The sequence below is a fragment of the Myxine glutinosa genome, chromosome 10 (assembly GCF_964187855.1).
Source record: "Myxine glutinosa chromosome 10, kmMyxGlut1.1, whole genome shotgun sequence".
NCBI classification, from domain to species: Eukaryota; Metazoa; Chordata; class Myxini; order Myxiniformes; family Myxinidae; genus Myxine; species Myxine glutinosa.
In genome coordinates, this window is record NC_136270.1 from 22,647,524 (window position 1) to 22,791,702 (window position 144,179).

The following is a 144,179-nucleotide window of genomic DNA, read 5'->3' on the forward strand; positions in this document are numbered from 1 at the left end:
TGGGTTTCCGGAGCCAGAGTGGATAATTTGAGAGTAGTAGGCAGAGCGGGCGCGGGAGAGGGCATCTTTGTAGTGTTGTAGGTGGTCCTTGTAGGCTTGGGAGTGAACTGTGAGACCCGTTTTATTGCGGAGTCTTTCAAGTTGGCGAGCACGAGTTTTCATCAGGTGGAGTTCAGGGGTAAACCAGGGAGCAGAATGGGTGAAAGAAACTGTTTTGGTTTTTACAGGCGCAAGCTGGTCAAGGCAGGAGGAGAGAGTGTGGTTGTAGTAGTCAGTGAGGTCGGAAGGGGTGTGGAGGTCAATGAAGGGAGAAGTGGACATTTTTTCAGAGAGGGTGGATGAGAATGAGGTAGGTGAAAGAGCGTTTAGCTTACGGAAGTTGATTGTGCGATAATGCCTTGGTGTTGGGGCGGGGATGTTGATGGTCAGAGTGATGGCTAAGTGGTCAGAGAGGGTGAGGTCGGAGCCATAGAGATGGTGCAAATTTAATCCTGTGGAGCAGACAAGGTCCAAAATGTGACCACGGATATGGGTAGGAAAGTCGACATGTTGAGTGAGGTTAAAGCAGGTGAGTAAATCAGTGAAGTCAGTGGTTATTGTGGAGTCGGTGGAGTCCATGTGTTGTACCGTTATTCTTGTGTGATCTCAATACAATATTTGTTTGTGAGTAACAATTGGGGTGGCTTCTCCATTGATCTTTGACACACAGAATAACACATTTTTCTTCCGTGACTCCTCTCGGGGCTCGGAGGTACGCCGTGGCCAGGGGGGTCGGGGAGGAGCACGTAACAGAAATTGGGGGCTCGTCAAATTGACTCGGGGGCTCGAAATTGGGTCTTCGTCCGGGATAGAATTCCCTAACATTCCCAGAATTCCCAAATTTGGAATTTTTTTTTGACATTCCCAAATTTTTCAAAAAAAAATAAAAAATTGGAAAATTTGTGTGTGAAGGTTAACAGGTGTTAACTGATAGTCACCATGGTGTTTGACGCAGGAGTGTTTGCGCCGTCCCCTAATGAGGCACAGTTCCAAGCGTTAAAAAAAATCGGCACTCTTGATATTGGCCAGACATTTCAACTTGGAGGTCCGAGTTAATATGAAGAAAGCAGAGATGCAGACATTGGTGATAGAATCTCTGGTGGGACAGGGCACATGGACAGAGGTAGCCTTGGATTGGTTACCGGAAGAAAAAGAAAATGTGGAGCTGCAGAAACTGGAGATGCAACTGCAGAGCCAGGAAAGGTTAAAAGCAGAGGAAAGGAAGGCAGAAAAGGAAAGAGCAGGACAGGAACGAGACCTCGAGGAAAGAAGAGCAGAGGAAAGGAGAGTTGAAAGGGAACTCGAAGAAAGAAGAGAAAAGGAAAGAGCAGAGGAAAGAAGAGCCGAAAGGGAGTTAAAGGAACGTGACATGGAGTGTCAGAGGGAACTTAAACTCAAGGAGCTGCAAATAATGGAAGAACGGGGAGAGGTAACATCCATGCCGGCTAGTTCGACAACTAGTCAGAACACCTGGGATGTTGGTAGGCATGTGAGGCTGGTTCCACCCTTCAATGAAAAGGAGGTAGCCAAGTTTTTTTTACACTTTGAGAAAGTGGCTAAAATGGCCTGGGGAGTCCTGGACTATGTTAGTGCAAAGTGTTCTGGTGGGTAAAGCTCAAGATATATTTTCGGCTTTACCGATTGACCAATGTGCAGATTATGAGATAGTGAAGAAAACCATTCTCAAAGCCTATGAATTGGTCCCTGAAGCTTACCGGCAAAAATTCCGGAATGCCAGGAAGAGGGAGAGTGAGACCCATGTGGAGTTTGCCAGAATGAAGGAAACCATGTTTGATCGGTGGTGTGATTCGAAAGGGATTGGGAAAGACTTCAAACTGTTGCGACAATTGATCTTGGTGGAGGAATTCAAACAGTGTGTCCACGAGGACATTAAAGTACATCTGGAGGAAAAGAAGGTACCAGAGTTGTATGAGGCAGCAACCGTGGCAGATGACTATGCCTTGACCCACAGGATGGGGTTCCACAAACCTAACTTCCCGCCTAGAGTTCGCCAGTGGAGTTATGGTACATCCGGTGCGGAGAACGAAGATTCATGGGGGCGGCCGAGAGATGACTATGAGGACAAATCTGATACCGTGACTCTTCGGGATCAGAAGTCTACAGTTCCAAGACAGACTTATCTTCAGGGGGGCTCGAGGCAGACCACGAGTTTTTCCTCCGGTCCTACTTGTGCTTTTTGCAAGAAACCTGGACATTTGATGTCCCAATGTTATGCCCTGGAAAGGAAAAATCAGGAGCGGAGTCAGATTAGTACAACTCCGAATGCATTGGCAAATGTGAGAAATCGTCCTTGGAGGACAGAGTCTTGTGGAGGTTCCCATGCCAAAGTTCTGGCATCTCAGACCGACCTTGTTCAAGGGGGTTACAAACCTTTTATTTCAGAGGGGTTTGTGTCACTGGCTGGAGACTTAACTAACCAGAGACCGGTTAGGGTATTGAGGGGCATAGGAGCACATAAATCTTTGATGCTTGAAGGCATTTTGCCATTGTCAGAGAAGACGGCAACTGGTGTTCGTGTTCGTTTGCAGGGGGTTGGTGGCTATGTTAAAGCTCCACTTCATGTCATCCATTTGCAGTCTGATTTGGTGTCAGGACCGGTCACCGTAGGTTTACAAGCCACTCTTCCTGTAGAGGGAGTATCTTTTGTTATCGGGAATGATTTGGCCGGTGGTCTAGTTTCTGGTAACCCGATGTTTGTTGAAAAGCCTAGTAGGGAAAATAACGCGCGCAGTTAGAGCAGGAGATTCCGGGTATCTTTCCATCCTGTACCGTGACTCGTGCTATGGGTAGGAAGCGCTCTGAAGAGAAGAGGAAGGTACTGACGTCACGCTTTGCACAGGCACGTCTTGTCAAGTACCCAAAAACGAAGTGTCAGCGCACACAAGTCATGGATGGAGGCAATGTTGGCAAGCTCTTTGTGGGTGGACTGAACTTCAAAACCAGGGAAGATGTTCTGGACTCTGTCTTCGGCCAATATGGACCACTCTTGGAAGTGCGGCTGATAAAAGACAGGGAGACGCAAAAGTAAAGAGGGTTTGGCTTTGTCACGTTTGAAAACACAAAGGATGCCAAAGATGCAGAAAAGGATTTGAATGGCAAGGATTTGGATGGTCGGACCTGAATAGTAGAGAAGGCAGGCCATGGGCGTCGCGGGGGCTACAGAGGAGGAAAACGTGGAGGTAGTTCAGGGGTGGCTATGGCTCCCGGGGTGGGAGTAGTAGTTTTGGTGGTGGCCGCAGTCGATATTGCTATAGAGGCTCCCAGAGTTACGGCAGCTCCCGAAGGGATGATTATCAGGGTAGTGGCCGAGAAGGAGACCGCTATTCACGTGACTACAGCGACAAGCGTTCCAACCATGATTATTATGAAAGTTAGGAAGGGTTGAAGCACTGAATGCTGCGGAGCAGCCGAGCCAAGATTCCCACACGGATTAACTGTGAACTCCACGTTCTTAAAGGTGTCCATGTAGTGACCTTTCCGACATGGATTAACCGCGAACTCCACGTTCCTAAAGGCGTCCATGTAGTGAACTTTCCTGCATGGATTAACCGTGAACTCCACGTTCCTAAAGGCGTCCATGTAGTGAATACTTCCAGGCCTCACCACCCAACCACCATTAAACCTGGCTCTCAGCTCGGCCTCCCTAAAAAGTGTTATAGATTTGCTTGACTTTGGATTTTTGATCACACCCCCTTAACCTTCATTTTAAAAAATGAAAAATAAAATTAGAGGTTGATGAGATGGAGTTTGGCTTTGCAGGAGTTCAACTTGGAAATTGAGCATGTAAAGGGCAGGGACAATGTCGTTGTGGATGCTTTGTCCAGAGTGAACTAACTTTGGAGATATCTGTAGGTTGTTTGAAGTTTTGTTGCTTTATTTTTGGGAAATATTGATTATCGTTGCTCACGGGAATTGATGATTTGGGTGTGAGTTTACTTTTGTTTGTTGGAAGAGTTTTGCCTACAAAGCAAGTTTTCACTATGTTCAAACTTTCTTTCTTGAGGGGGGGAAGTGTTATGGATTCGTCACTTCCGTTGTGGTGGCTTTCATCCACTTGAGACATTTCTGGTTTCATGTATTATTATTATTATTATTATTATTGTTGTTGTTCGAGGGAAATAGCAATTATTATTGTGAAAAGGTAAAAGGAATGTTTTAAAAATGAAACCGGATCAGGAACCGGAAGATGAAGAAGAAGAAGCAGAGAAAAAAGGGCAGAGTGAATGAGTGCCTACAAATGTGTTCCTTCGGTTTGGAACCCTTCCTACCCATAGCATTACCCTCTCCTTAATCTTCTCAGTCGGACAAGAAAGCCGAGTTGCTCCGGGTTCTGAAGTGAACGTTGGCGAGCCAGAGTCACTAGCGAACTTTCGGGTTTCCAGGAGAGGAATTCCTACGACGGAGTTGTCATCGCTGTGACCGGTCAACCTGCATGTCAGGTTTTGCGATCGATTCAGGAGAGAATCATCGCCGGGCCGTGCGCCACGAGACCGGGTCGTCGGCCATTTTGACTCGTGCAGGATTTGTGCTTTGCTCGCGGTTTCGTTTCTTTTCGACAATTCTCACCGCATTCAGACGTCGATCTGAGGCGTGTGTGTGATGCGGATTTTTGAAGGCTAATTCGTCCATACCCGAGGGTGTGATCTCTCGGTCGCCTGTAGGGCACCGTTGGATTTCCCAGTCGCCTTGAGGGCGCCTTTGTACAGCTTCGGCTGTGTGACTGCCCTGGCCATCCGCATGGGATTCTGGTCGTTTGGACATCGTTCTAGCGATCGCTGGAGCGAAGCAACTTCGTCTTGGAGCCGGGAATAAGAGACATTGGGGAAGGTTCTTGTTACACTCACTTGGAGCACAGTGAGTTATATATTGCAAAACTGATGGTACCATCATAGGACATATTGATTGTACTTTTGAATACTATTGTTGTTGTACCGTTATTCTTGTGTGATCTCAATACAATATTTGTTTGTGAGTAACAATTGGGGTGGCTTCTCCATTGATCTTTGACACACAGAATAACACATTTTTCTACCGTGACTCCTCTCGGGGCTCTGAGGTACACCATGACCAGGGGGTCGGGGAGGAGCATGTAACATTACCAAGGGGGGATTAAGCCCCTTGTTCTTTCTAGGCTTGGCGGAACCGATAGACTTGAAACGCCTCTTCCGGGCAAACGCAAGGTAGGGTTTCGGGACCAAGTCTCGCTCGTACCTAAATCCCTGCGCCGCCACAGAAGCGGGGAAGCAAGCCTCGCACGAGCCACGTGTAATTGGTGTACACCGAGCGGATTGCGTACCACGTGGTCTGTGCAGTCACCGTTAATTATTGGACCACGATTAGAGCAGTTCTATTCGTACCACGCTTAGTCAATGAGGAAATCACAAGAACGATCGAATGGAAGGAAGAACACAGGTTTTAATTATTATTCCCACTATTATGTACAATGATCGGTGGAAGCAGAGACACAGAGCAGAACTTAAACAGTCTTATTCTTAATCCCCAGACTCTGGCCCGTTCACACTCACACAGGGAATTGCAGGCAGGATGATGTTCAGGCCAAACGCGCTGACGTGGTCATCGAGGAACGGCCCCGTCCGGCTCCCCACGGTCCCAGCACGTCCTGCGAAGAAGGCAAGCAGGCGGTGGAAGGATCCTCGTAGCGCATCTCCCAAATAGAACAGATGAAGAGGCAGGAAGGCAAAGTATGCGTCTCTCAGCGCGGCTGGCGGTTACACAGCGCGTTATCACTCGCATAACTCATTGCACTATATGCGGCTCGGCTTCAAGCTCAACCGAACGTCACTTTCATACGAGCGCGTATCCTGGTTCATGCGCGTCTTTCGCCGATCCCGTATCTTTCAAAGCTCTCTGCTGCTGACCGCGCTCCTTCGACTTCTCACTCAATGCCAACTCAGTCCTCATACCTCAATTGCTTGTGGGGGCTTTGCGCGACGGGTTATATCGACACGCCCTGAACCTTCTCGAACCTTCCAACCACGCCCTGTGACGCAGTGCTGCCGCCACACCCTCTGAGCCCTGATTGGCGGCTCGCACTTACCGTCAGCTTCTCTGCCGCCATAATCCGGTCCCGCCCCTACCCTCCTAGGCCTGCCTCATGTTAATTCGCGCCAAAATAACCAAAGGCAGCACAAAGAGGCATGAGGCAATGGAGGCGGGATAAGGTAATGGAAGTAGGAGAAGGACCTTTTCTCCTTACTCTACTCAATGCAGAACTAACATAGGAACAGGACTATTCTCACAAATACTAAGAGATAACTGCACTATCGCGAGGCTACATGTTGTTTGTGTGACTAACTATGAGGGGGAAATTTAACCTTTATTATACAAAACTCAAAACCGCAACAATATTATGTATTTATGATATTGTTGATATTATGAATAGTATGAATATTATTATATTATATAATAGATAATATAGATAATAATATAATATAGATAAAAATAAATATAATATAATTATATACATATATATTGTTACGGTTTCCGCACGACCCCTCGTTCCCTTACCAAGGGGAGATTAAGCCCCTTTTTCTCCTTGGGTCGTCGCAACCGCGAGACTTAAGTCGCCACTCCCGGGCAGATGCAGGACAGGATTTCGGGACAATGTTCGCACATACCTAAGTACCCCTGTCGCCGTGGAGGCGGGGATCAAGTCTCGCACGAACCACGCGTAATTTGAGTGCACCCGAGCGGATGGCGCACCACGTGGTCCGTGCAGTTACCTTGGTATTGGAACCCGATTAGAGCGATATAATTCGTACCATGCATAGTCAATAGATGGAAATGACGGGAACGATCAAATAGAAGGAAGAACACAGGTTTATTTACAGCTATACAAGGTGAAGAGACACTGAGCAGGCACTTAAGCAGTCTTAGCTTAAATTCCCAGACAATGGGCCCGTTCACACTCACAGGGGAAATGAAGGAAGGATGGTTCATGTGCTGAACGCGCCGGCTTTGTTGTTCAGGAACAGCTCACCCGGCGTGGCCCTCTGTGGTCACAGCACGTCCCTCGACGAAGGCAGGCAAGAAGGTGGGAGGGATCCTCGCAGCGCGTATCTCAAACAAAGGCAGGCAGGCGAATATGCACGTCTCTCGCCCGGCTCGGCGGTTCTTCACAGCGCGATTTATTCAACAGCGTGCTTTCACTCTCGCAACTCAATTCAGGATCTGACTCGAGCTCAATTCAACAGAGGACCCCGGCTCATAATTTGGTTCAACCACCGCGCACTCTCAGAACTCTCAACTCTTGACTTGGTTCAGCACACCTCTCCTCAGAACTTGTAATTCAACACAGCGCTTCGAACTGATAACTCAAGCTCATCACTCAGCACAGGTCCTCCTCAAACTGTTAACTTGTACAGCGCACCTCTCCTCAGAACTGAGGTGGGGCCTTCTTGGCACAGGGTTATATTGCCACGCCCTGGCCGGCCTCAAATATTCCAAACCATGCCTTTTGCCGCAGTGCTAAGCCACTCCCTTCGAGCCCTGATGGGCGGCTCGTGCTTACTGGTCACTCACACTTCTCCTGGTCCGCCTTTCTTCGGCCTGCCTCGACTTGTCAGGCCGGCCTCGTGGTAATTTGCGCCAAAAACCAAAGCATCGAGGCGGCATAAGGATTGGAAGGAGACCTAACTCTCATTATTCTACTCAACGCAAAACTACACATAGGAAAGGTCTACGCTTACACTTACTAGGAAATAACTGAGCTTAAACGAGGCTACATGTTGTAGTGTGACTAACTATGAGGGGAAAATTAACCTTTATTGCAAAAACACAGAACTGCAACAATATAATATAATTACATTATATAATTATAACATATAATTATCAATATATATATGTGTATATATATATATATATATATATATATATATATATATATATATATATATATATATATATATATATATATATATATATATATATATATATATATATATATATATATATATATATATATATGTAGCGGTTACCGCTGGATGCACACAATCGCCTTGCACCGGCCAGAACACGGCCAGACGCGCCTCTCCCGGGCATGCCCGGACTCACTGTTCCCGGGCACGCCCGAACCTCCCGGGCACGCCCGGTCTCGTCTTTCCCGGGCATGCCCGCTCTCGCCTTTCCAGGGCTCGCCCAGAGCGTCCGGGCATGCCCGCTATCGCCTTTTCAGGGCTCGCCCAGAGCGTCCGGGCATGCCCGCTATCGCCTTTCCAGGGCTCGCCCAGAGCGTCCGGGCATGCCCGCTATCACCTTTCCAGGGCTCGCCCAGAGCGTCCGGGCATGCCCGCTCTCACTTTTCCAGTGCTCGTCCAGAGCGCCCGGGCACGCCCAGCCTCGACTTGCCAGGCCGCAGCCAAACACGCCCGGGCAGGTCCAGACTCGCCTTTCCAAGGCTCGCCCTTGACACCCGGGCATGCCCGGTATAGCTTTTGCCGGGCAAACTTCCCGACATAAATGTGTATATATATTGCTGCCCGATAAACGGGCTTACGAGAGAATACCTGAGCTGTTTTGTTTCAATAAAGCAACTCGGACGAATTCCGTCTTTGGTCGCGTCAATTCTTTCGACTCGCGTTGGAGCGCAGTTCCTTCATTGGTGACCTACCGACATGGATACGGCAGTGACGCTTAAACTGCCTACCTTCTGGGAGGCTCACGCGGCTGTTTGGTTCGCTCAGGCGGACTCTCAGTTCGCCCTGCGAGGCATCACCGCGGACGACACCCGCTTCCACCATGTTGTGGCGGCGCTCGGTTCCGCCACCGCGGCCCGCGCCTTGAGCCTCCTCGAGCACCCACCGGCGGCTGACAAATATGACGCGCTGAAGACACTCCTCCTCGACGCTTTCGCCCTCTCACCGGCAGCACGCGCACGGTGCCTGCTCGCTCTGCCCGAGCTCGGCGACACGCGCCCGTCCGAGCGCATGGACTATATGCTCTCGTTGCTCGGTGAGCACTCTCCGGATTTTCTGTTCCGCGAGCTGTTCCTTCGCCAGCTGCCTCACCCGGTACGCCTCGCCCTGGCTGGCACGTTGATCACGGATTCCCGCGCCCTCGCCAGGGAAGCCGATAAGATCTCCTCGGCGGGCCAGCACATCGGCGCGGTTACCTGGAGCCCGCCGCCGTCCGAGGCGATGCCCACGACACCCGAGCGCCCTGCGCGGTTGGAGGCCGAACTGCCGGTGCAACTGGCGGCCGCCACGTCGCACCGCCCGCTTCCGACACGACGGCCGGGGCCTCCACCTGACCGGGCATGGTGTTATTACCACGCCAGGTTCGGACACAAGGCTCGGACGTGCCGGCCCCCGTGCACTTTCGGCAGGTCGGGAAACGGCCGGGCCGGCGTTCATTCCCAGCCATGAGCGCCGGCCACTCGGGCAACTTGCTGTTTATTCGGGACAAAGCGTCTGGGCGGCGTTTCCTGTGTGACGCCGGCGCCCAACTGAGCGTCATACCCGCCTCCGAGCAGGACAGGCGGGACGCCGTTTGCGGCCCCTCTTTGGTCGCTGCTAATGGCTCGGTCATACGCACTTTCGGCCCACGCGTCGTCACCCTCTGCTTCGGCAGCCAGCGTTTTCAATGGACTTTTGTGACCGCCTGCGTCCCCATGGCTTTGCTGGGCGCCGACTTCCTCTGCGCGCACGGGCTGCTGGTCGACGTCAAACGTCGTCGCCTTGTCAACGCCGAGACCTTCAGCTCCCTGGCGTGCACGATGAGCAGCTCCGTGCCGACCGAACTGGCGTGCGCCCTCCCGGCAGCGAACGAGTTCGCTCGCCTGCTCGCGGAATTCCCGGCCCTCACGCGGCCGACGTTTTCGGCCGTCGCGGTGTGGCACGGGATCGAGCACCACATACCCACTACGGGCCCGCCGGTCTACGCCAGGGCCCGCCGCCTCGACCCGGCCAAGCTCGCCGTGGCGAAGGCCGAGTTCGACGCATTGGAGCACCTCGGCATCGTGCGGCGCTCCGATAGCGCGTGGGCCTCGCCACTGCACATCGTGCCAAAGCCGGGGGGTGGATGGCGCCCGTGTGGCGACTACCGCCGTCTCAACGACGCTACCACCCCCGACAGGTACCCGATCCCGCATATTCAGGACTTTTCCGCCCGTTTGGCGGGACGGGTCATCTTTTCGAAAATTGACCTGATACGGGGCTACCACCAGGTACCTGTCCGGGCGGCCGACGTCCCGAAGACGGCCGTCATCACGCCGTTCGGCCTGTCCGAATTTTTGCGGATGCCGTTTGGCCTCAAGAACGCGGCCCAGGCGTTCCAGCGCTTGATGGACGGCGTGCTGCGCGACCTGCCGTTTCTTTTCGTCTATCTGGACGATATCCTCGTCGCTAGCACGTCCCGCGCCGAGCACCTCCTCCACCTCCGAACACTGTTCGGTCGCCTCAGCGAGCACGGCTTAATTGTCAACCCGGTCAAATGCCACTTCGGCGCGACGACCGTTGACTTTTTGGGCCACCGCATCACCAAGACCGGGGCCGTGCCGCTGCCGACCAAGGTCGAGGCCATCACCACGTTCCCGCGTCCCCGTTCCATCAAGGCCCTCCAAGAGTTCCTCGGCATGGTGAATTTTTATCACCGATTCGTGCCCCGCGCTGCTCAGCTCATGCGGCCCCTTTACGAGGCCCTCCGGGGCAAGCCGGCCAAGCATGACATTGTTTGGTCCGCGGCCATGGACGCGGCCTTCGCCAGCGCCAAACGGGCCCTCGCCGACGCAACGCTGCTGGCTCACCCGGTGCTCAACGCGCCCATCGCCCTCACTACGGACGCCTCCAACTACGCGGTGGGCGCCGTCCATGAGCAATGGGTGGACGGGGTTTGGCAGCCACTCGCTTTTTTCAGCCGGCAACTCCGGCCGAACGAGTTAAACTACAGCACGTTCGACCGCGAGCTGCTCGGGCTATTCCTGGCCGTTCGCCATTTCCGACACCTCCTGGAGGGCCGCCCGTTCACGGCTTTCGTCGACCACAAGCCGTTGGTCTACGCAATGGCTAAGGTCACGGAGCCGTGGTCGGCCCGCCAGCAGCGCCACCTCTCCGCCGTGTCGGAGTTCACCACGGACATCCGGCACGTCGCCGGCAAAGACAACGCCGTGGCCGACTGTCTTTCTCGGGCCAGCGCGAACGCGGTCCACCTCGGCGTGGACTTCGCGCTCATGGCGGCCGACCAGACCACCGACGCCTCGGTGCAGGCACTCCGTGCGGCGGACACGGGCCTCCGCCTGGCCGACATTCCCTTCGCGGGCACCGTCCTGCTCTGCGACGTCTCCCAGGGCCAGCCTCGCCCCATCGTGCCCGTTTCCTGGCAGCGCCGCATCTTCGCCTCCATCCACGGCCTTTCTCACCCGGGCCGGAAAGCTTCTCAGAAGCTGGTGTCGGCGCGTTTCGTCTGGCATGGCCTTCGACGAAACATCCGCGACTGGGCCAACGCCTGCACGGCCTGCCAGCGGGTCAAGGTCCACCGCCACACCCAGGCCCCGCTGGCACCTTTCGCCGTGCCTGAACGGCGTTTCGACCACGTCCACGTGGACCTGGTGGGTCCCCTGCCCCCCTCGTGGGGGTTCACCCACCTGCTCACCATGGTGGACAGGACCACCAGGTGGCCGGAGGCCGTGCCCCTCGCCTCCACCACCACCGCCGACGACCCGACGTGGCGCAGGCGTTCATCGCCACCTGGGTCGCGCGCTTCGGCGCACCAGCGGACATCTCGTCCGACCGCGGCCCACAGTTCACGTCTGAGCTTTGGGGCGCGGTCGCCCGTTCGTTGGGGGTCACGCTGCACCGCACCACGGCCTACCACCCCCAAGCCAACGGGTTGTGCGAGCGGTTTCACCGCTCCATGAAGGCCGCACTCAAGGCCGGCCTTCAGGACGACGGTTGGGCCGACCGGCTGCCGTGGGTCCTTTTGGGCCTTCGCACGGCCCCCAAGGAAGACCTCCAGGCGTCCGCCGCGTCTACGGCCAGCCGCTCCGCGTCCCGGGCGAATTCGTGCCCGACGCTACCAGTCCCTGGTCCGCCGCTCGCCAGCGCTCGGACCTCCAGGAGGCCGCCCGACGATTTGCCCCCGTGCCGACGTCCCGCCACGGTGGCCCCCAGTCCTACGTCCCCCCGGCGCTTCGCACAGCGGAGTACGTCTTTGTGCGTCATGACGCGCACCGGGGGCCACTCCGGCCGCCGTACGACGGGCCCTTCCGGGTCCTGCGACGGGGCGACAAGTCTTTCATCGTCGACTTCGGCGGCCGGCCGGACCGGATTTCTGTGGACCGCCTCAAACCGGCGCACATGGACGTCGACCGACCACCACGGTTGGCCCTTCCTCCACGGCGAGGCCGCCCCCCGTCCACAGTTCCCCCCGCTCGACCACCCACCACCACGTCGGACCCCTCCCCACGACCCTCCAGGGGTCGCTTCGGCCGGGTCATCCGGACCCCCTTAAATTGACCCTGCCGGTGCAGGTCGATTCTGGAGGGGCGTGTGTAGCGGTTACCGCTGGATGCACACAATCGCCTTGCACCGGCCAGAACACGGCCAGACGCGCCTCTCCCGGGCATGCCCGGACTCACTGTTCCCGGGCACGCGCGATCCTCCCGGGCACGCCCGGTCTCGTCTTTCCCGGGCATGCCCGCTCTCGCCTTTCCAGGGCTCGCCCAGAGCGTCCGGGCATGCCCGCTATCGCCTTTCCAGGGCTCGCCCAGAGCGTCCGGGCATGCCCGCTATCGCCTTTCCAGGGCTCGCCCAGAGCGTCCGGGCATGCCCGCTCTCGCTTTTCCAGTGCTCGTCCAGAGCGCCCGGGCACGCCCAGCCTCGACTTGCCAGGCCGCAGCCAAACACACCCGGGCAGGTCCAGACTCGCCTTTCCAAGGCTCGCCCTTGACACCCGGGCATGCCCGGTATAGCTTTTGCCGGGCAAACTTCCCGACATAAATGTGTATATATATTGCTGCCCGATAAACAGGCTTACGAGAGAATACCTGAGCTGTTTTGTTTCAATAAAGCAACTCGGACGAATTCCGTCTTTGGTCGCGTCAATTCTTTCGACTCGCGTTGGAGCGCAGTTCCTTCATTTATATATACTAGGGCATGCCCGTACTATATATATATCTAAAATTATATCCCCCCCCTCTATTTACATGAAATGGTTTGGTCCATTCGCAAAGCCAAAGCGAACGGCTTGCGAGTACGGTGACAATCCCCCCCCTCTATCTATCTATAATTCCAGTAATCTCTGTGTGTCTGTCTGTGTGTCTGTGTGTCTGTGTGTCTGTGTGTCTGTGTGTTTGTCTGTGACCGCTGTTTCTCGACAACCACGGGTCCGATATACTTGAAACTTGCCAGGTATATTGCTGGGGACCCGAGGATGTGCCTTTTCAAGGTTTGAAATTAATCGGACAAGTACCTACCGAGCTATGTCCAAAAAACGCTTCAACCAATCAGAGAGCAGCGAGCTATCACGTGTGCCGAACCGTTAATGCAATGCAAGCGTTAATGCGTTAATGCAAGGCTTTTCTTTTTTTCCCTCTTCTCTTTCTACTTTTCCTTGCGATTAAATTGCAAACAGCCAAAATACGTTGGCGCTAATTGAATAATTGGCCATTAACACTAAAATAATCGTAACTGCGATATGCCAACTTCCGGACAGTGCAGCCTTCCCTGTTGTTGTTGTTTGCAGCAGCTGTTTGCAGCAAGGCAAGGCTTTTCTTTTTTTCCCTCTTCTCTTTCTACTTTGCCTTGCGATTAAATTGCAAACAGCCAAAATACGTTGGCGCTAATTGAATAATTGGGCATTATGTTTTACAACTAATAAAAACGAATTTGCGATTCATTCGCTTTCCTGCGCGTTTGTGTACGCGATGGCGATTTCTTTACCAAACTCCGGAAGCCGTTCGCTTTGGACCGAACCATTGCATGTAAATAGAGGGGGGGGGGATTGTCACCACTCGCAAGCCGTTCGCTTTGGACCAAACCATTTCATGTAAATAGGGGGGGGGATATAATTTTAGATATATATATAGTACGGGCATGCCCTAGCGGTCACAGAAACAGAGGTCAGAGAAACAGCGGTCACAGACAAACACACACACACACACACACACACACACACACACACACACACACAGAGATTACTGGAATTATAGATACTAGGGCATGCCCGTACTATATATAAGCTAGGACGTGCCCGTACGTGGGTGCCCGTTCCTTGCCAAAAAAAAAAAAAAAAAAAAATTGTGTAGGGGTGTGTGTGTGTAAACATCCTAGGGCGTGCCCGTACGTGGGTGCAAAAAAACATGCGTGCAAACAACAACAACAAAAAAAAACTTTGAAACCACGTGGCAGTAACGACCACAGAACCCCCCCCCTCTATTTACATGAATGGTTTGGTCCATTCGCAACGACCACAGAACCCCCCCCTCTATTTACATGCAATGGTTTGGTCCATTCGCAACGCCAAAGCGAACGGCGAACGGCTAAATCGCCATAGCTCGGTAAGTACTTGTCCGATTAATTTCAAACCTTGAAAAGGCACATCCTCGGGTCCCCAGCAATATACCTGGCAAGTTTCAAGTATATCGGACCGGTAGTTGTCGAGAAACAGCGGTCACAGACAAACATACACACATACACACATACACACATACAAACACACATACACACAGAGATTAATGGAATTATATATACTAGGGCATGCCCGTACTATATATAAGCTAGGACGTGCCCGTACGTGGGTGCCCGTTCCTTGCCAAAAAAAAAAAAAAAAAAAAATTTGTGTAGGGGTGTGTGTGTGTAAACATCCTAGGGCGTGCCCGTACGTGGGTGCAAAAAAACATGCGTGCAAACAACAACAACAAAAAAAAACTTTGAAACCACGTGGCAGCAACGACCACAGAACCCCCCCCCCCTCTATTTACATGAATGGTTTGGTCCATTCGCAACGACCACAGAACCCCCCCCCCCTCTATTTACATGCAATGGTTTGGTCCAAAGCGAACGGCTTGCAGTGTTTGGTAAAGAAATCGCCATAGCTCGGTAACTACTTCTCCGATTAATATGAAACCTTGAAAAGGCACATCCTCGGGTCCCCAGCAATATACCTGGCAAGTTTAAAGTATATCGGACCGGTAGTTGTCGAGAAACAGCGGTCACAGACAAACATACACACATACACACATACACACATACAAACACACATACACACAGAGATTAATGGAATTATAGATACTAGGGCATGCCCGTACTATATATATATCTAAAATTATATCCCCCCCCCTATTTACATGAAATGGTTTGGTCCAAAGCGAACGGCTTGCGAGTGGTGACAATCCCCCCCCCTCTATTTACATGCAATGGTTCGGTCCAAAGCGAACGGCTTCCGGAGTTTGGTAAAGAAATCGCCATCGCGTACACAAACGCGCAGGAAAGCGAATGAATCGCAAATTCGTTTTTATTAGTTGTAAAACATAATGCCCAATTATTCAATTAGCGCCAACGTATTTTGGCTGTTTGCAATTTAATCGCAAGGCAAAGTAGAAAGAGAAGAGGGAAAAAAAGAAAAGCCTTGCCTTGCTGCAAACAGCTGCTGCAAACAACAACAACAGGGAAGGCTGCACTGTCCGGAAGTTGGCATATCGCAGTTACGATTATTTTAGTGTTAATGGCCAATTATTCAATTAGCGCCAACGTATTTTGGCTGTTTGCAATTTAATCGCAAGGAAAAGTAGAAAGAGAAGAGGGAAAAAAAGAAAAGCCTTGCATTAACGCATTAACGCTTGCATTGCATTAACGGTTCGGCACACGTGATAGCTCGCTGCTCTCTGATTGGTTGAAGCGTTTTTTGGACATAGCTCGGTAGGTACTTGTCCGATTAATTTCAAACCTTGAAAAGGCACATCCTCGGGTCCCCAGCAATATACCTGGCAAGTTTCAAGTATATCGGACCCGTGGTTGTCGAGAAACAGCGGTCACAGACAAACACACAGACACACAGACACACAGACACACAGACACACAGACAGACACACAGAGATTACTGGAATTATAGATAGATAGATATATATATATATATATATATATATATATATATATATATATATATATATATATATATATATATATGTGTATATATATATATATATATGTATATATGTATATGTATATATATATATATATATATATAATTATATAATGCCACCAAAGGTGTATGGAGGTCATGTTTTCACCCCTGTCTGTCTGTTTGCTTGTCTGTTTGTGAACAAAATATCTCAAAAAGTTGGGGATGGATTCGGACGAAATTTGGCGGAGATGTAACGTATGTGACAAGGACGAAATGATTAGATTTTGGTGAAGATCTGGATTCGGATCTGGCTACGAGAATTTTAAAGTGATTGTTCACCATTGGGAGATGGGGCCAAAAACTATACATAGCAGGATATCTGAAAATGTTATGGACGGATTTGGATGAAACGTCACACGCACAACATGTCCAAGAGAAGGAAGAATCGATTCAATTTTGGTAAAGATCCGGATCCTGATTCAGCTAGAAGAATTTTTTAAGTGATCCTTCACCATTGAGTTACATGGCCAAAAACGAGGGGTAGATCAGGGTATGAAAGCCTGGACCTAAAAACGAGGGGTAGATCAGGGTATGAAAGACGACCTAAAAACGAGGGGTAGATCAGGGTATGAAAGACTGGACCTAAAAACGAGGGGTAGATCAGGGTATGAAAGTCTGGACCTAAAAACGAGGGGTAGATCAGGGTATGAAAGACTGGACCTAAAAACGAGGGGTAGATCAGGGTATGAAAGACTGGACCTAAAAACGAGGGGTAGATCAGGGTATGAAAGACTGGACCTAAAAACGAGGGGTAGATCAGGGTATGAAAGACTGGATCTAAAAACGAGGGGTAGATCAGGGTATGAAAGACTGGACCTAAAAACGAGGGGTAGATCAGGGTATGAAAGACTGGATCTAAAAACGAGGGGTAGATCAGGGTATGAAAGACTGGATCTAAAAACGAGGGGTAGATCAGGGTATGAAAGACTGGACCTAAAAACGAGGGGTAGATCAGGGTATGAAAGACTGGATCTAAAAACGAGGGGTAGATCAGGGTATGAAAGCCTGGACCTAAAAACGAGGGGTAGATCAGGGTATGAAAGACTGGACATAAAAACGAGGGGTAGATCAGGGTATGAAAGACTGGACCTAAAAACGAGGGGTAGATCAGGGTATGAAAGACTGGACCTATGGTGATTCCTGTGATTGATTTTGATTAAATGTGATTCTGTATTGTGATTTTCTGGTCTACTCTGAGATGCAAAACATAAACTGCTCACCAAGCGGAGGTATGCTCTCAACTGAGTGCCGTTCTAGTTATATAATGTATGGTTACGTATATGGGGGAGCATAGAGATTACCTTAGAAGAGATAGAACTGTGTAGATTAGCATACACCGCATGCAAGTAGAAAGCCAATCTCGATGTAAGGAAGTAGGGATTTGTTAGCGTAAGGATTTTTTTTTTTTTTGTTTTTTTTGTTTTTTGTATACAAGATCGAGGCTCGTGAAAGAGCGAACATTAATCACACAGAAAGACAAACAGACACATAAAACAAATAACATCGGGAGCGGTAGACAAGATGGGGAGAGAGGGGGAAGGACACAAACACAACATTTGAGAGCAGGGACCGAGAGACATGGAGACATCGAGAGATCTGTGGGAGGGATAGGGCTTTGGGGGGGAGGCATGTGAAGGGGGGGGGGGGGGGTGGGAGAGGTATAAACATATGGACACTGCCAGGATTTCCAGGAAAGAAGTTGGAATTTTAAACAAGGTGGATCTGGGGTGAATTAGTGGGGGTAGAAAAGATCAAGGTTATGGATGGGGGAAGATAAGAGATGGTGGTGAACAGCTGTTTTAAAGACCTGGAGGAAGGAGAGGGATTGAAGGGAGTGTGGGAGTTTGTTCCACAGGCGGGAGAAAAGAGGAATGAAAGAGTGAAGGTGAGCAGAGAGCCGAGATTTCGGCAGTTTAACCATCAGAGGGTTGCTGGCAGATCTTGTGCGACCTGTAGGAATATTTGGGGGACAGAGCACAGAGAGAGCTGGGGGAGCAAGGCCGGAGAGGAGTCGGTAGAAGACAGAAAGACCACCTACCTGCCTGCGGTGAGTGAGTGAAAGGCCCTCAGAGATAGCTTCATCACGGGAGATTCCAATGATTTTGAAAGCTTTGGATTCAACAGCGTGAAGCCGAGCCAGGTGTGAGGCAGGAGCACCAGCCCATAGGGGAGAACAGTATTCCATTGAGCTGCGGATGAAAGCCTTGTATGTGGTGAGGAGCTCAGGTGTGCCGAGGAAGGACTTCGCACGACGGAGGATGCCCAGTCGGCGACTGGCTTTGGAGGCCAGCTTGGAAATGTGGTTTTCCCAAGAAAGATCATGGCAGATAGTGAGACCCAAAAGCTTGAGCGACAGAACTTCTTGGAGAGGATTGTTGAGAAAGTAGATGGGAGGGTTGTCCAGTCGATCTTTTCGGAGAGACATAGTAAGAGAGTGAGATTTGTCAGGATTGAAAGACATGTTCCACTTGTTTGACCAGTCTGTGATTTTGTCCAGGTCTTCAGAGAGTGAGGAGGCTGCAGACTGCCGATCTGAGGGAAGAGAAATGGAGCGGCAGAGAGTGGAGTCATCAGCAAAGAGATCGAGAGGATTTTCCAGAGAGTCAGAGAGATCATTGATAAAGACCAGAAAAAGCACAGGGCCCAGCACACTTCCTTGGGGAACTCCAGCCTGAACAGGAAGGGGAGATGAGAGAAATCCATTCAGGGCCACACGTTGACTACGACCAGAGAGGAAGTCCGCAAGCCATGCATGGAGATTTCCATGGATACCATAGGAGGAGAGTTTGGTGAGCAGAGCTGGGTGCAAGACCGTATCAAAGGCCCGTGATATGTCAAGGGAGACAGCTCTGATTTCCCGTTTGGCATTGAGGACCTCCATCCATTGTTGAGACAGCAGAAGCAGCATGTCCAGAGTAGAGTGACCTGGTCTGAAACCAAATTGATGATCAGAGATCAAGCCATTGGAGAAGAGGAAAGATTTCATATCCGAAGCAATGATGGAATCCATGACTTTGCTGATAATTGGGAGCAGGCTGATTGGTCTGTAGTTGCAAGGATCTGTTTTTGCACCTTTTTTGTGTAAAGCGGTAATGTTAGCTGATTTCCAGGATGCTGGCAGATGACCTTGAGCAAAAGATAGGGTGAAAAGAACAGAGAGAGGGTGAGATAGAGCGGCAGAGCAGGATTTTAGGACCCGTGGGCTGATGCCGTCTGGTCCAGTTGCAGAATCAGAGTCGAGGTTTGACAAAAACTCCTCCACCTTGTCAGGAGAGAAGGACACAGAGTCCAGGAGCAGTTGGGTTCGACTGGGAAAGGTGGGAACAGAGAGAGATGGGTTTGGGACTAAGGATTTTGAGGCGAACACAGAGTTGAGGCATTCGGCTTTGTCACGTGCGATGTCAACTGTGTGGCCATTTGAGGTAAGGGAGGGGATGGAGGGGGAAACAAACACCAGAAACGGATTTGACCAGACGCCACCAGCTTGAATGCTTGAATGTGCACGATACGAGGGTCGTGCTTGTGGCAAGATAGAGAGGGAATAAAGTTGAGGAAACGTGTGTTAAACCTCATGTAAACTTCCACCAGGCATGCCGCAGGGATGGATCCCAAACGTTGTCAAGGGAGATGAGGGAAGAGCAAAGAGCAGTGAGTGCTGTGAGGAGAACTGGGTGGGAACAGGGAGTTGTGGAGCTTGCAGGGTCTGTGGAGAGGCTGAGGACAAGGGGGAGGAGCCAGGATGGGCGTGCAAGGAGTGCAGAGGGGCTCTCAGAGGCTGAGGGGAAGAAGAGAGGTGTGTGAGGAGAACGGTAGTGTTGGCAGCATTCCTGAAGAGAACTGAAGGAGTTGTGAGGGAATTTAGGGGTGGAAAACTTTAAGGAGGCCATCCTGTCCACCTGCCTTGGCCCTCGAGCTTCATCCTAACCTATTTGCCAGTGGTTCGTCCAGCTGTCACCTCACCTTGTCCATCGTCCTGCCCATCCCCTCAACACCAGCTCCGTGCCCATCTTCCTGCTCCCCCGCTGCTACACCAGAGATAAGTTCCCCGGTTTTGTGTCCCTCACCCCGTCTGTGCTCAGAACTGAGAGCGAGGCGCCTTAGTTTTAATTAATAGGATTTATTTCACCCTAGTTTAACTCATTGCATATAGTTATAATTGATTTTATTTTCCCTGCTTGTTGTTTGTTTGTGAATAAACCCATTTGGCTTATTAAAAGCTTTAACCCAGCCAACACGTACAGCTGGGGCTCTGGTGGGTCCTATGTGGGCTAACATGTGGGTCCCATGTGTGTCCCCACGTAGGCCCCAGCTGGATTTGTCCATAGGCTCCACTCGAGTGCCAGCTGGGTTGCCCAAGTTGGCAGTGCATGGGTTTTTTGTGGGCTACCCCATGTGGGCTGCGCATGAAATTTGCATGGGTTATACTTGGATTTTTCCTAGGCCTCATGTAAATGTAAATGGGGTGTAAATCAATACTGCATTCGCTACTCATCACATCTGCTTTACTGTCAGTATAAATATTGAATGGAGAGTATTTTTAGAAGCTTTTGTTTGAAGTGATCTTGAAGAACGTCCTCACCTGGATCTGTCAAAACAAGCTAATAATGGTAAATACTTTAACAATCCAATGGTGTTCCTGTGGTATTTGAAATGTCTTGGAACATCTTACTGTGGAATTGCTGCTTCCGGAATACCAAGGATGTGAACCTCTGAAAGTTTGACGAAGATAAGATCCGTTCACCCATCCCAGAGAGAAATGGCAACACACACACACACACACACACACACACACACACACACACACACACACACACACACACACACATACACATACACATACACACACACACACACACACACAATCTCTCATAGTATTGTTACATTTGTGGGGGTAGTAATGAAATACCTTAGGGCCAGGTAGGATTGCATAAGGTAGTGTGTTCCGACTGTCGTGAAGAAGAAGAAACCTGTAACTTAAGTCAGCTCCGTGTGTCCGGTAAGGCTGTATAATTGTCTCCATGGCGAGGGGTGGAGCTATGTTAATTAGGTCGGGTATAAGGGTAATTAATTCCCTGGATGTAAATCGCCTCTGTGGTTTTTCCTTTGTTCCTTATGACATACACCACACCAGCCATGCACTCCGCACCTAAATAAACCCCATAACAAGCATTTGGATTCATACATTTGAACGCTGACGTTAGCAGCGTTTGAACACATTTGAACGTCATTGCAACACCAAGCAGGCAGGGCTGTGAGGCCTCACCCCGAGAGGTGATGATTGGTCAGGGCGATGGATTGCTCCGATGGACTCTGTGATTGGAGCGCGCACGGACGTCATCATAAGACGTTCGAGACCGGGGAACAAAATGGCGAAGCGGCCGCCATTTGACTCTCTTGCATTGGGACATTCATTGCGGGCAGACTCATTTTCCCCTCCCTCCGGGCTGGCCTTCATAGCGTACAGTCGCACATTTTCTCTCTCTTTTGTGTACCGAGTGTACACACGTTTTAGTGTGTACTAAAACGAACAGTCACATTTTTCTTTCTCTTGGTACTGGCTGTGTGGTGGGCAGTCGCAGTTTGTACCCCTCTTCTCTTCCTCGCTCTTGGTCTTGACATTGGCGGTCGAAGCTTGTGGACTCTGATACTCTTGGTTCGTGGCTTCGTGACGGCTGTGTGCCGTGCTGAGTGAGCCGGAGAGACCGCGGTGCTTTGTGGAGCAGACAACGAGAGGGGAGCTTGGGCCTGAGTGCTGCACGTCGGCGGCTGGGTGAACACAGCTGCGCACCAAGGCCTGTTTTCCCGCACATGGACCAGGGACCCGCGCAGCACCCGACGGGGTCGGGGACCATTTGAAGAGACCGTGGAGTGCAGGCAAACGCACCACACACCATAAATTACTTTCATTTATTTATCCCCTTGTGCTGTTTTACGAGTCCATGTGGGGGTTCCCCAAATTAGGAATTAGGTTTATCGTGCATTTCTTCTCCCTGGCATTTATTTTTATTAAACCTGTTTATTTGTTGCATTTGAATTCCGTGTCAGTCTCAATGTAGCTCAAGATTGTTTATGTGTACACCACATGGGGGGCGGTGTTGTGCTAATTATCGGGAGGGATTAAGGTTAGTTTTCCCCAGTACGTGATTTTCCCTCTATAATTTTCCCTTACGTTTTGCTGTAAAAACACCTCCTATAAAACAACAACTGCCGACAAAAGCCAAGCAGGGCCGATCGGAATTAGCCCCGCCTCTAAAGGAACTAATAGGAAACAGGCCACTCCCATGAGGGACATGATTAGCCCAGAGGTTGTGGGTGGGGCGAACTGGGAGGGACGTTCGGTGATTGGCTGTGGTGTGTGAAGAAGAAGAGCGCGTCTCTCTCTCGCGCTTGGCTCGGTGAAGAAGGGCGCCATTTTGTGCTGATCGTGGATCCAAGCAGATCAAGCAGACCCAGCAGATCGTGTGCTGGATGGAGTTAGGATTGCTTTGGCAGCCCTCGAGGAGTTATAAAGGCGGTGGTTTGTGGGGCTCTTGGCGTTTCGGACAGGGAGGAGAGTGAAAGAGGGCCGTCTGCATTGCTCGCCCCCACGGCTCTGGGTGTCTTTGCCTTCGTCGGTCGGCGCCATCTTATCTCTTTGGAGGCGTGGGATGCTCTGGACTTCGCCATTGCCGCTGGCCTCACAGAAAGCCATTTGGGACATGAGCTAAGTGACAGAAAAAGGGGATTTCATTTTATTGTGTTACTTTTCCCCTGTGTGTTCGTATTTGAGATTGTGTGGAGGGTCCCTCAAAGTAGGATTTATTTTCCCTCAACATTTATTTCGTCATTGCTTTATTTTCATTAAATCATTATTGTTGAATTTATTGTGGTGTTTGCATGTTTTGTGGGTTCGGGAATAAATCCGTGTATTTTTCGTTCAGATTACCGCTTTGCATTCCTTCATTCCCACGCATGCCAAAATAACCGTCATCTTCGGCTGGTTGCCTCGGGAGTAAAAAAAAAAACTGTTTCGGCTATCCGTCACCGGTGATCTTAACCCCCGGCGACACGACATTATATATATTGATAAGAAATATTAATAATATCAATATATTAAAATAAACATAATAGATAATATTGTTACGGACGCGGTTTAGATGTTACTTTGGGCCGAGCGGATGGTCCACCGCGACCTAACAGTTATTCCCCGACTCTTCCCCAACTCACCCGATTCCACCCGAACGTTGGCCAAATCGCGCTACGCTAAATCAATGATTGGAAAGGACACAACGACTGGGATAAATGAAACGACGCAAGGGGTACAGTTCTCAAGACCTCCGGAGGAGGGTATAATTAGTGGTGGAGAAAAGGGGTAGATTACAAGGTAGAGTGAGGTAAAAGACACAGAAGAGATGGGCACTTAAATACAATCTTATCTTATCCCAGACAGACCACAGACAAACGGAACAAGGCTGACTTACACAGGGATTGATGGCAGGAAGGGACAGGCAGTCGATAGCACAAGGTGCACCTTGGCTCGGGGACAGGATCAAGCACGGTCCAAGAGATGCAGGGAGGCCTCACAGCGCTCGGAGGTGGCGTCTTTCTTTCTCCAAGCTCAGCGCGCATCTGACGTCACCTCCCTCTTCCTGCGCATGCTCAGCGGGGAGTGACACGCCCTCGGCTGGTTGGCTCCGCCCCAGATGGGACCGGTCCGCCGCTTCCATTGGGTGCGGGGGTTACCGGGCTCCGCCCTTGACGAGGAGCTGACAGGGAGCCCCTATTTGGTAACCCCGTCGAGCACATGTTCGATGGCGGCTCGCTGGGAAGGCCTCATGCCCTCCCAACACCCCCTACCAACCAAACCGGAGTGAGGACGCGCACTCCCTGTGCACGCCGCCGCCGTTGTTGTTGTTGTTGCTGAACCGTGAGGAAGAGCTGCGGGGAGGTATTGGGAGGTCCTAAACTTCCTAACGGTGCCATACAATCACATTCTGGTGCAACGAAGGGTCAGAATTAATGGAAACGAGTCCTTAACTGACATAGACTAAGAATAACTAGCAAGATGTCCTATAGTTGTCTTACATGAGATGCGGTGAACCTGGGCACGACATTTAATGGGGGAAATAGGGGGAGGTCGGGTCTACAGAGTGTTGTTTACAGAAAATGGGACTAGGGAATGGGGGATTGGGGATAGTTGGGAAGTATTGAGGAAATAGGGGAATATTTACAAGCGGATATGGATGGATGCAAATCCCATATCCGCAACAATATCATACAATATATCATACCTACCAAGGTACCTATCTAATTCCAATTTAAACTTATCTACTTATATATTTAAACTTAAACGTTTCTGCTGCCACTACCTTTCCGGCAGGCTCATCCATACATTTTTATATTTTAATTTTTTTTTGTATACATAGTCGAGGCTCGTGTAAGAAAGAGCTAACACATTAAATATGAAAACATTGCCCGGACACATAAAACATACAATAAAGGGAGCGGGAGACAAGAGTGGGAGAGAGAGGGAAGCACACAAGCACAACAAGAGTAGAGAACAGGGACGTCGGTAGATCTGTGGAAGGGTGCGGGCTGGGGGTTTTCAAATCAAATCTGTTTTCATCCAACCTTCAAAAAAAAAAAATTAATAAAGAAAATAAAAAGGATGCCCCACCCCCCCACAGTAACAAAGTGTTTATACACCTCCCTCCCCACCTGGCTTGTTAATCTCGTATTCTTCTGTTTCACCTTCTGCACATTCTCTGCATTTCATAATCCCCATCAGACTCCCTACCCTCATTATTTCAGTGAATACCCAGACAATGTTTTGTTTTAAAATGTTTAAACTTCCTTCTCCCTGAACCTCGTCCTCATGGTGGAGTTGCTCTCTTTATCAAAAACTCCCTTCCTCACTCTCCGTGCACTGCCATTTCACCTCCTAAACCCCACGAGTACCTCTGTCCGACATCTCCCTGTCTGAAAACATGGACCAACTTCTACCCACTATCCCAACTCTCTCTTCCCAATATGTGGCGATTTATATTGTCATCATGCCAGCTGGCTGGGCGTGGGCACCTCTTGCACCAGCCCTGGCACCTCAGCAAAGGACTTCTGTGACTCATTGGGACTGACACAATCTGTCAATTTCTCGATCTGGATCTCAATACCCACCTTACCCAGCCATACCCAGCTGCTCCTGGACTGTGTCCTTCTCTCCCGACAAGGTGGAGAAGTGGCTGTCAAATCTCCACTCCGATTCTGCAACTGGACCGGACAGCAACAGCCCACGGGTCCTACAATCCTGCTCTGCCACTCTATCTTCTGACTCTATCTCTTTCTGTTCTCTTCACCCTCTCTTTTGCTCAAGGTCATCTGCCTTCAGCTTGGAAATCAGCCAACATCACCACTTTACACAAATACGGTGCAAAAAGAGATCCCTGCAACTACAGACCAATCAGCCTGCTCCCCATCATCAGCAAGGTCATGGAATCCATCATCACTACCGATATTAAATCCTTCCTCTTCTCCAATGGCTTGATCTCTGATCATCAATTTGGTTTCAGACCAGGTCATTCTACTCTGGACATGCTGCTTCTGCTGTCTCAACAATTGATGGAGGTCCTCAACACCAAACAGGAAATCAGAGCTGTCTCCCTTGACATATCTCAGTCTGGCATCCGCCCTGCTCACCAAACTCTCCTCCTATGATATCCATGGAAATCTCCATGCTTGGCTGGCAGACTTCCTCTTCCATCTTGGTCAACGTGTGGCTCTAAATGGAATTCTCTCATCTTCTCTTAATGTGCAGGCTGGCGTTCCTCAAGGTAGTGTTCTGGGCCCTGTGCTTTTTCTGTTCTTCATTAATGAGCATCCGGGCATCCGGCCATAAAAACATTGCCTCAAACAGGGAACCATGATTGTCATGGGGCCCGCAAGGCTAACCCCCGCCCTAGCGGGAAAAATGGCCTTTAAACGATCATTCATTCATTCATTCATTAATGATCTACCCGACTCTCTGGAGAATCCACTCTAGCTTTTTGCTGATGACTCCACTCTCTGCCGCTCCATATCTCAACCATCATATCGGCAGGCAGCAACCTCTTCACTCTCTGCAGACCTATATAAAATCACAAACTGGTCAAACAACTGGAACATGTCTTTCAATCCTGACAAATCTCACTCTCACTTTGTCTCTCTGAAAAGACCGTCTGGAAAATCCTCCCATATGCTTTCTCAACAATCCTCTCGAAGAAGTTCTCACTCAAGCTCTTGGGTCTCATGATCTGTTATAATATTTCCTGGGAAACCACATTTCCAAGCTGGCCTCAAAAGCCAGTTGCTGACTGGACAATGGACATCCTCCATCGTGCGAAATACTTTCTGGACACTTCTGAGCTTCTCACCACATACAAAGCTTTCATCCGCAGCTTGATGGAATACTGTTCTCCACTCTGGGCTGGTGCTCCTGCCTCACACCTAGCTCAGCGTCACACTGTATAAACCAAGGCTTTTAGAATCATTGGAATCTCCCGCGATGAAACTGATTCTAAGAACCTTTCACTCTCACCGCAGGCAACTTGGTGATCTTTCTTTCTTCTGCCGACTCCTCTCTGGCCTCTTCTGGTGAAACTGCCAAAACCAAGACTCTCTGCTCACCTTCACGCTGTCATTCCTCTTTTTTCCTGCCTCTGGAAAAAAACTCCCACACGCTCTTCAATCCCACTCCTCCCTCCAGATTTTTAAAACAGCTGTTCACCCCCATCTCTTAACTTTCCCCATCCAAAACTTTTATCGTTTCTACCCCCGTTAAAATACCCCAAATCCACCTTTTTCAAATTCCGTTTTCTTTCCTGAACGTCCTTGTAGTGTCCATCTTTTGTCCCGTGCACCCTGCCCCAGCCCTCTCCCTTCCACAGATCTCCTAATGTCCCTGTTCTCCACTGTTGTTGTTATGCTTCCCTCTCTCTCCCCTTCTTGTCTCCCGCTCCAGTTCTTATTTTGTTTCATGTTAGCTCTTACATGAGCCTCGACTTTGTATACAAAAATTAATGAATAAATAAAAAAACGTGAAACTTGGTAAAAAATATTTTTCTCCAGAACAGTCTCGTGGTTCGGCAGTGATGTTGGATTGAAAATTTAAAAAAACTTTAAAAATCAGCTTCTCCAGAACAGCCGGCCAGATCGAGGGAATCTTCAAACACGTTCCACAACCCATGGGGATACCATGGTGTTCACAAATAAACCAGAGGATACATGGTCCAGAAGCCGTGTTTGATCAAAGAAATGTTTTTTTTTTACCTGAAACAGCTGAAACCTATCAAAGAGAAACTTTCCAAATATCATCTAACACCATTGCTACATATAGTGTGAAAATAATGATGTCATATGTAACATTGTTTGGCAGCCATCTTGGATAGAAAAATAAACCTTATCCGGTCAACATGAAACTTCACACACCTTATCCCCTACCCAATTGGAGCGAGAGTGTAAACTTATGTCATAGGTCACGTGGTTGGGCAGCCGTTTTGGTTCCGAGTGAAAAACCTGTGGAAATCCTCCTCTTTGAAACTGCCTAACCGATCAATGCGAAAATTTAACTAATTGATCAACTACCATTGGAAATATACAGACTTGGCATTTAATATGGAATATTTTTTTTGTGGGGGTGAACTTACTTTTCAAGATGTCTTAGAACCAAAAATTCATTGGAATTATGTTGAAATTATTCTAGATTTTGTTAATGGGAGCTTTAAAAGAAACAAAAACCACATTTGACATTTCGAAACAAATAAATTGATCCTTGAAAGTGATGTAAACTGATATCGAACTCAATTCATGGACAGCACTGTGTTAAACTTCTGTACGTTTTCCAGAAGTATGTCTTTATTTTGCACATTAGCCAAATTATTTTTAACAAAAACAAAAGTTAAATTACGACTGGGATTACGGACAGTAAAATTACAGTTCAGTACTTCGTGTAACCCCCACGAGCATTCAGGAGAGCACGTACACGTTGAGGCATGCTTTTCACGAGATTTGCCAAGGTTTGGACAGGAATCGCTTGCCATGCAGTGACAATAGCCTGCTGCAATTCACGCACAGATGTCGGCTGCTGGTCCTAGTGGTCGATTTGACGCGTTAATTCTGCCCACAAGTTCTCCATCGGATTCATATCCAGGGACATGGCAGGCCACTCCATATGCTCTACACCACGGTCAGCAAGAAAGTGTTGGATCATGCGAGCACGATGAGGCCGTGCATTGTCATCTTGGAAGACAAAGTTTCCTCGAAAGGCTGCACGAGTAAATGGAAGCAATGTTTCTTCCAGAATGGCCCTGTACTTGAACTGGTTCAGGTTTCCATTCAGAACAACCAGGTGAGTTTTGCCCCCTGCATGAAAAGCAGCCCAAACGGTCACCCCACCACCTCCAGCTTGGACTCTTGGCACTATACAATCTTTGTTGTCGGCTTCATGCACTTGTCTGCGCACTCGGACGTGGCCATCTTGACGATAGACCAGAAATCTAGACTCGTCACTGAAGATCACGTGATTCCAGTGTCCTGGCTGCCATTGACGGTGTTCTCTGGCCCACTGCAATCGGCGCTGGCGGTGTTGTCTGGTCAGGCGTGGCTTTCTCAGGGGACGCCTGGCACGATAGCCTGCTTGAACCAGTCGTTGGTTGACTAGCCTTCTGGATACAGGCACATTTGTCAGTTGCTGCCACTCAGCCCTAAGCCGATTAGCTGACTTGGTATGGCCATTGCGGACTAACCGGTGCAGCTGGTGATCATCCCTCCTTGTGGTTCTGCGGGGACGTCCTGACCTCGGTATTGGAGTAGGGACACCCCTCTGAGCATTTTGTTTCAGGATCTTTGACACCTGACCTTGAGTGATGCCATACTGCCGAGCAATAGCACGCTGTTTCATGCCGTAATTTCGTAAAGCCACCACTCCATGACAAACAGCATTGTCGAGTTGACGGACCATCTCCAGAGGAAGAAGCAATAAGTTTTGGAGACGTGCAGCAGTTGTTTTCCACTAATACAGAACGCAACAACCCTTGTGTACCCGACTGTGAAGCCAATCATCAAATGCACCTGTCCGTACATTTTGCCATGCCACCTGTGATATAATCCTGTTGTTGACTTCTTGCTGCGACAGACAATCAGGGACATGGTTCTTTTAACAAATAAATCACCAAAGTGTAAAAGAAACTCACCAGATTGATATACTGAGTTAAGAAAGTAAACGCAAGTCAAGAAAAAAAACAAATTCCATATTAAATGCTAAGTCTAATTTGATAAAAGTAATGTAATCGGTCATTGTTCTGGCAGCAAAACTGCCAGAAAAAAAAAAAACCTTCAGAAACAAGAGTTGGCTTGCACAAAGTCCTTCTGAAGACTGTGGAGGGTAAGTTTTAAGTGAATAATGAATACTATCCAGTTTATTACGTAATAAACCTGTTTTCACCACATGTGTGTTGGTCTGGGACGCCGTTCGTGATTATAACCACAGCGTCAGTAAACCCACGACTGTTGTGAATTAGCACCAAACCTCATTAGGGGGTCTTCAAATCGCGATGAAGGTTCTTTGGGGTTCACCCGGCCCCTATCCAAACAAAAAGAACCAATCACAGCGACAGATTCTCGTTTGAATTTTCTCTAAACCAAAAAACAAAGATCTGTTCGGCTTTCCCGACGGGTGACGTATGGTCTCTTTCGACAGTCTGTCGCTAAATTAGTGATTGATCGGGAGAGGTTAGGGTGAGGCAGATTGGACGAATCACCCTGCGGTCCACCTTATCAATATTAAAACACTACATGAATTTAGTTGTTGAGCAGGTTGATGAAAAGCAGCCATGTTTGTTGGAAGACCCCAAAATGAAAGATCACCATGTGGAGCTCTATAGATTTTTTGGTGAAAAAGTAAACACGGATCATTTTGATAACTTCATTTTAATCTGCTAAATAAATCAAAGGAATTTAATAGCATAGACAAAGAATACAAAGTAAAACAGACCAAAAAATCCCCTCATCCCTTCACCAATCCAAACCATTTTACCCTCGGTGTAATATTGTTATGTTTGTAGGGTAGTGATATGTAGAGTCAAGGAGATTTGTGTAGGTATCATGCTCCGGATGTCGGGTAAGAACCATCACCATGTAATATGTTCTGTTTAGCCGAATGTCGGAGTAAGGTGTATCTTCGTCCCCGTCACGAGGGGGGGGGGCATGTTAACTAGCTTAGGGCATAAGGATAAATTATGCCTTATAAGTCTTAAGGATCCTATGTTATTTATCCTTTGTCCTTTATGGCACCGCAATATACACGTGAGGAAATGGCCATTAATTGCACTAAATAATTTGATTTTGAGGCAAACACAGGGTTGAGGCATTCCGCTTTTTCACGTGCGGAGTCAGCTGTGTAGCCATTTGAGGTAAGGGAGGGGATGGAGGGGGAACAAACACCAGAAATAGATTTGACCAGATGCCAGCAGGATTTGGAAGAGGGAGACAGGTTTGAGAGTTCAATCTTGAGAAGAGAGATATTGTTTCCTGGCTCTCCTGAGGGCAGACACACACTTGTTCTGGGCTTTAAATTCTCAGGTTACTGATTTCTCAGGATTCTCAGATTGATTCTCAGGTAATCTTTAAATTCTGAAATTTTTATTCTCATCTCAGGGTTAAGCACATTGATTTGGCAACTCCTTTAGCGCTTCAGAGCACAGAGCGCATAAGGTTTCGGAGATGCAATGGTCCCCAACTGTGGTGTCAGGTCTGGATGTGGTGTGCCAATGGGAGCCTTGAAAGTGAAGTGCTGAAGAAGTCCAGTGAAGAAGATGAATAGTTCCGTGCGGGCGAGGCTTTCACCCAAGCATGCTCTTCGTCCTAAACGCAAAGGAAGAATAAGAAAGAGCAATCAGATTGCAAACCCTCGACAGGATGTGTTTTAGTGGTTGTTAAGGCTTTTGTGTTAAAACAAATATGGCGGCCGAACCACGTGACCGATGACGTCATCGTTTTTTTATCCACCAATTTATCGTTAGATGATGTTCAAGAAATTTCATCTTGATCGGATGAAGTTTTGTACTTATCAAATTATGACGTCATAATGGAGGCACCTATGACATCATCATTAACATATGTTATTCCCCATGAAGAGTTCTTTACAATGAGCTATGTCTCAAATTTTTTCTATTCAGCACTTTCGGAGATAGAGGTGCAAATTTTTTCGGTTTTTCCAAGATGGTTCCCGTACCACGTGATGTATGACGTCACAATTATCATAAAAAAATTATGCAGGTGGAGTTGCACCAATGGTGAAAATTTCCTGTCAATCAGACCAACGTTTGCAGAGAAAATCATATTTATTCTGTGCCGACAAACAAACAAACAGACAAATGGACTCAAATGCAATACCCTCTCCTCTGGCGAAGATAATAATGATTTATATAAATTTTACTTACTTTTTCCAAAGTTGAATTCTACTTTCAAAGAGCCTATAGATCATTATGATTGAAACATTAAACAATGAAAGCTTTTTCACTATTGGCTCATTATATTATTGTTATTATATCCACCACTGTACTTGGACGGAGCACGGAGGTAATGTTTTCCCCCCTTTCTGTCTGTGAGCAAGATATCTCCAAAATTTGTGGACGGATTCAGATGAAATTTGTTGGAGAGGTTGGCTGTTTGACAAGTATACATACAACATATATATGGGTACTGGGCGGGGCGGGTGGGGGGGGAGGGAGCAGGAGAGGGAGGGGTGAGGAAGGGAGTGGAAGGGGGAGGGGTGTGAGAGGTGAGGGGAGAGGGAGGGGAAAGATATACGACATATACATCTTTTGGGGGGGGGGGGGGTTTGACAGGCCCCTCCGTTTGGGGGGGGGGGGGGGAGGAGCAAACATTTTCTCCTGCAAAGAGTGCTTCATGACCTCAATGGACAAAGGTAAAGAAGGTAAAGGAATTCCCAGGTAAAAGGTATTTATTCCCAGGTAAAAAAAGAATAATGGAATTGTAATACCCTCGGCCACCATCACCAGGTGGCCCTACACCGTACATATTTATATCGAGAATTTACGCCACTCTCCTGGTCCCCCACACCCCTGAATGAGGCCACGGCCACATAGCCTATGTTAACCCCCAGACAAAGTTGTATTTGTATTTGTACCCCGAGTAAAGTATGTAAGTGTTTATTTGTAGCTGGAGTACCCGGCGTTGCTCAAGCGAAAAAGAAAGATCAACATCTATCTATAATTCCAGTAATCTCTGTGTGTTTGTTTGTACGTTTGTACGTTTGTCTGTGACCGCTGTTTCTCGACAACCACGGGTCCGATATACTTTAAACTTGCCAGGTATATTGCTGGGGACCCGAGGATGTGCCTTTTCAAGGTTTCATATTAATCGGACAAGTACTTACCGAGCTATGGCGATTTAGCCGTTCGCCGTTCGCTTTGGCGTTGCGAATGGACCAAACCATTGCATGTAAATAGAGGGGGGGGTTCTGTGGTCGTTACTGCCACGTGGTTTCAAAGTTTTTTTTTGTTGTTGTTGTTTGCACGCATGTTTTTTTGCACCCACGTACGGGCACGCCCTAGGATGTTTACACACACACACCCCTACACAAATTTTTTTTTTTTTTTTTTTTTGGCAAGGAACGGGCACCCACGTACGGGCACGTCCTAGCTTATATATAGTACGGGCATGCCCTAGTATTTAAAATGAGGGCAAATATAATGGAAAAGCAATTACATCCAAATCAGAATCCATCACAAATATCAAATCAGTAATAATAAATAATAAATACAGTACTGTAAATAACAATCTATAAACTAAAAAGGAAAAGAAGAAGAACTCTTCCCACCAACTTCGTACACTTCCGGAATTGTTTGATTCATTTGTGTCTCTGTGAATGAGATCTCAGAGATGGCTATCTCTGAGAAAAATGGCGACACACACACAGACAGACAGACAGACCAACGGCTCTCTTATATAGTAGATATGTGTTTGTGTGTGTACGGAATGCACGTACACACATATATAGCTGTATTCATTAATATTCCATCACATTTGCATACACGTAGTGGCATTCTTAGTGTCAGGAACTTCAATGTGTGCACAATCATTTGCATCTCCATGTTCTCTTTAATATTTAGCGCAACATCTTGTTGTTTTGGGAGATAGATCAAACTACGAATAACAAGAAAAAAAAGACGTAAAATGTCATAGCCCCTGCCATGGTTTTATTAATTTGGCTGTACGGAGTTAAAGGCCACCAGTCGGCCATCTTTGGTCGGATGACAAAACAAAATCTTCTGCATATGTATGCTCATGTATTGTCTTTGTGCTAAGTTTGAAGAAAGTCGGTCCATGCATGTCTGAAAAATGGATGGAGACATCTTTAAATAACAAAATGGTCACCAGTCGTTCCATCCTGGATCTGATCTCGAAAAAAATAGCGTGCATATGTAAGCCAACATTCATTAATCTGTGTGTCAAATTTGAACGAGATCGGTAAATGCATGTCTGAGAAATGGTTGAGGACGTGTTCAATATTGTTTTTTGTTTTTTTACAACTAAAATGGCCGCCATTCTGCCATCTTTGATCATTCGCAAAATAAAGTGATGTGTACGTATATACCGTCATGTGCTGTGCTTGTGCGAAGTTTGAGCAAAATCGGACCGTGTATGTTCAAAAAATGGTTGGGGACACATTTAAGTAACAAAATGGTCACCAGTCGTTCCATCCTGGATCTGATCTCGAAAGAAAATGACATGCATATGTAAGCCATAATTCATTATCTGTGTGCAAAGTTTGAACAACATCGGTAAATGCATGTCCGAGAAATGGTTGAGGACGTGTTCAACATCGGGTTTAAAAAAAAACTAAAATGGCCGTCGGTCGGCCATCTTTGATCGCATCGTGAAACAAAATGATGGATGTATACCGTCATGTATTGTCGTTTTGCCAAGTATGAACAAAATCGGTCCATACATCTCCGCGATATGGTTACGGACGCACGGACGGACGAGACCAAATCCATAAGCCCTCATTTTGTCTAATAAACATATGCATGCGCACAAAGACAAATACATATCTATATATATATATATATATATCTATATATATATATATATATATATATATCAGTCACTATGCGACCTTCATATCATCAGTGGAGAACCGCCAGCAAGGTGTCCCATACAGCTGCTGCTGCACCTTGCTGGGAGCGATAAGCACCGCCTGCCACGTGGTAACGTTATCTCTGGTATCCACTCATCATATGGAGTCGACCTGGTTGCGGTTGGGAGTTACTAATAATGGTATCTGTAATCTGGTTCTCCAACCTAATGAGCGGACAACATGACGTCATCGCCATGCACGTCCGCCTTGCCTGCAAAGTTCCAGAGGAACCATCTAGCAGTGCGTCATTACGGATTATAAATACAGATACTGTCACAAGTGCATGCAAAACTCACAGTTACCGACTATATATATATATATATATATATATATATATATATATATATATATATATATATATATGTTGTGGTTTTGAGTTTGTACAAATAAAGGTTAATTTTCCCCCTCATAGTTAGTCACACGACAACACGTAGCCTCGCGATAGTTCAGTTATTTCTTCGTATGTGTAAGAATAGTCCTTTTCCTGTGTTAGTCTTGCGTTGAGTAGAATAATGAGAGTTAGGTCCTTCCATTGCCTTATGCCACCTTTTGCTTTTTGGCGCAAATTAACACGAGGCAGGCCTGACAAATCGAGGCAAGACCAAAGGAGGGCGGAGGAGAAGCTGACGGTAAGCGTGAGCCGCCAATCAGGGCTCAAAGGGAGTGGCTGCGGCACTGCGTCACAAGGCGTGGTTAGAACATTCGAGAGAGCTAAGGGGGTTTGGCAATATAACCCGTTGCGCGAAGCCCCCACCGCAGTTCTGCGAGAGGTGAGCTGAACCAAGTTCTGGTGGGAGAGGCGCTTGTGAGAGTCGAGTTCTGAGAGAAGACGCGCATGAACCGAGTTATAAGCGCTCTTACAAATTGGACGCTCGGTTGAGCTTGAGGCAGAGCCTCTATTGGGCTACGCGAGTGAGAGCGCGCCGGGAATTAATCGCGCTGTGGAAAACCGCCCAGCCTGGCGAGAGACGTGTACATTTCCCTCCCGCCTGCCTGATCTGCCCCTTTGTTCGAGAGACGCGCTGCAAGGATCCCTCCCACCGCCTGCTTGCCTTCATCGCGGGACGTGCTGTGACCGGGGAGAGCCACACCGGGCGGGGCCGTTCCTGGACGACCAAGTCAGCGCGTGAACATCATCCTACCTTCATTTCCCCCTGTGAGTGTGATCGGGCCCGTGTCAGGGGTTAATTTAAGACTGTATAAGACTGCTCTGTGTCATCATCTCGTCCCTTCCATCACTGACTAAGCGTGATACGAATAGAACCGCTCTAATCGGGTTCCAATACCAAAGGTAACTGCACGGACCACGTGGTACGCAATCCGCCCGGTGTACTCAAATTACGCGTGGCTCATGCGAGGCTTGATTCCCCGCTTCCGCGGCGGCGCAGGTATTTAGGTACATGCGAGAATTGTCCTGAAACCCTACCTTGCGTTTGGCTGGGAGGGGCGATTCAAGTGTCTCGGTTGCGCCGACCCAAAAAGAACAAGGGGCTTAATCTCCCCTTGGTAAGGGCAGGAGGGTCGCGCGAGAACCGTAACAATATCTATATATATATATATATACAGTCATCCCTCGCTATATCGCGGTTCACTTTTCGCGGATTCGGTTCATCGCGGTTTTTTCTCGCTAGTATATGTAAAATTATATCGCGGATTTTTCGCTATATCGCGGGATTTTGCGGTATAAATGTATTTTTATATACTATTATTTTAAATATTTTTGTGGTAAAATAAGCATTTTCTAGCCTAAAAAATTAAAAAACGTAAAGAAATAAGAAAAATACAGTATTTAAAACATATTACAAGAAATAAAATACTGTACATAGTGTACAGTAGAAGGGTAGACAAAGAGTCGTGCGTATGGAAAACGCCAGTACATTCATCATCGTCATCACCTTCATCGTCATCAGTACTGCACAGCTAATTCATCATCATCTTCATCACGCAAGTTGTAGTATTGAAGAGCCGGGGCTCTTGCTTGATACGGATGAAATGACGGGCAAGACACAAACTCGTCCGAGAAGATATTTATTCTCAAAACCAACTCGGGAACACTGAAAAGCCCATTTATCGGGCTGCATTATAAAGCACAACCAGAAACCGAAAGCCACGCCTCTCAAGCGTGGCGTGCTTCGGTGAATCGGTGGTCACGTGATCAACAGGTGTAGCTGATTATACCCGCAAAGCGCGGCACGCTTTAGCGGTCACGTGACCAGCCACTCTCGCGCCGGGAATCCCCGCCGGTGACGTCACCGGCTGGAGCAAGGAGATTCTGATGCTGGTCTTGCTTGGGGAACCCATGGGTAGCTACAGTATCTTCAATGGTGAGTACCCATTAGAATTTTATATGTTGTTAAAATTACGTATGTTTAAGAGTGTAAAAAGTGTTTAAGAGTATAGGAAGTGTTTATAAGAGTATGGGAAAGGTTAATAAGAGTGTGGGGAGTTCATAATGCTTTAAAATATATATATATAAAAAAAAAAAATATGGTCGCTACTTCGCGGATTTTCGTTTATCGCGGGGGGTTCTGGAACGTAACCCCCGCGATAAACGAGGGTTCACTGTATATATATATATATATTAGGGTGGTGCTCAAAATAATTTAAAAAAAATATTTACTGGGACATGGCTTTATGTTGTTCCTTTTGTTCCAAAATGAAAAGACACCAAATATGAAAGCAATCTGATTTTATTTAGGGGTGCCACATCAGCCTTCAAACTAAAGGTCTACAAAACTTTTCTATATATGGATCGAAAGCAAAACCAGAAGTTTGTTTTATGAAAATCCACCCTCCACTCACTTTCTTTGTATTCTAGCAAACACAAGTTACAATAGCTGCACAAATAGCACTATATTGCTATGAAAACTCAAATTCAATGATAACAATCCAAATGTTGTTCATAAAATGAAGAGACACCATATCACATAATATTAAAAAACCCAAATATAATGAGAAATGTAACTCCTATTTCTGGGCCTGTTTCACCACTGTTGCCTTCTTGGCATCGGGGTACATCTTCCTGTGAGCAGCAACAACTTGGAGCAGAGCTTGCTTTTGCTCTTCATCCTTTGTAAGGAGCTTATTGTAGTCTTGTATCAATGCGACACCCCTTTCTGCCCTGTCGTTCACCACGACTAAGCCACTGGCGGCTTTCTTTGCTTCCTGAAAGCTGGTTTCTTGCTCCCATGAACCAGGATCCTTATCCATCCAATCAGTTGGGGTCCCTAGGATGCTGAAGAAATGCTTGGTGTGTTTTGTTACGAGGCCAGCGATTGACAGGGCGGTTCCTCGTTTGATAGCTGGTCTCTTTGGAGAGGGGTTTTCACCGTCATTTTTCAATGCTTCAATCATATTGATCTTGCTTTCTTTGTCAATTCTGGTGTCAAAGAATGCAAATGCCACTAGTACTGGGCTCATGTACCACGTGTGGCGGCCAAGTGCCTTCAAGGCTGCCTGAGCCATCTTCTGATTGATTTGTTCAAACTTTTCCAACTTCTTGAAGAGGTTAATGTCATTCAGGGGAGCCTCAATAGCTTGTGGAGCCCGAAACCAAGCCTGTACATACACAAGGCAGACAAAAATGTTGAAGGCTCGGAGTTCTCTCGCCTCTCGAAGTGTCAAGTGGAACTCTGACCGAAACATGAACACCTGTAGTGAATATAGTGCTTTTGCCATCCATCTGGCTCTGTGCATTGCTCCTGGAGCCATGATCCGGATTCCACGAGGTGGGATTCCTCCCATGTAGATGACAGTCAGTTCTAGGAGTTCACGATAATCATCTCGTGGCTGCTGATCTTTCAAACACACAAGAACGTTTTTGCTTCCAACACAGTGTCTACAGATCCCATTGAAGCCTTCCTCTCTGAGAATTGATCGTGAAGAAACTTCCTGTCCTCGGGGTTGGTGATTATGGCCTCCGAATCTGCATGCCTAAGATCAAACGTCTTCTCCAAGGAGGCCTTGAAGGATGCTTCCTTTTTCTCTTGGGTCGCACCACCCCGCTTTGCACCTTTTTGGAGGCTCCTCCATTCTTCATATAGCCTCTCCAAACGATGAATGCAGTGCTGCTTCGTCGTTGTAGGTAGGTGAGCTTTTTCCCAGAACTTCACAACCTCTTCAATGGTGACGGTTGCACTCTCCCGGGCAGTGCGATTCTCCTTCTTCAGGTGATGGAAAAACAGGACAAGAGATTGATGCACAGTCGGGAGCTTGGCACCTTTGATGGCATCTCCAGAAGTGGACCCAATGAGATACACATTATCCTGAGCCCGAGTTTTCAATGAAACACTGGTACTAGCACATGCCATATCTGCAAAATAAGCAAGAATGTGGGTAAAATCCTGTTATTTCTTACTCCACAGGGTCACTCTCGACAAAAGAGCCACAGTCAATAAGTTAGGCCTACATATTACACACTAAAAAAGCGTACCCCTTACCCCGGGAACCTGTACAAAACATGCATGAAAATTGCCCAGATAGTGATCATAGGAAGTCTCAAAACTGTATGTATAATATATTGTATATATATAATGTATAATGTGTATTTATGTATATTTATTATTTAATGTATATTTACTATATATTTATTTTTAATATTATATTTAATGTATATATATAATTATGTATTTATTTTGTGTATATACAGCCCAAAAAATGGGAATTCCTATTTTTGCATGGGAGAAAATTCATCACTGATGTGGCACCCCTAAATATTATTGGATTCCATTCAAATTTGGTGTGCTTTCCTTTGACACCAAAAGGAACAAAAATAGGCCATGTCCCGGAGAAAATCTGCATTTTGCTTTTTTGAAGCCCACCCTAAATTATATATACATACACAGACTTGGCATTTAATATGGAATATTTTTTTTGTGGGGGTGAACTTACTTTTCAAGATGACTTAGAACCAAAAGTTAATTGCAATTATGTTGAAATTATTCTAGATTTTGTTAATGTGACCTTTAAAAGAAACAAAAACCACATTTGACATTTCGAAACAAATAAATTGATCCTTGAAAGTGATGTAAACTGATATCGAACTCAATTCATGGACAGTACTGTGTTAAACTTATGTACGTTTTCCAGAAGTATCTCTTTATTTTGCACATTAGCCAAATTTTTTTTAACAAAAACAAAAGTTAAATTACAACTGGGATTACGGACAGTAAAATTACAGTTCAGTACTTAGTGTAACCCCCACGAGCATTCAGGAGAGCACGTACACGTTGAGGCATGCTGTTCACGCGATTTGCCAAGGTTTGGACAGGAATCGCTTGCCATGCAGTGACAATAGCCTGCTGCAATTCACGCACAGAGGTCGGCTGCTGGTCCAAGTGGTCGATTTGACGCGTTAATTCTGCCCACAAGTTCTCTATCGGATTCATATCCGGGGACGTGGCAGGCCACCCCATATGCTCTACACCACGGTCAGCAAGAAAGTGTTGGATCATGCAAGCATGATGAGGCCGTGCATTGTCATCTTGAAAGACAAAGTTTCCTCGAAAGGCTGCATGATTAAATGGAAGCAATGCTTCTTCCAGAATGGCCCTGTACTTGAACTGGTTCAGGTTTCCATTCAGAACAACCAGGTCAGTTTTGCCCCTTGCATGAAAAGCAGCCCAAACGATCACCCCACCACCTCCAGCTTGGACTCTTGGCACTGTACAATCTTTGTTGTAGGCTTCATGCACTTGTCTGCGCACTCGGACGTGGCCATCTTGACGATAGACCAGAAATCTAGACTCGTCACTGAAGATCACGTGATTCCAGTGTCCTGGCTGCCATTGACGGTGCTCTCTGGCCCACTGCAATCGGCGCTGGTGGTGTTGTCTGGTCAGGCGTGGCTTTCTCAGGGGACGCCTGGCACGATAGCCTGCTTGAACCAGTCGTTGGTTGACTAGCCTTCTGGATACAGGCACATTTGTCAGTTGCTGCCACTCAGCCCTAAGCCGATTAGCTGACTTGGTACGGCCATTGCGGACTAACCGGTGCAGCTGGCGATCATCCCTCCTTGTGGTTCTGCGGGGACGTCCTGGCCTCAGTATTGGAGAAGGGACACCCCTCTGAGCATTTCGTTTCAGGATCTTTGACACCTGACCTTGAGTGATGCCATACTGCCGAGCAATAGCATGCTGTTTCATGCCGTAATTTCGTAAAGCCACCACTCCATGACAAACAGCATTGTCGAGTTGACGGACCATCTCCAGAGGAAGCGGCAATAACTTTTGGAGACGTGCAGCAGTTGTTTTCCACTAATACAGAACGCAACAACCCTTGTATACCCAACTGTGAAGCCAATCATCAAATGCACCTGTCCGTACATTTTGCCACGCCACCTGTGATATAATCCTGTTGTTCACTTCTTGCTGCGACAGACAATCAGTGACATGGTTCTTTTCACAAATAAATCACCAAAGTGTAAAAGAAACTCACCAGGTTGATATACTGAGTTAAGAAAGTAAACCCAAGTCAAGAAAAAAAAAAATTCCATATTAAATGCCAAGTCTGTATGTATATATATATATATATATATATATATATATATATATATATATATATATATATATATATATATATATGTATGTATGTGTATATATATATATATATATATATATATATATATGTATGTATGTGTATATATATATATATATATATATATATATATATGTATGTATGTGTATATATATATATATATATATATATATATATGTATATATATATATATATATATGTGGCGGACGTGCATGGCGATGACGTCATGTTGTCCGCTCATTAGGTTGGAGAACCAGATTACAGATACCATTATTAGTAACTCCCAACCGCAACCAGGTCGACTCCATATGATGAGTGGATACCAGAGATAACGTTGCCGCGTGGCAGGCGGTGCTTATCGCTCCACTAATGGGAGGCTCATAAAATGTATATATATATATATATAAAATGTATATATATATATATATATATATATATATATATATATATATATATATATATATATATTGTTGCGGATATGAGGACTGTATATTTTTTTGATTGTGTAAATTATTATTATTGTTTATTCTGCGCCCCCCTGCCTCCGGAGCTGTGTAAAGGTGAAAGGGCATCCCATAATTAGTCCACAAGCATACACGTCAGCCAATAATAGAATACCCCTGTTCGATAGTTATATCTTATTCTGTGTTTTAGAGTAAGGCTGTGTCTCCCATTAATTGAAGTACTCCATTGCACCAGTGAAAGAGAATAGATCCCCTTTCATTCCCATCCCCAAAATCTCCATTTCCTTTCACATCCCCTTTCATCATTGCCGAGCCTCGATTGCCAATTACCTCCCCTCCAAAACCACCATTGAACAGTAACAATCGGGTCGGGGAAGAGGGGCGTGCCCGCCCGTCGTCATCAAGGGCGGAGCCAGAGGGTCGCATGACCAACCAGGGCCGAGGTGAGCACACCGATGGGCGTGTCCTGAAGGCCGGCGGCTTGATCGCCGGAGGCGCTATAAAGGCGCGCGCGCAAGTGGCGTGAGAGAGTCAGTCAGTGGAGTCGGTGGTCAGTTGGTTGCGTTGGTTGCGGTGAGGAGTCGGTGGTGAAGAGTGAGTGGACCAAGACAGAGTTGAGGGTTGGACCAGACGGACCAGACGAGTCCTGGCAAAGCACGCGACGTCCACAGCAGCCACAACAGCAGCTTGGGGCCTGAACGGCGGTTTTGAGCAAGGCCGTGAAGGAACGGCGGCTGCTAAACGCGCCGATCGTGCTGCAGGACCCCCTTGGACCTTCCTCTCCCTCCAGCCATCCACCTCCTGCCTTTCCACCCTTCTTGTGTACGTGAGTTTGTTTTGTTCTGTCCCTGGGTTAATTAAGTCTGTATAAGCTAGTATTTGCACTGTGTCACCTGCGTCTTATGTGTTGTAAATAAACTTGATTGCTCCTTTTTGCTTGTGTGTGTACAATAAATCCAATTACTCTTCTGTCCGTCTTCTCGTTTTATTCCTTTTCCTCTTTGCATTTCGTCGTTTTAGTCTTTTCCCAGATTGGGCAGCTGCGGTGCGATACGGCCAAAGTTCTGGGTGAATCGGGTGAGTCGGGGATCCTGTAACGGTCGCGGTTGGACCATCCGCTCGGCCCATCATAACATCTAAACCGCGATCAGTAACAATTGGTGTCTGGGAGTGAGATTCGGGGCCCGAACCAAATTTTTAAAACATCTAAAAAAAAAAATTTGGTCAAAATTTGGAGCGGCCGAAATTTGTTTTGTTTTACAAAACCTGAACTTTGAAATCGCGCCATGGCTGGTCAAGGCGATCGGATGCAGGTGGGTGAGCTAGAGGAGGGGTTAGGAGTAACCCAGGATCAGAGGGACGAAGTAGAGGAGAACAATGAGGAGGTGGTTGAGGAGGTATCAGGCGCACAAAATGGCGCCCTCGCGCACATGGTTATTGTGGCGCCAAATCTAGCCGCGCCCGTGACCGTAGCAGCACCGATGAATTTGGACCTCTTTATGATACGAATAAGGGCGCTCATGGTCCAGACAAGTGAAGACCTGAGGAATGACTTGGGGAACCGGATGGATGCTCAGGGTGAGCAAATGGGACAAATGGGGAACCGGATGGTAGCTCAGGGTGAGCGATTGGAGGGCCAAATGGGGGAAATGAGGGACGAAGCGAGGGGTACCAATGCCCAAATCGGGGAATTAGACAAGAAATTTGAAGGGATGAAACATGGGTTAACGGGGGTGGAAAATAGAATGGCTGCCCAGGAGAATCAGATAGAGGGGATGAAAAATGGGTTAATGGGGCTAGAAAACAGCATGGAAGGCAAATTGCGGGAGATAGGGGAGCAATCCGCCCGATAAATTAAACAAATGGGAGAGCAGATAGAGGAGGTAAAAATCGGGGTAGAAACCAAATTGGATGCTCAGAGGGATGAATTGGGACAGATGAGGGTGGCATCTACAAAACAGATGGAGGAGATGAAAGAGGAGATACGACGAGGTGCAAGTGAGGAGGTCTCGGGGCTACACGAGGAGGTAAAGCGAGGTGAGAAGCGTATGGAGAAAGAGGTGAGAAATGGGACGGCAAAGTTACAAGGGGGAATAGAAGATCTGACGGAGGAGGTGGAACAGCTGACAGAGGGACAGACGGAGTTAGTGGAGCAGGTTCAAAGGAACACTGCAGTACTCGGAGGGTTAAAGGCGACACAAAAAGAAATTAAAAACGAATTAATAGCGACACAGAGGCAATGTCAGATGGTACGTGAGGGACTGACAATGAGGGTGGACGAGGTGACAGAGATAATGGAGACAAAGGACCGGCAGGTGAGGATGCACATAGAGACGGTCACGGTAGCCTTAGAGGACGAACTTGAGGAGACGCACCGGGGAATAAAAGAGGTGAAGCAAAAATTAGAGGAAGTGGAAGAAGAGATGAGTGAAATTAAGAAGAGACGGACAGAAACTAAGAGAGAAATAAAGGAGGAGGTAATGGAATTGGTACAAGGTCTGTGCTCGAATCGTGATGTGCTGCTCACTAACCAAATAAAGAGTTTGCAGGTGGCAAAAGAGGTGCGGAGACGAGGTGCCAAGGTGAGTGGCGAAATATTCGGCAATGTATATGATGTGAGGAAAGCTTCAGTCGGCTTGGGGATTGGTTTGGATCCGGGTGTTCGTGAAAGGCCGTTGGTGAAGTGGGCGACAGGTCTGGTGTGCGAAAAAAGAGGTGTGCGAGAATGTCCGACCATGGGGTGTGTGAAGAAAAAGTGCGCGCCGACCAGTGAGTGTGCTGTCGAGAGTGAGTCGGTCGTAGCGCGGGTGCGAGGGGGTACATGGAAGCGCGGTGTGGTAAGTGTTACGGAGGAAGTAACGAAAGAGTGTGCGCAAGAGGATGCGCGAGAAAGGTGTGTAACGGACAGGTGCATGGGGAAAGAGTGCGCTGTCAAGAGTGAAGGAGAATGCACGCCTGTGGTGAGAGTTACAGAGGGTGTAACGGGAGAGTGTGCGCGAGAAAGGTGTGTAACGGACAGGTGCATGGGGAAAGAGTGCGCTGTCGAGAGTAAGGGTGAGTGCGCTGTCAAGAATGGAGGTGAAAGTAGTGAGAGTGACACGGAGCGTGAGTTGGTTGTGACAGGTGAGCAAGGATGTACACCTGGAATGGAAGAATGCACACCTGGAATGGTAGAGCCTGTGTGGGAATGCACACTTGAGTTGGTCGTGAGGCACGTGGTGGGGTGTGCGAGTGAAAGCACACCTGTGATTGTCACAGAGGAGGTGACCGAGGAGGGGGCGCGAAGAGGTGTGTTGGTGAGGTGTGCGAGCGACGAATGTGTGCCAAGGTGTTCGGTGGTCAGGTGTGTGACCAAGTCTGTGGGCGGAATGAGTGTACCGAGGTGTGTAAGGAAAGGTACGAGGAGCATGGGAACAGCTGGAGGTATGAGCAAGAAAGGGGTAGCGTATGCATGTAAGCATGCAGATGAGGCATCGACGGTAACCGGGTTAGCGGTTAGAGCGACTTTTAGCCGAATCAGGCCCTCGGTGCGTGCCGGGCTTTGCGTGCCGCGAGAACCAGCGGGGATCCGAGCCACGGCGGGTTCGAAAGGACCGCCGTACGCGATCCACGCTGGGCCTCGCTTGGAACGGCCGCGTCCGTGCTCAACTAGGCGGAGCGGGCAGCTCGATAGGAAGGGTCGTCATGGCGACCACTTTTTGTTGAGACGTGCCGGCAGGTCGAGATCGGGAAATTGGATGGCTCCGCGCCGAGGTGGTGCGTGGGATCTCGGCACGGGTAAGCCCCCGTCCCTGCACCGAGTGCCGGACGCATCCAGCCGCCGGCACCAAAGAACCCGCGTTCATTGCTCGGCCGTACGAAGCCGAGCTTTAGAAGGGAATTGGCGCGCCGAGAGGATCTAATAAGTAGACGGGTGATGAGGATAGTGTTTTGGACCCAAAATTAGAAAAAGGCAAAATTTGATGATTGGTACGGTGATTGGCTGAAATTTGGTGTGCCAAATTGATAGTAGGACCTCCCCGATGTGGTGGGATGGCAAATCCACCATCCCTCACAGGTGTGGGGCAAATGCGCAATAGATTATGGGGTGTATGGCAGTGAAAACTAGCCCGGGTGGGTTAGGATATTGTGTGTAGGGATCTAGAAGAGATTGACATTAGGTGACGTTAAGGTTAGTTAGTGACAAGGATACCTGTAGTGGGGACGCAGGTAGTTTAGTGTGGATGATAATGACGTGGGAGCGCAATAGTTTAAAGGGACGACTGGGAAGCACAAGTTTCAGAGGGGAGTAGTTAGAAGAGATGATGCCGTGTGTTTGAGGATTGAACAGGTGTGATTGCACAGGTGTGCAACTGAGCAGGTGTGTGGAGCAGTGTATGAGTGAGTGAAGGTGATTGCGTGTTGTGTTGACCAAATGGTCCAGGAAGAGGAGGAGGGTGCAGGTGGCACCAGGTGATTGCACAGGTGTGCAACAACAGGTGTATGTGGCTGTGTGGAATAAATGGTAGTGTGGAATATCTGGAGTATTGGAATGGATGGTCGTGGAGTGAGTATGGTGGAAATTGTGGAGTGGAGTGGATGGTGCGAAGGTGTGAATGGGGGAAGAGTGGACCCCCATCAAGGATACCCGGGGTGGGTAGTGTAAGTGTTAGGTAGAGGGTATAGGTAAATTGTGGTTGGATATTGGCATCTGTGGTGCGAGTGGAAGAATGATGTTTGGATGGGTGCATTAGTGTTGTGGAAATGGCTGGGCGTGTAGCCTGTTAGTGTGTGTAGTTGGTTTGGGCACTCCACCACTGTGAGGATGTCGGCCAGGTGAGGCCGCAGGTGGGCTCTGGGAGCCGGTAGTAGTTGTTGTGGATGGGGCCCGAGGATCCGGAGGACGGACCCGGGTAGCCCAGTGCCAGAGGGCACCAAGGGGTGACAGAGCCAGGAGGGGCCTTCCCAAATTAGATAGGTAGGGTGAGGAGCAGGTAAGCTCGGGAGGCAACTGCAGTGGTGGAGGTGTGCAGGTGGGTAGACCTGCTGGGAGAGCTACACGTCACAGCCCAGAAATTGTGCAAGGGCACCGGGAGATGAATCGGGGGAGTGAGACCCCAAATTGAGAAGCACCACAGTTTGGTCAATGGGAATTGGTTGTTAGAACCCATAGAGTAAGTGGCCAATGGATTGGCAGGGAAAGACCCCGGGTAGTGTAAAGGGTGTTAAAGTCATTTAGAGGATAGTTAGGATTGAAGTCTCCTCGCACCATCTGCATCCACTCACCTGAGATGAGGTAACAACACACCATGCCATGTTTAATTATTTTTGATGCAAATGTTTTGGATTGTGAGACGCATCATGACGTGGGTGTGACATTGTGCGTAATTCCATCTCTCCCTCCTTATGAGGATTGATGATGAATTGGTGATGGCAAATTTTGAAGTCGAGGGATTGTGGAGACGAATTTGGTGTAGGAGAAATATAGGGAAGACGTGACAGTAGTGACGAATTTGTAAATGGGTAGATTTTGTAAATATGGGGTAAGGGCAAGGGTAGTGTAGGTGACAGGGGGGTGACGTACGGTAGGGACGAGCTTTCTCATTTCGCCCTCCGTACGCATTTCGCCTTGCATTGCCTTATTGATGTGTACCCTTGTGACCTTACCCCTCGCTCAATTGTCTCTTTTGTCTCCCACATGACCTGTGCGCCATTGGGCGCCGAGGGGAGCGTGCGTGGGTCGGCCATTGTGCGCCCGAAATTCCCAGAACCAGCTGTCTGCATCGATGCACCACATTATGGACCACATGCCTGTGGCCGAGCACCACTTATGGACCCCATGGGTTGGGGCATGGCCCCTCTGCTGGAACCGGCCATGAGGGCCCGAAATCTTGCTGGCGGACCTTGGCCACAGGGCACCGATGCCCCACAGGTGAAGCACACGTAGTCGGCCCTGTGGGCCATAAATAAAAGAAAAATAAAAAGGACACATTGGGCACACTTTATTGCAAATAGGCCGCCAGTAAGAAAATGAAAGAATGACAACATCTGGAAGAACAAATAATGATAACCAGCAGAGGGAGCCGAAGAGCAAGAGATCACCTGCAGGGTTAGGGGTTGTTGATTTTATTTTTATTGAACATGCATTGAACACTGATGAACTATGGTGACTGCACCGATTGGTGCTTGAGGGTGCTTGTATTGGTGCGTTTTTGTGTGCTTTAATGGTGCGTCGATGCAGAGCAGACTGTCTCCCCCCCAGAAAGAACAATCACAGGTCCTGGGTTAGTTTTGTAAATAAAAATAGCGTCATTGTAAATAATGCTCCCCACCGTCAGTGTATAGTTGAAGACCATTCCGCAATTCGGTTAACTGTGGGCGTAAGTCTGTTAGGCAGGGTGCAATGGAGCAGCGGGACACATTTATTTATGTTTTAAAACTGTCGCACTCAGGGTCAGGTTAAAAGTAGAGGGAACTACACCTACGTGTCACACTAAATAAAAGTTGTAGGCCCGGGACGTGCCTAAGAGGAGGAGGGTGCAGTGTTGCGGATATGAGGACTGTATATTTTTTTGATTGTGTAAATTATTATTATTGTTTATTCTGCGCCCCCCTGCCTCCGGAGCTGTGTAAAGGTGAAAGGGCATCCCATAATTAGTCCACAAGCATACACGTCAGCCAATAATAGAATACCCCTGTTCGATAGTTATATCTTATTCTGTGTTTTAGAGTAAGGCTGTGTCTCCCATTAATTGAAGTACTCCATTGCACCAGTGAAAGAGAATAGATCCCCTTTCATTCCCATCCCCAAAATCTCCATTTCCTTTCACATCCCCTTTCGTCATTGCCGAGCCTCGATTGCCAATTACCTCCCCTCCAAAACCACCATTTAACAGTAACAATCGGGTCGGGGAAGAGGGGCGTGCCCGCCCGTCGTCATCAAGGGCGGAGCCAGAGGGTCGCATGACCAACCAGGGCCGAGGTGAGCACACCGATGGGCATGTCCTGAAGGCCGGCGGCTTGATCGCCAGAGGCGCTATAAAGGCGCGCGCGCAAGTGGCGTGAGAGAGTCAGTCAGTGGAGTCGGTGGTCAGTTGGTTGCGTTGGTTGCGGTGAGGAGTCGGTGGTGGTGGTCAGTGGTTGCGTTGGTTGCGGTGAGGAGTCGGTGGTAAAGAGTGAGTGGACCAAGACAGAGTTGAGGGTTGGACCAGACGGACCAGACGAGTCCTGGCAAAGCACGCGACGTCCACAGCAGCCACAACAGCAGCTTGGGGCCTGAACGGCGGTTTTGAGCAAGGCCGTGAAGGAACGGCGGCTGCTAAACGCGCCGATCGTGCTGCAGGACCCCCTTGGACCTTCCTATCCCTCCAGCCATCCACCTCCTGCCTTTCCACCCTTCTTGTGTACGTGAGTTTGTTTTGTTTGTTCTGTCCCTGGGTTAATTAAGTCTGTATAAGCTAGTATTTGCACTGTGTCACCTGCGTCTTATGTGTTGTAAATAAACTTGATTGCTCCTTTTTGCTTGTGTGTGTACAATAAATCCAATTACTCTTCTGTCCGTCTTCTCGTTTTATTCCTTTTCCTCTTTGCATTTCGTCGTTTTAGTCTTTTCCCAGATTGGGCAGCTGCGGTGCGATACGGCCAAAGTTCTGGGTGAATCGGGGATCCTGTAACGGTCGCGGTTGGACCATCCGCTCGGCCCATCATAACATCTAAACCGCGATCAGTAACAATATATATATATATATATATATATATATTGTTGCGAATATGGAATTTGGCCTCCATATCCGCTTGTAAATATTCCCCTATTTTCTCCAATACTCCCCAACTTTCCCCGATCCCCCATTCCCTAGTCCCATTGCATGTAAATAACAATCAGTAGAGCCGACCTTCCCCTTATTCCCCCATTAAATGTCGTGCCCAGGTCCACCGCACCACACGTAGACAACTTTCGGACATCTTCCTAGTTATTCTTAATCTATGTCAGTTAAGGCCTCGTTTCCATTAATTATGACTCTTCGTTGCACCAGAATGTGATTATATGGCATCAGTAGTGAGTTTAGGACCTTTCCCATACCTCCTTCCATCTTCTTCCCCAACAATTACAACAACAACAGAGGAGATGGCGGCGGAGCGGGGGAGGATGCGTCCTCACACCGGCTCGATTAGCTCCAGACCATGCGCTCCACGGGGTTACCACGAAGGGGCTCCTTGTCAGCTCCTCGTCAGGGGCGGAGCCAGTAACCCCCCCGCACGCACCCAATGAGAAGCAACGTGCCGATTCCACGAGGCGGAGCTAACGAGCCGAGGGCGTGTCACTCCCCGCCGGATATACGCGGCCCCGCGCCGGATGTGACGTGAGATGCGCCCCCAGCCTGGAGAGAGAAGTCGCCACCCCTCGAGCGCTGCAATACCTCCACCGCATCTCTTAAACTGGACCGTACGTGATCCTGCCCTGAGCCCAGGTGCACCTGGAGCGATCGCTACCCGCTTTCTTTGCCATCAAACCCCGTGTGAGTGAGCCTTGTCCCGTTTATCTGTCGTCCGTTGGGGTTAATATAAGTGTGTTTAAGTGCCCACCTTCCTATGTTTCCCTCTTGTCCCTGTAATCTAAACCTTCCGCATTATTGTAATAACAACCTTTGAGAACCGTATCCCTGGTGTCGTGTCGTATTAATTCCAGCCGTGTGTCTTCTTTTTCCTTCATTGGTCTAGCATAGCGCGATTAGTCAACGTTCGGGCACAATCGGGTAACTTGTGCAGACGTGGTCATACCATAAAACCGCTCGGTAAATAACATCCAAGCCACGTCTGTAACAATTGGTGTCGAGGAGTGGAATTCGAACCCGGGACTAAATTAGTTAGGCCCAAATTTTGGGAGGGAAAATCGAGCCGGAGCGCGTACGGCGCTCGACCGAATCGATTCGGAGCGCGTTTCCCGCGCGAAATTATAACGGCGAAATTTCAATTTGTTTTACGAAAATAAAAAATAAAAACCGAATTTTGAAAGTCGCGCTATGGCGGATCAAGACAGCTGGGGTCCGGTAAAGGAGAGTGAGGTAGGGTCGATCCAGGACCAAAATGAGGGACAGGAGGAGAGCGAAGCAGTGAGGGCGGCAGGTTCGCAAAATAGCGCCGTCACGCACGAAGAAGCGGGCGCGCAAAATGGCGCCTCGCTGATCACCGCGCCAGCGACCGTGGCAGCGCCCCCGATGGATTGGGGCCTTTTTTTCATACAAATGAAGGCCCTTATGGCCCAGAATAGCGAGAAAATGAGGGAGGAAACGAGGGCTAATAATGAGCGATTGGGTGAGCGATTGGAGGACCAAATGGGGGTAATGGGGAACCGGATGGATGCTCAGGGTGAGCGATTGGAGGGCCAAATGAGGGGTACCGGTGAGGGATTAGAAAAGAAATTTGAGGGGTTAGACAACGGGATAAAAGAAGTAAAGAATGGGTTAACGGGGGTAGAAAACAGAATGGCCGCTCAAGAGAATCAGATAGAGGGAGTGAAACATGGGTTAACGGGGGTAGAAAACAGAATGGCCGCTCAAGAGAATCAAATAGAGGGAGTGAAAAATGGGTTAGAGGGGTTAGAAAACAGTATGGAAGGCAAATTGAGGGACATGAGGGACCAAGCGGAAAGGGAAGTTAAACAAATGGAGCAGCAGATAGAGGGGGTCAGAATGGGGGTAGAAACCAAACTGGATGCTCACAGGGAGGAAATGGAGCAGATGAGGGTGGCATCTGGGCAGGAGATGCAAGTGATGGGAGAGCAGATCAGAAGAGGAGTGAGTGAGGAGGTCGGAGGAGTGCGCGAGGAGGTGAGGCACTGTAGGGAGCACATGGAGAAGGAGGTGAGAAAGGGGACTGTAAAGTTACAAGGGGGCATAGAGGTCCTGACGCAGGAGGTGGAACAGCTGACGGAGGGACAAAAAGAAGTAAAGGAGCAGGTTCAAAGGAACACTGCGGTATTAGGAGGATTAAAAGCGACACAAAACGACATAAAAAACGACTTGATAGCGACAAAGAGGGAATGTCAGATGGTACGTGAGGGACTGACAACGAGGCTGGACGAGGTGATAGAGGTTATGGAGACGAAGGACCGGCAGGTGAGGACGCACATGGAAACGGTCAAGGTAGCCTTGGAGGACGAGCTTGAGGAGACGTACCGGGGAATAAAAGAGGTGAAGCACAAATTAGAAGAAGTGGAAGAAGGGATGAGCGAAATTAAGAAGCGACGGAGAGGGGATAAGAAAGAGATAAAAGAGGAGATAAAAGAATTGGTCCAAAGTCTGTGTTTGGATCGTGATGATGTGCTCATTAACCGGATGAGGGATTCGCAGGTGATGGAGGAGAAGCGAAGAGGAAGAGGACCCGGTGTAAGTGGTGACCAATATGGTCGTGCGTATGATGCGCCAGGGGATTTAAGAAGCTTGGGGATTGGTTTGGATCCGGGTGTTCGTGAAAGGCCGTTGGTGAAGTGTGCGACAGGGCTGGTGTGCGAAAAAGGAGGTGTGCGAGAAAGTCCGACTCTGGGGTGTGTGAGGAAAAAGTGCGTGCCAAGGAGTGAGGGTGCTGGCGAGAGTGAGTCGGTCGTAGCGCGTGTGCGAGGGGGCACATGGAAGCGTGGTGTGGTGAGTGTTACAGAGGGTGTGACGGGAGAGTGTGCGCGAGAAAGGTGTGTGACGGACAGGTGCATGAGGAAAGAGTGCGCTGTCAGAAGTAAGGAAGAGTGTCCACCTGTGGTGAGTGTTACAGAGGGTGTAACGAGAGAGTGTGCGCGAGAAAGGTGTGTGACGGACAGGTGCATGGGAAAAGAGTGTGCTGTCAAGAGTAAGGGTGAGTGCGTTGTCACGAGTGGAGGTGAGAGTAGTGAGAGTAGTGAGAGTGACAAGGAGCGTGAGTTGGTTGTGACAGGTGAGCGAGGATGTACACCTGAGATGGAAGGATGCACACCTGGAATGGTAGAGCGTGAGTGGGAATGCACGCTGGAGTTGGTGGTGAGGCACGTGGATGGGTGTGCGAATGAGGGCACACCTGTGATTGTCACAGAGGAGGTGACAGAGGAGGGGGCGCGAAGAGGTGTGTTGGTGTGGTGTGCTACCAACGGATGTGTGCCAAAGTGTTCGGTGGTCAGGTGTGTGACCAAGGCTGTGAGTGGAATGGGTGTGCCTGGGTGTGTAAGGAACGGTACAAGGAGCATGGAAACGGCTGGAGGTGTGAGCAAGGAACGGGCTGCGGGGTGTAAGCAAGCAGGTGAAGCATCGACGGTGACCGGGTTAAAGGTTAGGTCGACTTTTAGCCGAAGCGGGCCCTCGGTGCGTGCCGGGTTTCGCGTGCCGCGAGAACCAGCGGGGATCCGAGCCACGGCGGGTTCAAAAGGACCGCCGTGCGCGATCCGTGCTGGGCCTCGCTTTGAACGTCCGTGCTCCACTAGGCGGAGCGGGCGGCCCGATAGAAAGAGTCGTCATGGCGACCACTTTTTGTTGAGGAATTCCGGCAGGTCGAGATCGGGACATTGGATGGCTCCACGCCGAGGTGATGCGTGGGATCTCGGCCCGGGTAAGCCCCCGTCCCTGCACCGAGTGCCGGACGCATCCAGCCGCTGGCACAAAACAACCAGCATCCATTGCTTGGCTTTACGAAGCCGGGCTTTGGACAGGAATTGGCGCACCGAGAGGCAGTAGTGAGTAGACTGGGTGATGAGGTTAGTGTTTTTGACCCAAAATTAGAGAAAAACAAAATTTGATGATTGGCAAAGGATTGGCAGAGTGATGATTGGTAATGGTACAGTGATTGGCAGATGATTGGCAAATTTTTAATTTGTTGGATTTGGACGAGCGAAATTGGTAGTGAGAGACCCCCGATGTGGTGGGATGGCAAATCCACCATCCTTCCCATGTGGGGCAAAGGAGCAATAGCTTATGGGGTGTATGGCAGTGAAAACTAGCCCGGGTGGGTTAGGATATTGTGTGTAGGGATCTAGAGAAGATGACCTTAGGTAACGTTAAGGTTAGTTAGTGACTGATACCTGTAGTAGGGACGCAGGTAGATTAGTGTGGATGATAATGACGTGGGAGCGTAATAGTTTAAAGGGACGACTGGGAAGCGCAAGTTTCAGAAGGGAGTAGTTAGCTGAGATGATGCCGTGTTTGTGAGAAGTGAACAGGTGTGATTGCACAGGTGTGCAACTGGACAGGTGTGTGGAGCCGTGTATGAGTAGGGAGTGTTGTGGATCAGCGCGAATGCGCTTGGGGAGAGAAGGGTGCAGGTGGCACCAGGTGTGAGAGCACAGGTGTGCAGGTACAGGTGTGTGGAGAGAGTTGGAGTGAGTGGTACGGAGTGGTGTGCATGGTGCGAAGGTGTGGATGGGGGAAGAGTGGACCCCTTTCACGAGTACCCGGGGCGGGTAGTGTAAGTGTTAGGTAGAGGGTACAGGTAAATTGTGGTTGGATATTGGCATTTGTGGTGCGGTTGCAGAATGGTGTTGTGAATGGGTGCATTAGTGTTGTGGAAATGGCTGGGCGTGTAGCCTGTTAGTGTGTGTAGTTGGTTGGGCACTCCACCACTGTGAGGATGTCGGCCAGGTGAGGCCGCAGGTGGGCTCTGGGAGCCGGTAGTTGTGAGTGGGTGCCTGAGGATCCCGGGTGTGGATCGGGCAGCCCAGTGCCAGAGAGGGCACGGAGTGGGGAGAGAGCCAGAGGGCCTTCCCCAGGTAGTTAGGTTAGGGTAAGGAGCAGGTAAGCTCGGAGGCAACTGCAGTGGTGGAGGTGTGCAGGTGGGTAGACCCACTGGGAGAGGTACACGCCGCAGCCCAGAAATTGTGCGAGGGCACCGGGAGATGAATCGGGGGAGTGAGACCCCAAATTGAAAAGCACCACAGGTTGGCCAATGGGAATTGGTTTTTAGAACCCATAGAGTAAGAGGGCCAATGGTTTGGCCGGAGAAAGACCCCGGGTAGTGTAAAGTTGTTAAAGTCATTTAGGAAATAGTTAGGATTGAAGAACCTGTCGCACCATACGCAGCCACTTACCTGTGGTGATGATGATGACTCCACACCTGTGTTTTCTTTGTTCTGTGTGCAGGAAATGAGATTGCTGTGGATTTGTGAGACGCATCACGACGTGGATGAGACATTGGGGTGATTCCATCTCTCCCTCCTTAGGAGGGACTGATGATGAATTGGTGATGGCAAATTTTGATGTGCAGTTGGAGATGGCAAATTTTGATGAGAGTTGAAAATGGCAAATTTGATTGGTTAGGAGGGAGAGAAGACGAATTTGGTTTATGGGAGGAACGGGGAAGACAGTAGGGATGTTTGTTGATTTGTAAAGTAGATGTTTATGGGTAGTGTTGTGTTGTGTGGATACAGTAAGGGGTAAGGGAGGGGCCATGTAGGTTACCTGGTGGGGGGGGGCGTACGATAGGAACGTACCTGTCTCACCTGGTTCCCATGTGCCCCCAGTGTGCATTACCTTATATTGCGTGCACTTTTGCGCCCTTACCACCTTACTCACTTGTTTCTTCTTTTGTCTCCCACCTCCGAGGATCTGGCTTTGGGGTAGAGAGAGAGGAGAGAGAGGTGCTGGCTGCGCAGTTGTGGGCCTGCACTTTCGCTGTTTGCTGCCGGGATCGATACACCATATGGACCGCAATGTTTGTGGCCACCCACAATGGACCGCAGTTCGTTTGCGGCCAAGCACCACCCGGGGATGGACCTATGGGTCAACGTGGCACCTATGCCATACAGGTGAACCACTTTTAGTTACCACCAAGTGCACCACAAGAAGAGCAAGAGACACCTGCAGGGTTAGGGGTTGTCGAATTTATTTTTATTCCAATGAACAATGGTGACTGCACCGATTGGTGGTGGGGTGGTGCTTTTGATGCTGGGAAAGGGTGCTCTGCACGTTATTAAAGGCCGTCGGCCACAGAGCACTCGTGGGTTGGTGTATCGATGTTGGCAAGCGCGCTCTCTCTATGCATAACATCTGCATGTGTTCCTCCAAAGACAGGTCCTGGATCGTAGTGTAAATAGCAGCGTAGTCTTGTAAATAATGCTCCCTACCGGCTGTATGTTTAGTTTGAGAATTCTTTCCGGATTCGGTTATCCTGTGGGTGTGTTTCTGTGAGGAGAAGGGTGCAACGTCGCAGGGGGACATATTTACTCATTTGTGAATATCTGTAAAACTGTCGCACTCAGGGTAGAGTTAATAGTAGAGGGAACTACATTGCGTGCCACACTAAAGTAGGTAAAAATTTATCGGGTCGGGACGCCCCGAGGGTAGAGAAGGGTGCAATGTTGCGAATATGGAATTTGGCCTCCATATCCGCTTGTAAATATTCCCCTATTTTCTCCAATACTCCCCAACTTTCCCCGATCCCCCATTCCCTAGTCCCATTGCATGTAAATAACAATCAGTAGAGCCGACCTTCCCCTTATTCCCCCATTAAATGTCGTGCCCAGGTCCACCGCACCACACGTAGACAACTTTCGGACATCTTCCTAGTTATTCTTAATCTATGTCAGTTAAGGCCTCGTTTCCATTAATTATGACTCTTCGTTGCACCAGAATGTGATTATATGGCATCAGTAGTGAGTTTAGGACCTTTCCCATACCTCCTTCCATCTTCTTCCCCAACAATTACAACAACAACAGAGGAGATGGCGGCGGAGCGGGGGAGGATGCGTCCTCACACCGGCTCGATTAGCTCCAGACCATGCGCTCCACGGGGTTACCACGAAGGGGCTCCTTGTCAGCTCCTCGTCAGGGGCGGAGCCAGTAACCCCCCCGCACGTACCCAATGAGAAGCAACGTGCCGATTCCACGAGGCGGAGCTAACGAGCCGAGGGCGTGTCACTCCCCGCCGGATATACGCGGCCCCGCGCCGGATGTGACGTGAGATGCGCCCTCAGCCTGGAGAGAGAAGTCGCCACCCCTCGAGCGCTGCAATACCTCCACCGCATCTCTTAAACTGGACCGTACGTGATCCTGCCCTGAGCCCAGGTGCACCTGGAGCGATCGCTACCCGCTTTCTTTGCCATCAAACCCCGTGTGAGTGAGCCTTGTCCCGTTTATCTGTCGTCCGTTGGGGTTAATATAAGTGTGTTTAAGTGCCCACCTTCCTATGTTTCCCTCTTGTCCCTGTAATCTAAACCTTCCGCATTATTGTAATAACAACCTTTGAGAACCGTATCCCTGGTGTCGTGTCGTATTAATTCCAGCCGTGTGTCTTCTTTTTCCTTCATTGGTCTAGCATAGCGCGATTAGTCAACGTTCGGGCACAATCGGGTAACTTGTGCAGACGTGGTCATACCATAAAACCGCTCGGTAAATAACATCCAAGCCACGTCTGTAACAATATATATACAGTAGTGACCCCTAATTCCGAACGCCCCTCATCTCGAACTACTCTAATTCCGAACCGTAAATTCGAGAAAATTTTGTCCCTAATTCCGAATGTATTTCTATAACCGAACCGCCAACATAGCGTTAGCGTCGTTCATATTTCCCACCGCGAACGTCGAGATTTTGAAGGCTTTGAAGAACCTATTGTGCCTGCTATTGTAGCATTGGGTCAGTCCATGGGCTTGGAGGTGAGTGAAGAGGATGTGGAGGAGTTAGTGGAGGATCACAACAAGGAACTCACCACAGAAGAACTTCAGCACCTCCACAAGATGCAGCAAGAAGAAGTGGCAGTGGAAATTTATTCAGAGGAGGAAGAGGGAGCTAGTGGTAACATTTCCAGTGCTGAAATTAAAGAACTGTGCTTCCATTGGTCTAAAACACAGGCCATTGTTGAAAGGTGGCACCCTAATAAAGCAGTGGTTAACAGGAGAATTAACTTGTTCGGTGACAATGTGATTGACCACTTCAGAAAAATTAAGAAAAGTCGCCAACACCAGGAAACTTTGGAGAGGTGGTTCTCTAAAGAAAGCAAGCCTAGTGAGCCCCAACCCTCTACAAGTGGTGTTAAGAGACAAACAGAGCAAACACCAGAAGCACAGTCATCTGATGTTAGCTTGGAAGGTGCCTCACCTTCCAAGCAATAAAACCCTCTCCCTCCTTCCTCCTCTCCAGCCTCCACATGCACCATCAGAACTCTCCACTAAGGTAAATGCAGTTATTTTCATGTTAGTACATTTATTTCTTGTTTTTATTATTATTATTATTTGATATTTCGGGCATTTACTCATCTTATTTTACCTTGAATCATGTGTATTTGCAGTTAAGTGTCTTGATAATGGATTTTTGGGGTCCAGGAACGGATTAATTCACTTTCCATTATTTCTAATGAGGAAAATAGTTTCTAATTCCGAACTTTTCCCAATCCGAACTGCCGCTGGAACGAATTAAATTCGGATTTAGAGGTCCCACTGTATATATATATATATATATATATATATATAAAATGTATATATATAAAATGTATATATATAAAATGTATATATATAAAATGTATATATATAAAATGTATATATATAAAATGTATATATATAAAATGTATATATATAAAATGTATATATATAAAATGTATATATATAAAATGTATATATATAAAATGTATATATATAAAATGTATATATATAAAATGTATATGTATATATATATATATATATATATATATATATATATATATATATATATATATATATATATATATATATACTGTACATATATATATATATATATAAAACACAGTTTGTGTGTGTGTGTGTGTGTGTGTGTGTGTGTGTGTGATGTTACCGATAGACTCCTAAACGGAGAGGCTTACGTGCTTGATATTTGGCATAGACATGGCCATTGAGCCTGGGACGAACATGGCCGAACTCAAAATATTTGACGATCCATATTTTTATTCATATTTACCTCAGCGCATTTCAGCGCACGGAATCAACGTAATCAGAGCAGGTGGGCGCTGATTCGCTCAGAGCGATCACGTGATGACGCTATGACGCTATGAACGCTATGACGCTATGAAAAAAAAAATCGCTATGACGCTCTGAAACGCTATGAAAAAAAAATCGCTATGAACGCTACGACGCTATGAACGATATGAAAAAAAAAAATCGCTCGCTTTATTTACCAAGGGGCTCGCTCTCCCCCCGTTCCCCTCCCCTCCCCCGCCCGGCAATGTCGGGTACTTCTGCTAGTGTGTGTATGTATATATATATATACTAGCCGAAAGCACCCGGTGTTGCCCGGGTTCTTTTTGAATGAATTTACTGCTATAATTCAGCTTTTACCCACGGCCGTAGAAGATTGACTACTATAATTCAGCTCAGCTTTTAATTGTGAAATGGGCCCAGCCCGGCCGAGGTGGGCCTCGACCGGCCTCGCCACCTAGCCTATAACCTTCCCAAAGGCCCGTCCTGACATTTTTGGTTTTAGAGGTTTCCTCTTATCTTTCACCGTTCAGGAGATTAGCGCGTGCAGACAAACAAACAAACAAAAACTTTATTTTATATGCAGTATATAGAAGATAGATAGATAGAAGATAGAAGATAGATAATACATAAAGGGGAAAACGCGTATTATGATGCTCCATGTACAATAAACAACAATGCAATAAAAACAATTATTATCACCATTCTTTTGTCAAATTAGTTTGGTAGATGTTACAATTGTGGAGGAAATGTGAGCAAAATTCTTGTATATGTCGAATTACCTGCTGAGAAGGCCATAAAAGCATCACGTTTTACAAAGCCTCCATTCTCATCCAGGAAGTGTGACGGGTTGAAGTCGTATGGAGTGGCCCACTCTTTGGCATCTCGATGCACAGAGTGAAGCAGAGGAATAATGTGTGTCCCCTAAATATGGTTTGGTAAAAGAAAGACTTTGATAAAGTAACACCTGATAACTGCACTGAATAACCATCATATCAAAACTCAAAGAGAACTGAAATGCAACTGTTTGTGGAGCAGAGCTCCAAGTGAATACAAATTTACAATGCCATTTACATGTAAAAAAACAAGGATGTAACTTCTTATCGAGGCATAACCACTCCTTAAGAATTGGTATTTAAACAAATAAATAATGGATTTGTTCAATCCTGACAAATCACTCTTACTCACATTTTCTCCAAAAGGATTGTCTGGCAATCCCTTCCATCGACTTTCTTAACAATCCTGCTGAGGAAGTTCAGTCACTCAGACTCTTTGGTATCATTAATCAGCCAGGATCTTTCTTGGGCAAATCACATTTTGGCCTTCAAATTTCAAAATTGACTTTCAAAGACAGTCACCAACTGGGCATCCTCTGGCGTGCAACGTCCTTCCTTCCCTGACATGCCTGAACTCCTATCCAAGGCCTTCAAGATCATTGCAATATCTCCCACGATGAAGCGGAGTCTCTTCTACTGCCCTCCTTTCTGGTTTTGCACCCTCTGCTCTTTCCATGCTTTGGTCTTCCCCTTCCCTCCTCCCACCCCACAGGTTTCCGCAGGGTGCACATGGCACACCAGCAACCCCGCAACCCCCTTCGCCCAAAAGCCAGAATCACTGCACACCTCCACTCATTCATTCCTTTTTTCTTTTTTTTCTCATCGGTGCAACCAACTTCCACGTTCTATTCAATCTCACTCCTACCTTCAAGAGCTCTTTGACATATCCTTCCCTCACCTTCAATGGTGCGCCCCTCTTGGTCACTATCATCCCACCACCATCCTGAATCACCACCTCCCCCTTTTATGTCCTTGGTGTCCTCATCCCTATCATAAGCCAATTTATAGATCATCATCCTCCCACCATCACCTTCCAACTTGTTGTAAACCTCCTCTTTCATAGCATTGCTCACCTTATCCACAGCTCTTCTTGCTCCTATTTGCTTCTTTTCACAAACTGCCTTCACCACTTCCTCTGTCCACCATACCTGCTTTCTATCCCTTGACAATGCACCTTTTCCTGACGTCCTTGCAAACAACACTTGTGGACCACCTGGTACTCTACGATGACATTTTCCCTACACTTCCCCCACCTAATAACCTTCTGACCCCTGCTCTTAACCTCCCTCCTTTTCTTCCTCCTCATTACAAACACCACAGGATTATGCTGGGTGATAACATGCTCTCCCACCAGTGCCTTGCAATCCTTAACCCTCCACAGCTGTTGCTGCCTTACCACCACCAAATCAAATTATGTTCTATGCTGTCCACTCCTTAAGTTAATCTTGTGGCTCTCCCGCGTTTGGAAGAATGAACCAGCTATGGTGTTCCCATTCCTTGCCACAAGCTCCACCAGCTCATGTCCCTCTCTATTCTTCGTCCACCAACCAAATTTACCACCACATTCCTCTTCACCCGGCTTCGCTACTCCCACATGCTTGTTAAAATCCCTGGCAATGCACAGCATCAGCTCCATCTCAACAATTCCCATCATTCTCTCCAGTGCATCCCTGAAAACTTTCTTCTCCGCCCCAGTCCTTCCCATTTGTGGCCCATAAACCGAAACAACACACACAATTCGCCTCTGTATCACCACCCATGGCATAACTATCCGACCCTCCCATCTTTCCACTCTGACCACCAGCTTGCTGATCTCTTTCCAATAATCTTATTCCCAAACCATTACTCCTTCCATCCCCACTCCATGCAACATCTTGTATCCTCCTACCAACCTCCTCGCCCTGTCTCCTTTCCATCTGGTCTCCTGCACACACAACAATTCTAACCTCATTATCTGCAGCATCTCCACCACCTCAACCCTCTCCCCCTCCCCCCGAATGAGCTCACTTTCAAACTACCTAGGCTGACCTCGTTTCTGAACTGCTGCCCAACTGGCTGAGCTAGTGTCATCCAGATAGATTTGGGACATTCAGGTCACCAATCAGCAGCGCTGTCTGGGCTGCCCACCTGGACCTACTGCCCTACCTACTTTACGAACCTTGTGCGCGCTCCTTCTCACACACACACACACACACACACACACACACACACACACACACACACACACACACACACACACACCACTCATTCTTCCTCCCTTTCCCACCCCTCTCCCTCCACACTCAACTCCTCTCCACCACCCCTAAGGCACTCATCCCTCCCCCTCTCCCACCTCTTCCTTATGTCCCACTCTCGCCACTCTCCTCAATACCTTAAAGTCGTGGTTATTCATCTTACCTCAAGTAAATGCTTACCAGAAAAATCAATCAGTTCAAAACCTACACAGCTCGTTATAATGAACGAAGCTCCCTCACCACGACATGTAGCAATGAACGAAGAAGCCCAAGAGGACCATTGTGAATGAGTCTCTCTCACCACGAAACTATTCCCATATCACCACACATGTGCATCCTCCTTCATTCCAAGTCATTTCTTGAAAAATTCACAACCATTCATAACCGACATGAAGTCATTGTCTGTACCTGAATATACTGCTCTCACTATGTGCTGACACTTCAGCATCACTCTTGTCTCTCTTGAAGTTTGAAGAATCTAAAGGTCTCAACATTATTGGAATCCCCCATATAGAGGCCAAAGCACAAGGCCCATTACTCTCACATTGCACAAACAGGTTAGTGGCGTCTCTTTATCACAGCCTCTCTTCTGGTCGAGCGCCCTCTGCTTTCTTGCTCTTTCTCTTTTTTTTTTTAAAATATATTTTTTTTGTATACAGAATTGAGTCTCGTGAAAGAGCTAACATTTATCACCAAAAAAAATAAAAATCAAACACAAACAAAATATATAAAAAGAGGGAGCGGTAGACAAGATGGGGAGAGAAGGGAAAGCACACAAACACAACATTTGAGAGCAGGGACATCGGGAGATGTGTGGGAGGGAGAGGGCTTGGGGGGAGGAGGCGTGGGAAGGGGGAGGGGGGGGGTGGGAGAAGTATAAAACACAAGGACACCAAGGACTTCCAGGAAAGAAGTTGGTATTTCAAAAAAGGGGATTTGGGGTGAAATTAGCGGGGGTAGAAAAGAGCAAGGTTTTGGATGGGGGAAGACAAGAGATGGTGGTGAACAGCTGTTTCAAAGACCTGGAGGGAGGAGTGGGATTGAAGAGAGTGACGGAGTTTGTTCCAGAGGTGGGAGAAAAGAGGAATGAAGGAGTGAAGGTGAGCAGAGAGTCTTGATTTTGGCAGTTTAACCATAAGAGGGTTGCAGGCAGATCTTGTGCGACCTGTAGGAATATTTGGGGGACAGAGCCCAGAGAGAGCTGGGGGAGCAAGGCCGGAGAGGAGTCGGTCGAAGACGGAAAGACCACCAACCTGCCTGCGGTGAGTAAGACCACCAACCCTCTTTCTCTGTCTCTGTCTGTCTCTCCTCCCATTTCAGTAACTCAGTAAATGCGGACGTACAACAGTGAAAGGTTCCTCCGGGAACCCCTTTTCTACAATGCCCTCTTTCCTGCTATTCCTCACTCACGTGCTTTTGTTCAACGTTTTTTGAGTGCTGGAGTGAGCACGACTCGGGACCTTCGTGACTGTAACAGGAATAGTTGGTTCTCCGCAGGACATCTTCAAGTAAGAACTGGTATCAGATCTTTGAGGAGCGTCGCCAAGGTCCTACAGGAAATCCTGTGTGTGTTTAGGCACCTGGGCCTGAGATTAACCACCAACATTGGTGACCACCATACACCACCACAGATCTGTACTTGCTCTAGCCTGCCGGCTGATAGCGCCACAACATCTATCTTGTTATCCTCCTCACTACTTTCCAGCAAGGATAAAAAGAGACTGTATCGTTTGTGTATTTCAGTCCGGTTTCCCTCGTTACAGCTAGTTTATTTTGGGGCTCGATGGAAAGAGAAACTGCCTTCTGGGTCTCCCTCCCATCCGCAATGGTCTGCAATGTATGTTTCACCGATTGTTAAAAGAACTGGTGATATTGCTTGGAGACTCGCCCATATGGTGTTGCCCTCCAATGTTTTATTACATCGTTTTAATGAGGATAATTCAGTGGAATGCCCCTTTTGTATGATTTCTGAAGACCTTTTCCATGCTTACGTAGATTGTGTAAGACTCTCTCCCTTCTTGGTTTTTTATCAACTTTTTTTAATCGTATGAACTTTTCTTTTTCTACACGGGTTTTTATTTTTGGAACACCACTGAGTTACAAAAAATGCTCTGAGACTGCACTTGTTCATTTCTTAATTTCTATTGGAAAATTAGCAATCTACAAAACAAGAAAAGCAAAGCTCCTGGCAAATGCTGATATTTTATGTGATGTGGTAATTGTGTTTAAGGCTCTGGTCATGGCAAGGTTACGCTTGGAATTTTCTTTTTGCCAAATGAAAGATGATTTACAAACCTTTGTGGAAAAATGGTGTGTAAAGGGTGGGTTTTGTAAACTTGATAATGGTTTGCTAAAATTTTTATTTTAGTGTTTGGTGTTTTTATTGTCGTTGTTCGGCTGCACATGTTTGGAATTGTTGTGACTTTATTATTTGCATGACTTGTGGTTTTCTTACCTTTATAATAAACTAGCCGAAAGCACCCGGCGTTGCCCGGGTTCTTTTTGAATGAATTTACTACTATAATTCAGCTTTTACTTGCGGACGAAGAAGATCGACTACTATAATTCAGCTCAGCTTTTAATTGCGAAATGGGCCCAGCCCAGCCGAAGCGGCCTCGACCGGCCTCGCCACCTAGCCTATAACCTTCCCGGGGCCCGTCCCAACATTTTTTGTTCCAGAGGTTTTTTTTTTCCTATCTTTCACCGTTCAGGAGATTAGCCTGTGCAGACAAACAAACAAAAACTTTCTTTTATATATATATAGAAGAGCTTCAAAAGTCTCTCTCTCTCTCCCCCCCCCCCCCCCCCCCCCCACTCTCTCAATCAATTTCAGGATGCACACATTCTACCAGTAACCCCCTCTGGTTAAACTGCCAAAGTCCAGACTTGGTTCTACAAATGTAAGAAAATAGGAGTAAAATAATGTTGATGTGCAGCATCTTTTCGTTTTGATGCTGTTCCATCTGACTCATATCCCCATGGCTTCAAGTAGGTGGTGCACTACCACCTCACATCTTCCTCTATCCCCATCCACAATCTATTGTACACCCATTAACCATACCTAACGTAACCGAACCCAATCGTCTTGCTTTCCTCCCTCCCCTTCTCTCTCCTATTTTCCTATTTGCTCACTTTCTCCTTACTGGGTCCAATGGTGGCTCCACTGCCGCAATGTCAGTGTGTTACCTGTTTATACATCTGTCAACACCCTCTTTATGAGACTCGATCTTATAACAAAGAAAATAAAAATAAGAAAAGTTATTATTGCCACATGATGATCTACTCTGTTTCAAAAGGTATCACGGGATCTTTATCTTCCACAAGGCTACACATCCCCTCCGAAGGACAGCACCCTTAATGATGGATAGACCAGCTAGCGAAGTACCAGGGTGACAGGTTATTTCTGGATCAGGAATCATACACAGGGAAGACACTTCAATAACAAAAACACAACAGGCATTTTAAGGCCATTTTCCCTGGTAGAGCAGGGGTTAGCCTTGCGGTCCCCATGACAATCTTCTCCATTTTGCCCTATTTTCTACATCTCTCCTTGTTAACCCCCTTGCCCGCATTTCTTCTTCCACCATCTTTAGCCAAGTCTTTTTCGGTCTTTCCCGTCCTCTACTTCCTTCTACATTCATTTCCATCACTCTCCTCAACCAGTCACTTTCATCCTTCCTCAACACATGACCAAACCATCTCAACCTGTTTCTCTTCACAGCATCCATCACAGGCTCTATTCCCATCATCTTTCGCAATTCATCATTTGTCTTCCTCTCTCTCAACGATACTCCGCACATCCACCGAGCCATTCACATTTCCACCCTTTCCAGCCTTCGTTGCTGCTCTACGTTCATTACCCATGTCTCGCTGCCATAAATCATAACACTTCTTACACATGCAGCATACACCTTTCCCTTCAGCTTCAATGACACTCCCCTCCTCATCAGCACGCCACTCAGTTCCCGAAACTTCTTCCAAACACATCTCACTCGAGCAACCGTTGCCGAGTCTGATCCACGTTCTCCATTCAGCATGTCTCCTAGGTAGCAAAATGTTTTCACACCTTCCAGCTTCACGCCGTCTCCAAGATCCAACTCAACATTCCCACCACTGTAGCTCCCTCTGTGCACACCTTACACTCGAATGTAGCTGCCACACTGGTTAATGACCCTCTTAGACCACTACATTTTTGATGAACCCACTCAGAAAACATTGTACATTGAATGGAGTTCACTCTGACACCCTTCCTACACACAGCACCGGACCACTTCCTGGTCCTTTCCACCTCACCACATGCTTTACCACTTGCCATCACCTTCGTTTTTCCAATATTCACCTTCAGACCCTTTGTCTCCAAACATTCCTTCCACTTGTTTATCTTCTCCTTCAGTCCATCCATACTCTCTGCAATCAACACCAGATTATCTGCATACAACAACTCCCATGGTAAACCCTCCTTGACATTCAGAGCCATTATCTCCATCACAGCTACAAATAGTCGTGGACTTAGTAACGCCCCTGATGCACTCCCACCTTCACCTCAAACTCACCACTGTTCCCGTCCTTTGTCCTTACAGCTGTGCACGCTCTCTCGTACATTGCCATCACTACTCTGATCAACCATTCCTCCACTCCTAACTTCCTCAATGCCCATGTCACTACTTCGTGTGGAACCCCATCAAATGCTTTCTCAAGATCAACAAACCCAAGAAACAACTTCTTCCTCTTCTCCATGTACTTCTCCTGCAACTGCCTTACAATAAAAAGTGTGTGTCGTTCCTCTTCCTGGCATAAATCCAAACTGCATTTTGTTGATCTTCACTTTCTTCCTTATTCTCTTCTCCAACACCCTTTCCAATACCTTCATTCCATGCTCCAATAACTTTATCGCTCGATATGAGCCACAGTCCAGAGGGTCACCTTTCCCCTTGTATAGAGGGACGAGGGTACTCAGTTCCAAATCCACTGGAATACGGCCTTCTTTCACCACCAGATTACAGATCTCTGTCATTCTCTTTACACCCCAACTTCCCGCTGCCTTCAACATATCTCCCACAACTCCTGTCGGCCCTCCCGCTTTTCCACTCTTCATTGCTTTTATCGCTTCCTCAACTTCCTTCTCAGTTGTCTTCTCTGCCGGTCCTAAAACTGGGTTACTCTCTATGTTGCCATCCCATTCATTCTCTGCATTCAACAGCATTTCCATATGTCTTTTCCATCTTCGTTTATTTCCATCTGGGTCCACAACGATTTGTCCCACTTAATCCTTCAAGCAACTCACCCCCATCACACCACACCTCTTTCACTATCTGCTTTGCAATCCCGAATACCGCTCTCTCACCCTCTTCCGAATCAAAGCGTTCTCCGAACATTTTCCTACATGCCTCCTGCGCCTTTGCTACCTCTTTCTCTGCATCCTTCTTGGCTGCCTTATAACTTTCATGCTCTGCTTTTTCTGCTCCCGTACCCTTCACCTTCTGCCACTCCTTGAACTTCTTCCTCTTCTCTTCAATCCTCTTTCCAACTTCATCATCCCACCACCATGTTTGAGTGCCTCGGTGGTCCTTTTGTCCATCCACAAACCTCACCAACGGCTCCCAACAGACTATCTTTCATTGACATCCAACCACTTTCAAGCTCAACCACATCATCCTCTGCCATACTCAGCCTCTCTTTTAATGCCTGCCTCACTGTCACCTCTTTCAACCTCCACACCTTCATTCTCGGTTGGTACTTCACCCGCCGAGTTCTCCTCGCACCTTTCACCCTTATGTCGCAGACAACCAAGTGGTGCTGTGAAACAGCCTACTCCCCCGGGATCACCTTTGTGTCTCGGAGGTGCCCCCTATCTCGCCTACGCACCATCAGGTAGTCAACGGTTGTCGTCGACCCACCTGACGTGTATGTAACAAGCTTATTATCCTCTTTCTGGAACTGAGTATTACAAATCAACAAACCAGCTCTATCAGCAAACTCCAAAATCCTTTCACCTTCTCCATTTCCCACACCATATCCGTAACCCCCATTAACTCCCTCAAAACCGTCCATACTCCTTCCCACATGTCCATTAAGGTCTCCTCCTACCACAACAACTTCCTCATCTTTCACGTTTTACATCAGCTTCTCTATTGCACACCAGAGCTTGTCCTTCTCTTCATCGCTCCAACCGACCTGCGGAGCATATCCCGAGATGGCCTTCACCAAGAGCTTTCCAATCATCATTTTCACCATCATCAACCTATCACTCACTCTAGTCACACTCACCACACTGTCTACAAACTCCTCAGAAAACAGGACACCAACACCATGCACTCCTTCCAGGCACCCTTGCCATACAAACTTGTATTTCTGTCCCTGCCCATCCTTCACCATTCTCACACCACTTCCCTTCCATCTCGTCTCCTGCACACAACATATGTCCACTCTTCTTCTGACCAATACTTCCACCACTTCTCCTGATCTCCCTGTCATTGTCCCTACATTCCATGTTCCAAACCTCAGAAACCGATCTCCACGTCGGGCATCAGACGTTTCGTCGTCATAAATGGAGTGATTTCCACCCTTGCTTCGATCGGGTTCCCCACCTTGAGTTTTGACGAGAGGGAGTGGGGTCCCCCACGGGGTACTTCGGGCTGTACCCTGCCCATATGTCATTGTAATTGTCATGGTTCCCTTTTTGAGGCAATGTTATATGGCCGGATGCCCTTCCTGACGCCAACCCTTTTAGTTGCCTCTTAGGACACGCAGGGATACGGTGTACCTATTCTAAACCAGGGTACACGCCGGGTAGGGTAGACACTTCACAGGCAAGTAATAGTAAACTACTTCTGGATGTATCCTGTAAACTCAAGGAACAGATGTGAACATGTGATTTGGACTTGGGAGTAGATTACATCCATCCACTGATAAAATGTCGTACATTTAATCTCCTTTATTAGACTTTCATTTCATTTTAACCAAAAGGACAAATGTTCAGGGCACAGAGACCTGAACATTTGGCACAGAGACCTGAACATTTGGCACAGAGCCCTGAACAATGATTCTCATGATAAATTTATTGATGCCACTGTGCACACCTTGTAGTAATAAAAGGCAGAAGGAAACAATTGCTTATCAAATTACTCTTTGAAAAACACACCTTGGGGATGAGGAAACCATTGAACTCGACGTCAGTGGTCGTGGCATGTGGGATATTCATGGGGATGATGTCGGAGAATCTCTGTATCTCGTGAATGACCGCGTTGGTGTAAGGAAGGTTCTCCCGGTCTGCCATTGTTGGGGCTCGTTCACCCAACACTCGGTCTATCTCAGCATGTACCCGTGCTAAAAAAAAGGTAGAAGATACATTTCCTCATAGCAGATCAGATTTGCTTTTCAATCAGTTTAGCAGTCGATTGTCTATTGCAAGAATATACAAAGATAACCAAAGAAAGATGCCGAAAAAGGTAATTCTACCCATCTACAGCAATCTGTAGAACAACTCCAAAAAACAATACCTTTTTCGCACTCTCGAATGGAAAAAAATATTATGAAATCAAAATGATATTGTACATTAACCAATTTGAGATAACAATGAATAGCATCATCATCATCATCCTCATTTATATTCGTATTTCAAACAATTTGAGTCAAATGACAGAGAAAATAAAGTATAAAAAAGTAGAATGCAAAGAAATACCACACAGATCCAGGAAGTTACAAAGATTGTTTTGTTGACATGGATTAAACAAATAGATCTTCCTTGCTTTCAACATCTGAGTCTGAATTCCCTGTATGTTCATGCAAGTAAAGTTGTGGAGGAATCGATTAATAAGCAAAGCTTGCAGATTATAGACCCTTATATATTACATATCGTTACGTTTATGGGGGGTAGGCAATGGAATACCTTAGGCCAGGTAGGATTGTATAGGGTAGCAATGTGCTCCGTATGCCGTGTAGACACCTTGATGCAACTAAGTCAGGCCGCTTGTCCGGTAAGGTTGTATATTTGTCTCCATGCGAGGGGTGGAGCTATGCTAATTAGTTAGGGTACAAGGTAACTTTCCTTGTATGTAAATTGCCTCTGTAGATTTCCCTTTGTTCCTTATGACACCCACAACACCAGCCATGCGATCAGCGCTTAAATTAAATAAACCACACAATCACCGACCCGAGCCAAACACTACCACTGACGCCACCAGCTGTCATCACAAGGGCTGGCAATGAGGGAGACGAATGAGCAATTGGAAGGCAAAAATGAAATGAGGAAAAAATTAAGGGGGGGGGGGAGGGGTGTGTTTTGGCCCCTAGCTGGACTCGGACATGGAAGAGTTGGGAAATAGAGCCTCGGAAAAAGCGATCCCCAAGAGGAATTTAGAACAGCTGCAGGGAGGGGCATAAAGACCCGAAGAAGGGGTTGTAACCTGCAGCTGCGGTTGGGCACACGATGCCAAAATTTTCAAAAGTAAATTTAAAATTAAATTTAAATTTAAATGGGAGTATAATTTGCCGCAGCCATGGAGGGAGTTGATCCCCGGGCTGCAAAATTCGGAACAGGAGAAGTCATTGGGGTCAGCCTCGTGTAAAATTTGCCCCTTTCGAAATTGGGTTACGCCAGCCAGCTGAGGGGCTGCGCTGGCAGGATATGGACATGGGGTCCAACCATGGGTGTCATGGTATGACCTGGGTCACACGGGGGATCTGGTGGAGTGTGGCTCCCTTGTCCATTGGGGCAAAGCCCGAGCGAGTGTCTCGGGCCGGCAGAATCGCCGGACCCTGGTGAGGGTTTAGACCACTGGGGGTCCAAGGTGGTTTCTCACAGGCACCTGGTAGGGTGTATCATGAGTATCACTAGTGACTAGGGGGAGGTGTTGTGGGTTGCGCTTTGGTGGTGGCACCACGGACGGCCAACAAGGGTCTGATGTGGTGACCACCCGGGCATACGGCCTGACAGCCTCTCCCTGAGACTCTGCGACAGCCAGCATGTGGTGACCTGCCATGCTGTGCTGGTCTATGGACGCCGGTCGAACCACATGGACAGGTATGATATAGTCCACTGGACAACCATATTAGGGCATCTGTGGAATGTGATGGTGTGAGCATAAGCTTCCACAGATGATCTGCAGCGATTTGTGGACTCTCAGCTTGGGAAGAGAGCCATGGGATTAAATCAGTGATTGGAACAAGCCGAGCATATGGGGCCATGCTCAGCTGGCAAGTGTATGGAGAAGCGCCCTTCTTTGGTGAAGATAGTGAAATGTGGAAAAATTGGCACGGGCAATTTGAAGGTTACATGCAAAATTTAAGGGTGAATTTTATGAAGCCATAGTGGACACGGCCAGTGACACCATTATTGATCCAAGTGTGCTAGACCAAAGTGTTGGAGGCTGGGACAAAAATGGATAGAGTAATAGGACACAGCCTTCAACTGGCTACGGGGGTGACGGCGACAATATTGGGATGCGGGGTTGTAGGGACGGAGTTGGGCAGTTTAGAGATCAACGTGGTGATGTGGGTGGCCGAGCTGTGCGGCCACGTCTTCTGGGATTGAGTCTCCTGGTGGAACACGACTGCCGACTGGACCTTGGGCATGGTCATATGTGGGTGGGCACTGTGGCTGCATGTGGGTGGACTGGGGGATGTGAGAGGTGCAGGAGACGTGATGTGGATGCCACGCATTGCGACCGTGCCCCTAAGATCCGAGGCCGTGGTAATGGCGGAGTTAGCAGCAGGTGCTCACCACATTGGCCAGCTGGGGCTAGTGGAGTCGTGGTCCTCGCAGGGGGCTGAAGGATGGATGGTGGGTCGCACCCTTATGGACACTCATGGGCCATGTTGGCATTTCGGCCGCTCAACTCACCCGATAGTCCTTGCATGGTAGAGGGGCCGTGCTGTCATAGCCAAGGGTAGTAGTGTAGGAAAGGTCACCGGAGGAGGTGGATCCACACGCTTGCCAGTACAGCGGGAAAAAAGGAAATTTGGAAAATTGATTGACCCCATGGGATAAATTTGGAATTTGGCCAGGTGGATGGCATCCTTGGACCCGACCAATCTGTGACCTTGATGCTTACTGTCCCAGGGCTTCGGTACTTACTCAGAAATTGGAACATGAGTAATTTGGAATGGGGGCGGGTGAGAGTGACGGCATGGTCGGTGAGTGCTTTGGGTTGGGTGCCACAAAGTGTCTTGTGGGTGGCGTTTGTTTATGTGTAGATGTTGTGTTTTTGTGTGGTCATGAGAATGGAAATGGAGTTGTGATTGGAAATGTGAATGGGGATTTCACATGTACACAGACCATGGCAGTCACGGGAATGAATACCATCTTTAAATAATATGTGTTGAGAATTGAATGGCAGCAGGGGAGGAAATGTCATTGTGGATTTTGTGGGTGGGGAAGGTGTGTGGCCGCAGGTACGGATCAAGCTCTGGAGGAGAAGTGACTGTGGCCCCCTCTGGGGTAATCTGGGGGGAGGGAGGGAGTGGCGGCTGTGTTACGTTTATGGGGGGTAGGCAATGGAATACCTTAGGCCAGGTAGGATTGTATAGGGCAGTGTGCTCCATATACCGTGTGGACACCTTGATGTAACTAAGTCAGGCCGCATGTCCGGTGAGGTTGTATATCTGGCTCCATGCGAGGGGTGGAGCTATACTAATTAGCTAGGGTACAAGGTAACTTTCCCTGTATGTAAATTGCCTCTGTGGTTTTCCCTTCATTCCTTATGGCACCCACAACACCAGCCATGCGATCAGCGCTTAAATTAAATAAACCACACAATGGCCGACCCGAGCCGAACACTACCACTGATGCCACCAGCTGATTCATCATGGCCGTGGAGCGATGTGAATCGCTTGTTCACTTCAAAATGTTTTCACTTGTTCAAACCTGTTGATTGGTGCGCGCGTGACGTCATCATCAAACCTTCCAGCACGAGGGACAAAATGGCAGAGCACCGCCATTTTCTCTCTCTTTTGGTTCCGGCATTGGTCACTGGCAGACGCATTGCTCTCTCTTGGTTTGTGGCTGGCATCGCATGTATTCACGGTTCATTTTCTCTCTTGGTCCTGGCTTTGATCGCAAGCGGTCGCGTTTTGCACTCTCTATCTCTCGTGCTGGGCTTGGTCATAGGTGGTTGCATTTGCACGCTCTCGCTGTTCCTGGCTGGGTGGAAGGCGAACGCATCCTTCTCTCTGATCCCGGTGGTGCTGGCTTCGTGACGACTCTGTTCCGTGGCATGTGCAGTGTGGGACGGCGGAGGAGAGAGCTTTGGCTGCCTTACGCTGGCGGCTTGCGGAACGTGACTTCGCGCCAAGACGCGTTTCCCGCGCAAGGACTCGGGGACCCATGCAACAGCCGGCGGGGTTCGGGGACCGCTTGAGGAGACCATGGAGTAGCAGGAAAACGCACCACACACACATTGTTACTTTGGTTTATTCCTCCCTGTGGCTGTTTTATGAGTCTGTCTTGAGATGTCTCAATTTAGGAATTTTAGTTGCCGTTCATTTTTGTTCCTGGCATTTATTTTATTAAACTCATTATTTGTTGCATTTTAAATTACTTGTCCTGTCCTGTTTATTTGTTGATGGTTTGAAAAACCCGCTTCGTGTCAGTCGTGCAGGTAAGCCTTGTGACCCTCCAACCCCACGCGGGTAAAAGGAGCCGCCATAATTTGGGTACGCCTCGGAGTTAAAGCTCGATTGGCCATTCGTCACCCAGGGGTGTTAATCCTGGCGGTGAACGCGACAATATAAAATAACAAAATCAACAATATGACAAGAATGAGGAAAATAAATACAATGAAAAGAAAAATATAGGGAAATAAAGGGAGTTAGAAAGGGCAAAAAATCATCACAAGTAAATTAAACTAGACAATACCAAAAAACAGCGAGGGCATGGAGAGGAACAAAAATAAGTATTCGGTTTGGTACTTATTCAACAATAAAAAGAGTTTTAACATACTCTTGAAAGTATGGAAGCCTGGAGTTAATCTTATATTTAAATAAAGTGAATTCTAAAAATAAGGTCCAGTAGAAATAAATGTGTTTTTTGAAAAGGTTGTTCTGGTGAATGGAATGTGAAACATGTTCAATGTCTTTCAATCCTGACAAATCTCACACTCTCACTATGTCTCTCTGAAAAGACCGTCTGGACAACCCTCCCATCTACTTTCTGAAAAATCCTCTCCAAGAAGTTCTGTCACTCAAGCTTTTGGGTCTCACTATCTGCCACGATCTTTCCTGGGAAAATCACATTTACAAGCTGGCCTCCAAAGCCAGTCGCCGACTGGGCATCCTCCGTCGTGCGAAGTCCTTCCTTGGCACACCTGAGCTCCTCACCACATAAAAGGCTTTCATTTGCAGCTCAATGGAATACTGCTCTCCCCTATGGGCTGGTGCTCCTGCCTCACACCTAGCTCGTCTTCACGCTGTTGAAACCAAAGCTTTCAGAATCATTGGACTCTCCCGCGATGAAGGTGATTCTGAGGGCCTCTGACTCGCTAACTGCAGGCAGGTTGGTGGTCTTTCTATCTTCTACCAACTCCTCTCCAGCCTTGCTCCCAAAGCTCTGTCTTTGCTCTATCCCACAAATATTCCTTCAGGTCACACAAGATCTGCCAGCAACCCTCTTCAGAGGTGCGTGCGATTTGGTCTCTTCCGAAGACACAAGCCTCTTCCAGAAGATTGCTTTGCGCCGAACAGGCAGAAGAGAAGCAAATTGGTGGCCAAACATGTATTACTCACGCTCATGATGGAAGAATTAGACAAAGATGACACTACATCACAAGTTGATGCAAATATCCAGATTGTGTTTTCACTTGCAAGTTTTGCTGCGTAAGTATAACCTCTTCTCTTCCGCCTCTTCTTCCTCTTCCTCTTCTAAACGCCTCTTCTGCTGGATAACGGGAAGAGGCAGAAGAGCTTCCGAGAAGAGAAGAGTCCAAAATCGAATGACCGGAAGAGATCGGAAGAGAGCTCTTCTGCTTCCAGAAGTGCAAATCGCACGCGCCTCTGGTGAAACTGCCAAAATCAAGACTCTCTGCTCACCTTCACTCTTTCATTCCTCTTTTCTCCCGCCTCTGGAACAAACTCCATCACTCTCTTCAATCCCACTCCTCCCTCCAGGTCTTTAAAACAGCTGTTCACCACCATCTCTTATCTTCCCCCATCCAAAACCTTGATCTTTTCCACCCCTGTTAATTCACACCAGATCAACTTTTTTGAAATACCGACTTCTTTCCTGGAAGTCCTCGCAGTATCCATTTGTTTTTACCTCTCCCATCTCCCTCCCCCACTTCCCCTACTCCCTCCCCCCATGCCCCAAGCCCTCTCGCTCTCCGTTCCGCAGATCTTCTGATGTCCCTGTTCTTTAGTGTTGTACTTGTTCAATTCCCTTTTTCTCCCCATCTTGTCTCCCGCTCCCTTTGTTGTATGTTTTATATTCCTCTTATGTTTTTTGTGATTAATGTTAGCTCTTACATGAGCCTCAATCTTGTATGCAAAAAAAAACATTTAAAAATACATAAAATTGTCTTGTAGGATAGTTATGAAGTTCATGTTTTTTTTGTAAATTATTGTGCAAGTGCATTTGGTAGATTGCTTATAGTCCAGCGGATAGGTGAATAATCGTGCATTTTATGATTAAAGCATGAAACGTGGTACACTAATACTAGACATTATGGGGAACATTTTAAAGATTGGAGGCATTCTGGATCTGTCCTGTGTCACCCGTGGCGGCCATTTTAAAAATGGCCGCTAGTCAGAATCATTATTTAGCTAGAATACATTTATATTACATCAGAAAATATCAAATTGTTATTTTAATATCATCTGCACACTAAAGTATCACCAAGGATTATATATGATAACATAAATATTCATTTTTGATTGTTTTGGGGACCTCTATGTGTCACTTTAAGGGCATTTGGAGGGGAAAAATGCAAAATTCCAGGAATAAAGTAACACAAACTGGTTTCGATAAACTAGTTTATTTGTACAAAGTGTTATTTTCCTTTCATTTAGGAAAACACTTCAGAAAATTACACTGTAGTAGTACAAAAGTTTTTTGGTGTGCATGAGATAGAACAATAACGTCCAAGAACACTCATGTTTCAATGTCAACCGTTCTCTTGTCACCCTTCTCGCTCACAACCACCGCACTTGCAGAGTAATGCACAGGGTAGATTTTCTTCCGCACATTTACATCTTCCTCTGCAGCCTTTAATACAGCCACACTTAATAACAGCACGGCATGCTGCACCAGCAGGGGGCAGGTTCCTCCACATCACTTCCCATTCGGCCAAATTGTTCTTTCGCATCCATCCAAACTCTGCTGGGCTGGGCAGGTGAAGTGCTTTTAACAGGGCCTGACCCCATACATGGCCAGCCTGATAACCAACTCGAAGTAGATACTGATGGAGAACATCTTGAGTCGGAGGTATGTTTTCAATGCTCCTGCCTTTCTGTGTGAACAGAGTCTTCCTGGCCATGTTCACATTATCATCAGAGCTTCCACGGTCGTACATAAGCACAATGTACCTCTCGATGTTTGGGAGAAGCTGGGTTATGCTAGCTGTTGTTGGAGTCTGTGCAAGTCTGCACAAGTCTGGCGTGACATCAACAAACGCATTCCATGATGACCAGGCTGTTCTTTTTCCTATGCCGGTGAAACTGGATGTGGTGTCACACCATGTCAGTGCATGAAAAGCAAGTATTGCATTGCACTTATCATTTCCCAGCGTCTGTGCCATGTGAGTTGCGTCTAGGTAACGGAACGATTTTCCCATTCCAAATGCTACAGTTAGCTGTGCACTGTCAAGCTTGTGAGCAAGACTGACTGCTAGTACGACTACATCTTTGTCAACAGTTCTAAGCAAGATGTTCTTGCAACCTTGCCTGGCCCCATCTGCTGCATGCAGCAGCATTCTTGTGTCTCCTTCCTCCTGTGTAGAAGGGGACAACCAGTCTGAGTCAATTGTCTCTGAACAACGCAGCTCTTCTCTGTGAGTCATGACCACTATACCAGGAAATGTTTCATTTGTCACTCGTTGACTCAGGAGATTAAAAAGTTCTGTCTTGTTACCATCTTCCCGTAGGAATTGTGACCAGTTTCCAGGCAGCTTCTTGTTTCCTTCCACTCTTATCCGTATGCCCTTCCCTCTCTTCTTTCTTGTGGCGGCCTTCAGACTATCTTCTCTGTATACATCAAATATCACATCAACACGGCAAACAGAGCCTGTGAATTGCCTCCGTACATAGTTCATGACCTTCTTGCCAGATTTTGTGAAAGGTATGCGCATTTGCTCAGTCCCACAATTTTCAGTGTCAGGGTGCTGAAACAAGGAGATGCCCGTTCCATGGAAAGATCCATGCGCACTTGTTTGTCGGGTCATGGTCAATGTTGTCGACTGCTGATGTTGTGAATACTCCAATTTGGAGTGCAGGTGGGCACACTGTTCCAATACTTTCAAAGTGGCTAATGGCAGAGTTTCCTAGATCTGCAGACATGCCTAGCACACGGTCGTATGAAACTGACAATCCAAGCCTATAAAGTGTATCAACTAGATTGCGAGATCTTGTCCTTGAGTGGATCAATGATCCGAGAAATAGTGGAAGTGGTGTCTCACGCTTTTCAGTATATCTTGTTTCCAATGATGGTTGTTGTCGTCGACGCACACAGTTGTTATATGTCATCAATTGTGATACAGACAAAGCTGGCTGTGACAAGTAGTTTTCTTGGTTTTGGATATCTGTCCCATACATGATCATTGTGACCAGCATCAGCAGTGAGTGAGGCACAGAATTTTCTTGACAATCCTCTTTGAATGAACCACTGAATGGTAAGCATTTCATTCTTAACATGTCTCTACGAACAATGTTTGCAGCACGAGAGATGAACACTGCTTCACTGTCACCGTCGAGCTGGCACGAACTTCTTAGCGATTTACCAATATTTGCATTGGCGACAAGAAGCACATCGCGACCTTCATTGTGCGCTTCTAACTCAGGAAAGTAGCTTAGAACTTTATTTTTGAATCGTGTAGAGTGAACGACAGAGGAGCCCTCTCCCAGCTGGTTAACTCTATCAGTATATAGTTTTTTCAATACAGATAGTTTGAAAACAGGGGCAATGTTGTCATCCTCAAGAGCAGTTTGCATGTATGAAATAAGTTCAGCAAATGCAGTGTTATGAGCAATATTTGTGTTGCATTCGTCATGTGATGTTGTTGGTCTATCTCGATCTCTGTTATACAATGACACTAAGCATTGGCTGTGGTACTCAGCCTCTGTAGCGATTAAGTCTCCTTCACTGAGCTTTGCCAACAGACGCTCATCTTGTAGATTAATTGCACACTGTCACACTCGAGTGTCAAGGCCAAACGTTGAGGCTCTATGGAGAGGTAGGGCATCAGATGCGGGCTTCTCACAGATGAAACAATGGCGAACAGCATCACCAGTCCTGGAGACCTTTTGACGTTTGAATTTTTCCTTTTCACCAGAAGAGGAACTCTTGTCCGTTACACATATCTTCCGCTTAGCTGCACGTTTGAGTTCATTTTGGTTGAATTTAAGTCTGCATGTTTTATGAAATTTTGCTTTCCTATTTGAAAAAGTTTTCTCCAGTCCATTACCATCGTCCATTCGAGTCAACTTAAGCTTTGGTGGCAAGCAACCGAGTTCGTTGAATGCTGATAAAGTTTGAACAATAGACGTATACCCAGCTCCTTGGAACCTTTCTGCAAAGTCTGCTGGGCACGTGAGTTTCTCACTGGTGCTTTCCTGGCAGATGAGACACTTATTCCAGTCCATCGGTGTATCGTCCTCATTCACAGACATGGTGATATCACTGCTAGCTTGAACTTGAAAGTTTGAAGACTTTCTTCATGATGATGAGCAGTAGATTAGATTAACACTCACAACAATCTGAAACAGACAGAAGCAATGATTATAAGAAACACAACCACACCAATTCAATAAATTATAGAAAATTATATTTCTTAAATATTGCAAGAATTCTGGATCTGATCTGCAAAAAAACACCTTAATTAATCTACTTGATTATTTAAAACATGTTTTACTTATAACATATAATGATTAATAACAAATATAACAACTTATATCTAATAATGACTACTAACAATTTCTACTTCTAAACTTATAACTAATAATATAATATGATCCTTATCTTAAAAAAAAAAAAAAGTGATATTAAGGAATTTGTTCATTTTCTTTAATATTTTGACCATCAAAATACCTATATTGGTCCATATATCCATTAAATATATATTCTTAGGGCATATTTATAATTCTTGTGTTTGAGTAAGTTACTATATATATAGCATGAACATATATATTTTATGTTAATAGAGGTATTTTTGTCATTCACTTATCGGCAAAATCTCCTCGATGGCAGCCATTTTGGAAAATGGCCGCTACGGTGGACACAGGACAGATACAGAATGCCTCCAATCTTTAAAATGATCCCCATGATGTCTAGTATTAGTGTACCAAGTTTCATGCTTTAATCATAAAGTGCACAATTTGTTCATTTTTTAGCACCTATCCGCTGGACTATTATGTCTAAATGATACATAAAGGAACCATGTTTATATGAAGAAAATTATTCCTGTCTTGAGAATTTTATTTTCGTAAAATAAAATGTTAGTGTGTTCCTTATAACCTTTATTGCAGACATTTCTCATTTAACTTTTTTGTGATAATAAGATTTTATTAATGAGTAATTTGGAGGAATTTCCCCAGGCAAGTTATAATTTTACTGAGACACAGTTATTAGCATTTAAATATTAGGGTCTTCAAAAAAAAATAGTGATAAACTCAATCCACATTACAGGGTGATTTTCGGAAAGTGAAGTGAAGCTTTTTTCTTTGTGACTTTTCCAGTCTCCAAGATCTGCAATTCTGTTTATTCATTATCCCATTAAGGTAAACTCACTGAAGGGCCCATCTACAATGGGAACTTAAGTACTGTTCTCTTTCGGCTCATATAACCATGTTCTGTGATAGTTGCATTATTTAATTAGTTTCAAAAATTAAATTATTTTGTGTGCACATATATGTTTACAATTGAAATCCAGCTTCAGTTTCCCATCCACTTATGGGCGAGCACACAAACCACCAGAGGGCGGTTTTTCAGCTACAAACATACCCACGTCCAAACATACACGATAACTGCATTATAGTAAGATATGACACTCATCAGAGAAAAGATGGCATCGATACTGAGGTCTTCATTTTCGGTGCTTCAGAAATGTGGTTACTAGATTCATATCATCTTACTGTGGTCATTTTAATTAAGTGCCTGGAAAAGCAAGATTTTATAAGGAAAAAGCTCAATGCCTTCCTACACTATTCCTCGCACTGATGTGCGACCGATTCCTGTTTCATTGTTTATTCACGTGGAATTCTCTTCATACGTCTCCGTACAGCTTCAATAGTCTCTGGGGCATGAGCACTAACATGCCATCCTGTACAACCCTTATTCACTTTTTGAATGATCAGTATCTTTAATCTCTCACACTAATGCCTTTATTGTTCCGTAAGCAGGTACACAAGATGATGGGAATATTCTCTGAAATCATCTCTGTACTTTATTGAATGACTTTGTTTCAATGTACGTGTCATAAATAAAGATGCGCTGGTCAATGTTAAATTGCCCCATTATTTTTAATACTGTACCTGTAAAAAAAAAGTAACAATTAAAAACATTTGTCACAGCCCAATAGGGGAAAAATGAGAGTTGTGAGACATACCCTGATTATACATTTCAAATTTTACCTTTTACTGTATATGTAAGGTGTTGGGCTGGTGTTGGGCTGGTGTTGGGCTATCCCTGGTGTTGGGCTATCCCTGGTGTTGGGCTAGCGGCTAGGGTGCCGGCTTAGGATCCTAGGGTCCTGGGTTCGAATCCCGGTCGATCGCTGAATTAACGCCAGGGGGGTTGACTCAGCCTGTCATCCTTCCGAGGTCGGCTAATTGAGTACCAGTTCACTGGTAATTCCCTGTTTGTCGTAAAAGGCGGCAAAAAGGGTTGGTGGCAGGAAGGGCATCCGGCCGTAAAACATTGCTTCAAAAAGGGGACCAAAAAAACAACAACAACCACGGTTCCCGAAAAAGGCCAACCCCCGCTTTGTGGGGAAAAATGGCCTCTAAAGGTGGTTATTTACTGTATATGTAAGGGACCCTCCCAATTTTACATGGAAGTGAATGGGGGAAAATTGAAAATTTTCTGACCATCCTCCCCTTCTACCCCCTCCCAATTGTACATGTAAGTGAATGGGAAAGTTTCTAACCATCCTCCGTTTCACCCCCCCCCCCCCCCAATGTAAGTGAATGGGAAAAAGTTTCTAACCATCCTCCGCTTCGCCCCCACTCCCCCCCACAAATTTTACATGTAAGTGAATGGGAAAAAGGAAAAGACTTTCACCATCCTCCCAAAATATCACCCCTACCTCTCCCCATAATCATATCTTGACATTTTTACATCTTATCATCTTGGCACATCTTACGATCCTTACATTAATTAATTATAGAGTCCAATGGTATCTCTGGTCATTGAACTAAAAAAGAGAGCCTGTAAGTATTTCGTTGTTTTGTAATTTATCAAAGTGTTTTATTCTCTTTTGGCTTTCATCACCATCGATAAATGTTAGTAAATAGCATATTGGGATTTATTTCTTTAAAAAAAACAAAAAAAAAACAAGCAGCTTTTGGCTCCTCTTGAGCAACATGAATAACAGAAAAAGGTCCTCAAATCCATCCCACCCTTTTTCCTTTTCCTGAACTGACACAATCCTATTTCCTCAAATCCATCGCACCCTTTTTCCTTTTCCTGAACTGACACAATCCTTTCCCTCTCACCATTTTTCTTTTCATCAAAACAATTGTTGTTTTCAGCCTTCTAACTACCTAACAGCAACAACAGTCTATTAACTAATCGTGGTGGATCATTTGGAAGAAATCTAACACGTTGCGAAGACATAACTAAACCAAGCTTAACTAAAGTCTCAATATGGTTTTTCTTCTCGTTCTACTTTGTTTTCACAGCTACATAAACCCCATAATTAAGCGAGTCCAGCAAATCAATATGTTCTTTGTCATCTTCATTTTTTCTCAATTCAACGGTTCATCAAAAGAACTTAACCCTTGAGGTCCATATTTTGCTAAATTAAACATTAATCTGGATTAGTTTTGACTCTTGGTTGAGCAGAACTCAAGAACATCAATTCATCATTATATATTAAAACCTTTTCATTAACTTGATACAACTGTGCTGATTCTTTTGTTGGTACGAGACTGGCTATGGTTTTAGAATCTGTTGAATAATCATTGTTTTAGATAGCCTTTCCAACATACGCAGGAGGCTGATTTAGGTTTTCCACTTGTTGGAATAATCCTTGAGCATCTATTTCTAATTCTGCTTAATCTCCTAGCTCTTGCTCTGTCATTTGACTAAAATCTTTTAACATTTAAGGTTTTGCAGGAGTATATTATATCGCAGGAATTATAGAAATTGGGATTTCTACCATCTTTTGTTGAGCAGTTTTTAAAAACAGTTCAAAAAATTTCTCGTTTTCTTTCAAATGCTTCTTCACCTTTTTTATATTGAAGGCTCCAGTCACGGACTATATAGTCCTCATCGAGGCCAGGCCTTATATAAAAGAGCTGCATTGATAGAAAAGTGAAGAAAGAGAGAATAGTCTAAGAGTTTTTGAGGAAGTAAAAAAATCTGCTTTCTGAAAAGGGGAAGGTCTTAAGTGTTTGGAAATACATGGGAAGGTAAAGATTTCCAGAGTTCGACAGTGGTGGGGAAGAAACAAACATCATAAGATGAACAAACATCATAAGTTTCTCTCTCCATGTCTTCTTTATGTCTTCCTATTGTTGAGCAACTTTTGAAACTAATTTTTGATGCTCTTTAAACCTTGCTTTTTCATCTGCTTCCATTTTCTGTATTTATTTATTGAAAAAAAAAAAAATTTCGTATCTCATCTTGTTTGACCACAACATATTTATATTTTTCAGTCATGTGTTTCATTCTGTCATGTGACTGACTCATGTCATGTGACTGGTAATTCACTGTGTGTCGTAAAAAGGCGACAAACAGGGTTGGCGGCAGGAAGGGCATCCGGCCGTAAAACATTGCTTCAAAAAGGGGACCAAAAAACAACAACAACCACGGTCCCCGAAAAAGGCCAACCCCCGCTTGCGGGGAAAATGGCCTCTAAAGGTGTTTTTTTTTTGTTTTTTTTAAGTCATGTGTTTCATATAGTCCTCAGATTCCGTTTTACTACATAATGTTGAACAATTGTCTCTCCAAAAATTATTTGTATCTGTTGAACTAAGCTTGAATAAAATTTTTTATCGAACATTATTTCTTATCGAGTGATGAGGGAGTTGAAAGTATGACTGGATAAGATAAATACAATTACAAGAAGAAAATCTGTTCAAAGAGATATGCTAAAGCAAATAACAACTAGAAAGCATCTGAAAATGCAAAGCCCGTCCACATCCGTTTTTTCTATTCAGACGTATTCTTCTTCTCCATATACTCAACATAATGAAAATAGTTTAAAAAATACAAAATGAAAATTTATGACTTTATGCAGCATTGACCTTTGAGCTTTAGATCAAAAAAAAAATCTTCTAGCTTTTGATTGGTGAACCAAGTGACCCCAAATGCAAATTCTTAAAATTTCAGGTCAATTGGACGAAAATTGACGATTTTATGCAACCTTGACCTTTTGATCCAAATAAAACAATCGACTCCTACCTTTTGATGAGTGAACCAATTCAGTGACCCGATATGCAATTTCTTTACATTTCAGGTCAATTGGATGAAAATCAGTGATTTTATGCAACCTTGACCTTTGACCTTTTCATCTAAAAAAAATAAAATCAGCTTCTAGCTTTTGATTGGTGAACCAATTCAGTGACCAAACATGCAAATTCTTTAAATTTCAGGTCAATTGGATGAAAATTTATGATTTTAGGTGATGCTGACTTCCTTTTTTTTGGACATTCCTTTTGACCAAATTATTAATTTGTCTTCTCCATAAAATAGACAAAACACAAGACTTACTACATCTTGGGAAGGAAGAAATTAATTAATAAACCAAGCGGCAATATTCTCAGAGAACATTAGTGCTATTTATATGGAGAAGGAAAACATCATGATGGATAAACCCATTTACAGAGGGCACTTCAATACTTAACTTGTCAAAGTCGTTCACGCATGACTATTTCTTTAACAACCTGAGGAAGAAATATGATAGAGTTGATCTCCTCCATATGGACACAGACCGTTTTCTATTGGAAATTTAAACCAAAGATATTTATGAGGCAATGAAAACAAGCAAACATTTATGACACAAGCAATTATAAAAATGAGAGTGGTCTATTCTCTGAGAAAATCAAAAGGTAATTGGAAAAATTAAAGATGACTTGGGTGGAACGAACATGAGTGAATTTGTAAGATTGAGAGGGAAGGCCTATGGTTATAAATATTATTCTTCAAAGGATGGTACTTCTAAATGTGATAAAAATTGAAAGGGTTTTTTTTTTTTTTTGTATACAAGATCGAGGCTCGTGAAAGAGCTAACATTAATCACACAAAAAGTCAAACCGACACATAAAACACAAAATAAGGGGAGCGGTAGACAAGATGGGAGAGAGAGGGAGAAGGACACAAACACAACATTTGACAGCAGCGACATCGAGAGAACTGTGGGAGGGAGAGGGCTTGGGGGGAGGTGGAAGAGGTATAAAACATATGGACACTGCAAGGACTTCTAGGAAAGAAGTTGGAATTTCAAAAAAGTGTATCTGGGGTGAATTAGCGGGGATAGAAAAGATAAAGATTTTGGATGGGGGAAGATATGAGATGGTGGTGAACAGCTGTTTTTAAGACCTGGAGGAAGGAGTGGGATTGAAGGGAGTGGGGGAGTTTGTTCCAGAGGTGGCAGAAAAGGGGAATGAAAGAGTGAAGGAGAGCAGAGAGCCTAGATTTTCGCAGTTTAACCATAAGAGGGTTGCTGGCAGATCTTGTGTGACCTGTAGGAATATTTGGGGGACAGAGCACAGAGAGCTGGGGGAGCAAGGCCGGAGGTAGTAGCGGACCACCAACCTGCCTGTGGTGAGTGAGTGAAAGGCCCTCGGAGTTAGCTTCATCGCAGGAGATTCCAATGATTCTGAAAGCTTTGGTTTCAACAGCGTGAAGCCGAGCTAGGCGTGAGGCAGGAGCACCGGCCCAGAGGGGAGAGCAGTATTCCATTGAGCTGTGGATGAAAGCCTTGTATGTGGTGAGGAGCGCACGTGTGCCAAGCAAGGACTTCGCACGACGGAGGATGCCCAATCTGCGACTGGCTTTGGTGGACAGCTTGGAAATGTGGTTTTCCCAAGAAATATCATGGCAGATAGTGAGACCCAAAAGCTTGAGCGACAGAACTTCTTGGAGAGGATTGTTCAGAAAGTAAATGGGAGGGTTTTCCAGTCGGTCTTTTCGGAGAGACATAGTAAGAGTGTGAGATTTGTCAGGCTTGAAAGACATGTTCCACTTGTTTGACCAGTCTGTGATTTTGTCCAGGTCTGCAGAGAGTGAGGAGGCTGCAGACTGCCGATCTGAGGGATGAGGAATGGAGCGGCAGAGAGTGGAGTCATCAGCAAAGAGACAGAGAGGATTTTCCAGAGAGTCGGAGAGATCATTGATGAAGACCAGAAATAGTACAGGGCCCAGAACCCTACCTTCGGGAACTCCAGCCAGAACAGGAAGGGGAGATGAGAGAAATCCATTCAGAGCCACACGTTGACTACAACCAGAGAGGAGTCTGCAAGCCATGCATGGAGATTTCCATGGATACCATAGGAGGAGAGTTTGGTGAGCAGAGCTGGGTGCCAGACCGTATCGAAGGCACATGATATGTCAAGGGAGACAGCTCTGATTTCCTGTTTGGCATTGAGGACCTCCATCCATTGTTGAGACAGCAGAAGCAACATGTCCAGAGTAGAATGACCTGGTCTGAATCCAATCTGATGATCGGAGATCAGGCCATTGGAGAAGAGGAAGGATTTGATATCCGAAGCAATGATGGATTCCATGACTTTGCTGATAATTGGGAGCAGGCTGATTGGTCTGTAGTTGCAAGGATCTGTTTTTGCACCTTTTTTTGTGAAAAGCGGTAATGTTTGCTGATTTCCAAGATGCTGGCAGATGACCTTGAGCAAAAGAGAGGGTGAAAAGAACAGAGAGAGGGTGAGATAGAGCGGCAGAGCAGGATTTTAGGATCCGTGGGCTGATGCCGTCTGGTCCAGTTGCAGCATCAGAGTCGAGGTTTGACAAAAACTTCTTCACCTAGTCAGGAGAGAAGGACACAGAGTCCTGGAGCAGTTGGGTTTGACTGGGTAAGTCGGGAACAGAGAGAGATGGGTTTGGGACACAAGATTTTGAGGCAAACACAGAGTTGAGGCAATCGGCTTTGTCACGTGCGGTGTCAACTGTGTAGCCATTTGAGGTAAGGGAGGGGATGGAGGGGGAACAAACACCAGAAACGGATTTGACCAGACACCACCAGGATTTGGAGGAAGGAGACAGGTTTGAGAGTTCATTCTTGAGTGTGGAGAGATAGTGCTTCCTGGTACTCCTGAGGGTAGACACACACTTGTTCCGAGCTTGGTGGAAGGAACTGAGATTGCCTTCAGTTGGATTTGCCTTTCAAGAGGCAAAGGCAAGTTATTTCAGGGCAACTGCCTCACCACAAGATTCAGTGTACCATGGACGGGAGGAAGGGTATGACAACTGAAGATGAGATGGGATAAATCTGTGCATGAGAGAGAGAGCAGTTTGCTTTGGAAGAATTGATGTCAGAGGCGGTAGAGATGGGAGACCAGTCCAGATGATTGATGGCTGCTTGCAGACCGTGCCAGTCAGCTTGAGTGAAATGCCAGACTCGTCGGCGCAGAGGAGGCTGAGAATGGCCAGAGAGATGTCTACTTCAACAAGCACATGATCAGAAGAACTGATTGGAGCAGAAGAAGAGCAGCAGACATTTGCAGGGAAGTTTGTCATAACCAAGTCTAGAAGAGAAGATACTCCATTGACTGAGATCCGGGTCGGGAAATTTACAGATTGTGTCAGTCCCAATGAGTCGCAGAAGTCCTTTGCTGAGGTGCCATGGCTGGTGAGAGAGGAACCCACACCCAGCCAGCTGGCATGATGACAGTTGAAGTCGCCACATATGAGGAAGAGAGAGTTTGGATGAGTTGATAGAAGTTGGTCCACGTAATAAAAAGGAATGTAATAAAAGAGACTACAAATTTTGATCATTGTTACAACTGTTTAATTTTCATGAAAGAAGAGTATAGAAGAGTGAATATTATAAGAAGTTATAACCATCAATTGTACTCTGAACAAGTAAATAAAAAAGCTCTGGATACATATTGTCGTGTTCCTGGCGATTAAAATATTTACCAAGGAAACAGATTAACCGAGCAAGCTTTAACTCCGAAGGCATTCAGTTCAAATATGGCAGGGTTCATACATGCGGGGAGTGAGGAGGGTATGGAGGGTAAGGATGCTGAGGGGGATGCTGAAGTTCCTTACCTCACGGTTCCGACAGCAGCCCTCAAAACTGTGGAGATTAAATCAAGCGAAAACCGAATTAAATGTACAAAAAGAAACACCTTTATTGAACGGAACCCGAGAACAATGGACGTGCCGGTAAATAAATGTCCTAAATCGGGATGTCCCCACACCTCACTTCAAATACACGACGAAGGAATATTCAAATAAAATAATCGTTGTATTGGAGTTTGTGTGGTGCGAGCTTAGCTTTTGTGATTCGTCAAGAATTGTCAGGGATCGAGTGCGTTCGTCCGACACAGCGCTGGTATTGGCGGGAACTGCCTGGTCGTTGGCACGGAGCGGCCCTCGGCGCACCCGCACGATCGCTCGTCAGGTCCCGTGCGTGAACGCAGTGAAGGAGGATCGTCAGCGCTCCAACAGCAAGCCTTGCTCGTTGTTCGTATGTGAACACAGGGGAAGAGAATCGTTGGCGCTCCGTCTCTCCACCAAAGTCTGAAGGCAAGAACAGGTCCAAGCACAAAATACGGCAAGAAGGGAAGAGAGACAGAGGCGAAGAAGGCAGAGGCGAAGAAGAAGAAAATGTCGGTCTCCGCTCTCTTTTATCAGATGTCTTCTGACGTCACTGGCGTTTCCTCCTCCAACCAGCGCGTCGCTTCGAGCCTTCCCGAATCTTCTGATCTCATCCGTCCCCTCCCATTGGTCGGTGGCTAATCACAAGTCCTTCTTTACTCACCAATCGGTGTTCTTGGTGTTGCTCGCCCCTCCCCCTTCTGTCAATCACGAGTTCTCCTGGGCGTGGCTCTCGGCCCACCTGTGCGATGCCTGCCTGCCATGGCACCGCAGTGTGCGGTCGCTTGCTGTCTGCTCTTCCGGTCAGTTTTATCGGCAGTCATTGTAAGGGGGGATTTAATTAATGTGGTGCACTATTGGGCCGAGCTAATGTATGTGATGTGCTGCTATACGGGACAAAGGGATGATCACCAGGTCTCACACACAAAGGAATTAGCTTAGTCCTTATTCTACTTATCATGCCCCATTCCTCATAATAGGGATGAAGATACACTTAATCCGACATTCGGGCTAGACAGGTCCTCTACTTATTTACATCGAGATGGTTCCAGCTACCCACGACAACCAGAGCATGATACCTATACAGATCTACCTAAATCTATATATGCCCCCCCAACCGACATAACAATATGATGACAAAGGATACATTTTAGAAAACGGAATTGACACTAGAAAGTGTTAAGATATTTAAGAGTTAAGATATACGTAAGTGCTAAGAAAAAAAAAAAAAAATTGGGTTGTGGGGATTTTAACAGACGACCGACACCTGTTTTTACTGGTATACAAATGATTGAAGCAAGCAATAACCACACCAAGGAGTGGAGAAAATGACAACCTTGGTATTTAAATGGAAAACATAACAAATGTGAAAGATATCAAATAAACCCTGTTGAAGAAATAACAAAAACAAAAATAGGTAAAACAAATAAGCAAATAAATTTAAATACAAATGAATTAAAGGATGTAAAAAATATAAACATCCTTGAATGGACAGAAAACTGATGGTTACCAAATAATCAACGGAAAATTAATTTACTACAATCTCAAAATGATTTTTGGCTCAGGAGGAGCTCAGACCAGAGAGTGGTTTATCATTTATATCTGCTCAACGACCATATTTAACCCAAAAAAACAATTCCCAACATACTATTTATGAACATTTGATAGTGATGAAAGCTATTAGGGAATACAACACTGATAAATAATCTAAAAAACAACCAAATATTTATAGGCTTTCTTTTTAAATTAAATGACCAGACCATTGGTCTGTCTTTATAATTAATTAATCAATTAATTAATGTAAAGACGGAAAGATGTGCCAAGATAATAAGATGTCAATATGGGCAGAAATAGGGGTGATATTTTGGGAGGATGGTCAAATAGTCTTTTCCTTTTTTCCCTTTCACTTACATGTAAAATTGGAAGGGGGAGAAGGGGAGGATTGTCAGAAACTTTTCCCCACATTCACTTTACCACATATAAAATTTGGAGGAGCAATGTCCCCCAACTCTAATTTCTCCCCCTACTCAGCTCACAGGCTGACATTTGATGTTTATTCACAGCCATATCACTAAGAAAATCCCGACATGATCAAATATTGCCCTTTGTATGGGTCTACCCTGTATTTTGCATGGGCATCCCAATGAAAAAGTGGTCTTTAGTGATACGATTTCCCCGTTTCTTGTTGTTGATCATTAGATTGCTTGGGGTCTGCAATAAAGCAAAGATGTCTTACCTTGCACATCCGGGTGTTTGATCATGATGAGCGATGCGCAGCGTAATGTTGTTGAAGTCGTTTCACTGCCAGCCACAAACAGAGATCGTGTGGCGAATGTCATGTGATCATTGGTAAATACCTTTTCACCTGTTTCGGGCATGTTATTCTCCTGAGGCAAAGGGAAATTTCATCCAAACAGTGGTTAGAGAGAAACCATATAAAACATTCCATGCAAAGTGATATTTTAATGTTTTCAGGAACATTACAAATAAAATATTCCAATAATTAAAGATTCTTATCACACTGTGAAGCAAGTTTGCAATTTTCTGTTTGCAAACATTTTTGTTGAATAGAATATAACACTTGCGACCGTAACTTGAGTATATTTGAAATTGCAAAATAAAAAAGTAAATCAAAATGGATATTTCAGAATAGTTATTTACAGCTCTTTACAAAATATAACTAATTAAAATAAATTCCAGGAAATTTGAAAAAAGATGTTTGTATTTATATATACATGTATTTTCTCTTTTTTTGAAATTCTTTTGAAAATAAATTTTCAACTTAAATCTTCAACTTCAATTGCTCATATAAATGTCATGAATATTACAAATCCATTTGTGCAAAATAAATGTTTGTATTATGATTGGTATAAATCATGATAACACAGCAACTCAGGTGCAGCCATTAGTCATATATACAGTCACGTGAAAAAGTAAGTACACCCCATGTAAAGTTTTGACTTGTCCAACATATTTCAACATACAGCTATTTGATCTTCATTTCAACAATATTGATAGATAAAGGTGATATAATATAACAAATATCATGAAACATTTACATTTTGTAGTCCATTGTATAATTTAAATAAACATAAATGCAAATTTCGCATGTGGAAAAAGTAAGTACACCCTTGGCTCTAATAGGTGGTATTGCCCCCTTCGGCAGAAACAACCTCAAGTAGGCGTTTCTTATAACTGTCTACCAGTCACTGACATCGACTGGGAGAATTTTTTTTCCCACTCCTCCATTCAGAATTCTTTCAGCTGTGCGATGTTTGAGGGGTTTCTTGCATGCACAGCTCGTTTCAAATCCCCCCACAACATCTCGATGGGATTTAGATCCGGGCTTTGACTTGGCCATTCCAGAACCCTCCATTTCTTTCTTTTCAGCCATTCCTTGGTGGATTTACTGGTATGTTTAGGGTCATTGTCATGTTGCAGGGTCCACCTTCGGTTGAGCTGCAACTTTCCGACAGATGGCCTCACATTATGCTCAAGCACCCTCTGGTAAAATGAAGAATTCATAGTGAATTCTATGATGGTGAGCTGCCCAGGCCCTGATGCAGCAAAGCTGCCCCAAACTATAATATTTCCACCACCATGCTTTACAGTTGGTATCAGGTTCTTGTGGTCAAATGCTGTCTTTGGTTTTTGCCAAACATGTCTTCTGGTACTGTGGCCAAATAGCTCTACCTTTGACTCATCTGTCCAGAGCACATTGTTCCAGAAGTGCTGGGCTTTGCCAAGGTGTTCATTGGCAAACTTTAGTCTTGCCCTGATGCTCTTTCTGGACAGCAAAGGTTTCCTCCTGGCACACCTCCCATGGAGATCAAATTTGTGCAGCCTCTTTCTAATGGTAGACTCGTGCACTTTGACATCAACAGTGGCAAGAGCTACCTGTAGGTCCCGTGATGACATTCTGGGGTTCTTAAAGACTTCTTTCAGCATCTTGCGGTCTGCTCTCGGGCTGAACTTGCTGGGGCGGCCTGGCCTGCACAAGTTGGCAGTTGTTTGGAATCTTCTCCACTTGTAGATGATCTTCCGGACAGTCGAATGATTGATTTCAAATTGTTTGGAGATCTTTTTAAATCGCTTCCCAGACTCGTAGGCATCTATAACCTTCTTTCTGAAGGCCTCAGAGAGCTCTTTTGATCTATGCATGGTGACGCCGCACACTTCAACAACAAAGAGCAAACCAAACTAAATGTCTGAGGTTTAAATAATACAGGTTCCTCCAAGATCCTCTCTAACGATGTTCTCATCATTTGCACCTGAGCTGGTGCACCTGATTCTAATTTTAGGTATTTGAAGTAGTGATAAATGTAGGGGTGTACTTACTTTTTCCACATGCGAAATTTGCATTTATGTTTATTTAAATTATACAATGGACTACAAAATGTAAATGTTTCATGATATTTGTTATATTATATCACCTTTATCTATCAATATTATTGAAATGAAGATCAAATAGCTGTATGTTGAAAAAGTCAAAACTTTACATGGGGTGTACTTACTTTTTCACGTGACTGTACACACACACACACACACACACACACACACACACACACACACACACACACACACACACACACACACACACACACACACACACACACACACACACACACACACACACACTGGCGTAGATCGGCTTGCTGTGCTCGCCTCAGCACACATCACTACAGAGGAACGGTCTTGTTTTAACTGAGGATAATGACACTACGTGAGTTGCTGTGTTGTCATGGTTTATATATATATCATTATTAAAATCGTCATTAAAATCAGTATCTGTGGAGATCTCTTCTCCCTCCCCCACCCCTCCCCCCTATTCGGCACAAGCACAAACACACACACACTTGCCTTAGCCTGTTTGACGAGGAATGCATCAATGTAATCCTGGGGATTGGAGGTATCAAGAACAGACTGGTGTTGTGAAATCATTCCTCGAACAAAGTTGGCAATCTTCCTTGATTCTTTCGCCATGTAGAGTTGTGGTCCAGGTATGTAGCGAAGCAAAGGGAATGCGTTGTATAGCTGAGCAAGGACAATTGCAGCTGATATCATTTGGAGAATTTCTGAGGTAATTTTAAATGGAAAATAGACATGTATGAACATCAATACTATGCTGCAAAATAAATTTACTATGAGAAGGGAGAGGGTGAGGGAGAGGTGGAGGTGGAGGGTGAGGGGAGAGGAAAAGGAAATGGGAGTGGGAGGAGGGAAGGGAGGGGTGGGGTAGAGGTGGAAAGGTGGGTATGAGTGGAGGGAAGAGGTGGGGGAGGGGAGTGGGAGGATAGGGGAGGGGCGAGAGGAGGGGTGAGGTGAGGGACAGGGAGGACAATCCGAGAGGAAGGGGAGGGAGGAAGAGGGTGGGAAGAACGGGAACAGGGAGTGGAGGAAGGTTAGGAGGCATGGGGGAGGGGAGGAGATGGAAGGGGAAGGATAGGGGGAGCAGGCAGGTGGTGTGAAAAGGGGAAGGATAGGGGAGGGGAGGGTAGTAGAGTGGGACAGTAAAAGGTAGGGGAGAGGGGGGAAAGGGATGGGGAAGGGGAGGGGTAGGGGGAGAAATGGCAAGGGAGGCAGAGGAAGAGGGGTGGGGGAGGGAATGGGGAGGATTGGGGTGGGGGAGGATAGGGGAGGGAGGAAGAGGATGGGGCGAAAAGGGGAACAGGGAGGGGAGGAAGGTTAGGGGGGGAAATAGGGAAGGGGATAGGGGGAGCGGGAGGGTAGTGGGAGAAGCGTAAGGGATTGGGGGAGGATAGGGGGAGCGGAGAAAGGGGAGGGGATATGGGGAGAAATGCATGGGAAAAGGGAGGAGTTGGGGGAGGGAGGGGGGAGGATTGGGGAGGGCGGAAGGGGATGGGAGGAATGGAAACAGGGAGGGCAGGAAGGGTAAGGGGAGAATGGGGAGGGGAGAGAGGGAGCAGGAGGATAGGGGAGGGGGAGGAGCGGGGGAGAAAGGCATGGGGGAGGGGATGGAAAGTGGAGGGGGAGGCGGGGGAAGAGGGCCAGCGGAGGGAGGGAGAAGGATAGGGGAGGGGAATGGGTAGGGGAAGGGAGGAAGTCAAAGGGGGAGGGGATGGGGAGAAGAGGGGAACAGGAGGGAGGGGGAGGGAGGGCCCTTCTTACGCTGTTCACTCACTCAGAACAACTCAACCCTCCGTACACTGTTCACTCACACAGAACATCTCATGGCCTTCTTTTCACCGCTCACTCACTCGGAATTACTCACAGCCCTCCATATACCGTTCACTCACACGGAACAACTCACGGCCTTCTTTAAACTGTTAACACACACAAACGTCACACCACTCACACGATGATTCACTCCACAGTTTTCCTTGATTGCTCCCTCATATATGCTATTTTAGTAAGCTCCACAAAAACTCCACAATGCTTATCGCAAAATGTGGAAACTCCACAAAAACATTTTATTCACCCAATAATAAAAAAAATTATTTGGAGCTGTCAGGATCTGGGGCCGGGAGCAAATGGGGCAGGCCAGGAGCAAATCCCGCTATAAGCAGCCATTTACATACATGTCAAGTCGTAGATTCTTTATTGACAATTCTCTGTTATGACAGCCGACTGCATGTCCCAACGTGAGGTAAACCCCGCCGGGAACGCGAATAGAGCGGCGTGCAGGGAGTGTTGAGATTCGTGCGGAGGCACGAGGGTGCGCGCCAAGACGGGGGGGGGGGCGGCGTGGCGTCATCGCGTTAAGATGGTTGTGCCAGGTCGATCGGCGATCTCTGAATTTAAATCGGATTTTTGTCATGTGTGTTGTGAAATTAAACGTCTATCCGAGAATCCTGGCAATGTTCGTTTAATTAAAATGTGGTACAAACCTGCGTTTCCGCCGTGCGGCTCCGTGGAAGTTAGAGTAGAGTTATTGTGTGTTTAGGCAAGAGTCGAGCGAGCCGCGAGCCACGGGTGTGCTGTATGAGGTTGCTCGGAGGATGTGTGCCCAAATGCATTGTGGGTCATTGCGACTTTGCTGAATATCGGACGCTGGATGTCGGACGTTCATGCGCGCGTGGAATGTGTAGTTTCAAGCGGAGTGCTCGAATTGCAGATATAAACTTGAAAAACATTAATTATATAATCATAGCGGCGCCTGAATTTCAATAAACATGCTTCAGTTTGTGTTTAAAATGAGGTCATGCTGGACAATTGTATACGTGTGCTTTTTTCGAGGCTGGTCGTAAAACCACGCCCACATGCGCGTGTTTTTGCGTAATGCTAGTAGAATGACATAAACCTATCGTTAACCATATATATTTTGTTTTAATCACAGCAACGCATGACTCTGTATAAACATGCTTTGAATTACTCATGTACACAAACCCATAAAATATATGGGTTTGTTTGGCCAAGCATACACTCTCCTCTTTGTGAGTTACATTTCTGTTTTCTCGGAGCCCAGAGAAACATTTGGTCCGAATGATAAGGAAGGGCTGACTCCCCCGAACAGCGGATAACGGTGGGAGGGACTCTCGCCAGTCGCTTTGTTCTCTCGGAGATTTTCTGATAATCGTATTCATATATAAGTGAATGAGAATCAATGCGTTTCCAGGAAGGCTTGACTTGGCATGAGACTGGCTCTTGCTGTAGACGTCTGTCTCCTCCGGATCTGTATAAGTTGGCTTTAATAAAAAACTGCGTCATTTTTCAGGCTATTTGTGGACTTCTTCACCAAACGAAGAGCTGATTCTTCACATACACACATACACAGCCATACATACAATATCTCCCATTTGACCATTTGATCGTTTGTGAGTGAACTGAGGCCTGTTCGAAGTAGCATTGCAGTAAAGCATAAGCACGCATCTAAAATTCATCAACATGACAACCCCAAAGCACCAAAGGTTTACCTTTAAAGAGGCCTTTGTTCATCCATTGGTGTACTTTCTACTTTTTAAAGGAAGGAAATAAATTAAATCGACTGTAGGCATAGCAGGAGGATGAGCACATTCTTTTAATTATATCTTTAATTTGATTTATATTGCCTTCCTTACTCAGAGATTTGCCAATGGAATACACAAGCGCGATTGTGGAAGCCTTGCAGTCGATCCTGCTGGTTAATTATTTTCATTGTACTCAATTGAAGTGTCGTTGTTGAAGTGTCGTTGAAGTGTCGTTGAAGTGTCGTTGAATCTGAAGGGAAAGGTGTATGCTGCATGTGTGAGAAGTGTTATGATTTATGGGAGCGAGACATGGGTAGTGAACGTGGAGCAGCAACGAAGGTTGGAAAGGGTGGAAATGCGAATGGTTCGACGGATGTGCGGAGTATCGTTGAGAGAGAGGAAGACAAATGATGAATTGCGAAAGATGATGGGAATAGAGCCTGTGATTGATGCTGTGAAGAGGAACAGGTTGAGATGGTTTGGTCATGTGTTGAGGAAGGATGAAAGTGACTGGTTGAGAAGAGTGATGGAAATGAATGTAGAAGGAAATAGAATACGGGGAAGACCGAGAAAGACTTGGCTAAAGATGGTGGAAGAAGAAATGCGGGCAAGGGGGTTAACAAGGAGAGATGCAGAAAATAGTGCAAAATGGAGAAGATTGTCATGGGGACCGCAAGGCTCACCCCCGCTCTAGCAGGGAAAATGGCCTTTAAAATGCATGTTGTTGTTGTTGTTGTTTGTACTCAATTCCCGCTGGTTGATTAAATTTGTTTTACTCAATAAAGTTACACTTTGGGCACAATCTTTTATATTTTCTTCACTCCATAGAATTGTTGGAACCGTAGAAAAAGTTAAGTTTAATGCTTTAGCAATGTGGAGAAGCAGAAAATACAGCTTGGTGAAAGCTGAGCAAAAGATATACCGTACACTTAGTTATAAGAATCGCTAATGTGTTAAATTTTGTTAGATTTAACTCCAGATTTTGATAATTATTAAGTGAATGGGATCCGATCTTCAAATCCGAAACTAGATTTTGATTATATGCTTTAAGTATTTCATGAGGGTAGATTGTGTTTCCAAGGCAAGACACGTTTGAATAGGCTGAAACAAAATGGCGGCTGAAGAACCCAGCGATGTGACAGCGGGTTGACCAAGATGGCGGACCGCTATTTTGGTAACACTTTATTTATTTTTTGTTATGAGCCCCACGGTAATCATCTTCAAAAAGGGTGTTTTAACACGCGCAAACACCCATTTTGCGTTCATGCAAACACCATTGGAGGCCGATAAGCATGCATGCAAAGTACGGGTCTGTTAGGTTTCATGGTCTTAGAGTTATGGAGGAGACAGGCGCACACACACACACACACACACACACACACACACACACACACACACACACACACACACACACACACACACACACACACACACACACACACACACACACCTGAGTCCAGATGCTTCCCAGTAATTGCAGCTCCTTGTTCATGACAGCAAGAAGCTTCACAAATGTGGCATTGTCATAGTCGAAGCGGTCACCGTATATAACTGAGCAAATGACGTTCGATACCGCCGAGTTGAAGAAGAATGTTGGCTCAAAGGCTTTTCCTAAAAAAAACATTTTGTCACAAATTTATGACAATTATGCTAGATTCACAATTTATACAGTAACTTCCGAAAGTATTCACACCCCTTGACTTTTTCACATTTTGTTGTGTTACAGCCTGAATTTAACATGGATTAAATGGAAAAAAATGCTGGCATTGATGTATGCATAATACCCAATAATGTCAGTGGAATTATTTTTTTTAGAAATTTTTACAAGTTAATTAAAGGTATAAAGCTGAAATGTTTTGAGCCAATAAGTATTCAACACCTTTGCTATGACACTCCAAATTGAGAGCAGGTGCATCCAATTTCCTTTGATCATCCTTAAGATGTCTCTATGACTTGATTGGAGTCCACCTTTGGCCAATTCAATCAATTGGACATGATTTCAAAAGAAACACACCTTTCTATATTAGGTCTCACAGCTGACAGTGCATTTCAGAGCAAAAACTATACCATGAAGACCAAAGAACTGTCCGTAGAACTCCGAGACAGAATTGTGAGGAAGCATAGATCTGGGGAAGGGTATAAAACAATTTCTTGAGTGCTGAAAGTTCCAAGAGCACAGTGAGCTCCATCATTTGGGAATGGAAAGGATATGGAACGACCCACACTCTTCCTAGAGCTGACCGTCCGATCAAACTGAGCAACTGAGCAAGAAGGACCTTTGTCAGGGATGTGACTATAAGAACACAATGACCACTCTGACAGAACTACAGAGTTTCTTGGCTGACATGGGAGAACCTGCCGGAGGGACAACAGTCTCTGCAGCACTTCACATATGTAAGCTTTAAGGTAGAGTGTCCAGACGGAAGCCACTCCGGAGAAAAAGGCACCAGACAGTACATCTCGAGTTTATAAAAAGGCACATTAAAGATTCGGAGAGCATGAGGCAAAATATTCTGTGATCTGCTGAGACAAAAATTGAGCTCTGGCCTGAATGCAAAGTGCTATGTCTGGCGGACAGCGAGCAAAACTCATCACCCATCTAACACCAGGGGTCGAAATTATCGACGGCATCGACGGCATCGACGGCGTGCCCAAGCTATTTGCCGTGCTGCCCCCGAACTTTTCATGATCACTACGGCAGAGAGTTGCAGTGCCCTTTTTCTTCAGTTGCTGCTGCGCCCTTTTTGTCAAAAAAGCATAATAATAGAGACCAAAGTATGAATAAAGTAATGATGAAAACAACAAAATGACTTCGTCGGCTTTCGTTTTCTCAGTGCGTGTCGGAACATTAGCGTAGTAAGCATATAGTCTAGGCTACCTCGTTTCCCGTTCTCTTACTGAATACAGAATGTTGCGGTCCTACTATCGTGATTGGGTACGGGAAACGAGGTTCAAGGGCATCCCATAATTTATATTGGCCCCGCCTACGACCATTCGTCATCCCATACGTCATCCAGCATCATCAATGAAACGCAAAGCATTATGGGCTACTATGAGCGCATCTATCTATAATTCCAGTAATCTCTGTCTGTCTGTCTGTACGTCTGTACGTTTGTTTGTTTGTCTGTGACCGCTGTTTCTCGACAACTACCGGTCCGATATACTTGAAACTTGCCAGGTATATTGCTGGGGACCCGAGGATGTGCCTTTTCAAGGTTTCATATTAATCGGACAATTACTTACCGAGCTATGTCCAAAAAACGATTCAACCAATCAGAGAGCAGCGAACGATCGCGTGTGCCGAACGTGGAGGACACACTCTGCCTCGGATGGCACATTTGAGAGCGTATTCATTTATTTCACGTTTGCAAACTATGTTGGCGTTAAACTATGTTTTAAAACTAATAAAACCGAATTTGCGATTCATTCGCTTTCCTGCGCGTTTGTGCACGCGATGGCGATTTCTTTACCAAACTCCGGAAGCCGTTCGCTTTGGACCAAACCATTGCATGTAAATAGAGGGGGGGGTTCTGTGGTCGTTGCGAATGGACCAAACCATTCATGTAAATAGAGGGGGGGGATTGTCACTGTACTCGCAAGCCGTTCGCCGTTCGCTTTGGCGTTGCGAATGGACCAAACCATTTCATGTAAATAGAGGGGGGGGATATAATTTTAGATAGATATATAGTACGGGCATATATATAGTACGGGCATGCCCTAGTCTATCTATAATTCCAGTAATCTCTGTACGTTTGTACGTTTGTACGTTTGTCTGTCTGTGACCGCTGTTTCTCGACAACCACGGGTCCGATATACTTTTCACTTGCCAGGTATATTGCTGGGGACCCGAGGATGTGCCTTTTCAAGGTTTCATATTAATCGGACAATTACTTACCGAGCTATGTCCAAAAAACGATTCAACCAATCAGAGAGCAGCGAACGATCGCGTGTGCCGAACGTGGCGGGCACACTCTGCCTCGGATGGCACATTTGAGAGCGTATTCATTTATTTCACGTTTGCAAACTATGTTGGCGTTAAACTATGTTTTACAACTAATAAAAACGAATTTGCGATTCATTCGCTTTCCTGCGCGTTTGTGCACGCGATGGCGATTTCTTTACCAAACTCCGGAAGCCGTTCGCTTTGGACCAAACCATTGCATGTAAATAGAGGGGGGGGGATTGTCACCACTCGCAAGCCGTTCGCTTTGGACCAAACCATTTCATGTATATAGAGGGGGGGGATATAATTTTAGATATAGATATAGTACGGGCATGCCCTAGTAAATTAAAGCGTGGCTATTATTGCCGATGTTTGCATACCCACGTCGTTGCCTACCAACCCCGCTGTATTAGCGGGGGTAATACTCATGGTTGGGACGGCCTTCCAATTGCTTCCGTCCCGACTATAGGTCCAATCCCGCAAGGTCAGCGGTGGTGTACATCTGCCGCTGTACCTGTGCGCACATGTCTACGAGAGGCTGTAGGGATCTCCAAGAAATGCAGGTTTTTCATTGGCTGTCGGAGGGTATTTGTAGAGAGGAAGTTCTCAGCAGTGAAGCGTATTCTTGGGGATTGGAGGCTAAAACTGGGGTTGGCTATGCAGAAGGACCCGACCCCGACGACTTTGATCCTACACGTAGCGTTGCCAGGTGGCATTCTATGAGTGCATTTGGACGTAGGCCTGATACTACACCCCTCTCCCCCAAGGGTGATTGAATTGTAATCATGTATACCTGACTCAAGACTGAGTCAGTATTGAGTAAAGATGATGTCTGATGATGATGATGAAAAAAGTTCAACTCTGTCAAACAAAAGTTAAACTTTGTTACATGGCCATGATGACAATGCAGTTCTGAGTTGAGTTGAGTTGTCTGAAACTGTTTATATTCTAAAAATACATTATTAAAAAGTTTAAGTTGATTTACTTGTTCTGTCAGTAACATTTCCCTGCCTGTTTAAGTTACCAACACACTTTGCCTTTGTGCCCACAAGAATAATTCTAGATTGCCTTGGTGCCCCCCCAAACCCAAAAGAAAATGCCTTGGTGCCCCCAAAAAATTTGAAGTCATCAAAGGCAAACATTGCTGTGCCCTCCCTACAGAGTAATTCGACCCCTGTAACACCCTACCATGAAGCAAGGTGGTGGCAGTATCATGTGATTACGGCTTCGAGTCTTCTTGGGTATGTCTGTATCAGATTTGCACATCTGGATTTGGGGAGTTTCTGCCATTGTTCTTTGCAGATTTGGTCAAGCTCTGTCAAATTGTATGGGGGAGCATCAGTGAATCATCAGTGAACAGCAATCTTCAAGTCTTTCCACAGATTCTCAATGGGATTCAAGTCAAGGCTTTGGCTGAGCCACTCAAGGACTTTCACATTCTTGTTCTGAAGCCATTCGAGTGTTGATTTGACTGTATACTGTTGCTGCTTTGGTCATTGTCCCGTTGGAACGTAAATCTTCGCCGCAGTCAAAGGTCTTTTGCACTCTGAAGTAGGTTCTCCTCAAGGATTTGCTGGTATTTGGCTCCATTCATTGTTCCCTCTATCCTTACAAGTCTCCCAGTTCCTGCCACTGAACAGCATCGCCATAGCATGATGCTGCCACCACCATGCTTCACAGTAGGGATGGTGTTAGATGGGTGATGAACCATGCTCGGTTTCCACCAGACGTAGCGCTTTGCATTCAGGCCAAAGAGTTCAATTTTCATCACATCAGACCACAGAATCTTTTGCCTCATGCTCTCAGAGTTTTTTCGTGCCTTTTTGCAAACTTGAGATGCACTGTCATATGCCTTGTTTCTCAGGAGTGGCTTCCGTCTGGCCACTCTCCCATAAAGCCTCGAGTTTGAAGTGCTGCAGAGACTGTTGTCCTTCTGGCAGGTTGTCCCATCTCAGCCAATGAACTTTGTAGTTCTCTCAGAGTGGGCTTTGGGTTGTTTGTCACCTCCATGACCATGGTCCTTCTTGCCCTGTTGCTCAGTTTGGTTGGATGGCCAGCTCCAGGGAAAGTGTTTAGATAGTTTAATATTCTTTCCATTACCCAATGATGGAGCTCACTGTGCTCTTGGGAACTTTCAACACTGTAGAAATTGTTATATACCCTTCCCCAGATCTATGCCTTCTCACAATTCTATCCCGCAGTTCTACAGAGTTCCTTGGACATCATGGTATAGTTTCTGCTCTGAAATGCACTTTCAAGTGTGTGACCTAAAAAAGAAAGGTGTGTTTCTTTCGAAATCATGTCCAATCAATTGAATTGGCCACAGGTGAACTCCATTCAAGTTGTATAGACATCTCAAGGATGATCAAAGACAATTGGATGCACCTGAGGTCAATCTGGAGTATCATAGCAAAGGGGTTGAATACTTATTTACTCAAGATATTTCAGCTTTATATCTTTAATTATTTTGTTTAAAATTTCTATAAAAAAAAATTCCACTGACATTATGTGCAGATAATGTCATAGTGTGATCTCAGATCATCAATTTGGATTCAGACCAGGTCACTGAACTGTGGACATGCTGCTTCTGCTGTCTCAACAATGGATGGAGGCCCTCAACGCCAAACAGAAAATCAGAGCTGCCTCCCTTGACATATTTCGTGCCTTCGACATGGTCTGGCACCCCGCCCCGCTCACCAAACTCTTCTCCTATGGTATCCATGGAAACCTCCACACATGGCTTGCCGACTTCCTCTCTGATCTCCCCTTCCTGTTCAGGCTGGAGTTCCCCAAGGCAGTGTTCTGGGCCCTGTGCAGATACAGCCCTGTGTATATATATATATATGTATACAGTACATATATAAAAATATTTTCTAGTCTTCATCAATGATCTCTCCGACTCTCTGCAAAAATCCTCTCTATCTCTTTGCTGATGACAGATGACTCCACTCTCTGCCGCTCCATATCTCAACCCTCAGATCGGCAGTCTGCAGCCTCTTCACTCTCTACAGACCTGGACAATTTCATAAACTGGTCAAACAAGTGGAACATGTCTTTCAATCCTGACAAATCTCACATTCTCACTTTGTCTCTCCGTAAAGACTGTCTGGACAACCCTCCCATCTCCTTTCTGAACAATACTCTTGAAGAAGTTCTGTTACTCATGCTTTTGGGTCTCACTATCTGCCATGATCTGTCCTTGGAAAACAACATTTCCAAGCTGGCCTGCAAAGCCAGCCACCGTCTGGGCATCCTCCGTCGTGCGAAGTCCTTTCTGGGCATTTCTGAGTTCCTCACCACATACAAGGCTTTCATCCGCAGCTCAATGGAATACTGCTCTCCCCTCTGGGCTGGTGCTCCTGCCTCACACCGAGCTCGTCTTCACACTGTTGAAACCAAAGCATTCAGAATCATTGGAATCTCCCACGATGAAGCTGATTCGGAGGGCCTCTCTCTCTCACCGCAGGCAGGTTGGTGGTCTTTCTGTCTTCTACCGACTCCTCTCCGGCCTAGGTCCCCCAGCTCTGTCTGTGCTCTGTCCCCCAAATTTTCCAGCAGAACGCACAAGATCTGCCAGCAACCATCTTGTGGTGAAACCGCCAAAATCAAAACTCTCTGCTCACCTTCACTCTATCATTCCTCTTTTCTCCCGCCTCTGGAACAAACTCCCACACTCTCTTCAATCCCACTCTGCCCTCCAGGTCTTCAAAGCAGCTGTTCACCACCATCTCTTATCTTCCCCCATCCAAAACCTTGATCTTTTCTACCCCCATTAAAACACCCCAAATCCACCTCTTTCAATCTCCAACTTCACTCCTAAAATTCCTAGTTGTGTCTCTTTGTTTTATACCATGTACGTCTTACGCCCCCTACCTCCCCCCACCAGCCCTCTCTCTTCCACAGATCTACCGACGTCCCTGTTCTCTACTGTTGTTATGTAGTTGTACGTTTTCCTTTCTCTCCCCCTCTTGTCTCGTGCTCCCTTTATTTATTGAATGTTTTATGGGTCTGTGCCTGTTCTGATGTGTAATGTGTTAGCTCTTACACGAGCCTTGACCCTGTGTACAAGAAATAAAATAAAATAATAATCAAAAAAAGAAAATTTAAAAAGATCAGTGACAAAAAAAATTTCAATTTAAACCATTTTAAATTCAGGCTGTAACGTAACAAAATGTGAAAAGTCAAGCGGTGTGAATACTATCTGAAGGCACTGTATGCCCTTAGACAAGAGTTTTCTCCTTATAATGAGGGAAGAGCACTGGGGCTTGTAGAATTGGGTTCAAGAAAAGCAACTCTTTCAGCAGATCTTTCCCTAGACGAGGTCCATTTGCTGTCATTTTAATTGCATACCAGGCCTCCAGCATTTCCTGATAAAAAGAAGGCAATGGGTCACTGCCAACATTTTGAGAGCTGATACTGAATATTTGCCTTTTATACCCTAGAGCCTAGACTAAGCACTTTACTGAAAAGGTAGTAGTAGTAGTAGTAGTAGTAGTAGTCGTAGAAGTGGTAGTAGTAGTAGTAGTCCTCATAAATTTGAGAAGGGTTTTGGCAAAAATCGTAGGCCAGCTCCCGGGCAAAATTCCAAATACTAAATTCCAACTTTGACATCTGCTGGGGTAGGGGCGGGGAGGAGGGAGGAAAAACAAGCAAACCACCCAGCATGTTCTCTGCAAACATACTGCTTCGGCAGTGTAGTTGCTTTGGAACGGTACAAATGTTATAATGGATTGGATGCGAACCACAAAGTTTGGAATATAAACTGAACAATGGATGGGCAGGATGATTCCAACAATAGCTCTAGCTACACAGAACTATGGTTAGTTGTTGTCTGGACAACCTGTGAAAAATTATCACAAGCTCTGATGTGGGAAACTGCTTTCATGCTGTTGCACTGGGCACAGGAAAGAAACAAAAACAAACTTATTTTGACTTCTTGTGCTGCCCACGCAGATTCAGATTGCTGGTTTTGTGCCGAGATTCGTGATTACATTCTTGGTTATAGGGAAACCCGTTTGTCAAGTTCTCTCAAAACCAAAAATAAGATACCCATCCGCAACACACCTTAATTTTAGTGAAATTGTACGAAATTCAGAATGAGCACTTGTCAAATCAAATCCTTTTTGACAAAAAATGTTTTGCTCAAGATTCAAAATGGCAGTGGGCACTAATGCAACAACTAAGTTTTGAGATGGCAGAGTGGATTAGTTAGTGCAGGAGTTAGTGCAAGACGACTTCGGAAAGAAACTAGAGAAGTAGGTAATCCAAAACTAAACCTGGAAGACTATATATATATATATATATATATAACCACCTTTAGAGGCCATTTTTCCCGCAAAGCGGGGGTTGGCCTTTTTCGGGAACCGTGGTTGTTGTTGTTTTTCCGTCCCCTTTTTGAAGCAATGTTTTACGGCCGGATGCCCTTCCTGACGCCAACCCTTTTTGCCGCCTTTAACGACAAACAGGGAATTACCAGTGTACTGGTACTCAAATTTGCCGACCTCGGAAGGATGACAGGCTGAGTCAACCCCCCTGGCGTTAATTCAGCGATCGACCGGGATTCGAACCCAGGATCCTAGGTATCCTAAGCCGGCACCCTAGCTGCTAAGCCAACACCAGGGAAGACTATTAAATGAAAAACACAATGCCCTGTACATCACAAGTGAAAGGAATTTGTTTTTAAATAAAAGAAAAGAGGGTGGAGGGAGGAGGAATGTGGGAGTTAAGTTGAGTAAGCAGTTTGTTCAGTGTCCATTAGTCCCATCATAACTTGGTTGCAAGACGATTGCAATGCTCCTGTCCGAGTGTGTCTATATATTTTAGCTTTTAAAATATTTTCTGAAACCGCTTGTCCAATCGACGCAAAACTTTAAACATAGGAGGTACTCCCTCCCCATGGAGAATATTTTATTGCTAACTCTGATGCCATTGGTCACATGGTATGGTAGCCATGTTGGATTTAAGGACAAAATTTGGACATCATTTTCTCTGCTAAAAGCAAAACTGCTAAACGAAAAAAATTTGAAACTTGGCACAAGTCATCAATGCCCCATGGTGTATATATGGTGATAAAGATGGCGTTATCAGAGAAGTGGTATTCCAGCCAGCTATAATTGGTTGGATTAAAATCCTTATCCAAAATTTATGAAACTTCATATATCTGATATATGACCTGATGTGAGTGAAGAATTAAATTTATGATGTTTATCAACCATTCCAAGAAACGATGACATAATAGGGTGCATGGATCATACAGGTACATGGGCCATAGTAGCAAAAGGCACATGATAGTTGTGTGTTCAGTTATCGATGGTATTTTTGTTCAGAATGAACATGCAAGGCATGACTATGCGCTCTACAAGTGCCGTTCTAGTTTACTTTCATTTCTGCACAGTTTACAGGATTGTTGAGCATTGCAACTTTGTATCAACTTGTAATGTGTCCTTCAGATCCATTCAAAATGGACTCAAAATTTCAATCGCAGATGCGAATTTTGTCTTCATACGACACTGGTATGGGTAACCTTTTCACAGCAGTCCGTCAAGTCGAATGACGAACATGTTTTTCTTATGCAACTTCAAAAGTCTTCACAAATACTCTGCAGCCACAAGATTAGCTCTCAATGTACGACCTACGAGACATAATTGGGTGCAGGTGATTCCAGGTGCTGCAGGTGACAGCATGTATTTGAAAATGCCTTACTCTGCAGGTGAGCACCACTCGGTTTATGGAACAAAGTTCAGGAAGAACTGTGCTGAATGTAAATAACAGGCTTTCAAAGGATGCTGGGTAATAAAGGTTTTAAAAGGATTTTGATTGATATTATTCAATAACTAACAAAGTGAAACAAGATAAACTAGAATGGCACTCGGTAGAGCACACACTTCTGCCAGGCTGAGCATTTTACGTTTTGTTTCCCATTGATAAGTCGGATCTGCATCCAGACCTCAACTAAAATCTCATCAGCTTGTTCTTGTCATCCCTCCGACTTATCCACCAGGTTTTGTCACAATTCATCCTCAACATTTTGAGATATCGTTTTGGCCCTATCTCTGAATGGTGAAGAGTGACCTTCAAAATTATAGTATCAGGATCTTCACCAAAATCTAATCAATTGGTCCTCATCACACACACACACACACACACACACACACAGAACCTATCCACCAAGTTTCATCTGAATCCTTCCACAAACAAACAAGACAAACATGGTTGAGAAAATAACCCCATCCACATTTGGTGGTGGAGGTAATAAAAGGTGATTCAGCACTTACCTTCCAGAGTAGATATGCGTTTCAATAAGCACTCGGACTCCTCTGAAATACGTTCCTCAATGGAACGCCGGCCAACTCCAAAATCCCGCAGCGTACTGATTGAAAAGCGGCGCAGGGTGCGATGCCAGGCACCGCTGCCTAACACCAATCCTGGACAAACAAAGAACGAATTATGCACAACTTTTTCGAAGTAATTTAATGGAGAAAAAGAAGATCCGCAAGCATTCAGGAAAGAAGTTGTTTATTGGCACAATTTGAATAATTTCTCCCATCGTTGTTCTATAGACACCACCAGTTGATGTCATAAATGTCCATCTCAAGCTCAACGAGCACCAAACACAGGTTGTAAGGCATGCGTCCAGCTTTGTTACATTCATTTGTAAACATGGACTTGTGCAATGATAAGCTTGCAAGGGCATGGTCAGAGTTGATAGATAATCACACTGCAGTTTGCACATGACCAATGGCAGCGTTAGGGCCATACAATTGCATGGTCTGTAATTTTATCAGACTATAATTGGTGGACGAAACATAAAGGTTTGGCTATTCCGTTCCAATTTGACCACATTGGGAGTGCAGAGAGACAAAAATTAATAATAGGTGAAAGTCTGGCATATCGGGATAGAAAAGAACATCTGTTTGAAGGTGATAAATACATAGCACTGTGGACAAGAAGTATTTTAATAGACACAGAATGCAGACAATAATGCGAGCCGAGTAATCTCTTCCACATCTTACCAAGACCAAGAATGAAATGAGGTCAAACAGCACATAAGCCATACCCAGCAGTAAATAAATTTAATGGGTTGCTCAACAATATTTGTCACATATAAAATAGATTATTACAAAGAAGGATGTGGCAAAGAACTGCTTATTCACCTTTGTCAATGCCCAAATAATGCATCATGGGAACGATAGGTCGACTTGAAAATTCTTCTGCTTTTCCAACAAGTGCATCCCGCACCGCTTGGTACCCTGTCAACACCACGACAGTGCGGCCACCCAGGCGTAGGCTGAATACTGGTCCGTACTTCTTGGAAACCTGTTAAGAGGATCAGAGCAGTGATATCATGTAATATAAGCCTTTTTCCATGAACCATGAATCTACAGAGGCTATCTTTCTTTCTTTTTTCTAAGAACATGCTTTCATTGTAGGATCAAAGCTTTGTGTCCTCAGACTCGAACAACGAGGTTTGATCAATAAATCAGGAATTAACATTTCTGATGTCGTGTTAGATACACAGTCACGTGAAAAAGTAAGTACACCCCATGTAAAGTTTTGACTTTTTCAACATATTTCAACATACAGCTAGTTGATCTTCATTTCAACAATATTTATAGATAAAGGTGATATAATATAACAAATATCATGAAACATTTACATTTTGTAGTCCATTGTATAATTTAAATAAACATAAATGCAAATTTCGCATATGGAAAAAGTAAGTGCACCCTAACATTTATCACCACATCAAATACCTAAAATTAGAATCAGGTGCACCAGCTCAGCTGCAAATGATTAGAACATCGTGAGAGAGGATCTTGGAGGAACCTGTCTTATTTAAACCTCAGACATTTAGTTTTTTTTTTTTGTTTTTTTTTGTATACAGAGTCGAGGCTCGTGAAAGAGCTAACATTTATCAAACAAACAAATCAAACAAACAAGCAAACAAAGTATATAAAAAGGGGAGCGGTCGACAAGATGGGGAGAGAAGGGGAGGAAGCACACAAACACAACATTTGAGAGCAGGGACATCGGAAGATGTTTTTGGAGGGAGAGGGCCTGGGGGGAGGCAGGATAGGTATAAAACGCAAGGACACCAAGGACTTCCAGGAATGAAGTCAAAAGTCACCTCAAAAAAGTGGATTTGGGGTGAAATTAGCGGGGGTAGAAAAGATCAAGGTTTTGGATTGGGGAAGATAAGAGATGGTGGTGAACAGCCGTTTTAAAGACCTGGAGGGAGGAGTGGGATTGAAGAGAGTGAGGGAGTTTGTTCCAGAGGCGGGAGAAAAGAGGAATGAAGGAGTGAAGGTGAGCAGAGAGTCTTGATTTTGGCAGTTTAACCATAAGAGGGTTGCAGGCAGATCTTGTGCGACCTGCAGGAATATTTCGGGGACAGAGCCCAGAGAGAGCTGGGGGAGCAAGGCCGGAGAGGAGTCGGTAGAAGACGGAAAGACCACCAACCTGCCTGCGGTGATTAAGTGAAAGGCCCTCGGAGATAGCGTCATCGCGGGAGATTCCAATGATTCTGAACGCTTTGGTTTCAACAGCGTGAAGACGAGCTAGGTGTGAGGCAGGAGCACCAGCCCAGAGGGGAGAGCAGTACTCCATTGAGCTGCGGATGAAAGCCTTGTATGTGGTGAGGAGCTCAGGTGTGCCAAGGAAGGACTTCGCACGACGGAGGATGCCCAGTCGGCAACTGGCTTTTGAGGCCAGCTTGGAAATGTGGTTTTCCCAGGAAAGATCATGGCAGATAGTGAGACCCAAAAGCATGAGTGACAGAACTTCTTGGAGAGGATTATTCAGAAAGTAGATGGGAGGGTTGTCCAGTCAGTCTTTTCGGAGAGACATCGTAAGAGTGTGAGATTTGTCAGGATTGAAAGACATGTCCCACTTGTTTGCCCAGTCTCTGATTTTGTCCAGGTCTGCAGAGAGTGAGGAGGCTGCAGACTGCCGATCTGAGGGATGAGGGATGAGGAATGGAGCGGCAGAGAGTGGAGTCATCAGCAAAGAGATAGAGAGGATTTTCAAGAGAGTCAGAGAGATCATTGATGAAGACCAGAAAAAGCACAGGGCCCAGAACACTGCCTTGGGGAACTCCAGCCTGAACAGGAAGAGGAGAGGAGAGAAACCCATTCAGGGCCACACGTTGACTACGACTAGAGAGGATGTCCACCAGCCATGCGTGGAGATTTCCATGGATACCAAAGGAGGAGAGTTTGGTGAGCAGAGCGGGGTGCCAGACCGTATCGAAGGCACGTGATATGTCGAGGGAGACAGCTCTAATTTCCTGTTTGGCATTGAGGACCTCCATCCATTGTTGAGACAGCAGAATCAGCATGTCCAGAGTAGAGTGACCTGGTCTGAAACCAAATTGATGATCAGAGATCAAGCCATTGGAGAAGAGGAAAGATTTCATATCCGAAGCAATGATGGATTCCATGACTTTGCTGATAATTGGGAGAAGGCTGATTGGTCTGTAGTTGCTAGGATCTGTTTTTGCACATTTTTTGTGCAAAGCGGTGATGTTGGCTGATTTCCAAGCAGTTGGCAGTTGACCTTGAGCAAAAGAGAGGGTGAAGAGAACAGAGAGAGGGAGTGAAAGAGCGGAAGAACAGGATTTTAGGACCCGTGGGCTGATGCCGTCAGGTCCAGTTGCAGAATCAGAGTCGAGGGTTGACAGAAACTTTTCCACCTTGTGAGGAGGAAAGGACACGGAGTCCAGGAGCAGCTGGGTACGACTGGGTATGGTGGGTACAGAGAGGGATGGGTTTGGGACACAAGATTTAGAGGCAAACACAGAGTTGAGGCATTCAGCTTTTTCACGTGCGGAGTCAGCTGTGTAGCCGTTTGAGGTAAGGGAGGGGATGGAGGGGGAACAAACACCAGAAACAGATTTGACCAGATGCCACCAGGATTTGGAAGAGGGAAACAGATAAGAGAGTTCGGTCTTGAGAACGGAGGAGATATTGTTTCCTGGCTCTCCTGAGGGTGGACACACACTTGTTTCGGGCTTTGTGGAAGGAAATGAGATTTCCTTCCATTGGATTTGCTTTCCAGGAGACGAAGGCAAGTTGTTTCTGGGCAACAGCCTCACCACAAGATTCCGTGTACCATGGACGGGAGGAAGGGTATGACAACTGAAGACGAGATGGGATAAATCTGTGCATGAGAGAGAGCAATTTACTTTGGAAGAATTCCCAGGATGAGTTGATGTCAGAGGTGGTAGAGATGGGAGACCAGTCCAGATGATTGATGGCTGCTTGAAGACCGTGCCAGTTGGCCTGAGTGAAATGCCAGACTCGTCGACGCTGAGCAGGCTCCCCGAGAATGGTCAGAGAGATGTCCACTTTAACAAGCACATGATCAGATGATCCGATTGGAGCAGAAGAAGAGCAGCAGACATTTTCAGGGAAGTTAGTCATAACCAAGTCCAGAAGAGAAGATGCTCCGTTGACTGAGATCCGGGTCGGGAAATTGACAGATTGTGTCAGTCCCATTGAGTCGCAGAAGTCCTTTGCTGAGGAGCCATGGCTGGTGAGAGAAGTACCCACACCCAGCCAACTGGCATGGTGACAATTTGAAATCACCACATATGAGGACGAGAGAGTTGGGATGAGTAGATAGAAGTTGGTCCATATTATCAGACAGCGAGATGTAGATGGAGTCATCACTGTTTGGTGGACGGTACAACACACATATGAACAAGAGGTGGGAGCGAAGGGGAAGCCGTAGCCAGAGGTATTCCTGGGGGTGAGGTGGAGAGAGTGCAGTGCAGGGCGAGTGAGGAAGAGAGTTTTTGATAAAGATAGCAACCTCACCTCCAGGACGAGGCTCAGGTCTATCATACCGGAGGAGGGAGTAACCCGGGAGAGATACTAAGGAACCAGAGACATCATGAAGGAGGAAAGTTTCTGTTAAGCAGATCACGTCTGGTTTGACAGAAGCAACCTGTATGGAGAGATCAGTTAAGTTTGAACGAAGGCCCCGGATGTTTGAGGTCCATACCGTTAATGAAGAGGAAGGGGGAGCATCGGATACAGAACAGGGGGGAGGAGGGGTAGGGTAAGATGTGGAAGAGGTGGAAGAGGTAGGGAGAGCTGTTGAAGGTGTGTCAGAGATTACAGAATAGCTTGGAGAAAGGGAAGGATGGGGCGGACAAAAGGTTTGATGGTGATTGGGTGAGGCACAATGAGGTGTTATTTGAGGAGGGGGAAGAGCGAGGCAGAAGGTTGGGGGAGATGGAGGTGAGAGTTGGAAGGGGGAAGAAGCGGGGAGGACGCTTTGAGGAGGGGGAGTGAGAGGGGGGAAATTGAGAAGAAATGAGGGTGGGGAGATTTGAAGGGGAGCGGCGAGGGGGGAGTTTAGGAGGGAAGGGACAAGGGGAGGGATTTGAAAGGGATGGGATATGGGGGAGATTTGGAGGGGAGGGGTGAGGGAGGAGTCTCGGAGGGGAGGGGCGAGGGGGAGTCTTGGAGGGGAGGGGTGAGGGGGTCGTTTAGGAGGGAGGGGGCAAGGGGGGAGATTTGAAAGGGATGGGTGATGGGGAGGATTAGGAGGGGACGGGAAAGGGGGAAGATTTGAAAGGGATGGGTGATGGGGAAGATTTGGAGGGGAGGGGTGATGGGGAAGATTTGGAGGGGAGGGGTTATGGGGAAGATTTGGAGGGGAGGGGTGAGATTGGATTTTAGAAAGTGTACGATTAATGGGAAACGAACATTTATTGCAAAATGAGTTTCTTGTGACCTTCGAGTCAAAAATACGTTTAAGGATGCTGGATGGAGGATGGAGTGCAGGAGAGTTTAGGGAATGCAGAAAAAAGGCGCTATAAGAGATGGAATTTTTTTTTGGGATGAATAGATTTGGTGAGCAAGTCGAAAGCAGCCTTTTAAAGAAGAAGAAAAAGGTGTTATAATATACGACGGAATACAGAACTTGAGGGGAAAGTGTAAACATTGTAAGGTTAATAACAGTGAAAACTATCTGGGGAAATGGGGGAGAAACACGTGGTCGAAGAACGAACGAACGAATAAGCGAATGAGAACAAAGAATAAGAACAGAGAAGGAAATGTTTTTTTTTTTTTTTTTTGAGTTGAGATTTACACAAGGAAGTAGGCTATGGGGTGAAAAGACTGGGAAAAGCAGAGAACGAGAGTTATTGGAGCACAAACGACGGACCGCTGAGAGAAAAACAAAGCCTCAAGGTTGGACACTGTACAGGGCCTCAAAAGATATGACACGAATTAACACGATTTTCTATACAGGTATGAGAGATTTGCACCGAAATTTGGTTTGCTCTTTGTTGTTGAAGTGTGCGGTGTCACCATGCCTAGACCAAAAGAGCTCTCTGAGACCTTCAGAAAGAAGGTTATAGATGCCCATGAGTCTGGGAAGGGATTTAAAAAGATCTCCAAATAATTTGAAATCAATCATTCGACTGTCCGGAAGATCATCATCTGCAAGTGGAGAAGATTCCAAACAACTGCCAACTTGTTCAGGCCAAGCCGCCCCAGCAAGTTCAGCCCGAGAGCAGACCGCAAGATGCTGAAAGAAGTCTCTAAGAACCCCAGAATGTCATCACGAGACCTACAGGTAGCTCTTGCCACTGTTGATGTCAAAGTGCACGAGTCTACCATTAGAAAGAGGCTGCACAAATTTGATCTACATGGGAGGTGTGCCAGGAGGAAACCTTTGCTGTCCAGGAAGATCATCAGGGCAAGACTAAAGTTTGCCAATGAACACCGAGGCAAAGACCAGCACTTCTGGAACAATGTGCTCTGGACAGATGAGTCAAAGGCAGAGCTATTTGGCCACAGTACCAGAAGACATGTTTGGTGAAAACCAAAGACAGCATTTGACCACAAGAAACTGATACCAACTGCAAAGCATGGTGGTGGAAATATTATGGTTTGGGGCAGCTTTGCTGCATCAGGGCCTGGGCAGCTCACCATCATAGAATACACTATGAATTCTTCATTGTACCAGAGGGTGCTTGAGGATAATGTGAGGCCATCTGTCGGAAAGTTGAAGCTCAACCGAAGGTGGACCTTGCAACATGACAATGACCCTAAACATACCAGTAAATCCACCCAGGAATAGCTGAAAAGCAAGAAATGGAGGGTTCTGGAATGGCCAAGTCAAAGCCCAGATCTAAATCCCATCGAGATGTTGTGGGGGGATTTGAAACGAGCTGTGCATGCAAGAAACCCCTCAAACATCGCACAGCTGAAATAATTCTGCATGGAGGAGTGGGAAAAAATTTCTCCCAGTCGATGTAAATGTTTCATGATATTTGTTATATTATATCACCTTTATCTTTCAATATTGTTGAAATGAAGATCAAATAGCTGTATGTTGAAATATGTTGAAAAAGTCAAAACTTTACATTGGGTGTACTTACCTTTTTCACGTGACTGTATATATATATATATATATTGTAACGGATTTGGGAAACCATGCACTGTGTGTGTAATTCATTGTAAATATACCCCCATTGTAAATAATGTAATGATTCCTGTAAATACCTCCATTTGTGTAAAGATCAAAGGTCGTCCTTTTAGTTAGTCCATCGCACACACGTAGAGAACCATAGGATCCCTCAATAGTTTTATCATTATTATGTGTTCCAGTTTAAGGCTCTGTTTTCCATTAGTTGACTCTGCATTGCACCAAATCAAATAAGATAGATCCCCTACAATATCGCCGTGGCCTCCAAAGTGCCAGCACGGCGGCGTTCACCACCGTTGCATTGGGTGGTTGTTATTGGCAGCATCATCGCCCCAAACTCCATTGAACACGAGGTCATCTCGGAGCAGAAGGTGGGAGGAGTCAGCCAAGCACCAGGAACAAGGCATGGCTCTGCCAGCGCCTCATCAAGGGGCGGGACCGGTGAGCCCTCGCGACCAACCAAGGCCGAGGCGAGCTCACCGGTGGGCGTTTCCAAAAGGCAGGCGGCTTGATCGCACCAGGCGCAATATAAGCGCACGCGCAAGCCTATTCAGGGAGATGCGTGATCCAGCTGAACCGGAGAAGACAGAAAGACGTGAGGGGGTGCTGATATTGCGGCAATAAACCGAGACCCTCTAGGGGCCCTATTGTCGCCGGTTGTGAAGACGCAGAGCTGCCGGCTGCTGTTCGCTCCGAGCCCGGAGCGTGAACTTCAACGCTTACCGCTGCCTGGATCCTTCTCCCCCCCGACGCATCCTTACCATCGGCCTGGACCATTCGCTCCCTGAGCCATTCCTGCCTGCAATTTCCCTTTGTCGTGTAAGTCCGTGGTCTGTCCTTTGTGTTGTCTGGGTGTAAGTTAAGCCTGTATAAGTAAGAATTGCCCTGTGTATCTGCTTCTTCCTCTTCCCTGTAAATTACTTCGTTCTTCTTTTCTTCTTTGGGTTATTGTACATAATTAATAAATATCACTTTCACGAGCCTCGATTCAGTATACAAAAAATAAAAAAATAAAAAAAATCTGTTCCTCCATTCTTTGATTTTTTCTTTCTCATCCGATCGCTTTAGAGATTTCCCAATTGAGTTCCTGTGGTGCGATTTCGGCCAACGCTTATGAATCGGGTTAGTCTTTGTTAAATGGCTCGAACGTCGTGTTGCTAAAACTGCTCGGCAACGAGAACATCTAAAACCGGGGTTCGAGCGGTACTTGTCTCCCTGTTCTGCGGAGGGACGGATAAAGGTATTCGGGGTAAACCCTGGACCCATAACCCTGATCCGTTCTATCCCGTGGGAGAGCGTTACAAGTACCAGGACCGGTGGAGATGGCCAGCTTAACAGGACAAGGGGATTAACCCCCCCCCCCCTTGCTAACGGGAGAGCCGTCCCCCGTTTCCGTAACAATATTGTGTGTATATATATATATATATATATATATATATATATATATATATATATATATATACATAATCGGGAGATTGAATAAGACGTGCACGTAGCTTCAGGCCGGTCGATCTTTAATTCTCAACAAGCTTTCGACCAACAAAGGTCTTCTTCTTAGTCTACAGAAACAACAGACAAGTATGTGTGGTGATATGTGTGTAACCACCTTTTAGAGGCCATTTTCCCCACAGAGCATGGGTTGGCCTTTTTCGGGCACCGTGGTCCCCTTTTTGAAGCAATGTTTTATGGCCGGATGCCCTTCCTGCCGCCAACCCTGTTAGTCGTCTCTTGTGACACACAGGGAATTACCAGTGAACTGGTGGTCAATTTGCCGACCTCGGAAGGATGACAGGCTGAGTCAACCCCCCTGGTGTTAATTCAGCAATCGACCAGGATTCAAACCCAGGATCCTGGGATTCCAAGCCGGCACCCTAACCACTAAGCCAACACCAGGCTATAGTGATAAGTGTGATATATGTAGAAGATGCATACAAAAAGAAGAAAAGCCACGCTAAAGCTTACTCACTGTCCCCAAGTTCAGCGGAAGTGAAGCGCAGCTTACAGTTATCGTTCACGTTACATTTTGTGCATGTGCATATACAAATATATATATACATACATATGTAAACACACAAGCATGTATTCATATACCATTTATATTCATATAATATATTTATATAAATGACATATAAAGGTAGAATGAATGAATGAGTGAATGAATGGGTTACGGTTAATGATTTGATTGGGTTGATGTTGAAAAATTCTTTAATCATCAAAATTTATGCCATAAGGGATTTTTGTCCGAAGTTTATGTATCCAAAAGGACTCACGTTTCAGAATCGTGGTGTGAGATCGATTTGTAATAATTGATTCAATGGCAGAGATTTGAATGTCATTTATAGAGTGATCCGGTTGATTAAAGTGTATCGTGTAAGTTAGAGATTTGCCCTGACTGGTGTGGAAGTTATTGATTTCTGACCGGGTGTTATTAAATCGTGTGTAGAGTGTATTCTCAGTTTTTCCAACATATTGTTTGGTGCACTTTTGGCAAGTGATTAGGTATATGACCCATGTAGTTTGTTTTGGAAAAAAAAGATCGTTTTTTGGAGTTAAAAAAAATAAACAAATAAATAAATAAATCGCTCGATAGTGCCTAAGCTTTTAAAACTTAATGACAGTTATATACAGGGTCCGGCTGGGAGGTGTGACGATTTTCAGAAAACTCATACACAGTTATTTTTAGTCGAATTTCAATTTTTATTTTTTTTAAAGACTACATATATAATGCCATTTAATACACTGTAACAAAGACATTTTAGAAATGTAATTCATGTTTGAATTGGGTATAACAATGCAAGTGGGGGGTCTAGCGCATGCGTGATGGCTGTTGGTTACACGTTGTTAGGCGCCATTTCAGTAGCCATGGAGCTGTGGACGATTGAACATCGCGTCTTTGTTGTTGAGACGTTTATTCAAACGGGTAGTTCGGTGGTGCTTACACAGCGTAGATTTCGTACTCACTTCAATGTTGGTCGACGTGGCGCCGTTCCGCCTCGAAACACAATATTGAAGGGGGTAAAAAACTTCAGGACAACTGGATCTGTGAGGCATTCGGGGAGGTGATCGAACCGTTAGGACCCTAGAAAACATCGAAAGGGTTCGACAAGCTGTGGAGGCCAGCCCTCGTCGGTCAGCGGTACGGCACGCTCGCGCTCTACGGATGTCAGACAGATCAGTTCGTCGAATTTTGCACTTGGACCTTCATTATCACGCGTACCAAATCATGGTGGTTCAAGAACTGCAGCAGAATGATTTCGTACGGCAGTTTACGTTTGCAGAAAGAATGCTGGAACTGCTGAGGGATGCTGCTGTGCTGAGAAATGCTGGAACTTTACCGCGCGTCTGCAAGAATGCTTGGACAAGAACGGCCACCATTTAGATGATGTCATTTTTCAAACATGAATTACATTTTTAAAATGTCTTTGTTACAGTGTATTACATGGCATTATCTATGTAGTCTTTAAAAAAAATAAAAATTGAAATTCGACTAAAAATAAGTGTATGAGTTTTCTGAAAATCGTCACACCTCCCTGACGGACCCTGTACAAGTACACATTCGCATAAATAAATACAAAACAATCACCAGACATTTGAACACAAATAAATCAAACAATTCCGGAAGTATTCGAAGTTGATAGTACGGCTTCTTCTTCTTCCTGTTCCGCATCACACTTATCGCAGAAACGGTATGAATGCCACATTCACCAGCATATATTCAACGAAAAGGTGATGAACCCCCTTCCTCCCCTGCCTTCCCCCCCAACCCCCACTGTCCCCTCCACCCTTTCCCTTCGTCCCCTTCCCCCCTCCCACTTCCTCCCTCATTCTTCCCCTCCCCCCTCCCACTCCTCCCCTTCCCCCTACTCCTCCCCTTCCCCCTACTCCTCCCCTTCCCCCTACTCCTCCCCTTCCCCCTACTCCTCCCCTTCCCCCTACTCCTCCATTCCTCCTCCCTTCCTCCCCTCTATCCCCCCTCCCCCCCTATCTTTTCTTTCGTTTGTCACATGGCACACACCATATAAAGGGGCCTTTTCTATAGTTGGCCACATGGCACATACCATATAAAGGAGCCTTTTCGATAGTTTGTTACATGGCACACACCATATATAGGGGCCTTTTCTTTCGTTTGTCACATGGCACACACCATATAAAGGGGCCTTTTCTGTAGTTGGCCACATGGCACATACCATATAAAGGAGCCTTTTCGATAGTTTGTTACATGGCACATACCATATAAAGGGGCTTTTTCTATAGTTTGCCACATGGCACATCTCCTATATAAGAGAGATGTCTGTCTGTGTCGCCATTTTTCTCAGAGATGGCTGAACGGATCTTCGTCAAACTTTCAGAGGTTCATCAGTGCGTGCCTGGGTGTGTTTCAGGCAAAAAAAAAAAATAATAATTTTTGAAAAAAAAGCGTTTTTTGGGAGTTAAAAAAAAAAATTCGCTCGATAGTGCCTAAGCTTTTTAAAATTAATGACAGTTATATACAAGTACACATTCACATAAATAAATACAAAACAATCACCAGACATTTGAACACAAATAAATCAAACAATTCCAGAAGTATAAAAATTTGGTAGTAGGGCTTCTTCTTCTTCCTGTTCCGCAACACACTTATCGCAGAAACGGTATGAACGCCACATTCACCAGCATATATTCAACGAAAAGTTGATGAACCCCCTTCCTCTCTATCCTCTCCTGCCTTCCCCCCCCCCCCTACCCTCCTTTCCCTTCCTCCCCTCCTCCCCTTCCTCCCCCATTCTTCCCCTCCCCCCATTCCTTCCCTCCCTCCCTTCCCCACATCCCCCTTGCCCCCTGCCCTCCACCTCCCCTCCATCCCCCCTCCCCCCTATCTTTTCTTTCGTTTGTCACATGGCACACACCATATAAAGGGGCCTTTTCTATAGTTTGCCACATGGCACATACCATATAAAGGGGCCTTTTCTATAGTTTGCCACATGGCACATACCATATAAAGGGGCCTTTTCGATTGTTTGTCACATGGCACACACCAGATAAAGGGGCCTTATCTTTAGTTTGTTGTTGGTGTGTATCTGTCTGTCTGTCTGTCTGCGTCACCATTTGTCTCAGAGATGGCTGAATGGATCTTCGTCAAACTTTCAGGTTCGTCAGTGAGTGCCTGGGAGTGTTTTAGGCGAAAAAAATATTGAAAACAAAAGATCGTTTTTTTGGAGTAAAAAAAAAAAAAAAAAAAATCGCTCCCGATTGTGCCTAAGCTTTTTAAAATGAATGACAGTTATATACAAGTACACGTTCACATAAATAAATACAAAACATTCACCACACATTTGAATACAAATAAATCAAACAATTCCGGAAGTGTACGAATTTGGGAGTACCGCTTCTTCTTCTTCCTGCTCGGCATCACACTTGACTCAGAAACGTGAGCCACATTCACCCACCAGCATATACATGAACCACCTGCCTCTTCTCCCCCTCCTCTCCCCCTCCTCTCCCCTCCTCTCCCCCTCCTCTCCCCTCCTCTCCCCTTCCCCCCCTCCCGGCAACGCCGGGTACTGCTAGTTATTAATAAAACGTACACACATTGTAAATCAAGTGACTGAAGTAACATACCTCCATCAGACACGATGGCAGAGCAGACAGGTCAACCTGCAGGAGGTTTCCAAGCAAGGGGAGACCCCGGGGTCCAGGTGGGAAGCGGGTACGAGATGACGAACCATCGCCTAGTAGTAACCTCACGAGTAACACCGCGAATCCAATGCTGAGAGCGATGGTAACCCACCCAAGGTACATCTCCATAGCGGAGGTCGTGTTCTTCTTCCTTTACTTTGAGCAAAACAATTTTAAAAAGAAGAAGATTATTTTCCCAATAAATGTTTACTTGCGTGATGTAGGATGTACACATAATGTCCTTAAAACGATCATTCATATTCATATTGTGTAGGATGTACACAAATCAAATACCGTACACGTTCAATCAATGGCCCATCTTGAAAATAACAATTGGCTTGTTGATTAAACGAACAACGCACAACAAAACTTACTTTGGTTATTTCGGTGAATCCTTCGTGTCGAAAGGCATTTAACTGCAAGGAGAACCAGATTCCTTAACGTGCATTACTGAACACGCCCTCTGAAATTCATCAGCATGAACACGCCCCCAGAATTCCAAGCTTTGAACACGCCCCCAGAATTCCAAGCTTTGAACACGCCCCCTGAATATCAAGCTTTGAACACGCCCCCTGAATTTCGAGCTTTGAACACGCCCCCTGAATTCCGCGCTTTGAACACGCCCACCTAAATCCAAACATTGAAAACGAACCCTGAAATACGACCATTTAAAAACTACTGTACCTGGAACACAACCATTTAGAACCCACTGGAATACAACAATTTAAAACCCCCTGGAAAACCATTTTGATTTTTTTTATTTTTTTTGTATACTGAATCGAGGCTCGTGAAAGAGCTAACATTTATTTCACAAACTAGAATTTAAAACCCCCTGGAATACAACCATTTAAAACCCCCTGGAATACAACCATTTAAAACCCCCTGGAATACAACCATTTAGAACCCCCTGGAATACAACCATTTAAAACCCCATGGAATACAACCATTTAAAACCCCCTGGAATACAACCATTTACATTTTAAACCCCCTGGAATACAACCATTTAGAACCCCCTGGAATACAACCATTTAAAACCCCATGGAATACAACCATTTAAAACCCCATGGAATACAACCATTTTAAAACCCCTGGAATACAACCATTTAAATTTTAAACCCCCTGGAATACAACCATTTAGAACCCCCTGGAATACAACCATTTAAAACCCCATGGAATACAACCATTTAAAACCCCATGGAATACAACCATTTAAAACCTCATGGAATACAACCATTTAAATTTAAAAACCCCTGGAATACAACCATTTAAATTTTAAAAAACCCTGGAATACAACCATTTAAAACCCCCCTAGAATACAACCATTTAAAAACCCCTGTAATACAACCATTCAAAGCCCCATGGAATACAACCATTTAAAACCCCATGGAATACAACCATTTAAAACCCCCTGGAATACAACCATTTAGAACCCACTGGAATACAACAATTTAAAACCCCCTGGAAAACCTTTTTTTTTTTTTTTTGTATACTGAATCGAGGCTCGTGAAAGAGCTAACATTTATTTCACAAACAAGAATTTAAAACCCCCTGGAATACAACCATTTAGAACCCCCTGGAATACAACCATTTAGAACCCCCTGGAATACAACCATTTAAAACCCCCTGGAATACAACCATTTAAAACCCCCTGGAATACAACCATTTAAAACCCCCTGGAATACAACCATTTAAAACCCCCTGGAATACAACCATTTAAAACCCCCTGGAATACAACCATTTAGAACCCCCTGGAATACAACCATTTAAAAACCCCTGGAATACAACCATTTAAAACCCCATGGAATACAACCATTTAAAACCCCCTGGAATACAACCATTTAAAACCCCATGGAATACAACCATTTAAAACCCCATGGAATACAACCATTTAAAACCCCCTGGAATACAACCATTTAAAACCCCATGGAATACAACCATTTAAAACCCCATGGAATACAACCATTTAAAACCCCCTGGAATACAACCATTTAGAACCCCCTGGAATACAACCATTTAAAACCCCATGGAATACAACCATTTAAAACCCCATGGAATACAACCATTTAAATTAAAAAACCCCTGCAATACAACCATTTAAAACCCCCTGGAATACAACCATTTAAAACCCCATGGAATGCAACCATTTAAAAACCCCTGGAATACAACCATTTAAAACCCCATGGAATACAACCATTTAAAACCCCCTGGAATACAACCATTTAAAACCCCATGGAATACAACCATTTAAAACCCCCTGGAATACAACCATTTAAAACCCCATGGAATGCAACCATTTAAAACCCCCTGTAATACAACCATTTAAAACCCCCTGGAATACAACCATTTAAAACCCCATGGAATGCAACCATTTAAAACCCCCTGCAATACAACCATTTAAAACCCCCTGGAATACAACCATTTAAAACCCCATGGAATACAACCATTTAAAACCCCCTGTAATACAACCATTTTAAACCCCCTGGAATACAACCATTTAAAACCCCCTGTAATACAACCATTTAAAACCCCATGGAATACAACCATTTAAAACCCCCTGCAATACAACCATTTAAAACCCCCTGGAATACAACCATTTAAAACCCCCTGGAATACAACCATTTAAAACCCCATGGAATGCAACCATTTAAAACCCCCTGTAATACAACCATTTAAAAACCCCTGGAATACAACCATTTAAAACCCCATGGAATGCAACCATTTAAAACCCCATGGAATACAACCATTTAAAACCCCCTGGAATACAACCATTTAAATTTTAAACCCCCTGGAATACAACCATTTAGAACCCCCTGGAATACAACCATTTAAAACCCCATGGAATACAACCATTTAAAACCCCATGGAATACAACCATTTAAAACCTCATGGGATACAACCATTTAAATTAAAAAAAACCCTGGAATACAACCATTTAAATAAAAAAAACCCTGGAAAACAACCATTTAAAACCCCCTGGAATACACAACCATTTAAACCCCCCCTAGAATACAACCATTTAAAAACCCCTGTAATACAACTATTCAAAGCCCCATGGAATACAATCATTTAAAACCCCATGGAATACAACCATTTAAAAACCCCTGGAATACAACCATTTAAAACCCCATGGAATGCAACCATTTAAAACCCCATGGAATACAACCATTTAAAACCCCCTGGAATACAACCATTTAAATTTAAACCCCCTGGAATACAACCATTTAGAACCCCCTGGAATACAACCATTTAAAACCCCATGGAATACAACCATTTAAAACCCCATGGAATACAACCATTTAAAACCTCATGGAATACAACCATTTAAATTAAAAAAAACCTGGAATACAACCATTTAAATTAAAAAAAAACCCTGGAAAACAACCATTTAAAACCCCCTGGAATACACAACCATTTAAACCCCCCCTAGAATACAACCATTTAAAAACCCCTGTAATACAACCATTCAAAGCCCCATGGAATACAATCATTTAAAACCCCATGGAATACAACCATTTAAAACCCCCTGGAATACAACCATTTAGAACCGCCTGGAATACAACCATTTAAAACCCCGTGGAATACAACCATTTAAAACCCCCTGGAATACAACCATTTAAAACCCCCTGTAATACAACCATTTAAAACCCCCTGGAATACAACCATTTAAAACCCCATGGAATGCAACCATTTAAAACCCCATGGAATACAACCATTTAAAACCTACTGGAATACAACCATTTAAATTTTAAACCCCCTGGAATACAACCATTTAGAACCCCCTGGAATACAACCATTTAAAACCCCATGGAATACAACCATTTAAAACCCCATGGAATACAACCATTTAAAACCTCATGGAATACAACCATTTAAATTAAAAAAACCCTGGAATACAACCATTTAAATAAAAAGACCCCTGGAAAACAACCATTTAAAAACCCCTGGAATACAACCATTTAAAACCCCCCTAGAATACAACCATTTAAAAACCCCTGTAATACAACCATTCAAAGCCCCATGGAATACAACCATTTAAAACCCCATGGAATGCAACCATTTAAAACCCCCTGTAATACAACCATTTAAAACCCCATGGAATACAACCATTTAAAACCCCCTGGAATACAACCATTTAAAACCCCCTGGAATACAACCATTTAAAACCCCATGGAATGCAACCATTTAAAACCCCCTGTAATACAACCATTTAAAACCCCATGGAATACAACCATTTAAAAACCCCTGGAATACAACCATTTAAAACCCCCTGGAATACAACCATTTAAAACCCCATGGAATGCAACCATTTAAAACCCCCTGGAATACAACCATTTAAACCCCCTGCAATACAACCATTTAAAACCCCCTGGAATACAACCATTTAAAACCCCATGGAATGCAACCATTTAAAACCCCCTGGAATACAACCATTTAAAACCCCATGGAATACAACCATTTAAAACCCCCTGGAATACAACCATTTAAAACCCCCATGGAATACATCCATTTAAAACCCCCTGGAATACAACCATTTAAAACCCCATGGAATGCAACCATTTAAAACCCCCTGCAATACAACCATTTAAAACCCCCTGGAATACAACCATTTAAAACCCCATGGAATACAACCATTTAAAAACCCCTGTAATACAACCATTTAAAACCCCCTGGAATACAACCATTTAAAACCCCCTGTAATACAACCATTTAAAACCCCATGGAATACAACCATTTAAAACCCCCTGCAATACAACCATTTAAAACCCCCTGGAATACAACCATTTAAAACCCCATGGAATACAACCATTTAAAACCCCCTGGAATACAACCATTTAAAACCCCATGGAATGCAACCATTTAAAACCCCCTGTAATACAACCATTTAAAAACCCCTGGAATACAACCATTTAAAACCCCATGGAATGCAACCATTTAAAACCCCATGGAATACAACCATTTAAAACCCCCTGGAATACAACCATTTAAATTTAAACCCCCTGGAATACAACCATTTAGAACCCCCTGGAATACAACCATTTAAAACCCCATGGAATACAACCATTTAAAACCCCATGGAATACAACCATTTAAAACCTCATGGAATACAACCATTTAAATAAAAAAAAACCTGGAATACAACCATTTAAATTAAAAAAAAACCCTGGAAAACAACCATTTAAAACCCCCTGGAATACAACCATTTAAAACCCCCCTAGAATACAACCATTTAAAAACCCCTGTAATACAACCATTCAAAGCCCCATGGAATACAACCATTTAAAACCCCATGGAATACAACCATTTAAAACCCCCTGGAATACAACCATTTAGAACCGCCTGGAATACAACCATTTAAAACCCCGTGGAATACAACCATTTAAAACCCCCTGGAATACAACCATTTAAAACCCCCTGTAATACAACCATTTAAAACCCCCTGGAATACAACCATTTAAAACCCCATGGAATGCAACCATTTAAAACCCCATGGAATACAACCATTTAAAACCCCCTGGAATACAACCATTTAAATTTTAAACCCCCTGGAATACAACCATTTAGAACCCCCTGGAATACAACCATTTAAAACCCCATGGAATACAACCATTTAAAACCCCATGGAATACAACCATTTAAAACCTCATGGAATACAACCATTTAAATTTTAAAAACCCTGGAATACAACCATTTAAATATAAAAAACCCTGGAAAACAACCATTTAAAACTCCCTGGAATACAACCATTTAAAACCCCCCTAGAATACAACCATTTAAAAACCCCTGTAATACAACCATTCAAAGCCCCATGGAATACAACCATTTAAAACCCCATGGAATACAACCATTTAAAACCCCTGGAATACAACCATTTAGAACCGCCTGGAATACAACCATTTAAAACCCCGTGGAATACAACCATTTAAAACCCCCTGGAATACAACCATTTAAAACCCCATGGAATGCAACCATTTAAAACCCCCTGTAATACAACCATTTAAAACCCCATGGAATACAACCATTTAAAACCCCCTGGAATACAACCATTTAAAACCCCCTGGAATACAACCATTTAAAACCCCATGGAATGCAACCATTTAAAACCCCCTGGAATACAATCATTTAAAACCCCATGGAATACAACCATTTAAAACCCCCTGCAATACAACCATTTAAAACCCCCTGGAATACAACCATTTAAAACCCCATGGAATGCAACCATTTAAAACCCCCTGGAATACAACCATTTAAAACCCCATGGAATACAACCATTTAAAACCCCCTGGAATACAACCATTTAAAACCCCCTGTAATACAACCATTTTAAACCCCCTGGAATACAACCATTTAAAACCCCCTGTAATACAACCATTTAAAACCCCATGGAATACAACCATTTAAAACCCCCTGCAATACAACCATTTAAAACCCCATGGAATACAACCATTTAAAACCCCCTGGAATACAACCATTTAAAACCCCATGGAATGCAACCATTTAAAACCCCCTGTAATACAACCATTTAAAAACCCCTGGAATACAACCATTTAAAACCCCATGGAATGCAACCATTTAAAACCCCATGGAATACAACCATTTAAAACCCCCTGGAATACAACCATTTAAATTTTAAACCCCCTGGAATACAACCATTTAGAACCCCCTGGAATACAACCATTTAAAACCCCATGGAATACAACCATTTAAAACCCCATGGAATACAACCATTTAAAACCTCATGGGATACAACCATTTAAATTAAAAAAAACCCTGGAATACAACCATTTAAATAAAAAAAACCCTGGAAAACAACCATTTAAAACCCCCTGGAATACACAACCATTTAAACCCCCCCTAGAATACAACCATTTAAAAACCCCTGTAATACAACCATTCAAAGCCCCATGGAATACAATCATTTAAAACCCCATGGAATACAACCATTTAAAACCCCCTGGAATACAACCATTTAGAACCGCCTGGAATACAACCATTTAAAACCCCGTGGAATACAACCATTTAAAACCCCCTGGAATACAACCATTTAAAACCCCCTGTAATACAACCATTTAAAACCCCCTGGAATACAACCATTTAAAACCCCATGGAATGCAACCATTTAAAACCCCATGGAATACAACCATTTAAAACCCCCTGGAATACAACCATTTAAATTTTAAACCCCCTGGAATACAACCATTTAGAACCCCCTGGAATACAACCATTTAAAACCCCATGGAATACAACCATTTAAAACCTCATGGAATACAACCATTTAAATTAAAAAAAACCCTGGAATACAACCATTTAAATAAAAAGACCCCTGGAAAACAACCATTTAAAAACCCCTGGAATACAACCATTTAAAACCCCCCTAGAATACAACCATTTAAAAACCCCTGTAATACAACCATTCAAAGCCCCATGGAATACAACCATTTAAAACCCCATGGAATGCAACCATTTAAAACCCCCTGTAATACAACCATTTAAAACCCCATGGAATACAACCATTTAAAACCCCCTGGAATACAACCATTTAAAACCCCCTGGAATACAACCATTTAAAACCCCATGGAATGCAACCATTTAAAACCCCCTGTAATACAACCATTTAAAACCCCATGGAATACAACCATTTAAAAACCCCTGGAATACAACCATTTAAAACCCCCTGGAATACAACCATTTAAAACCCCATGGAATGCAACCATTTAAAACCCCCTGGAATACAACCATTTAAACCCCCTGCAATACAACCATTTAAAACCCCCTGGAATACAACCATTTAAAACCCCATGGAATGCAACCATTTAAAACCCCCTGGAATACAACCATTTAAAACCCCATGGAATACAACCATTTAAAACCCCCTGGAATACAACCATTTAAAACCCCCATGGAATACAACCATTTAAAACCCCCTGGAATACAACCATTTAAAACCCCATGGAATGCAACCATTTAAAACCCCCTGCAATACAACCATTTAAAACCCCCTGGAATACAACCATTTAAAACCCCATGGAATACAACCATTTAAAAACCCCCTGTAATACAACCATTTAAAACCCCCTGGAATACAACCATTTAAAACCCCCTGTAATACAACCATTTAAAACCCCATGGAATACAACCATTTAAAACCCCCTGCAATACAACCATTTAAAACCCCCTGGAATACAACCATTTAAAACCCCATGGAATACAACCATTTAAAACCCCCTGGAATACAACCATTTAAAACCCCATGGAATGCAACCATTTAAAACCCCCTGTAATACAACCATTTAAAAACCCCTGGAATACAACCATTTAAAACCCCATGGAATGCAACCATTTAAAACCCCATGGAATACAACCATTTAAAACCCCCTGGAATACAACCATTTAAATTTAAACCCCCTGGAATACAACCATTTAGAACCCCCTGGAATACAACCATTTAAAACCCCATGGAATACAACCATTTAAAACCCCATGGAATACAACCATTTAAAACCTCATGGAATACAACCATTTAAATTAAAAAAAACCTGGAATACAACCATTTAAATTAAAAAAAAACCCTGGAAAACAACCATTTAAAACCCCCTGGAATACACAACCATTTAAACCCCCCCTAGAATACAACCATTTAAAAACCCCTGTAATACAACCATTCAAAGCCCCATGGAATACAATCATTTAAAACCCCATGGAATACAACCATTTAAAACCCCCTGGAATACAACCATTTAGAACCGCCTGGAATACAACCATTTAAAACCCCGTGGAATACAACCATTTAAAATCCCCTGGAATACAACCATTTAAAACCCCCTGTAATACAACCATTTAAAACCCCCTGGAATACAACCATTTAAAACCCCATGGAATGCAACCATTTAAAACCCCATGGAATACAACCATTTAAAACCTACTGGAATACAACCATTTAAATTTTAAACCCCCTGGAATACAACCATTTAGAACCCCCTGGAATACAACCATTTAAAACCCCATGGAATACAACCATTTAAAACCCCATGGAATACAACCATTTAAAACCTCATGGAATACAACCATTTAAATTAAAAAAACCCTGGAATACAACCATTTAAATAAAAAGACCCCTGGAAAACAACCATTTAAAAACCCCTGGAATACAACCATTTAAAACCCCCCTAGAATACAACCATTTAAAAACCCCTGTAATACAACCATTCAAAGCCCCATGGAATACAACCATTTAAAACCCCATGGAATGCAACCATTTAAAACCCCCTGTAATACAACCATTTAAAACCCCATGGAATACAACCATTTAAAACCCCCTGGAATACAACCATTTAAAACCCCCTGGAATACAACCATTTAAAACCCCATGGAATGCAACCATTTAAAACCCCCTGTAATACAACCATTTAAAACCCCATGGAATACAACCATTTAAAAACCCCTGGAATACAACCATTTAAAACCCCCTGGAATACAACCATTTAAAACCCCATGGAATGCAACCATTTAAAACCCCCTGGAATACAACCATTTAAACCCCCTGCAATACAACCATTTAAAACCCCCTGGAATACAACCATTTAAAACCCCATGGAATGCAACCATTTAAAACCCCCTGGAATACAACCATTTAAAACCCCATGGAATACAACCATTTAAAACCCCCTGGAATACAACCATTTAAAACCCCCATGGAATACAACCATTTAAAACCCCCTGGAATACAACCATTTAAAACCCCATGGAATGCAACCATTTAAAACCCCCTGCAATACAACCATTTAAAACCCCCTGGAATACAACCATTTAAAACCCCATGGAATACAACCATTTAAAAACCCCTGTAATACAACCATTTAAAACCCCCTGGAATACAACCATTTAAAACCCCCTGTAATACAACCATTTAAAACCCCATGGAATACAACCATTTAAAACCCCCTGCAATACAACCATTTAAAACCCCCTGGAATACAACCATTTAAAACCCCATGGAATACAACCATTTAAAACCCCCTGGAATACAACCATTTAAAACCCCATGGAATGCAACCATTTAAAACCCCCCTGTAATACAACCATTTAAAAACCCCTGGAATACAACCATTTAAAACCCCATGGAATGCAACCATTTAAAACCCCATGGAATACAACCATTTAAAACCCCCTGGAATACAACCATTTAAATTTAAACCCCCTGGAATACAACCATTTAGAACCCCCTGGAATACAACCATTTAAAACCCCATGGAATACAACCATTTAAAACCCCATGGAATACAACCATTTAAAACCTCATGGAATACAACCATTTAAATTAAAAAAAACCTGGAATACAACCATTTAAATTAAAAAAAAACCCTGGAAAACAACCATTTAAAACCCCCTGGAATACAACCATTTAAAACCCCCCTAGAATACAACCATTTAAAAACCCCTGTAATACAACCATTCAAAGCCCCATGGAATACAACCATTTAAAACCCCATGGAATACAACCATTTAAAACCCCCTGGAATACAACCATTTAGAACCGCCTGGAATACAACCATTTAAAACCCCGTGGAATACAACCATTTAAAACCCCCTGGAATACAACCATTTAAAACCCCCTGTAATACAACCATTTAAAACCCCCTGGAATACAACCATTTAAAACCCCATGGAATGCAACCATTTAAAACCCCATGGAATACAACCATTTAAAACCCCCTGGAATACAACCATTTAAATTTTAAACCCCCTGGAATACAACCATTTAGAACCCCCTGGAATACAACCATTTAAAACCCCATGGAATACAACCATTTAAAACCCCATGGAATACAACCATTTAAAACCTCATGGAATACAACCATTTAAATTTTAAAAACCCTGGAATACAACCATTTAAATATAAAAAACCCTGGAAAACAACCATTTAAAACTCCCTGGAATACAACCATTTAAAACCCCCCTAGAATACAACCATTTAAAAACCCCTGTAATACAACCATTCAAAGCCCCATGGAATACAACCATTTAAAACCCCATGGAATACAACCATTTAAAACCCCTGGAATACAACCATTTAGAACCGCCTGGAATACAACCATTTAAAACCCCGTGGAATACAACCATTTAAAACCCCCTGGAATACAACCATTTAAAACCCCATGGAATGCAACCATTTAAAACCCCCTGTAATACAACCATTTAAAACCCCATGGAATACAACCATTTAAAACCCCCTGGAATACAACCATTTAAAACCCCCTGGAATACAACCATTTAAAACCCCATGGAATGCAACCATTTAAAACCCCCTGGAATACAACGATTTAAAACCCCATGGAATACAACCATTTAAAACCCCCTGCAATACAACCATTTAAAACCCCCTGGAATACAACCATTTAAAACCCCATGGAATGCAACCATTTAAAACCCCCTGGAATACAACCATTTAAAACCCCATGGAATACAACCATTTAAAACCCCCTGGAATACAACCATTTAAAACCCCATGGAATACAACCATTTAAAACCCCCTGGAATACAACCATTTAAAACCCCATGGAATGCAACCATTTAAAACCCCCTGTAATACAACCATTTAAAACCCCCTGGAATACAACCATTTAAAACCCCATGGAATACAACCATTTAAAACCCCCTGGAATACAACCATTTAAAACCCCATGGAATGCAACCATTTAAAACCCCATGGAATGCAACCATTTAAAAACCCCTGCAATACAACCATTTAAAACCCCCTGGAATACAACCATTTAAAACCCCATGGAATACAACCATTTAAAAACCCCTGTAATACAACCATTTAAAACCCCCTGGAATACAACCATTTAAAACCCCCTGTAATACAACCATTTAAAACCCCATGGAATACAACCATTTAAAACCCCCTGCAATACAACCATTTAAAACCCCCTGGAATACAACCATTTAAAACCCCATGGAATACAACCATTTAAAACCCCCTGGAATACAACCATTTAAAACCCCATGGAATGCAACCATTTAAAACCCCCTGTAATACAACCATTTAAAACCCCCTGGAATACAACCATTTAAAACCCCATGGAATGCAACCATTTAAAACCCCCTGCAATACAACCATTTAAAACCCCATGGAATTACAACCATTTAAAAACCCCTGTAATACAACCATTTAAAACCCCCTGGAATACAACCATTTAAAACCCCCTGGAATACAACCATTTAAACCCCCCTGGAATACAACCATTTAAAACCCCCTGGAATACAACCATTTAAAACCCCCTGGAATACAACCATTTAAAATCCTAACTCTGTCAAAATATTGAAGATATCTTCTTTTGCTTTTCATATTCTGCCAATAACATGGAATACAACCAATCATTTTTAAACTGCCAAAATCAAGACTCTCTGCTCACCTTCACTCCTTCATTCCTCTTTTCTCCAGCCTCTGGAACAAATTCCCTCACTCTCTTCAATCCCACTCCTCCCTCCAGGTCTTTAAAACAGCTGATCACCAGCATCTCTTATCTTCCCCCATCCAAAACCTTGATCTTTTCTACCCCCGCTAATTTCACCCCAAATCCACTTTTTTGAAATACCAACTTCTTTCCTGGAAGTCCTTGGTGTCCTTGTGTTGATACTTCTCCCATCCCACCCCCCCCCCCCCCTTTCCCACGCCTTTGCATTGGGGGGTAATTACATTGCATTACTTGTACAACCACCATGAAAAGGCATCCCCAATAGTTGCAGGTTCTAAAGAGTAATTCTAAATGGTTCTAAAGGTACTTTCAAATGGGTTATAAAGGGTAATTCTATAGGGTTCTACAGGGTAATTCTAAAGGGTTCTAAAGGTACTTTCAAATGGGTTCTAAAGGGCAATTCTAAAGGGTTCGAAAGGTAATTTCAAATGGGTTCTAAAGTTGTCAGCATCTAGAAGACCTGTAACTTGCATGGATTGCACAAATACTGCCAAACTGCACCACTTCCTTCAGACGCGGGTGCGATTTTTTTCCCTCCGTTCCCCGCTAGCAGAGCGTGAGTGGCAAACTTCATTGGTCGAAAAGACAGACCACTTCGCCAACTTCAGAACAAAAGTACTGCGAAACTGCAGGGTTTTGGAAGGGCCTACAAATCGATTTCTGTTCTACAGTGTTAAAATCTTAGGGCCATTAACCAGTGTGGCAGCTACATTCAAGTGTAAGGTGTGCACAGAGGGAGCTGCAGATGGAGGAAATGTTGAGTTGGATCTTGGAGACGGCGTGAAGCTGGAAGGTGTGAAAACATTTTGCTACCTCGGAGACATGCTGAATGGAGAAGGTGGATCAGACTCGGCAACGGTTGCTAGAGTGAGATGTGCATGGAAGAAGTTTCGGGAACTGAGTGGTGTGCTGATGAGGAGGGGAGTATCGTTGAAGCTGAAGGGAAAGGTGTATGCTGCATGTGTGAGAAGTGTTATGATTTATGGGAGCGAGACATGGGTCATGAATGTAGAGCAGCAACGAAGGCTGGAAAGGGTGGAAATGCGAATGGTTCGGTGGATGTGCGGAGTATCGTTGAGAGAGAGGAAGACAAATTATGAATTGCGAAAGATGATGGGAATAGAGCCTGTGATGGATGCTGTGAAGAGAAACAGTTTGAGATGGTTTGGTCATGTGTTGAGGAAGGATGAAAGTGGCTGGTTGAGAAGAGTGATGGAAATGAATGTAGAAGGAAGTAGAGGACGGGGAAGACCGAGAAAGACTTGGCTAAAGATGGTGGAAGAAGAAATGCGGGCAAGGGGGTTAACAAGGAGAGATGCAGAAAATAGAGCAGAATGGAGAAGATTGTCATGGGGACCGCAAGGCTAACCCCCGCTCTTGCAGGGAAAATGGCCTTAAAATGCATGTTGTGTGTTGTTGTGGTGTTAAAATCTTACTATAATTCACCAAATGTCTGTCTGTATGTCTGTTCCCAGGTACCGCAAAAACGGCTTAACCGATCGCAACGAAATTTTGGGTGGGTAATTCTGGGACCCCCTGGAGTAAAATAGGCTATATTATTTTTCCAATTTTTTTTCCCAATTTCCAATTTTTTCCCCAATATCCAATTTTTCCAATTTTCCCAAACATGAAGAAGAAGAAGAAGAACCACCTTTAGAGGCCATTTTTCCCCGCAGAGCAGGGGTTGGCCTTTTTTCGGCACCGTGGTCCCCTTTTTGAAGCGATGTTTTATGGCCGGATGCCCTTCCTGCCGCCAACCCTGTTAGTCGCATCTTGAGACACACAGGGAATTACCAGTAAACTGGTACTCAATTTGCCGACCTCGGAAGGATGACAGGCTGAGTCAACCCCCCTGGCGTTAATTCAGCGATCGACCAGGATTCGAACCCAGGATCCTAGGATCCCAAGCCAGCACCATAACCGCTAAGCCAACACCAGTCTCCAAACATGATGGTGTTCCAAACATGATGGAATAATATTTACCGATATGAACATTGATGTGGCTTTTATTGAAATTCCACAAATACTGTTTAGATTTTGATGATTTGTGTGTGATATGATTTAACGGATGTTTATATAAATCATTTAAAATAAAAAAAGCCTTCAATTTCTAATATTTTGCCTTTTCATTTGGGCCTCCCAATTGAAGCCCTGCCCTTAGGGCGGGTACCGTTGCTAGTTAGTATAATTCAATTGAAACTAAGTAGTTCCTCAATCATCGTGAAAAAAGTGAATTGTAGAGACCAGCAGCTCACAGCCAAATGAGGGTAATGGGTTTAATATAGACTAGTTATACCATAAGTACATGTTTGGCAGAAGCGTTCTGTACATTTATTGAAGTACCTGCTTTCTCTCTTCCCTGTTCTCCCCATTCTCTTTTATTATTTCTTAAATTTGTTTTCACCACGTGTTTGTTGGTCTAGTACGTGGTTCATGATTGGGATTATAACCACGGCGTGAGTAAATCCATGACTATTGGGAATTGGCACCAAACCTCATTAGGGGGTCTTCAAATCACGATGAAGGTTCTTTGGGGTTCACCCGGCCCCTATCCAAACAAACAGAACCAATCACAGCGACACATTCTCGTTTGAATTTTCTCTCTCTAAAGGCCAAACCAGAAACCAAAGCAAAGATCTGTTCGGCTTTCCCGACGGATAACGTACGGTCTCTTTTGTCGGTCTGTCGCTACATCTCTGATTGATCAGGTAATGGATTTGACAAATGGATAAGGTCCACCTTATCAATATTAAAACACTACATGAATTTAGTTGTTGAGCAGGTTGATGAAAAGCAGCCATGTTTGTTGGAAGACCCCAAAACGAAAGATCACCATGTGGAGCTGCATAGATTTTTTGGTGAAAAAGTAAACACGGATCATTTTGATAACTTCATTTTAATCTGCTAAATAAAACAAAGGATTGTAATATCATAGACAAAGAATACAAAGTAAAACAGACAAAAAAATCCCTCATCCCTTCACCAATCCAAACCATTTTACCCTCGGTGTAATATTGTCACATTATTGGGAAAAGTTGTGAGGGCTCAGGTGGTGTATGAATGTAAAGACAACCACTGTTACTTGAGTTTGTACTGTTATCTAGGCCTAGCCTTGAGGGGCCGGGGGCCTTTGTATCGATGCACATGAAATCTGTCCATCATTCTGTTGTGTCAACCCTTCTCCCAAAACCCCCCTATTTATGATTATAACCCTCTTCATTCCACCAAAACTCTTGGTCCTGATTCGCCCAGTGTGGCATTTGTGGAGCTCCACAATTGTGGCATGTGTTCTGCATGTGTGCGTGGATATGCTACCATGGTCTGGTTTTGACTTCCGGTGAGATGGTAAACTGCAATCTTGGTACGTCACAGACAGGGAGCGTCAAGGTTGGTTGTCCAGTCTGCCAGCATTTCCTTGTGAGAGTTAAAGGTCCTGGAATACCTTTTGAAACAAGTCGGCTATTGTGTGCCGGGATGAGTTTGTGGTGCTTGTGTTTTTTTTTTGTTTTTTTTAACAGGGCAGGTGTACAGGTCTAGTGCTGCAGTAGGGTGTATGGCCCTCCATTGTGAGGACTTACTGTGACACTCACCAATCCAACTAGGGTAGGTGGAGCTCTTTTGAAGCTCTGATTGCAAATCCCCCTGCTGCCTTGCAAAGTATGGCTCTTTAAAGAAAAGCTAGGCCCACACCTGACTCTGTGGTGGCGTCAGGAAGGGCATCCAGCCACAAAAAAAGATGCCTCAAAATTGCCTTTTGGCAAAGTAGCCATTCGGTGAAACATGGCTTACACCTGCAAGCAAGTATACAAAAAAAAGGAAGAAATCATGACGAGGCCATAAAACGACGATGAAGCTGATTCTGGCCAACTTCAAAATTCCCATTTTGGTTTTGGTTGTTTTGTCAGCACCTTGCAATGGAATAGTAACCTTTCAAGGTGTAAATTCTGTGCTGTGGAAACTTTTAAACTGGTCGTTGGCACCTTGTTGCCATTCAGAGAGGTATGGAGTAAAAAAAGGGTACCGTAACACAATATCCTAAAAGTATTACTTACTTGCACCAGAATGCGCTACATACAATGACGTTCTTCCACAATGCTCACTTCAATCACAGGAAGAGGAAGTATTTGTGTACCTCGTTCACGACAAAAACCCTGAAATGTACTTCCTAGAGACTTTCTACCAACAATGAATAAAAAGAGGACTCTTCGGCATCACGTGCAGGGGCGCCGCCAGGGATTTTGGGCCCCATGAAAAGATATCACAATCGCAATGGGCCCCTATGAAGCACGCGCGCACATTTTTCCCCGACATTTTTTCCAGGAGGTTGAAACAATGCTTATATTTCTGCATACAGTATGGAATTCACTATTTGATGCAAGACTGACACCCACACAAGAAATGTGCTAAAGGCCATCTTTTACAGTCTGAATGTAATTTTAATGGTAAGAATTACAACATACATTAACCTCTTCAATTAAAATAAATTAACATTATCATCTATAGAATGATATAACAAACAAAATAATAAAATCAGCAGCAGAGTATACATACAAGTATACATACCAAGTGTGGTGATCCAATATCCATAGCCATGCCATTTAGTTATCACTGGTCCTTGCTCAGCCTCGCACACCAAGAGCCCAGCGCCGAGCCTTGTTGCTAGCAAAGTCACCGATCAAGTCTTTGAAGTCCAGCTTTCTAGCCAACTGACTTTCAATGGACAGCATGGCAAGACTGCAAAGCCTGGTTAATATAATTGAATATTGAGAAATTTTACCTAATGTTCTAATAATTTTTAGGGCCCCTGTCAGTGCAGGGCCCTTGGAATCATCCTAACTTTTTCCCCCCTTACAGCGCCCCTGATCACGTGAACATACCGGAATTCCGTTGTAAACCAATAGCATGAAAAATATTGCTCTTCCATTTCTTCTGCATTCAATCAATGATGTCTCAACATTGCAAATCATTGTCCAAAACACACCAGTTCCAACATTGACAATGATTTGTAGATGATTCCCACCTCTAGTTTAGCCATTCTTTTTTTTGTTTGTTTACTTTCCCACTCCTCCCCAAACTTACTTTCTACTCATCCTCAAATGTGGATGCTCAATGGAGTACTGCTCTCCCCTCTGGGCTGGTGCTCCTGCCTCACACCTAGCTCGACTTCACGCTGTTGAAACCAAAGCGTTCAGAATCATTGGAATCTCCCGCGATGACGCTATCTCCGAGGGCCTTTCACTGACTCACCGCAGGCAGGTTGGTGGTCTTTCCGTCTTCTACCGACTCCTCTCCGGCCTAGCCCCCCCCCCCCCCCCCAGCCCTGACTGTGCTCTGTCCCACAAATATTCCTACAGGTCGCACAATATCTGCCTGCAACCCTCTTATGGTTAAACTGCCAAAATCAAGACTCTCTGCTCACCTTCACTCCTTCATTCCTCTTTTCTCCCGCCTCTGGAACAAACTCCCTCACTCTCTTCAATCCCACTCCTCCCTCCAGGTCTTTAAAACAGCTGTTCACCACCATCTCTTATCTTCCCCAATCCAAAACCTTGATCTTTTCTACCCCCGCTAATTTCACCCCAAATCCACTTTTTTGAAATACCAACTGCTTTCCTGGAAGTCATTGGTGTCCTTGCGTTTTATACCTATCCTGCCTCCCCCCAAGCCCTCTCCCTCCCACACATCTCCCGATGTCCCTGCTCTCAAATGTTGTGTTTGTGTGCTTCCTCCCCTTCTCTCCCCATCTTGTCTGCCGCTCCCCCTTTTATATACTTTGTTTGCTTGTTTGTTTGATTTGTTTGTTTGATAAATGTTAGCTCTTTCACGAGCCTCGATTCTGTATACAAGAAAAAAAAATCCTCCTTTATCTTCCTCCGCCTTTCCTTTATATTTTTCTCTTTCTTCTTCTTTATCTTCTTTTATTTCGATCCCAGGATACTGCCGTCCCTCCTTTTTCATATATTTTTTATAAGTGAGGAGAGTATAGCACCGACTTCTTACTTACATGTTATCTATTGTTTTAAAGTCGATACCTCTATTTGAGTGTAATATATTTACCGCCACCACCAAAGGTGGATGGAGATTATGTTTTCACCCCTGTCTGTCTGTCTGTCTGTTTGTTTGTCTGTTTGTGAACAAGATATCTCAAAAAGTTGTGGACGGATTCGGACAAAATTTGGCAGAGATGTAGCGAATGTGACAAGGACGCACATATTCGATTTTGGTGAAGATCTGAATATGGATTCGGATAGGATAATTATTTAATTTTTTCAGAGATTCTTCACCATTGGGAGATAGGGATAAAACCAATATATAGCAGGAAATCTCAAAAGGTTATGGATGGATTTTGGAGGAAACTTGGTGGACAGGTTGTGTCTGACAAGGACAAATCGATTCAATTTTGAATTAAAGATCGGATCCGGATCCAGCTAGTATAATTTTTAAAGTGATTATTCATCATTGGGAGATAGGGCCAAAAACTATATATAGCAGGATATCTCAAAAAGTTGCAGATGGACGATTTTGATTAAATGTGATTCTGTATTGTGATTTTCTGGTCTACTCTGGGATACAAAACATAAACTGTTCACCTGGCGGAGGTATGCTCTCGACTGAGTGCCGTTCTTGTTCAAACTGATGTTGTCAAATTAGAATATCCTTCAGCACCATTGTTACTAATACCTGTTATTTTTTTTATTTATTATCCTCGGATACTGCTTCTCTCATTTCCATTGTTTGTATTCATGGTGGTCTTTAAATCATTAACGTTTGATTTGATTTCGTTATATTTGGTTGTCGTTGCAAATGTGTGGTAAAATAGTTTTTTTTTTTTTTTTGCTGATGTTAAATTATTAGAGATTTTTCTTCTATTTTAATTTGACTATTTACATTGATACTTTGATGCAATTTCGCAATGTTTTACTTATTCCACTAATTTATGCAAATTTCAGATCTTTGTATCTTTTTTGACTGCATGTTCATTTTCTGTAAACCATGTGTAATTCGGCTTATTTCCACGATACATTCGATGAAATAAAACCATTTTTATGCCTCCGCCGACGAAGTCTTTATGTTTTCAGGTTGTCTGTCAGACTGTCCGCCCATCCTTCCATGATAGGCTTTTGTTACCGTGATAACTTGAGAACGGCTAAAGGGCTCTTAGTCAAGTTTGGTGTAGGTATGTATAATGAGGTAAAGATGAACCGATTCGATTTTGGGGTCACAAGGTCAAAGGTCAAAGGTCAGAGGCCAACTCATGAACCAGTGATGGGATTTTGACCAAACTTGGTATAAGTATATATATTATGATGCAAAGATAAGCTGATTATACAGACTCGGCATTTAATATGGAATTTTTTTTTGCTTGACTTGGGTTTACTTTCTTAACTCAGTATATCAATCTGGTGAGTTTCTTTTACACTTTGGTGATTTATTTGTTAAAAGAACCATGTCACTGATTGTCTGTCGCAGCAAGAAGTCAACAACAGGATTATATCACAGGTGGCGTGGCAAAATGTACGGACAGGTGCATTTGATGATTGGCTTCACAGTCGGGTACACAAGGGTTCTTGCGTTCTGTATTAGTGGAAAACAACTGCTGCACGTCTCCAAAGGTTATTGCCGCTTCCTCTGGAGATGGTCCGTCAACTTGACAATGCTGTTTGTCATGGAGTGGTGGCTTTACGAAATTACGGCATGAAACAGCATGCTATTGCTCGGCAGTATGGCATCACTCAAGGTCAGGTGTCAAAGATCCTGAAACGAAATGCTCAGAGGGGTGTCCCTACTCCAATACCGAGGCCAGTACGTCCCCGCAGAACCACAAGGAGGGATGATCGCCAGCTGCACCGGTTAGTCCGCAATGGCTGTACCAAGTCAGCTAATCGGCTTGGGGCTGCGTGGCAGCAACTGGCAAATGTGCCTGTATCCAGAAGGCTATTCAACCAACGACTGGTTCAAGCAGGCTATCGTGCGCCAGGCGTCCCCTGAGAAAGCCACGCCTGACCAGACAACACCGCCAGCGCCGATTGCAGTGGGCCAGAGAGCACCGTCAATGGCAGCCAGGACACTGGAATCACGTGAGCTTCAGTGACGAGTCTAGATTTCTGGTCTATCGTCAAGATGGCCGCGTCCGAGTGCGCAGACAATTGCATGAAGCCTACAACAAAGATTGTATAGTGCCAAGAGTCCAAGCTGGAGGTGGTGGGGTGACCGTTTGGGCTGCTTTTCATGCATGGGGCAAAACTGACCTGGTTGTTCTGAATGGAAACCTGAACCAGTTCAAGTACAGGGCCATTCTGGAAGAAACATTGCTTCCATTTGCTCGTGCAGCCTTTCGAGGAAACTTTGTCTTCCAAGATGACAATGCATGGCCTCATCGTGCTCGCATGATCCAACACTTTCTTGCTGACCGTGGTGTAGAGCATATGGAGTGGCCTGCCATGTCCCCGGATATGAATCCGATAGAGAACTTGTCGGCAGAATTAACGCGTCAAATCGACCACTTGGACCAGCAGCCGACCTCTGTGCGTGAATTGCAGCAGGCTATTGTCACTGCATGGCAAGCGATTCCTGTCCAAACCTTGGCAAATCTCGTGAACAGCATGCCTCAACGTGTACGTGCTCTCCTGAATGCTCGTGGGGGTTACACAAAGTAAAAAAAAAAAAAAAATAACCACCTTTAGAGGCCATTTTTCCCCGCAAGCGGGGGTTGGCCTTTTTCGGGCACCGTGGTTGTTGTTGTTTTTTGGTCCCCTTTTTGAAGCAATGTTTTACGGCCGGATGCCCTTCCTGACGCCAACCCTTTTTGCCGCCTTTAACGACAAACAGGGAATTACCAGTGAACTGGTACTCAATTAGCCGACCTCGGAAGGATGACAGGCTGAGTCAACCCCCCTGGCGTTAATTCAGCAATCGACCGGGATTCGAACCCAGGATCCTAGGATCCTAAGCTTTACACAAAGTACTGAACTGTAATTTTACTGTCCGTAATCCCAGTCGTAATTTAACTTTTGTTTTTGTTAAAAAATTTTTTGTCTAATGTGCAAAATAAAGAGATACTTCTGGAAAACGTACAGAAGTTTATCACAGTACTGTCCATGAATTGAGTTCGATATCAGTTTACATCACTTTCAAGGATCAATTTATTGGTTTTGAAATGTCAAATGTGGTTTTTGTTTCTTTTAAAGGTCACATTAACAAAATCTAGAATAATTTCAACATAATTCCAATGAGCTTTTGGTTCTAAGACATCTCGAAAAGTAAGTTCACCCCCAGAAAAAAATATTCCATATTAAATGCCAAGTCTGTATTTTGACATCAAAGGTGAGGATTGAGGTGATTTTGTTGAGGTCAGAGGTCATGTCAGGTAAAAATATGATACTTGACACCAGCTGAATGTATTTAAATCACATTTGGTACGAATATGTATAAATATGTAATAATGTGGGTGGAGGTATATCGGTCGACGTTGAAGACAGTCGTTCTAGTTTGATTTGATTTATATGCATTTTAGTCATAAGATGTATGAACACATTGATTTGGTAACTTCATTAGCGCTTAAAAGCACAGAGCGCATAAGGTTTTGGAGATGAAATGGTCCCCAACTGTGGTGTCAGGTCTGGAAGTGGTGTGCCAACAGGGGACTTGAAAGTGAAGTGTTGAATAAGTCCGGTGAAGAAGATGAATAGTTCCGTCCGGGCGAGGCTCTCACCCAAGCATGCTCTTCGTCCTAAAAACAGAGAAAAAAAAATCCCTTTTTAAGGCCATTTCCCCTGCTAGAGCGGGGGTTAGCTTTGCGGACCCCATGAGAATCATCATGTTTCCCTTTTTGAGGCAATGTTTTTATGGCCGGATGCCCTTCCTGATGCCAACCCTTTAGTCACCTCTTACGACACGCAGGGATATGGTGTACCTATTCTAAGCCAGGGCACACATCGACACATTCATTCCAGCAAGGTGGTACTCAATTTGCCAGTTGGTACAAATTTGAATCATTGATGGATTTTCAGTGACATTCCGAAGCAGTTTCCTGTTTGCCCGGCTGCTGAGTTTGAATGGGTGACCTGATCTGCGTAGAGTCTGCATGTTATGAAATGTCTTCCACTTCTTAATGATGGATTTCACCGGATACAAAGAGATAATTAGTGACTTTGAAATCTTCTTATAACCCTCTCCTGAACGGTGCTTCTCCATGACTTTATGTCCGACTTCTTTGGAAAACTCCTTCGCCTTCATGTTTGCCTTATTGGTTGACCAAGTGAGGTGCATCTTAAAAACCACTTATATAAATAAGTGGGGGAGCTTAATTTTTAAGGTAAATAAGTTCACCTTAAATTGTACACGGATTCCATACAGGTAAAACCCATTACACTTATTTTGTAACCTTTGAAACAAATAATTTGCTCTTGAAGTGAATTAGGGTTAATTAGGCATGCCGTCCCGATGAGAGGGCTTGTTTGCTTCTTGTGGAAGTGCCATTTTATGCAAAAAGGATTTAAAAAATCAAAACATTTAAACACACATTGGGACATGTACTCTAACACCATGGCCAAATCACACAGTCCAATAAGACTGTCCCATGAGCATAAACATGCACTTTAGCCCAAAGGCTTGGTCATTCAAAGCACACTCGTCATAACCCCAAAGGGTCAGAATGCATGGTCATGCAATTGGACCCCTCCTCCATAGGAATGATTCCCCATGACTTCAACACTATGCTGTCCCGACGAGGGCTTATTTGCCTCTTATGAGGCCTGCCTTTTTTATAATAAAAAAGGTAAAAAAAATCAAACATTTAAACAGCCTTGGACGTGCACCTTGACCCCAAGGCTAAGGCACACCATCTATCAAGACTGTCCCATTAGCATACATATGCACCTCAACCCAGAGGCTGAAGCACATGGTCAATCAAAACACATGCATCCTGACCCCGAAGGGCCAGAACACATGGTCATACAATTGGACCCCTCCTCCATAGGAGTGAGTCCCCATGACTTCAACACCATGCCGTTCTCATCAGGGCGGCATACCGTTTAAAAATGTAACTAATTAGGACCAAAATCGTCGTTAAATGAAAATGGCATCTCCTGGCTGTGTTGGAGAGTTTTAGCCACGGAATATGTCTCACACGGTAAAAACCGCACAATCCGCAACGAATGAAAAGCCTGTCCACATATACATTATACACATATATACAGCACACACACACACACACACACACACACACACACACACACACACACACACACGTGTGTGTGTGTGTTTAGACACCTACAGTCACGTGAAAAAGTAAGCACACCCCATGTAAAGTTTTGACTTTTTCAACATATTTCAACATACAGCTATTTGATCTTCATTTCAACAATATTGATAGATAAAGGTGAAATAATATAACAAATATCATGAAGCATTTACATTTTGTAGTCCATTGTATAATTTAAATAAACATAAATGCAAATTTCGCATGTGGAAAAAGTAAGTACACCCCTACATTTATTGCTACTTCAAATACCTAAAATTAGAATCAGGTGCACCAGCTCAGGTGCAAATGATTAGAACATCGTTAGAGAGGATCTTGGAGGAACCTGTCTTATTTAAACCTCAGATATTTAGTTTGGTTTGCTCTTTGTTGTTGAAGTGTGCGGCGTCACCATGCCTAGATCAAAAGAACTCTCTGAGGCCTTCAGAAAGAAGGTTATAGATGCCTACGAGTCTGGGAAGGTATTTAAAAAGATCCCCAAACAATTTGAAATCAATCATTCGACTGTCCGGAAGATCAACTACAAGTGGAGAAGATTCCAAACAACTGCCAACTTATTCAGGCCAGGCCGCCCCAGCATGTTCAGCCCGAGAGCAGACCGCAAGATGCTGAAAGAAGTCTCTAAGAACCCCAGAATGTCATCACGGAACCTGCAGGTAGCTCCTGCCACTGTTGATGGCAAAGTGCACGAGTCTACCATTAGAAAGAGGCTGCACAAATTTGATCTACATGGGAGGTGTGCCAGGAGGAAACCTTTGCTGTCCAGAAAGAGCATCAGGGCAAGACTAAAGTTTTCCAATAAATACCTAGGCAAATAACAGCACTTCTGGAACAATGTGCTCTGGACAGATGAGTCAAAGGTAGAGCTATTTGGCCACAGTACCAGAAGACATGTTTGGCGAAAACCAAAGACAGCATTTGACCACAAGAACCTGATACCAACTGTAAAGCATGGTGGTGGAAATATTATGGTTTGGGGCAGCTTTGCTGCATCAGAGCCTGGGCAGCTCACCATCATAGAATCCACTATGAATTCTTCATTAGACCAGAGGGTGCTTGAGGATAATGTGAGGCCATCTGTCGGAAAGTTGAAGCTCAACCGAAGGTGGACCTTGCAACGTGACAATGACCCTAAACATACCAGTAAATCCACCAAGGAATGGCTGAAAAGAAAGAAATGGAGGGTTCTGGAATGTCCAAGACAAAGCCCGGATCTAAATCCCATCGAGATGTTGTGGGGGGATTTGAAACGAGCTCTGCATGCAAGAAACCCCTCAAACATCACACAGCTGAAAGAATTCTGCATGGAGGAGTGGGCAAAAATTTCTCCCAGTTGATGTCAGAGACTGGTAGACAGTTATAAGAAACGCCTACTTGAGGTTGTTTCTGCCAAAGGGGGCAATACCACCTATTAGAGCCAAGGGTGTACTTACTTTTTCCACATGCGAAATTTGCATTTATGTTTATTTAAATTATACAATGGACTACAAAATGTAAATGTTTCATGATATTTGTTGTATTATTTCACCTTTATCTATCAATAT

The 144,179-nt window shown here is 45.1% G+C and overlaps 2 protein-coding genes across 3 annotated transcripts in view; both read right to left on the reverse strand.

Moving 5' to 3' along the window:
• Positions 1-30,116: 30,116 nt before the first annotated feature.
• LOC137434354 (cytochrome P450 2F3) lies at positions 30,117-119,421 on the reverse strand. 2 transcript variants are annotated; one of them, XM_068127265.2, is made up of 10 exons: positions 119,274-119,421; positions 118,843-119,055; positions 106,956-107,118; positions 106,077-106,226; positions 96,310-96,470; positions 91,813-91,986; positions 89,189-89,339; positions 68,452-68,636; positions 59,023-59,164; positions 30,117-31,068 (listed from the first exon to the last, which is right to left on the reverse strand). In XM_068127265.2, the coding sequence occupies exons 2-10, from the start codon at positions 119,026-119,028 to the stop codon at positions 30,890-30,892; spliced, it is 1,491 nt and encodes a 496-aa protein (XP_067983366.2). In that variant the 5' UTR covers positions 119,029-119,055; positions 119,274-119,421; the 3' UTR covers positions 30,117-30,889. The 2 variants fall into 2 exon arrangements, with proteins under 2 accessions (XP_067983366.2, XP_078641562.1); XM_078785436.1 differs by having other exon boundaries at positions 119,199-119,285.
• A 16,369-nt stretch (positions 119,422-135,790) lies between these two features.
• LOC137434355 (cytochrome P450 2C5-like) overlaps positions 135,791-144,179 on the reverse strand; it is a 62,713-nt gene continuing 54,324 nt past the window's right edge. Inside the window, exon 10 of the mRNA XM_068127266.2 lies at positions 135,791-141,105. Within this exon, the coding sequence (XP_067983367.2) occupies positions 140,927-141,105 (179 nt within the window). The 3' untranslated portion in view covers positions 135,791-140,926. The remainder of the gene's footprint in view (positions 141,106-144,179) is intronic.

Coding starts and splice junctions, on each gene's coding strand:
- LOC137434354 (XM_068127265.2), bottom strand. CDS start 119,028: ATGGAGATGTACCTTGGGTGGGTTACCATCGCTCTCAGCATTGGATTC. Junction 96,471..106,076: donor ACGCATATCTACTCTGGAAG/GTAAGTGCTGAA, acceptor TGTTTTTTTTAG/GAAAAGCCTTTGAGCCAACA. Junction 59,165..68,451: donor ATGGTTTCCTCATCCCCAAG/GTGTGTTTTTCA, acceptor AACCATATTTAG/GGGACACACATTATTCCTCT.